A 144,179-nucleotide genomic window follows, 5' to 3' on the forward strand; every position below is an offset into this window, starting at 1 on the left:
TCCCTCCTGCTGGGGAGAGAGCTCTGGGCCCTGCTGGCTGCAGCGATTTGAGCCTCTTCTTTCACAAGTTGGTGCAGGATTATGTGATTACACATCCGCATCCATTTGTGTAACGCTGGCAGCCTCCTCGGTGAATATTTCTGTGCCTCCAGTTTATAAATGGCATTTCTGCTCCCAGCCATATATCATCATTACCAGGCAGGCTTTGGAGGATGCACCAGCAAAGTGTGAGATTACTTAAACCTCTGCAAGTACTGTCTGATAATTAATCAGGCGTGGGTTGGTTATGTTTTCACCTTACTCAGTGAAGAATAATGCAGTGCAAGGGAGCAGGATTTTGGTTAAAATTCCCTGGTGAGCTGCTCCCCCAGGTCAGGACAGCTGTCTCCCTGTGTGTGTGTGTATGAGGGCACCATGGACCAGAAGCCTTGTCCAAATAATTTTCTTCCTCCTGAAGCATCAGATAGCCCCTGAGTCAGTGCCAGAGGTGAGAGCCCAGCCAGAGGAACCAAGGGTCCTATCCAAGCCTGCAGACTCCCAGCCCTTGCTGGCCCAGACACCATTTGATTTTTGGGGTCTCATCCTGCAGCTCTTTCTGCTGTGGTGCTCTCTGCAATCGTGCCATTATGTATTAATAGGGGATGGAGCTGGCAGCAGGAAAGGGCAGCAGAAGCACACATTTGTCTTGCTGTCCAGTAAGCCACATAACAAATAGCAATGCCAAGTGTAATCCTGCTTCAGTTAAAACTGTTGCTTTGGTTTGTCATCATTCATTGTTTGCAGTACAGCTGCTTAATGACAGGATGTGGGAAATGAAAAGTTTTTTATGTCCTAGAAGACTTTTTAAAATAAAAATTCCTGAGTGATGAAGGGGAAGAAGGTGCTTGCGTGGAAACTCTGGTCTCAGTGCTGAGACACAGCCTGGATGGAGGGAACCTTTCCCCAACAAGGCTCAGGAGATGGAGGTTTTGCTCTCAGCTTTAAAAATAACCTGCTGTGTAAATCCAGGCAGTATCCGTGCCTCAGCTTGCTTTGCTTACATTACACATCTGCTGCAGCTGCCTCTGCCTGGTGCCTTGCAGAACAGGACCCGTGTTTGATAGGAAGAAATTAAAAATAAAAGACAAATGCCATGGATCTATGTGGGGCCACTTCTTTGCAAAACACCCCATGGCAAATTAAATTACCAAATGTTATATATTGAACCTAAATACAGAGAAATTGAGGGAGTTTATCCATATGGACCATGAGCAAGCAGAAGAAATCTGAGGTGGACAGGGCACTTGTAGAGGAGACTTCATTAAGCCAGCAAGGAAAGAGACAGCCCCAACTATGCCAAGACCTTGGGTGTGTGGAGGTGCCTTTTTTATTTTTGGGTACATTTTTAACAATCTTAATTTTTATACAGGCTGCAGTGGGGCCACAGTGGGGCTACACTCCTTCTGCCTGTTAATCACTTCTAATTGACAGTGCAGAATTAGCAGTGGGTGCATGATCTTTGCTCCCAGTAGGAACTCTCTGTGTGGGTGCATCATGTAAGGAAATTAGGAAGGTGATGGGTTTGGAGGGAGATGCATTTCATTTGGGCTTTAAGCTCATTTCTGGCAGGTACAGCCCTTGAAGAAGCACTGATGTGTATGTGGCCAACAAGTCTGCATAATTGCTAGCCCATGCCCTGCTTCACTCAGCCTCTACAAATACTCTCCCTCCTCTTCTGTGTGTATTTATTGAGTCATGTCCTGAACTATGTGAAATCAGTGTGGAATTTGCCTCAGGTTCCTCTCTGCTGGCCCAGGGCTTCTCAGCAGCATAAGCAGAATTAAAGGAGGTGCTGGGGTTGGGATGAAACCACTCCTGCTCATCAAAGAGCTAGAAAGAGACAAGTCAGGGAGCTGTGCTCTCTGCCCTAAGTGCTGCCGGAGGATTGGGGAGTGGCTGAAATCCCTGTGGTGTGCTTCCCACATACCTGGCATTCTCCATGTTTTACAATCTCACATAAATGTCACCTTTTTTTTAGGATTATTTGATCTATTCTTGCAGTAATCTATTACCAACAGATCACTGCCATGCTCATCACCACTCTCTAGGTCCAAAAGTTGTTTTTTTCTGTGTGTTTGCTTGTATCCCTTGAAAATTTTTATTTCCAACAAGCCTACTGTTATCTCACTTTTGCTATTTTAAGTTCCATGGCACAAAAAGGCTGACTCACAGAAAGCCATGTTGTAGGAAATATTGGCTCAGCTGAGGAAATAATTCTCAGCTCATTCTCCCACTGTGAGATTTGGGTTTGGTTTTTTTGTTGGTTTTGTTTTGTTTTGTTTTTTGGTGGTTTTTTTTCTTTTTTTTTTGGTTGTTGTTGTTGGGTGTTTATTTTTGAGTTTTTTTGGGGGAGTTTTTTGTCTTTTTTTTTGTTTGTGTGTTTGTTTTTCTTTCTTTTTTTTTTAATGTGTGTGAGTTTTGGTCTCATGGTATGGCACACATCAACCAGTATGAAATATTGACAGCTATTCCTAAATGCACTGCTCTACCCATTCTGATCTTTCTTTTTGCTCATACCCTGAAGTGTTTTATGTACCTGCTAGGAACGTTACACAGGATGCCTGCACAGCTCATAAAATTTGGTCTCTACTGGAAATGTTTTGTGGGAATGTGCTGCTTAATCTACTGCAGCCACTCACAGTTACTGTCATAGGGAGGGGGTGAAGATTACAGCTGGCTTGGGGAAGTTTGATACCTTATCAGAAGTCCTCAAGAATAAAACTGAAAGAAGTGGATGTTCAATAAAATGTAGATAATTGACTGAAGAAAGGGGAAATACGGCAAGCCCCGGTGAAGTCATCCTTTTGGCTGGGCTTATGCTGCTGTCAGTTCCCTCTGAGTACCTGCAGTCACCCTCTGCTAGGGGATTGAGTGGAATAAATCCTGGGTGTGCTTTAATTAAGTGTTAAGCACATCAGTGATGTGCAGTGAAAGACAAGGCTGGAGATCCAGGATGGAATCCTTGCCCAGCGGGGTGGGGAAACAAAAACAACCCAACAACTACAAAACCTCTATTGACTTCACGGGCTTTAATCACTGGAGCAAGTTGTCTAATAACATACTGCAGGGTGTGCTTTGGCACTGCCACCTTCATCATTCATTTTATGCTTAATATGATAGAAAACAATGTTTAACATCTGGTGTAAGTGGATATAGCATATCTGTCTACAACAAAGCAGCTGATGCAAATAATTTAAGAAATCAAACCAGTTCAAGTGTACCTATTGATATTTTTTCTACATTTTTTTGACACTATCATTAGCAATATCTAATTAGAAAATGGTTTTCAACAACTGCTGTCCTCAAGGCATAATGTATAGCCCTCATATAAATAATATTATCATCTTAAAAATACTTCATAAACACTAATTTACCCTCCCAATTTCTTGTGAGATAGATAATTATGTGTTAACAATAATATAATCACCATTAGTAGCCGTGTTAGTCCTCTCTTTTTATAGATAGAAGCTCATGCCCTGATAATAAACAGCTTGCTGAAGGCCACATGAGAAGCCTTTCAGGACTCTGATTAGGGAGAGAATCAGTCCTGGCTCTGTCCTCCCCTCACATGAAAACCAGAACAATGTTGGTATAATGAAAGAAAAGCAGGGTTTAAGTATGGGCAAGAAAGAGAAATTTCCTTCAGGTTGGCTGGATTCTTGGACTCACAGGAAATATTAAAACAGTAAGTGACAGAGATCAAGGTAAATAACAAGTATTATACCTTTTGTACTTGTGCCTTTATTTACTCTGCAGTAATTACACCAAGTAATGTAGATTACATTATGATTCACTATGATGCTTACAAGACTGAATTTTTTGCAACCACATCCTGAGCCTGTGAGATAATCTGTTTGATCCCCTACAAGGACCAGATATGTCTTGCTTGAAACTTCAGAGGTATGCCAGAGCAGCTGGGACACACCCTTTTTCCTAACCGTGTTAAAACAAGTTTGGATTTGCTCAGCCACTGTAGGACGTAACATCTGAGTTACAGGCCTGCTGTGAAGGGAGTTTTGCCATAACCTCAGAGTTAACAGGGGCCTCTTCAGTGTTTCTGTCTGAGAAGTAACATTTTCTTTCCATCCTAAAAAATGTGCATATTTACAAATGCAAAAATCCCCAAACTCCAAACCAAAAAATATCCGGCAGAACAAAAACGCCCAATCCTTAGCAAATTATTAAAGCCAAAACACAAATTTGTTGCCGTGCCTGTAAGAACCCCAGTTCACACTGAAGCTACAGTGCAGCACCTGCAATAACTAAACCCGCTGAGGTCAGTGAGTGTCACTTCCCAGAGTGAGGTCTGTATCAGCACCTTTCCACACTGTTCACTCATTTTTCTCCTCTTCTTGTGTGAAACTTCCACCAATCCTCCTGGGGCTGGATTGTGGATAGTGAGGGATGACATTCAGCTTTTATTTTGTCCTCTCTTGTGCCAGGATCCACAGTGGGATCTCAGGTGGGCAGGGACATTCTCTGCCCCAAACAACAGCCCATCCATGGGCAGGAAGGCCCTGGGACTGAAGCAACAAACCCACTGGTTTTCCCCTCCAAAAATAAAAAGGGACCATGTGGCCCAATAGAAGCCAAGGTGCAGGAATCTGGTGCAGGGTGCTTGAAGGAGCTCAGGCAGTGGGCATCTCTTATTTTCCTTTAAAAATCCATTCCTCTGGCACTGATCTGGAAGCACTCCTTGGTGTGACACGTTCACACACACATCTGTGTTTCTCTTACAGCCTTCAGGGAATGATGGCCCTCTGGGTGGGAGGTCGGCAGCAATAAAACAGTGAGGCCAGGCTGTTTGGTAGGCATCCCCATCCTGCAGCAGTCCTGACCTTTTTTGGGGGTCCTGTGGTAGATTTTGAAAATAGCAAGGTGAAATTGCCCCTGTGCAGAGGGGCTGGGGCCAGCAGAAGCTCTGAGCACCAGGGAGGTGCTGGGCAGTTTTCATGCCTGAACACCGAGTGAGAGCTGAACATGCAGTGAGCAGCATAACTTGTAATCCTGAAACCTCTGAAAGAGCCACTTCATGGCTTTGGATCACACAGTTCATGAGCTGGCTGTGAATGAGGGACTGTTCACCTGGTCATGCTGCTCCTCTGCTCCTGCTGTTTATTCTGGGAAGCAGAAGCCTCCCAAATCGATCTGGTAAGTGTATCAATGAGATGATTGTTTTTGGATTGACTCCTCCCTGGCTCATGGAGACCTACAGGGTTATCCGTGTGTGTATGCCTTAAAGCAACTGAAGAATCTAGTGGTATGCTATGTTGATCACCAGTGTTGGACATTTTTTACCATATATGATTAATAAATGATGAATTACCAATAAATTTATGCTAAGGTGAGGCAGAAGATGCTGCCTTCTCAGAAAGAAGCTCTTTTCCAGCATGTCCTCTCCTGCAAAGAGTCATTGTCAGCAGCCTCAAAAGGAATAAAACCACTGCCTTCAAACCAGTGAACCTCCATCTCCTTTGTCAGTATGCACAATACAAATAATTTAGAGGTGTTTTTTTTTTTTCCTTAATGTTGATATCTCCCTCAAATTAAGGGGAAAAACAGGTCTCAGGAGTATGAAGGCCTCTAGGCCGGACTGTTCAGTGCTTCTGATCCAGAGGAAGTCTTGGTGGAATTGCTAGGGTGTGGGTGTACCTGCTCATTAGGATTAAAGTGCCCTTGTGGTTCACATTAATCCACTTTGGGATGCAAAGTGACAAAAGCATCTTTGTGCGGGATCCCTCCGTGTGGGGAGCCCGGTCCCTCCACTGCCCTGCCAGGCCCGGAGCTCCCCCGTGGGAGCCTGACGCTTCTTCTGTTTAAATCAACAGGGTTTAAATATCAGGTTTAACTGGGGCCTGCCTGCATATCAAAGGCACTATGGTAATTTTTACGAGGGAAAGCGCGGAGGGGAAGTGTTTGCCTGGTGCTGTCCAGGCTCCTCCCTGCCCTCCGTGCTGAGTCACTGCCCTCCCTCAGCCAGCAGTGCCTGCACCCTCCTGGTGCTGTGTTTGTGCACGATGGGGTCACACACACCCGGCCTGGGGAGCCCCTGCATCAACAAGCGCTAAAAATGAACAAAGAGCCTTCCTGCTTCGCTGATATTTATTTACGTGCTGCCCTGCGTGGTGAGCTCCACTCTGGCACCTGGGTTGTGTGTGGACTGGGCTTGAAGTTTTCTGGAGCCAGCCATCTGCTTCCTGCTGATGTGCTGGTGCCTCGCTGTGCCTTCAGTCTTGCTCCAATCTGCACAAGATTTATGGATAGATATTATATAGATTTAACACAATAGCATGGGTTTTATTATTTGCTGGAAAATGTTAATAAACCCCAAGTATTACAGATGCATTTTAATCCCTGAAGTGATTTTTGAGTAGAATGCATGAATTATTAATTGTTGTTATTGTTATTATTGCAGTGCATACCTACCTCACAGGGCATTGTGAGGATTAATTAATTCTTGTAAAGATGTAAAAGGCCGTATAGGTGTCAAGGGTTATGACTAAAGTGCTTTGAAAATGGAAACCACTCTGCAAGTGCCAGGTATTATTATTTATGGAGTCCAGGCAGTGTGCTTGGTGCTGTGCAAACACTGGGCCAGTTATTGCAAATATTTGCTTATATGTGCTTGGTAGGCTGAGCACTCCCTGTTACAAGTCATTTCAACTATTTTAAGGATGCGTCTTAAAAATATGGGCGTGAGAAGACTTTCCAGTCATTGGGATTATGGAGCCACTGGCCATGAGCAGCTGTCACTGAAGAACTTCAGAAGCATGCTTTTATTCAAACACAGAGATGAACCAAGACCTCAGTTCTGCTCCAGTTATACATCTGAAAGTTAGGGTTTTGTCCAACCTTTCTTGCTACTTTGGGAAGGGAAGTGTAACAAGAGCTATTGTTTAGAAGTGGCTCTCCCAGAAGGCAAAGCCAACTCCCTGAGCTCAGCTCGCTCACCGAACAATCTGCCATAAACCACAACCTGCTCAACTGCCCCGTGTTACCCAACATCCGTTCTTGGAAACCTCTGAAAGCGAGAACCTCCTTCCCATGCACTCTGGAAATGTCCCCTGTAGCTGTGAATCCAGCTGTACATTTGGGCCAGAGAGCTGCAAAGGCTAAAGGCCATCATGGAGAGTGAGAGGCCTTTGTGCAGTCCTGCGGGCTGTTCGCCTTCGTGAAAAAAGGGAAACCAGAACAAAACAGATGGGGGGCGACTATTAAAGCACAAATCCGCCAGAATTCACTTTGCAGATCCTGGAGAGCAGAGCTTCTCGGGAAATCGCCCGGTTGAGCATGTCATTGTGTTAAAAAAGAGAGCCTGGCACCCCAGAGCCACGACTGAACATTTGGAGAACACCAGAGCACGGAAACCTTCAGCCAGATGACTCCAGCTCAGCGCACTGTCGCTGCTCAGCACATGAATGGGAAGACAGTGTTTGTAGTTCCTGAGGGCCAAACAACGCACACTTCAGGGACTCTCCCTCCCCCGTTTCTCACCCAAGCTTTCTGAACGTCACACCTCTCATTCCCATTTCATGGACTTCTCACACGTCCTTCTTGAGGCCCCTGCTGTCCCTCAGTCCCCCAAAAGAGTTCCCTTTTCCTCTTGCCTTAGGCTATATTCCCATTCCCCTTCCTCCACACACGGTTACTGCTTATCTTCTTTCACCTGGGAAATAAATCAGAGTATCAAGAGGTCAAACTCCATTAGAAGAGAAGCATGGACAGATCTAAGATTATGATGCGTGAATGTGTTAATGAGTGCCTTGCCACTTTTTCTTCCCCTCTTAAATTTCTTGACTTTCAGCAAATTTTGGAGCTGGACTGGATATAGCGTTCAAAATTATTGCCTCTTTACGTACCCAAAGCAGACAGCCTACACACCATTAGTGAGAAAAGAAAGTTGCCCACTTGGGCCACCAAAATTATTACACAAAATAAATGCTGGACAGCAAGTGAATTACAATTACAAATATGCTTCCTGGCTTTTCTAGAGAGATTTTAGTTTCCTTACATAACTTTGGCCTTTGGTATTTAAATATTTTTCTTCATAAAGGAAGGAAAAATGAATGGGTTTGACCCTGAAGAAAATAAGTACTATGAGAGGATCCTACCCCCAGTGATCTACCCAAGGCTTTGTGGAGCTGATGAACCCCATCTGCCTGTGTGATAATGCTCAGGTAGGCAAAATCTGCCTATGGTATATCCCAGGTGTTAGACTGAAGGTAAAATCCAGAAATTCTGCCTTAGGACTAGCATAGTTGTCTGGCAATACTCTATCCACAAAAAAAGAAAGAAAAAAAAAAAAAGGCAAAAAAAAGGCATTATATTCATGACCATCTCTTTGCCCACTGCCAGCTGCAGTGAAATTGAGGTGAAATCGAGTTCTGAAATTGAGTGTGGTGATGTGGATGCCCTGTTTGAGCAGCACCAGAGCTGGGCTGGGGTGTGTGGAGAGCCTTGGAATGAGCTTGGATAACCTCCGATGTTGCCATCGCATCCGTGCAGGGTTTGTGGTCACTGGGACTCTGCACGGGTGCCAATGTCCGGACATGAGAGTGCTGGACCATTGCCCAAGAGTGTGAAATGCTCTTGCAAAACCATTTTAAGATGGAAAGGGCTGCCTGGTGACGAATGTGGTTTTGATTAACAAAGCTCGCTTTCAAAAACAAACAATGCGGCCCTATAGATGACAAACAGCATTTCAATTGTAAAAATGAGCAGTGCCCAGGTAGGACATTGCATTAGCGCTGTGGAGGATTATTTTCATTAAATGAAACGAGAGGCAGAGGCGGCAGCGGGGGGGTGCCCACACGGGGCTGAATCCCGGTGCCAGGTGCCATGGCCAACTGCGACGGGCTGCGAGGAGAGAGGCAAAACCACCATGTTACATCCTGCATTTACATAAGCTCTGTTGGCAGCGCAGTTTAATGTCTTTCCTAGAAAAGCTCCGCGGCCTGGGGCCTGTCGTGCCCGGGCGGCCTCCCCTTCGCTTCCCTCCCTTCGCCCGCGGCCGCCTCCCCTCCCCTCCCGCACTGCCGGGCGCGGCGGGGAAGGCGTCAGGGAGCGGGTCCCCCTCCCGACCCCCGCGCTGGGCTTGTGTGGCCGGGCCGGGCCGCTCCTCCTCGCCTGGCCTCGCCTCCCGGCTCCGCTGCTTCCCTTCCTCCTTCCTTCCCTCCCTTCCTTCCCTTCCCTTCCCTCCGCCGGCGCCCATTTCGGCGCGGCCGGGCACCCGGAGTGTCTGCGGGCCGCCGGCTGCTCCGCGCCGCTTGGCTCCTTCCCCCAGTAACAGCTCCCACATTCCGCCCCGATCCCTCCTCAATCTCAATCACACACACACATATTACTTTTTTTTTTTTTCCCCCTCCTTCCTCGGGACTTAATCTCCAGTCCCCCCCCCCCCCCCACCCGCCCTCCCCACCCTCCCCTCCCCCGGCCCCTGGCTCGGATATAATTGAATATCACAGCGCTACGCGCTGGGTATTTTTTTTCCTTCCTCCTCCTGTGTGTGTGTGGTGGTTTTGTTGGTTTTTTTTTTTCCTGGTGTTTTTTTTTTCTCCTCCTCCTCTCGGTGTGGACACCTTAAAAATACATATATATATATATGTGTGTGTGTATATACATATATATATAATCGATAACTATACGCGTGTACACACACACACACACACACACACAGGCAGGGATGTGCGCGTATATACACGCGGCGGTATAAAACACACGGGAGGAGGAGAGACAATCCAGGGTGAATTCCTCGTGCCTCCATTCCCGGGGAAAGGGGGGAGCAGCCGCTCGCAAGGTAAGAACCGGGGGGCTCGGAGCCCCGGGGGCGGGCAGGGGCCGGGGATGGGGGTGGGGGGCGGCCGCCCTGTTTGTGTCGGTGCGGGCGGGAGGGGGATGGGACCACAACGCCTCTGTGACCCCCCGTTTTTATTAATATGTGTGCATATATATATATATATATATATATATATATATATACACACAGACATACACATATATATATACACATATTTATCCCTTCCCCTCCCCCACCCCGCGCCGCTGGCTTCCCCTCCCCCACCCGCCTTCATTTTTTAAAAATTAAAAAAAAAATAAAAAAAAGAAGAGGTTTAATGGAGCGGGGGGATGGGGGGTACACCGGCCTCGGCAGCGAATGGCACACTGGAGCCATGGCGAGAGGCCTATTTTTAGCCCGATTTGTGTGGAAGAGCGGCTTCCCCTCCCCCCCTTCCCGCATATTTACTTGGGGGGGGAGGGGAAGGGGGGGCAGGGCCGGGTCGGGGGGGGGAGGGGAGGCCCTTCCCCTCCCCCACTGGCGGAGCCCTCCCCCATCCCGGCTCCCGTTCCTGGGGAGGGGATGCACCCCCACCCCCGGCCGTTCCCCATGTGCCCCCCAGTGCCAAGTTAATGATCAGTTCGGCGGCGAAGTTCGGGTGGAACATACAGTGCCCCGCGGTGCCAGCGAGCGGGCCCGGTTCGGGGCATAAAATAACCTTATATATCCCCATTTCCCAGCGTCTCTCCTTCCCAGGGCTTATCCCTGTCCGAAATCCTGGTGTAAATTGTGTGTTGCATCAATTAGAGGGGCTCGCACGGTTGATGCAGTGTGGACTGTTTTCTTGCTGGAGGATTAAGTCCTGAAATATGTGGCTTGTTATTGTTGTACCCTCGAAAGGGTTAAAATTTATCGTGTTGTTCCAGGTGAATTTAATCTTTCATCACCGAATTTCCTTTTAAGGCAGCTTGACAGAATAAAAGTCTCTCCCTCGCTTGTCTTTATCCCCAGAACAGCAAACTTTGTCTGTGCTTTATGGCAGGGGCTGGTTGCTGCAGATGACACGTGAGTCTGGAGGAAAGTTTGGTTTGTAGGTCGCTGTGTAGGAAAGTGAAGTTTGCTGGTGAAGTTTTTACTACTCTCCAGTGTGCTCGACTTCCTCGTTTTCCTGTCTGTGTAAATCAAATTCCTAACTGATTTATGGGGGAGGGGATCACAAAACATATTCCTTCCTTATTGTTAAGGCATGGGAGGCATGATCAGGAGAAACAGGTCTTTGTTGCATAAAAAAAAAAAGAGTTTTGCGGGCTTGTCTGACTCGCTTTGCTGTCCTTCCGTGCTAAAATAAATGTCTGAGCACGTTGTGTGCTTTAAAAAGGTCTCTGCCCTTTGGGTGTTGTGAGTTGTGCTCCTTGAGCAGCAAGGGCACCATGTGCAAAGTTGGTGTTTGGGGTTTGGTTGTACCTGGGTTTTGGGGCAGTTTGGTGCCCTTTTCTTGCTCTGAGTAACCCAAAGGCTTGTCCATGTGAGGCTCACGTTTGGTTTGGGGCCTTCCTTTGGACATGTGTGTTATTGGGCTTTTCAGAATATCTTCCAAATGAGGACTGGACTGCAAGCTCCTGTGTGCGTCCTTAAATTTAGTGAGTGGGTATGTGTTTGTGGATGAGCTGTGAAGGGGTTTTTGCCCTTATTCATTGAAAAAAAGGGGCTGCTGATGGTGCTTAGGGCACAGGTGGTGCGCTGTAATTGATCGAAACAAACTTTCTGTGGTTTTCTCTCGTGTTTTTTTTTCCCTTTGTTTTTGTTTAAGTTCTAATGGAATGGCAACATTTTGTATTATTTACCTAAGGTCACCTGAGCTGGTACACTGTCGCTATCTTAAGTTTTCTTGGGGGAAGTTGGATTTTTCTCCATGAGAACCGTGTTTTCTGGTACTCTGTCTTGGGAGCATGGTGGCCTGCCTCCCAAACTGTTATTGGGAACACCTGGAGAACACTTAGCACTCATTCCTTCAGGAAAGGAGAAGGAAATGTAATTTAAATCTATGAAAGGAGTTGGGGTTTGGCTTTTGGGCTTTATAATTTATTTTTTAAGACTTTTCAAGCGTGTACAGTTTTTGTTTGTTTGAACGTGCACAGCCATAACACATGTTTGTAGCATAAAGAATACAATAATTACAGAAGATTCTGTTGCTTAAGCTTTTTCCCCCCCTTCAAACAGGTAGTTAAGATTTTTTTTCTTGTGAGTTTCTTTTTTAATAAGAATACTTTTTTCAGTTTTACTCTATATATGGTAATTATTGATGTTTGTGTAATGCTTTGAAGTTGTAAGGCAGGGTATAAGCGCTAAGTACCCAACAGCAATACTTCATAGTCATTTTCCCATCATGAAAGAGTTTGATGCTAAAAAGTGCTACAGCCCTAAGCATAAAAGAGGCTCTGGATGGATTAGGGGAAATGGCCAAAATTGCTGATAATGTTGTTTTCAGATAATAGTTTTAAGTTAGGAAGAACAGATCTGAATAATGTAAAGCAAACTGAGTTATTTTACCTAACTTCATTTTGGTCTGGAATTCAATAGAACGTGGACTTCACATTTGAGTCAGAACGTGTTTGCTGTTGTAAGTTCTGTAGTGGCAGTAAAGACCCACATCCTACAAGGATGTAATCGTGCAGAAGTCAGGAAGTCCTGTAAAACACACAGCTCTGTGAACATCACTGGGCTCGTTCAGCTGAATGAGCTCTGCAGCTGTCTGTGAAGTTGCTCCCAGAAGTTGGGTGTGTTTTGTATTAGTGGTGGGCAGTAGGATGTGAATCTTTCATTGCCCTGGTGCTGTTTTGGTACGACAGCACTGTACAGTGTCTAGGGAAGGCTGAGGTACTGCTGGGTGTGACACCTTTTCATCACTGATTCCTCTGCTTGCTGGGAATCCCAAGTGACAGTCACCCCTGCAGTTTTTGCTTGCTTTGCCTGTCTCTTCTGCCCTCCCTGGTCCCTCAGCTGCTGACGATTGTGGTGCCTGCGTGAATTCTGACACCTTGCTGGCGAGGACACTGCTGGCAGGAGGAGCAGAGAAAGACACAAGTCCCTGCCCAGCTGGGATAAGGTGGTGGGGGTAGCGTGGTCTGGTCTGTGCTTTGGAGAGGAGAGCAAGGACAGGGTGTGCTGCAGGTGGGTGTTGTGTCAATACTGCAATATTGTGATTGTGAGATGTATCGTACTCCAGTGTGACTCATTGATAATCTAACTCACATTGTTCATTTGGAGTGGTGTGATACTGGTCTGTGCTGACCATCTTCACTGGGTGTGTGTTTGCACATGCCTGCACCCCGAGTTCAGGGTGTAATAATGGCTGTATTTAGTGCCCTAAACATCAGCTCATGCAAGTAGCTGCAGGTTGGGACAGAAGTGAAAGTGTGTGTGTGCACACTCTGTAATTATGCATGTTTGGCTCCTGCAAAAAGTAACTGCTCTGAGAGTATACTCATTGCATGCTCATTTTTAAATACAAATTTAAGTGTTTGTGTTAGGTGAAGGAGTGTCAGGAGCTTCCCTTTAGGAGCTATGATTGACAGCTGTTTTCTGGTTTTGAGTTGCATTGCTGCATTAATGTAGTAGCTTCAAATTAACAGGTGATGAAGAAACCATTTCTGTGTTTCTGCTGTTGATTTAGCTACCCCTGTCCCAAATGTGCCCAGTATTTTAAGTACTGAAGTATGAAGTTAGATGGTCTTAATTTCTGTAAAGTCACTTAAATGACAAGTGACTTTACTAGAAAAAGGTTCAAGTGATCCTGACCAGAGTAGATGGAGATGGCTTTATTCATTTTATAATTGGTTTCTTCTGAGATAAAGTGTGACAATGAAATGAGGAATAAGGAATATCTTTTGATATGAAATTGTAGGGGACTATATTGGCTTTCCTTTAATTTTGCAAAATTGAATTAGCTAACTGGAGGTAAGAAGCAGTGAAAATGAGGCAGCAAGCTGTCACTCTGGGAGAGGTGATAGCTTGAGTGAAAAGGTTTGGAAGTCTGGTCTGGAAATTGCCAATTTGTATGAAAACTGGAGAACTTCTTAGGGTTCTGCCTTGTGGTATCTAGTCCAAGATGAGAAGGCCTTTCCTTCCCACTTGTAATGAAAACAAGGCTGAGCTTGTTTATACAAAATGCCCTAGAGTCTTGGTGGCCTTGTTTGAGGTCAGGTTAAATGTGTCTCTGGTTCGGAAGGATCTACAGAACTGTAACTCAGCTTACACTCTGAAACCTTTGTCTTTAGTACCTTACCACTTACCTTTCTGTGACATCCTTTAGACTTTTTATATTGATAAGGAGCCTTAAAAATAATTCTGCCTTGATAAGAAATAAGTGGTCACTCCAAGCTGGAGGTTGTGTAATGGTAGGGGAAAATTCACACACTGGTTGGGTGTGTAGGATTTTGCTGTCTTGGCTAGCCAAGGAGTGAAATTGCTGGTGTTGCTGCTCACACCTGCTCGCTTGCTTCTTAGATGGACTCATTGCAGGGAAGACTTTTGAGTGCATTTCCTTACCTGTAGAAGTAGAAATCAGAAAGTCTTCTGAATTGGTGTGGCTTTCTGAAGAACTTACTGAAAGAAGCTCCAGAGTGACGAGGGGGAGCGTTATGGAATTGTCTTGGCCAATATATGCAACGTCTTTGAAAGAGTCTCAGTTTAATTTGGATATAATTGTGTGTGGCCAAACTCGGTAAGTGGAGATACTGAGGTCCTTTGGAATATGTTAGCTTGAATGCCAGAAGCAACATCCTTAGGTATGCTATTGGCCTAATACACCATTTTTTGAGGATGAGTAATGCAGGCAGATTGGGTGTCAGCCTGGCTGTGTGGTTCGGTGCCTGCCCGTGGCCCTTCCTGGTGCTCTCTGTATCCTGCTTGTCTCCAGGAGCTGGAGGTGTGGTGTCAGTGGGGATCGGGTCCCTGAATTTGTGCTGTAGTTGTGCTTGGTGCAAGCTTGACTCCTTTTAAGAAGAGTATAAGCTGGCATCTGCATCTCCAAAGTAAGATATTAATAGTCTTATTTTCAAAGATGCTGAGTCCCCGCAGTTGCATGTGAAGTTGGCAGTCTCTGTGTGTGCTTAGCATTTCTAAAAATCAACTCTTGTGTGTGGTTTGCAGGCTCTTGCAAACTCCCGTGAGGGTGTAGTTTCTGTTCCTGGGAGCAGTATTAGTAAAAGGCTATATTGTGTGCTCTGACTTGTGTTTATTGTTGTAATTCTGAAGTCTCCATGTTGCAGAGGAGCAATCTTGCTTACTAGTAATGTTTAGCAGTAAAAAATCAGAATCATCCAGAGAAAACAGTTGTGTGGGATTTTTTGTTTTATGATCTGAGGCTTTGTTCAATCTCTGCTCAGTGTCAGTGTGTTACAGACACTCTCCACACCCGTGTGCCATATGCAGACACACTGGGTGTAATTTCCTATCACTGGAGGTGCGTGGCTGGAAGTTTGAGCTGGTGGAGTGGGAGTAGCAGACCTTCCCTTCCCCTTCAGCGGGGCAATAGTTTTGCCCAGTGGGGCAATAGTTTTAGTTTTTGGCAGGGCAGGCGAGCAGCTGGCCCTGCAGTAATGCTGGTGCTCCTTTTAACCCCTTGTGGCTTTGGGGAATGATTCAGTCGCTTCTCTGGCTGCACACAGAGCTCCCTCTTGCCCCACTGACGTCAGGCTGATGGCAGATTTTTATGAATTGGGACTGTGAAAGTGGAAACTTTGCTCTGTGCACAGCTACGTGCCTGTTGGTGGCGACCAGAGAGCTGCGGAAAAGATCTCTGTGCTGCGTATTCCTGGAGCATTTTTCCAAGGTTATAAGTTAAGGGTCAAATATTTACTGTTTGTGAAAATACAGTGCTAAATACTGTGTCTGGTGCCAAAACCACAGAAACTGTCAAGGGCTGGAGTCCTAAATAGAACCCATCCTCAAAGTTACATCCCTTTGATATTAACAATGTTAAAAGTTCAGGCTCTTCACATGGGTGACCTCTTGCTAGCAAACTGAATGGGGAATTATGGATGGTGAGCACATGTGAGGCAGATTTGAGTCCCCTGATGGTTCCCTAAAAGTACCAGGCAGAGAGGAGACAGTTTGATTTCCTGGAATAAGTTGCCCAAGCTGTCCAAGGAGTGGAATAACAAGTTTCATAGCTCTTTAGTGGTTTTTGGACAGACTGATTCATGCTCGAGTGTCAGCATGACTTCTGAAAATACTATTTTGCTTTGTAAAAATAGTATTAAAAAGATGTCGTTATTTTTCATTTATTATTGATATTGGTCTAACAGTCCTCTTGGACAAATGAGCGTTTTTGCCATTAATTTCAGCAGTTGGGAGAGGAGCTTACCTTAAAATACTGATTGATCTTAAGAGAGATGAGTGAGTCTGGCCCTCCCCCCCTGCTTCCTGGTCTCTCTAGCTCACAGTAGGCATGAGAACTTTTCCTCTTTTAGGTTATGTCTAAATTTGTGGGGAAAAAATAGTTTTGATATTGCATAGACCTATGGGGGAAATAACAAGAGATCTGGGTCAAAAAAGTAGGACGTGCAAGATTTAGAAGCTGTTGAAGTGTATTTATTTGTCCTATATTAGGTTAAAGGAAGTATTGGTGCTCTCAGTTTGGCAACGTGTCCTTCAGTCTGCAGTGTGCTGTAAAGGGAAGACAGCTGCTAAACAATGAATCACCACTAATTTTTGTATGGATGTTCACATTGTTCTCTAGTGCAGAAATTTCTGATTGTGTATCAACACAAACACACTTTCCTAAATGCAGACTCCCGGAGATAAATTTTAATTGGGCAGTGCTTTTTAAAAATACAAATTTTTTGCCATGATGATGTTTGTGATTCTGTAATGTATCAGATTTTATACTTTTTAATGTACTTATAAAGCAATGTTAGCACTAATGTGGATGAAGGAAAATGCGGGACGGTGTGGTAAAAGCATCTGTTAATGCTGACATCAAATAAATTGTGCTAGAAACATATCTTGTGTAGCAATGGACTAGCTGTTTCCCATTGCTAGTGCAACAAATCTGGGGTTTATAGAAGCTGGGTCTGTACTTGCTGAACAATACGAATGTTTTCTTGATGCTGACATGGTACCTGATTTTCCACTTTATTTTGAAGGCGCAACTAAATTTCACAATCTGGTATGTTGTTTAGACTGTACGTATCTACCATTGTGGGCATGAAAAAAGTCAGCAATATGAAACCTCAATATGTTGAGTTGTGACAAAACTTGCACACAAATACAATGAAACAACCTACTAAGCAGTTTTGATGAGCTTGATCTGATAGCAGGAACGGATGTCTAAATGTAGCTGATTAACAGAAACCAACTTATTTTTCTTTTTTTTTTTTTTTTAGCAGCTTTTGCCTTTATAGTAAATATTTGTCACAGTTGTTTGACTTGTAAGAAAATGCTTTGTATTTCTGTGAGTGTCTTCCAGGGCAGATTGTGAATGGCCTTTGATTACATTAGAAATATCAATGTTATCTTGCTGTTGGCAAAATCCATGTTAGTTGGTTCTTCTGCTGTCTACATGTGCAAGGTTGTTTTTTACTTATCCTAGTTCATCAAAACCTTTTGTAAGATTCTTTTTTACAGTACATATAATACACATTAAATACATTAGCAATTAAGTTTTAAGAGTCTCTTCTATTAAAATAAAACAAAAAGCCCTCTTTACCACTGGGTCATCCCATTGAGGTGCCTGGGCACAATACAGCTCTCCTAGGTGTATTATTTTCTTTTGTCTTAAAAAATGAGCCCTCTCTTTGTGTGGTTCTGTGGGCTGGTTGTGAAAGCACCAAATTCAATTTTTCCATCAGTGTGCCTGGAACACAGCTGAGGTCCCATGTTAGAGAGGTACTCACTGCTTGCGTGTGCTGGGGACTTCTGGAGATGCTGTGCATATCAGGAGAAATGGTGGGAAGAGTTTTTAGAAAAATTACATGAAAGATAAAGGGATGGAAACTTTCAGAGGTAGCCAGGGAAAACAGTGTGGATGTGTTTTGACTCGCTCTTTGACGCTAGGGGTGACTTCACACGCGAGGCTCGGAGGGTATGTGAAATGCGGTGTCAGACTCGGCCTAGGAGAACGTCCCTTACGTAGGCTGAGGTCTGGCTGTGGTGCCAGCAGCAAGGCTTGTGTGTGTTGGACACTGCTGCAGAGCTCCAGAAAGCTCCATTGATGGTGTTAGAATATGTGAAATTTCATTCTGTGCTTAATGTGCCTCCCACTTGCCCAGCTGTGGCCTGGGCCTGTAACCCTGTAGCTACGTGCTCGTGGAACGGAGTTTTGTCAAGGTGAAATGAAAGAAATGCACAGGTTTTAAAAGCACATTCAGAGATCAGGTTAGTCAGATTTTATTTGTGTTAATGTTCCTGTAAATGGTGAAAGTTTGGAACTGCAGCATACTTCCGTGTGCCTGTTGCTGCCTAGTTGTATTTGTTAATCTGATGCTGCTGGGCCTACTGCTGTTCTGTGTAATTAAAATTACCCCCCGAGCCTCCCCCTGTGTGATAAAAAGACAAGTGGTGCATGATTGTGCTGCTTTTTTCATTCTGGATTAACCCTTTCCAAGTGTCAGGGTGGCTCTGCCTTCTCCTCTTGGCTCTGCACCTTGTCCGTGCTCTAGTGGGAAAGTGGCAAATAAGTGTAGTGAACTGGCAGTTTGCACCATTTTATTCTTAACACTTCCTAAGGCTTTATTTGATTTTTCTAATTATTCCCCACCTGTTTTTTGGGTTTTTTTTTTTTTTTTGTGTTTTTTGCTTTTCTTTCCCTGGGGTTTCTCTGTCCTTTTTGTTATTTTGCACTTTTTTTTTTGCACTCTCCCCATCTGTTCTCTCGTCAGTCCTTTAAATCAAATTAGTGCCTTCTTGTTTCTGTTCTCTGGGTCTTCTCTGCTTTCTTCCTCTTTCTCAAAATGTTAAATTTATATGCAGGACTCAGTCCTAGGTAGCCCTCTTGAACTGGAGGGGTTGAATGGGTTTGGATGATGTAGCCTGAGTCAGTGGTGGAGCAAAACCTGCTGGGGAAGTTTCATTTTCTGTGTGTGCCCCTGTCAGCGAGCAGGAGGTGAGTGAGGGGCCTGCCTGCGGGCACATGGGTGCTTGGGATGGGCACACAGGGCAGGAAATGCAGAGGACAAATTTTGGCAGTGCTCTTCTGTGATAAAAATAATCTTGGCTCTAGGCATATAGCATTGATCCAACTCTTGATGAAGTCAGAGGGAGGCTTTGGAGGGAGTTGGTGTGAGCATTTAGTACAGACACAAAAAGCTGAAGAAGTTGGAGTGAAAACCTCGGGGCAAGGTGGGGTTGGCTTTGGGCTCTTCAAAATAAGGGGTTTCATGCAAGAAGTTTTTATTGACTTTGTGACTTAAAATTAGTGAAAACAAAGTCAATAATGGTGAAATCAGTGGCAGCCTTATCTTATTGTTTTTATTGTGGGTAGTGTTGACAAGTCACATGCCCCATTGTTCTGGGTGAACAAACAGGGCTTTGAGGCTGCGGGCTGGGACGTGCTCACAGGCGCCTTTGTCCTGTGTGGCACTGCGACTTCGGAGCTTTGTCTTTAAAGGGTTCACATCCAGAAACTGCATGATAAAACACTCTCTTGCTTGATGTCCAAACACCATTTCTGTTTCATGTCTTGTTGTCCAGAACATAAGAAAATAAACACAGGTGACTTAATGGATCATAAACTCTCTCCTACCTCATTTCCCAGCAAAACCTATGGATAGCAGGCTGGTGTTCTGGCTCCAGAGTGGATGTGCTTGGGACTGAGAGAATGGAGAATGTGCTTTTGAGAGAGTCAGTAAAAGATATTTGCTTGAAAGTCTTGCAGGTGTAAGTCCTTTACCATATACCATAAAGCTGGTTACACTGGAGACAATAATAGTGAACCTCACTGTACTAAAGTCACAGTTTTGTGGATCACCTCTAAATTACTCATGCTGTTTATAAATCCCTGTAATCAGGGTATGTGTAGTGTAACTAAGATGAATGCAGTAGAGACTGGCTGCAGGAGCAGACTTGGCACGTGTAGGCTGTGGATGTAGTCATCCAGCCCTATCTGGGGGAGAATTCCATTGAAATTGCTGTGAGTTTTGCTTAAGGAAGAGCAGAAAGATTAGTCTTCCCTGCCTACAGTGATTTTTATTATGTTATTGTTTTTAGTACATCTTAACAACGGCTGTGTAGCTTATTGTCTGGTCCGGTATTTTTGATTTGTAGAATAAATGAGGTTGTGGTTTGGGTTTTTTTTTGTTTGTTTGTTTTGTTTTGTTTTTTAAATCAGAATATAGTCTTGCTTTTTCCTCTGTGGAAGCTGGTGCTTGCAGTGTTTTTTATACCTCTACAGGACTGTTCAGCAAAATGATCTTGAATTGTCAGAGCTCCACAGCAGGTATTACCAAGTTGCTTTCATTTGTAATGGCATGGAAGGTGGTAGGAACTTTCAAGCTGGTAGAGATTCTCGTAGCAATCTTGAGTGTGTGTCGACAGTGTCAGCTGTGTGTCCATCTGCTCTCTGGTATTAGAAAACATCCCCAGTTTGGGTGGCTTGCAGGCAGTCTGTAAAATACTGCTTTCATTTCGATGCAGGATGAATGGCAAACTTTTGGCATCCTAATGTGGGTGTAATACAGCAGTGGAATATATTCTGTGGGTTACTGCTCAAGGTTTTCAGACTTTTTTTTTTTCTTGAGCGTGACTGTAGTTTGTTTACGCAGTCCCTTCATAGGAACTGCTTGATGGAGGGAATTATGGAATTACTTTCTGGATATGAATTCTCTCATACATTTCCACAGGCCTGTCTAGCTCTGTGGTGGATCCCCAGAGACCTCCACTCCCCACACCCACAATTTTGCTTTTCTGAGTTGACCTAATATATGAGTATGTGACAGATAACTGTGTTTACTTTATTTTTTGTTTACATCACTGAAGATTTTCTGTCCACATAATGATTAGGACAGAAAGCTGGTGTCAGGATTATCTGTTATTTCTGCCACTGTGTGACCTTCGCAAATGGATTAACAAATTTACCCATGCACCAGTGATTTAATACTTAACAGGAGCTTTTTCAGACCAGTTCAGTGCCCCGAGATCTTCTGGTGAAAGGCTGTGTAGGTAGCAGTGTAAAGTGGCTTTTGTTTAATTTTTCAGTCTCTGCTTACTTGGAGTTTTCAGTTTTAGCAAGTACTCCATTTTCATTTATAGGTTTTGTCTGTGTCTTTTAGTTTTCTATTGGACAGAACGTGGTCCTTCACATTGGAAATATTTTCTACTAGTGCCAGGACATGTTGAAATCAGGCTACTTGGTTCATAAATTTAGGCATGTTTCTGTCCTTAGTAATGTGGAAATGCAACCTTATATGAAGTTTTAAGATGCCTGCACTTTTTCTGGACCCTGGCAGAGTTTTGGGGATTAGAAAAGGTGGAACTTTGTTGGTAGAGCCACTTCAGGAATGGGTTTTGGAGAACAGCTACAAAGGTAGCCACTTATCCCAGCACTGGGGGTGGGAAGGGAGGTGATGGGAGCCTTGAGCTGACCCTGTTCTTGATGGAGCAGAGGCACAAAAGAGTTTCTATCCTCTAATGTTGTATATTGAGTCCCCTGCCATGCTGAGACAGATTTATGTCCTAAAAACATCATCTCTGGCAGGATGTGTTTAACCCAAAGGCTGTTTTGGTGGGGAGAGGGGATTAAAGTCCAGGTAGTTTTGCTGCACCAGTTTACAGCCTGGCTCCACAAACACTGGTGTTGCTACTGTGGAGGCTGTGGCTGAGCCATTGGAGTGAACGTGGTTGGTTTAGGTAAGGGTGGGCCATGAGCCCCTTATCTCAGCTGTGCTATCAGGCAGAATCTCCTCAGAGTGCAGTGGGCCAGCTGATAGCTCAGCCAGCCTGTACACACAGGCTGTACTGACTGCTCGGGCTCACCCATACATAAAATACACATAAATCTTTGCCATGTGCATCTAATTTCGTTTGAGTGAGTCTTCCTTTATAGCTTCCTAAATTATTCTTGTTTATAAGTTTAACTATAAACTAATTTACAAGCTTTTATGAAAATCTTTTTTTTTATGCCCTTTACTGGGAGCCAGTGGTTTTCCTGGTCTGAGGACATTGATTTCTGGTCAGTGTTTTCCTTGTGGGTATAGGTGTCTCCTAAAGCACATCTTGGTCCTGGCCGTCACAGCTGTGCTTGTGACACTGATGAGCAGACGTTCACTGTTAGATTATCTTTTTTTCATATGTTGTTTGGACATTTTTCATCTGCTGAAAAAAGGAAATTTTAGGAAGTTTTGTAATTCTGGGGAGTCTCTTCACTTTGGGAGTAATACCTAAAGTTGTAGAAATTTGGGTTTTGCTATTATAAATTGTACTTCTGTATGGTGACTTTTCACCATACTCTACCTTGAGAAATATCTGTGGTTAATTTGCAAAGAAAGTCCTGCTAGCAGTTAAATAAATACTTTGAACTTTGCAAAGATGTATTTACACACACTGGCAGCATGGGTTGAAGTTGAAAGTGGGAATTTACAGTACGCTCACATTATTTTTGGAATGACTCCAGGAAGAAAGCGTCTCATTCCTGTTTAGAGTAATATATATCTATATATCAGCTGATATAGCTGTTGGTGTAGTCAAGCCCTAATTGTTTAAAAAAATATCACTTAAGTGTGATTCTTTGGTATATTTAGAAGAGCTGAGTGAAGCCCTTTCTTGGTTGAACCATTTTCTTGTGATCTCAGGCAGTTTGCATGTTCTTCCTAAGAAATATATTATCACTCCATTGAAGTCAATTCAGGTTCTTTGGAAGTAATCCAACCTTCAGGAAAGAAAAATATTAGTGTGCATGTTGAGGGAAAGGGTTTCCCTTTATTTCAGAATTTGCTTGTCATGTGTAGCAAATAAGCCATTTTCAGACACATTAAGGCTCTGTGAAACTAATTTTCAGCGCTGACAGTTTTCTAGTCCTGGGTTAAGCAGAAAGATTTAAATTTAATGTTTCCAATTTTTTGTTTTGTTTTAAATAGGACGGGATATGTATATTTGCTCAGTTATAATTTGAGTGCCCTGAGTGTTTCAGGATAACAGAAGAATGAACCATTTGAAATGCTGAGGACAACAGGGTTTTTTTGCCAGTCATTTGTTTCAGTGTCTGAAATGTGTTGTTGCCAGTTTCAATGTTGGACTTTATGGAAGTAGCCTTTGCTTGGAAGCCTTAAATATTTGCAATGTGTTGTTTATTTGGTTTATGAAGTTTTGTGCCATCAGAAGGCTGGTTTTTGTTTTAGCAATGGGTTTTGGCAGAGCACATTCTAGCATATGCAGTCAGTCATAAACAAACTAGAGACCACTAACGCTTTCATCCTGTGGCTGTATCAAAGCATGTAAGGTTGAATTAAAACTGTCTGACTGTGCTTCTTGGACCTGTGCTGCACTGAGACCTTTGGGATGCTCACGATGAAATTCTTTGGGATGCTCACGATGAAATTCTTTGGGATGCTCACGATGAAATTCTTTGGGATGCTCACGATGAAATTCTTTGGGATGCTCACGATGAAATTCTTTGGGATGCTCGCGATAAAATTTTCGGGATGTTCGCAATAAAACTCTGTGCCTTCTGCCATTAAAGCAATGACTCTTTTGGTTTTTGTGACTTTAATCTTTTAGTCAAGGAGAGGTTTTCAGGTTTCCAGGCATGGTTTGTGGCTGAAGACCAGCACTGTGCACGCAGAGTTGAGTTGGGCGCCGGCTCTCCATGCAGAGCGCGTGGAGCTCCAGGGTTTGTGCAGGATTTGATGTGCTTCCCGGGGGAGGGCAGGGATTTGGCAGGAGCCTGCCCTTCGGTAGCTGTGTGCTCGCGGAGGTTATGCAAGCTGGGTCATTGAAGCGGAGTGTGGAGCCTGCAGAGGGCTGCCCCGGGGCGGAGGTGAGCTGCAGTGGAGAGCAGCCCCAGGATCAAGGGCTCTCCGCCCAAGGCTGTCACCCCAAGGGCAGGACACAGCGAGGACACTCGGGATGGCCTCTGGACAGGGTGGACAGGGGAAGAGCTTGGAGCACTCCCCTCAGCACAGGGGTTCAGCGGGCTGTGCTGGAGCACAGCCCTGCTCCAGGAAATTGCCACCCTCCCTGGGACCTGCCCTTTGTTCCCTCCTCAGGTTCAGCCTCCAAACCCATGGCATTCTTCCTACACCTGTTCAAAGCACTTCTTCAGTGTTGCTTCTGAACCAAATGCTGTCTTTCCCTCCCTGTCATTGCAATCAGAGAGCTGCATTTTAGAAATTATTACATTTTTTAATATTTGCACATATTTCAGTCTATTTTCCTAAATATTTTATTTAGGCTTTTAACACCTCAATGACTCTAAGCCTCAGCTGGTTTTGTTTGGAGCTGTTTCTTCCTCAGGCAGAAATCAGACTTAAAATGTTTTTTCTAAAGTTTATGAAGAAAAAGCTCTCTTGTAGCATTTTGGAGTTGTTGAGATTAGCTCTGAATTTCCAGATAATGTAATTTTCTTTTTTAAAAGAGGCCCCCTCCCCCCTCCCCGGCAAGCCCTAAAGTATTCTTTGTGTGAATGTACTATACGATCTCTAATTATATGATCACATACTATTCCACAAATAGTGCAATACAATAGCATAGAATTATTCCTAGGATCTGGTAGAGGTCTATTCACTAGACTACCTTAAACCCTGAGCTTGCAAGTTGTTTTGTGTAAATTGACTCCTTCGCCTCCCAGAAGCCCTGTTTACTGTAGCTCTGCCTTAAGCCCAGGTTCAAAGCTTGTTATGGAATCAGGGTTTGGGATGTCAGCCTTGAAAGTTGCCATTTAACTGCTCTCATACAGCACATGCATATTAAGTAGGATAGCAGAATAACAGTGAAATTGCTCACCTAGGTCTGCAGATGAATTACCATAATTAACTGCTTCTTCCCATGAATTGCACCTAACGAAGGCTGTGCTGTTGGCTGAAAATAAATTGCATAATGCATTGCTGTTGACTAAATTATTTACATACCTCAGAGAGGAGATGGTATAAAAAGGCTGCAGAACAAGTGCCTGACCATTATGAAAAAGAAATGGGGGGAGGGAATCACAGCTAGAATGTGGTGTAGCCTGCCTTCTCCTGGGTCACCCAGGAGCTCTGTGTCCTGTTTGCAACACACTGTGTGCCTCCATGGTTACATATTTATCACATTGCATTGCATAATGGATGTGTGGAGAAAGCAGAGTTAGATCTGTGCACACAGCCTTGGGCCTGCTCTTAAAAAGAGTGTGGCTGTGTAGTTATAAATTGCTAAAAATGACTTTTTTTTTTTTCCTCCCCCTGTGTAACTGGTCCCAAAATATCTGAATTCAAAAGCAGAATGTGGCCTAAAAAAATCAATTATAAACCAAACTGGACAATTTTTGAAATGCTTGCTGTTCTGTGTTTACTTGTGAAGTGTCCTTTGTGTGCCTGTTGTGAGGTGGTTGAGGATTAAGCTATATCCATTATGTGTTTTTCCTAACTTCATATTTAGCCAAGAACTGTTTAAAAGAGCTGTGTTTGGATCTGCCATCCTTTTGTTGTCTTGTGCAATGCTGTGCAGCCCTGTTTATTACAGCTTACTAAAAAGATGGCTCTACTGCATAGAAATTACTTACACTAATTTACCAGAGGAGTCAGACAATAAATATATGTGTGAGCTGCTCCATGCACACACAGTGGTAACACCAAAACAACTGCAGCAACTGAACATGGGCTCCATCAGAGGTGGTGTTCTGTGTTAGAATTTTCCAAAATAAGGCTTGTCTTTTCCATAGGCAAAAACCAATCTGGAATTGTAGATCTTGATTCCTAATTTTCTGGGGGTTTGCTTTGGGACTTTGTTTTGGGCCTCATCTTGACAAAATCCTTGACAAAACTTGGAAATACTTTTTTTTTTTTTCCCCTGTGCATGGGGTTGTCCATCCCTCTGCCTCCATCACAGACGTGGTGGCTCAGGATGGACAGAGGAAGCTGCGAGTGCGGTCATGGCCCTCACAGAAACTCAGTTGTTTATGTGATCACTTCTGGTTATGGTCCCCGTGGAAATGTGGCTGCACTGGGGAAAAGCTTTGTAAAAACAACTCCGCTGAGGAAACTGGATCACAAATAATTTTTCATAAGTAGGCCAAAACATTGCGTGATAAGGTTTGTATTGAGTGGGCTCCCTTTTCTTGCCAAATTAACTGGAATAGGTCAGCTTTTGTGATAATAGCAACGAGAAAAACTACACAGTTGTTTTTTGTTGTTTTTTTTTTTTTTTTTTTTTTACCTATTTAAAAATTTTCTTGAAAAGCTTTATTTCCTGTTTGAGAACATGTGCTTGAAGTTTGGCAAAGATATGATCTTTGTGTCAGCAGGGGATATTTTTGGCTTGGTTTTGTTTTGGATTTGTTTTGTTGGTTTGGGGTTTTTTTATTGTTGGTAGGGCTATTGTGTAAAACATAAATCTGACATAGGCAGCCTTAGTTTTTGCATTTCTAATAGACTGTTCAGGCTGGTGAACCACTTACTGTGGAGAGGGTGTGTTGCAGTATTAAATAGCGATAAATGACAAAAACCCATTAATTGGTATGCAGGCAAAAGTGTAAAAATAGCAGAGCAGGCTTGGAAATAAAATATATCAACACTACCTAACATTTGTGACATACCTAACAAATTATGACAAAATGTTTTTAACAAACACTTTTCTCCAAAATTTCAGAATGCTTTCAAACACTTCACACACGGTTCCTGCACTGTACACTTCCTAGTGATGAGTGATTAACACTGCTGCAAATACATCCTGTCCAAAAAAATGCCACAGAGGAAAACTTTTTTTGTGTGTTTTTGTTTTTGTTTTGTTTTTTTAATATTGTGTTTCCTATTTATATTTTTAGAGAATGATCCAAATTTAATTTATGGGAAAAAATGGCAGATTTCCATAGAAAGGTTTTGGGATTTGCAGTGAACAGAAAGGGAATCTGCTCGTGGTTATTACAGTCCTTCAGACACTCAGTGAATCTTGAAATCACTGCTGAAGGATGGAGCCTTTTCTGCTGTTTTTTTATTGTTGTTTGTCACTGAACTTCTGAGCTGTTATTTAGGAGAGAGGGATGATAGAAAGGACAGCAAAGACCTTGGGAACACCCTGCCAGAATTTGAAATCTGAACTGGGGTGTTGTAGAGGGATATTTCCCTTTAGAGGACTGGAAGAGGAGACCAGGGCCATAAGAGTGTGGAGGAAGGGGAGAAGTAACATTAATTCTGTTTCTTGCTCTTCCCTTTGGAGCACAGATTCCATTAATGCCTGAGTTCAGTGCCCTGCTTTAATGTGGTGGGAATTTCACCAGCTTCCTTGTTCTGTCTGTTAACAATCAACTGATTGAGGGTCATGAGTGCTTTACAGGACACAGCCACCTGATGTGGCACTGCCTGTGGGACAGGGACCCATCAGTGCCCTGGGGTTTAAGTGTGCCTTATTGTGTGCAGGTACAGCTTCAGTGAAAAATCGTACAGTAGGGAAGGGATAGAGAGAGAGGAAACTCTGCATGGAATTACCGATTTTACATTATGTGGGAGGAGAATTGGTAATTTCAGAATGTGGCATAACTGTCTCCAAATTTGTTTGGTTTCTTACTGGGTTGGATGAAGATTTTTGTGTGTTACAGAAAAAATTTAAGCGAAGTGTCACAAAGGGAATAAATGAACAAATTTTATGCAAAGCCTTGGGGCAGTGAGAACCTGCTGTGAAGCATGAATATAGGGGGCAAGATTTTACATTCAGTGTAAAATTATAGGTATGGAATAATTGTAAATTTTCAGGTGAGAAAAATACTGTACTTTGCATCAGGCTTTCCAAGTCCCAGTTGAGCAAGGATGGTATTTGTCTTGGCTAACATCTGTTCCTTTCTGGAATAAGTGGCTTTAAAGGAAGGCATGAAACTTTAATATGATTTCTGGTTAGCTCAATCTATCTCATTCTCCATATTTTCAAAACATACTTTATTTTATTAGATTCAAGAATACAGGTTACCTACACAAGCTTGCTGGCTCCTTACATAAATAATCATATGATAAATGCAATTAGATTGAAGTCCAGCAATATTGAAATCATTTCCATAGGAAGCTGGCTGCCTGCCCAGACATCTGACGTCATTTAGGAACCACGCTCTTGGTCTTGGACAAATGTCTTTGGCACAGCCCTGTGAAAGTCACTGTGGCTGGGATCTGGGTGGAAATAAGCTCTGAAAGGCTGAGTGTTTATGCCTGATGCCTTCCCAGGCATCTCCCTCCCCTCAGACACCTTCCTGCACACCTCTGAGGAGCCCTGCTCTCCGCAGGGAGGAGAATGCCAGTCCTTAACCATTAACAATTCTTTCATGTATAGGAACAAGTTTCCACTCAGCCTTCCAAGCTCTTGTTATGTGCTGGAATAATGTGGGAGAAGGACTTCGTTGTGGCCAACGTAATTCTTGGTAAACAGAGACGAGGAATGATGTCTCATTAAAAAATGTAGTGTGGCAATAGGAAAGTCATGTTTATTGCCAGTTCTCGAGTTGTATAAATAGAGATGTGAGACATCTGCTGAGCATTGCTGTAGTAGAAACACTGAAATCACGTTTTTTCAAGTTAATAAATCTCAGAGCTAAGAAGAAGAGTAGTGGAGCTAGGCAAATGAAATGAGCAGGGGCAGTGGAATGGTGAGAGACTTTTTCAAATGTGTTTTCCCAAGGAGGCAGTTGTAGAACAATGTTCAGTGTTTTAGGATTTGTATCTCCTTGTGCTTGTTGAAAACCAGGACAGACTAGGCATAGCTAGGAAAAGCCTTGCATCAGGCCATTAATTACACTTTTATTTAGGTGGTGAGTGTGTGTTGGGCTGGTGGAAGGGAGAGCTGCATCTCCAGAGCAAGTGTCATCCCAGCAGTGGGGAGCTCCCTCTGTTGTTGGGACAATTTTAGGGGAATTGCCAAATTTTAGAAGGTTTTTGTCGCCTTCTCACCTGCAGGATTTGGCCTTGAAAGATCACTAATGTTTATGATAAAGTAGGACTTGGGATTTTCTTGGTGGCCTTCTTTTGTCTGATGGGTTATTTATTTATTTAAAAATGTGTCTCAATAAAATTCTAAAAAAGTGAAAAAAAAACACCCAACCCTCTTTCTGTGCACAGTAGTTCTAAGCTGCTAAGGAGCAGAATCATAGCTTAGATTTAAATCCAAAAGTAAATGAATAATTTTTTTGTCTGTTAAACATGAGCAAACAAAATCCCAGTATATTGAAGAATGTTTTGAATCAATTTCCACGGGACACATGGACAAGAATCTCTCATAATTGGTCACCTGTGGCCTAAACAAGGTAATTGTGTCTGCTTGTGTGTTCTTGCAGGATCACTAGTTTTACCTGTTAGAGCAAGAATAAAATAGAAGGTGCAAGTGCCACAAAGTGTAGTTCCACAAATATATGAGAGTATTTCTCTTTATTACAACAAAGTTGGTTAAAATAAGGAGAAACTCAGAAATTGCATCAGGTATATTTCTGACTAGTTTAACAGAATTCTTATGTTTCATTTTGTTGTTTGGTTTTGGGGTTTTTTAATACTCTGAGGTAGACTGCTGGATGTTTTTCTGCTGTATTTATGTACTGAAATTTGCGAGTTATTCAGTTGCCACCTCCTATTTCTCATCTCATGAATATGTATTCAGGGTGTTTTTTTTGTTTGTTTAACAAAAAACCCCGTAAAATAATGCTGTGCTGTTTTCCACTCAAACCCCTCCGTATTGCCTGAGTGAAATTGGTTTTGATGGTAGCAATGTCACCTGTCCCCTCTCTCCAGTGTTGGCTTTTCCTCAATAAAAACCCATTCTTCATCCAGTTCCAGTTTAGCAACCAGTTCCCCAAACCCATTCAACTTTATCAAAGTCTGATGCCAAACCAAATTCTTTGTGGTGTGGAGCATCCACTAACTTCTACATTCTGACCCTAGTGTTAGTATGATGATTTTCTCTAAGGTTATTGTTAGAAATTTTATAACAAAAATTAACTGTGAACAGCTCAGGAGGAGCAGGGCAAGATCTTTTTTTTTTTTTTTTTAACCTTGAATTATTCTAGCTTGAACTTTTTATTTTTTTAATACATTTGTAAAAGGTGTGTTTTGAGGTGTAACAATTGTAAGATTCTGAATATTGTCCAAACAGATCTGAAAACTTGGTGACTTTGTGACTGCAGGCTGGATGTCTGCTCTCCTGTTCTGTGGACATTTGTGTGTGTAAATGAAATGGTTGCATTCTGTTTAATTTGAATGGTGGAAATTGCTGTAGTAATTCCAGTATTATTTAGTGAACCAGTATGATTGCTGGAGTGGGGTGGCATGGGAAAATTGAGGGACTTCATTATTTATGGGGCAATTTTTATTTTGTTGTTCATTATATTGGCTTGAAATTAATTCACTGTGAGGTTCCTGTAAAATTGCTTTTTGTGAAATAGTATTTATTTTACCTTTTAATAAAACATCCTGACTTCTATGAAAGGCACGAAAATAATTGAAATAAATTATATGCAAATAATTATTTAAATAGTGCGGAAATATAATATGTGGTGCAATTAAAATTCCTGGACTCCCATCAGTCTTCCTAAGTGAAGTCCTCATAATGGTGTTTTTCAGAGGCAGTTTTTCCACATGAAATTCAGCAGCAGCTTGGGTCAACCCGAGCAACCCTCTGCGTTAGAAACGTGGCCAGGATTATCTTTCTAGGGATGCCACGGTGAGGATTTTAGGAACACCCAGACAGAGCTGTTCTCGTTGCTGCCTGGATTTAAGGCCTCAGAGGGTTTAAATCTCTAACCCTGCTGGGGTCAGAAGAGCAAGCTCTTACTGGGATTTTGATACACACAGGAGTAAGGAAAGCTCCTTAGGACCCGGGTTGTAGGGAAGAAATTAAGCTTTAGCCAGATCTGTGCCTTTGTTGGGTGTCTCCCGGTGTAGTTTCCTCACATTGCTGTTTTCTGAAGCTCAAAATAATGCCTTGTTCTCAAGCGATATTAATCATCGTGCATGGATTGAAGTGTGGATCTGACTGTGACTCAGAACAATTTAAAATCAGGCTTCATGTCTTATGAAAATAAATGGCTCCCAGAGGAGAAAGGACTTCTGTTTTCATTTACTGCTCGTGATGGTGAGCTGTGCCTCAGTTTGAGACGTCCCATCTTGCGCTGACTTCCTCCGTGTCCCTGTTCATGCTGACAATGCCATTGGCTTTGATCCCAGCCTTTACTGGGAGAAAATCTTGTCATGGCTTGGGTGGCTTGTGGACAGATCTGATAGGAGAGAATTTCTATGTTTCCTCAGCAGGTCAGGCAGGCATTGACAGAAATACACTGGAGTGTGTTTTAAGCATGGGGAGGGAAAGGTAACGCTGAAAGGAAAACAGCTCATGGGAAGAATTGAATTGGCTTTGGGAACAGCCCTGGAGAGAGGAGCTGCTGAAATAAGGGGTGTGAAGATTGATCATTTGGGGGTTGTTGCCGGAGGGTACGTGAAACATTTTGCTATCATTAAAATAACTTAAATATGTGTGTTTTCTAACTTGTACCTTATCTTTACACCACAATTGAAGGAAGTTACTTTTTGTCCTTTTGGATTGCATTGGGTGTGTCTCTTTCAGGGGTTTTTAGCCAGTTTCAGAGGGTTTTTTTTTTTTACTTGGAATGAATGGTCAAGGTTGGTTACTTAAGTAACAGGTTTCAAAGTGGGAAGGGAAAGTGAAATTTTCAGCGCTGTGTTTGCTCACTGTGAACTCAGATGAGCAGAACATTTAATGGTTTCATTGAAAACTGTTGAGAGCTATGGGAATTCTTGCCTAAATTAATTCACTGCATTAATTTCTAGAAGACACTGGGTAGTGTGGGTATACAAGCTACACTGTAGTTCCACCTTTGGGTACGGGCTAGTGGATTTTTTTTAAAGCATGATCTTCCCCATCAGAGGCAGCATGTATGATTGGTTGCCCATTTGTCAGAATTTTAGATAATCTAAGACAGAGTTGCTTTTGTAGGCAAGTCTATTTTTGGAGTGTGTTCTGGGAACAGTAAGTTGGGGTGGCAATTTTTATTTATGTTTTTTGGATGCTTTCTCATTGTCCTCGTCCTTGTCGAGCTGGACAAAACAGTTACATTTTAAGGCAAAAAATGTAATCTAGTTTGGGAGCTAATGCATTGCATTATTCAACAGCAGCCTCCACCCAGTTAAATGGAGTATTGGCAGTTGTAGTACCACACTTCAGTGTATTGAAGATTAAAATATGTGTGTGTATTTGTGGGAGAGCATTTCTGGTGCTTTTTATTTGATACATGTAGTCATCATAGCCCATTTGCCATTTATCTGTCTAGTTGCAGACACGTCACACCTGTGATCCTTCAGAGAAACTGTGATCAGTTATACTTTACTGCAAAGGCAAGAGACTTTTGGTAATCCTCCCTTAAAAAGTGGGAAACAGGCATGGGCATTAGTGCAGGCATGGACATCAGTGCAGGTTTGGTGCCTGAAGTGTAATTTTGTGTTATCCTATATAGCTGCCATGGAAGTTTGGCTTCCTGTTCATTAGATTATTTCTTTATTTTATTATTTCACTTCTGAAACTTGCTTTTTTATAACACTACTGAAAGCAAAAATCTCAGGAGTCTGTGCTGAATGGCTGCAGTTATTTGAGAAAAATTCAGAATGAAATTTCTTTTCTCAGCAAGCAAGAACACAAGAATTAGTACTGATTAAAACCTCCTATGTCATCATCTTGTTAATTATAATTTTTAGTTATGGCTTAAGGGGAGGGGATGTGTTAGTTTACCCAATGAATTAAGGAAAGAGTAGCAAGTGGAGAGACTCTGAATCTTTGAGCTGTTCAGTCCAGCAAAGTCATTTGTTTGTCTGGAGGGAACTGAATTAGTTCTCCTTGCTTGTGACATCTGTGATATCTTGTGCAGCAAAGTGTGGTTGGACTTGGGGCAGGTGTTGGATTTGTGGTTGGATGTGTTCTTGGTCTGTGATGACTTTCTGTTGCATTTCATTGAGCTGTGTGTTCCTGGAAATTATAAGCTCTGTGTGGCAGTGGGAGATTCTGGTATTTTTTCATTGTCTTGAGCAACATCTGTAGTCAACTGTACAGTTTCAGAGGGCAGGTATCTGAGGTCTCTACATGACAGTTCATGCTTCCAGCAGCAATTGCTTTGTAGGTGGCCAAATGGAAAATGAGAATCCTATTTGCATTCTCTGTCCTGTTTTTAGTCTGATGGGGAGATTGAGATACTTTGGTTACCTAAACGACACAAAAACCCAAGCGAGCCTGGCCTTAGGCCAGAGCTCCATCTCTGTGCTAATGAGTGAGTGTGCTTTTTGTAACTGTGCTTATTACCAGGAAATCAGCAAGGGCACAACTGATACCCTGCCTTCGGAGGAGCAGCAGTGTTTGATCAAACCGGGTGTGTGCCACATCACAGCTGCTCCTTTAGGGCTTTTTTGTGCAAATCCAATCTGGCAACATAATTTTGTACCAGCTCATCCTTTTGCCTTGCATGGTGGTTTGATGTGGTGTTTCATGTTCACCCCTTGACCTGGTTTAGCCAAAGTCCTTGGTGTGTTTGCAGAGAGAATGGGTAAAGGTTCACATCTGTAACAAAAACCTGAAACTCTTGCAATACAAGCGAAAGTATTTGCCATTGTAAGAATTTCAAATTATTGCAGTGCAGAGTGTGAGGGGAAATGGTCTCTGGTAGTCAGTGCTGGAATAAGATGTATTTGTCCAGTATCCTTCTCTAGCTGTTCAGCCTTCAGACACTAAAGTAAAAAGCATGTTGAAGTTTAACCTGGCAGTTCCACTATGGTGGACCAATCTGCTGCTGTGGATTTGATGTGTTGTTCACAAGTGTGCTGGGAGAGGTATTTTACAGTAAATACTGATGTGTTTTACAGTCACAGCCATGTGCACTAGGGACAGTTCCTTTGTGTTCTAAGCATGCTGGTCATCCATGGTTCCAAGCTCCTGTGGATTTATCTGCTCCCCTCTAGAACCACAGCAGCTGAAACAACTTCCATGAAACTTGAGGATAAGTACAAGGGAGTTTGCTTAGTAAAGAAACAAACTGCATGATGATTTCTGGATGTGAACTTCTAACATAGGAGTGTGCAGTTAAGGTAATTTTAAGGAAATGAAAGTTATTTTGTGTGAGTGGCAGACTCTCACATCTCCATATAATTTCTTCATTGGTTCCCCTGTTGGCAGTTCACAATCTGTCCTTCAGGCTTGCACTTAATGGGTGAGTGTTTGCTGCATTTTCTGCTCCTAACTACCACAGGTGCTTATTTGCTCCTCTCTGGCCTGTGGCACTTACAGGTATGCCTCTGGAGTGAGGAAATGAGGAGTCATTAAACTAGAGGAAACTCAAAAATAGCTTGCTTCAGGCAGCTTATTGCAAGGTTGTTTAGTGTTATTTTTTTTTTGTTTCTAAATAGCAGAACAAAGCCACAACAGTACAAATGTTTTATGTGCCTTTTCCTCACTGCTGTGACTTGTTTCTTTTTTGTTAATTCTCTTTTTTCCCCCCACCTCATGTCATATTATGAAATTTTTGGGCTGTTACCTTACCATGACTACAGCCTTAGTGAAGGTGAAAATAGTAACCTGAGTAATCCCATATGCCAGGGATGGCAGCGACACTTCCACTGGAGCCATGGATGAAGCTCTCCCTCTTGGTTTAGCTGTGGGATAGACAGGTGATACATTGATCTCTCCTCCATGTTCTGGCACTGAATCCAAGCTGGGCTTGCTCCCATGGGCTGGGTGTTCATTTGGTCTCTGCAGGATGTGATGGGAGCAGTGGTTATCCCATGGCAGCTGCAAGGGTTGGGAATCCAAGTGTGGCCAGGTGAGGAGCAGGCAGAGCCAGGACCCTGTGCTTGGTGAGCAGCTCTTGGCAGACATTCCCACCGGGTGTTGGGACCCTGGAGGTGAGGGGCAATCAGTTCTAAGGGGGAACCCCACTGTTGGGGCTGCCAGGGAGAAGGTGTCACCCCTCAGGATAAAAATCAGGCATTTGGGGTGGCAGGATTTGAGAACAAAGGAGGTGGCAGCAATGGCTGGAAAGTGTCAAGGCAGTAGACAGAGGTGGCAGAGGGTGAGTAGCTGGCAGAGGAGAAGCTTGTTTCAAAGTGACTGGGACCATTTGGTTTATGTTAACACATTCTATTTCACAGTTTGGGAGGAGTGCAAATAAACTAGGTCAGCTCATGCAAGCCTTGTTAAGAGAAACATGAAAAAATGGCTAAGTGTAGTGAGAGAAACTATGGGAAACGTCAAAGATAAAATTGTTTGAATGATTTTATAATTTTTAAAATGATTATTTTTATTGGATGTGCAGTGTTAACTTAGTGAGGCAGCATGGATTTTATTTTCCCTGCTGCTGTAGTTAATGATTATCTTGCTTCTTTTGGAGACTGAAAAATAACAGTGGTCTAGTGTGGCTGGGGCTCTGGAAATATCTGTGACTCAGTAGGCAGCAGTTCTGTAAACAGATGTGAGACATCTCAGAAAAGGATATAAAATTATTAAACCATAAAGCAGTGAAACCATAGAACCTTTCAGTGTGTTTACCAAAGTTCTTACAGGTTCACGCTCAAAGGAAATAAAACCACTGGTAGAGAATCTCATTAATTTATGTCTCAGTCAGCTTCAAATCTGTACCAAAAATGCATTTCCTGACTTAAAAATATGAATTTATTAGGACACTACTGCTGTGCTGTGAGTATCATGTGGAAGTTGCTCATCTAGTAAATTAATGGAGGCATGTGCATTGAACCTCCTTACACAGCCATTCCCTTTTGCTACCCAAAGCAGGAACTGATGACTTTTTCCTGCTGTTGCAGAATAAGGAATTGGACCAGAGGCAGATTAGGCTCTAACAGCAGTTGTGTTAGAGCTGCTGCCAAAGTGCACAGGAGCCAGGTCTGCAGCTTCCCTGCAGGTTTCTGGTTCATCACAGCCACCTCGTCATCCCAGTGAAGTTTAGCCCTTGGGAGAAAATCCAATCCATTTTTCACGGCGGTGAGGCGAGGCATGGAGATGGAATAACGCAGCAGTGGGGGAGGATTTGCCAGTGCTCAGTGTCCCTGCCTGTGTTCCCTCCTGCTGCCATCATCTGGGTCACACGGAGCACCTCTCTTCTCCTGGCAGCAGAAATTAGTAGTGCTGACACCTTTCTTTGTGCACTGGACTCAGCATCTAATGTTCTTGAGGCAGAATAATTCCAGAAGCCTGTCCTGCTGATGAGAAAAAAAACCCAAAGTGATTTCTTTTCTAGAAACTTAGTGAGGTGTCTGCTTTTGCTTACAAGTTGGGTCATCCCCACAGTGAGAACTGGCAGTGCAGGAGATTCATTAGGCAGTCGAGTAGTCTCCAGTTTGAGTGGCAGGAACCCATTAACAGCTGAGGGAGGGATGGGAGAGATTTGTAAATTGGGGAGCACTGTGGTGAAGGTAATTAGGGAGTGATTGCTGTTGCTCTAATGCAAAGACTAAAAGCATCAAATGAAACTAAAAAGTGATATCCAAAATAAACACAGGTATTTTTTTTTTCCTAGAATATTCCTGCAGACTTTTTTGCCTGAGGACATGGTAATGCTAAAAGTTGATGTGAATTCAGAAAGCCATTATATATTCATGTAAGAAAAATTGACCTGGAGCTATTGAACACTCAGTTTTTGAGCTGACATGGAAAGGGAGACTTTTGAAAAGGGATTGAAAGGAGACTTGTGAATTTAGGAACAGCTTTCATAATGAGCACTGTGTGAGAAAGCATGCTGATGCTCATCAGAAAATGCATCAAGTGCATCATTAGCCATTTGGAGGGAGCTGGAGTTGCTCTCTGGTACCAAATCAGTGATAAGCAAAGTGCAAAGGCCCTTCTTGGCTAATAAAAGAGGAGCCTGGTAAGTGTGTTCTGTTTGAGGCATTAGAAGGTGAAGCTGGTGCAGGACTACAAAGAGGCATGGCAAGACAAAAGCCAGTCACCTTTTCAGAAGGATTTTAAGTGGTTCTGAGTGGGGTGAGACTGCCTTTATCAGGGGCAGCAGAAACTCAAGTGTGAGATAACAAAAAACTTAGTTGGGTGGATGGATGGAATAGGCCATGTTTTACTGATGCTAAGCAAAAAGAATTGCTGAACTTGGATATCACCTAGTTAAATCCATGTAAAGACAGAGGCATGTACACCAGTAAAAAATGTGAGTTTTTAATAAGTGGCATTGTGCATCTTGTGTATGTACTTGAGCATTTTGAAGATGTAGAGTCAGATTCTCTAAGGCTTTGGAAACACTTTCAAAATAAGAATACCTTTGGTTTTTATTGCCATTTGCTGAAAGTGTAAGGAGCCTTGGAATGTACACTGAGGCTTCAAGAAGTAAAACAATCTTGCTTTTCTTTGTGGTTATTTAAAGAGTAAATGCTCTGATTGTGCAGACTTAGTTAAGAGGATTCTTTGAAGAGCAGTGGAAATGGAATGGTGGTGTATGTCAGCCTTTCAGCAAATATGCCAGCTATATGCTTTAATTCATCTTTTTTTTCCTCCAAAGTGATCATTACATGAGACTCTGGTTACTATGATACAAAGACTAAAGGCATCACCTGAAAATACAGGGTGATGTTCAAAATAAACACAACTATTTTTTTCATAGAATATTTCTGGAATCAGCCAAGTATTGCTCAGATACGTGTCATAAAGTCTTTTTTTATTGACCTTGGTTTGTGAATGTTTATGATATTTTTCTCATATTTTTGTGTTAGGAGATTGAATTTCATTGTAGGAAGAAGTTCTGTACTAAGTAGATACTTAGCTAAAGGGAAGAATTTTGCAACTATTTCAAAATTCTAGGAGCACTGTAAGCATCACCCTGCCAAATTAAATTTTAACCTCAGGATGTGGTTTAAACCTTAATTTTTAAGAGAATTCCTTTTAACAACTCTGATTTTTATCTAGGTTTGATTAGAAGCCTTGTGCTTACACAATTAGAATATGTCACCATACAATTAAAATGCGTCCCATGTGTGGTGAATGTTACATATTTGAATACTGGCAAGGTGGGATGGGATGAAGGTAGGGCTGGTGTTCCAGCTTGGGAAGACAGTAATTTTAAAGTTTGTTGCCTCTTTTTTCTCCCCTTAGATGCTCACATTTAAATCTCCAGCTTTCTGTGCAGCTGCTGTTCTTTTTCCTGGCAGAGATAATTGGGGGTAGCATTGGTTACAGTGTGGGTGCACGTGTTTAGCTCCCCTGGTGTTTAGGGGAAATGAAGCTGGGCTCTTTATGTCCCCACCATGCTTTGCTTTTTATTTTTCAAAACTGTGCTTCTATATAAAATATTTAAGAGTGTTTGTGCCTATATACATATATATAAAATACAGTGTTTATATGAACATGCTTCTTGGATAGACTTGCCTTGGTTTAGGTTAGAAATAGCAATTATGTGCTAACAAATTGCCTTTTACATATGCCCAGTATACAATTTTTCCAGTAAATTTGTAACAGTTTGCTCAGTTCCAAGCCTGTGTGAGTGTGTGTTGCCTCTCCAACCTGTTCTGGTTTTTGCATGTGGAAATAAATTAATTTGGTTTTGCATGTTAAGTACTGTATTAATGCAAACTCAAATAGTCACATATATTTATGGGACTTTGCAATTGCTTGACTTTTAAGATGCTCGATAACGAATTGGAATTAAATACAAACTCAAGGAGCTCCTTTGGCAAATAAGCATAGATGCTCATTGCACTCATCATGTGGCAGTTTTTCATGCACACAGTATTTATTTTAGCAGCATGAACTGTAGAATGTGCCCCTTAAAGTGCCAATTGTGGCTTAATTATAGACGCAGAAATCACAATTTTAAGTTGTTTTGCTGAAGGCTGTGCACTGGCTCTCTCAAGACAAAGTGCACATTTTGGGAACAAAAAATCCACAGCAGTACCTGCTGGACATGGATGTGCTGCCATTGTTTTTTTTACCAGGGTTTATTTTATAAAAGAACTGTTGAAACCATGTTATTAAGGTTTCAAAGTCAAATATCCCAACAGCAGTGAATAGACAGAATAAACCATTGTAGGACACGAAATGTCCAAGAGCACACAGCACCACTGGCTGCTGCTTGGCCATGACCCACAGGTTCTTCTCAGCCTGGATTTGATGGAAGGGCTCTTCCCTCCCTGGAGCCACACCCTGCATTGGTCCTTGCAGAATTCCAGAGGGTTCCTGGTCTCTCTGGATGCCAGCCCTGCTTTCAGGCAGGTTTCAGTAGCTGCTGGTTGCCCCCAGACTGGTGTTACCTGCAGGCTTGATGCGAGTGCATTCCTGGGCTTCCTCTGGGTCACTGGTGGAGTCACTGGATAGGTCAGGTCCCAGGAGGGATGGCTGCAGTATCCCAGGTATCTCCTGGTCACCACAGAATGGTTTGTGCTGGAAGGGACATTCTCATTCTGACTTGCACTCTGCCTGGAACAATTCCAGGGATGGGGCACCCATATCTTCTCTGGGAAACCTGTTCCAGTGTCCCCTCACAGTAAACAATTTCTTCCTCAGATCCAATCTAAACTGCCCTCCATTTAAAGCCATTCCCTCTTTCCCTGTCACTACGTGCCCTTGTGCAAAATCCCTGTCTTTTTTTTGGAGGTCCCCTTTAGGTACTGGAAGGTGCTCTGAGGTCTCTCTGAAGCTTTTTCTTCTCCAGTTCTCTCAATATAGCTTCATAGCAGAGGTGTTCCAGTCTTCTAAACAGCTTTGTGGCCTCCTCTCAGTTGCTGAAGGACACATTAATTGCTGTGTTTGGAGCCCAGCTGTGTTTCCACCCCTCTGGTGGTCATTCATCATCCCTCTGGCCACATCCCAGACTGGATGGGTCCATATTGTGGGGTATAAATTGTGGTAATACCCTTTGCAGCTCTCCCTTTTCACTTGAGGGTGGCAGAAAACCTGCCTTTCTGTAGCCATCGAGGACCCCTCCATCTCCACGAGCTTTCTGACACGACAGTGGTGGCCTTGCTGTGACCTTGGTTCCCTGCACCCTTGGACACAGCCCATCTGGTCCCGTGGGTCAAGATCAAATAATCCCTGATAGGAACCTCAGCCTTATCTCCCATCTGCTGCCACTAAATCATCCACCTCCTTCAGCAGCAGCCCCACTTTTCCCCTGCTTAGCCTTTTACTATTATTTGCAGCATTAAACGTCAAACTATTTTCGAAGCATTTCCATGAAACGCTGATTTGAAAAGTTGTGGTTTATCAGTGAAATGTAATGCAGAGTGTGTTACACCCCAATTATATGTGCATTAAGCGTTCCCATAAGAAGTCTAAACTGAATTTTGCAAATTTTTATTTAATTATAGACTTACATTTCAGGATGTATTAGGCCACCCACTGAGTGTGAGGGCGTTCTAGATTGCTTCCAAAGAGCTACCGGTTGCTTTGGGAAAACTTAGTTCTTGTCAACCTGATGAAGTTTATAGGAAATCTTCCTGCAAAAATGACAGCAGCTCTCCTCTGACTTCTCTATCGTACCCACTAATTTAATTTTAAAACCATAAAATCCAGTATTTGAAATAACTTCTTGTTAGTGACAAGTATAAATATTTTTCACTTTTATTCAATATTTGAAACAAGTGCCGTGACTGTTTGTGTATGAATGTGTGCATTTGTACACTGCATAGAAAAATACTCAGCATTTATGTGTGCTTCATTCATCTTACTGTTATGAAAAAACCCCTTGTATGTCTAGCCAGAACAGAATTTTACTGTAAACCTAATGCAGTGTGCTCATTTGTATGGGTTGCTGCAACTGAAATTTTTCAAATGCATAATGTGGTGGTCATGATAATGTGTTTACAGGGTGTAAAATTTGAGCTTGAATTATGATTACTGAAATAATTGATCGTCAGCATTTGTGCTTTGCATAGGAAGAGTTCAGGAAAGCTGAATATTAAATAAACAGCATGTTGGATGAACAGCATTTCTCTTTCAACTGATCAAATGAACAAAAACTAAAAGAAGAGCATGTATTCTTATTGCCAATTACTGTCCAAGGAGGATAATGATACAATCTTTATGACCTGCTAGAACTGTATTCTTAAAATAAATTTCCCATTACATTCCTCTCAGTGTTAAAATACAGTCTTTCTACCAGCAGATAAGTTGTGCCAAAAATAAAACCAGAAAGGTCTCTCATACATACATAGTTTCTGGTTATTAAATAATGTGCACTCTCCCTATCCCTTCCCAGCAGGATCTTCGGTTTCTCCAAAGGCTTAAGGAGCTCCTGCAGGAGCTCAAGGAGCTGGCAGATGCAGGGGGTGAATGAACAAAATTAAAGTTCTCTCCTTAGAACTTCTCACTTGTTTTGATCATCTTGCAAATGAGTAGAAACTTATAGAATTTCTGTTTGTTGTAAAACAATATTTACACTGTGTCTCTGATACCTACAGAACAATGCTCAGACATCAAAGGGGATCTTCCTTTTGTGGGAATTGTAAACTCTGTAAGAAAATTATTAGAGAAATCATTAGGATTTAGAGGTACATAATTAATATGTGGGAGTGAAATGCATTGTGCATTCGGTGTGTTTATCAGCCCATATTCTGGGAGTGCAATTTCTGAGAGAGGCCCTGAAGTGCTCTGTAGTGTGTGGGCCAAGGGTGAGGGATGGAGGAACATCTCTGATCAGAGCAGGAAAGCACAGAGAGCTTTGTCTGGATGGCCAGTGTTTGCTGCTCTGAGGGAATAAATAACAGCAATAACAGCAATAACAGCAATGATGCTGTCTCAGGGCCGAGGCCATGGCCAGAGCAGGCAGGGAGAGCTTTGAGGAGATGATGCTTTAGTGTCTCTGAGGTGTTCACTCCCCCATGCCTGTGTTTCCCTGGAGCTCTGTGCTCTGGCAGTGTGGGAGCAATGCAGAGCCAACAGGTTGCAGGGGTTTGGATGCAGTGGGAAAAAGGGGAATGTGTCTGGCATGGCACAGGCAAGAGGAATACAGGAATATACCCCCCGCGCCACCTTTCTGGGTTTTGTTCCCCTTGGCAGTCTCTACCCTCCCTAGTACATCTCTGTTTGTATGCTAAAATGATCAAATCAGTAATGATCACTTTCTTGGGGTTTTTATGCTTTTTCTTGTTTCTTTTCTGCAAGGGGGCCTTCAGGGCTTCTGAAGATCTCATTTCTATTCTTGTGATAGCAGGTGCCTTTGATAATCTGTTTTTCTCCGGTCTTGATTATTCTTTTTCTGTGTTGTTTGTTTCTTCCTTTTGGCAATTACATCCTCAATTTTGGATTATTTTAGATTTCTATTGCTAAAATCAAAACATAGTCACTAACCATCTTTCTGCATTTGCTGATTTATTTTTTGGGCAGTGAGGCCCCTGCTCCTTTGGCATCCTAGCTGTCTGCATATGGTAATTCATATTATCTCTTAGCTGTGAGATATTTTTTTCTTCAGCAAATTATTCCTGTTTGTTTGCAGTTGATCATTTTTGTTTAATAGCATTTTCTATTCCATGGCACAGCAGTGTCCTGGGAGAAAAGGATTTTCTCCTGGTGCTCTAATGAGTTGTTTTCTTAGCTCTCCCAAATGGTGTCCCATTCTTAGAAACAGTCCAGCAAGTGTCCTTGTGGTGTGGACGTCCAGCAGGGCTTGGCAGATCCATCCTGCCTTGTTTGGGAATTTCTCAGGCACTGAGCTGGATCAAAGTGAATCCGGCAGGATGCTGATGGAGCCAGGGTGACAATTAAATGCCATTCCAGGCTCCCAGACCCTTCAGTGCCCTCTCTGCTCGGGGACTCCAGCCTGAGCCCAGCTGCTCCATGCAGGAATGACTCTGCAGAACACCAACCCCGATGTCTCCGAACCAGCAGTGATCTGAAATCTGAGTTTTGGTGCCGTGATCAAAAGAATTTTTTGTAGTTTCCATGAGTAAAATCCCTCCAAAACTAGAAAAAGGGTTGTGTCTGCTGATCAAAGGGTCCTTTGGCATCCCCAGCCAGTGAGATTCAGTGCAAAGGGAATTTTCAGAAAGCTCATTAAAAATTAACAATATTGTGGGGGAGAAAGCCCAGAGATAAATCCTTAGAGATCACGTTACTTTAATAGAAGTTTTTACTTGAAATAAGAAATACCTGAATGCCCACTAGAAAACAAGTTCTGTAATAAATTCTTTGCACCACATTCCCTATTTGAGGATATGGGAAGTTTATAAATTCTGGATTTATAACCTCTTTTGTTTCTTGTATGGAGATCTCTTTGATTTATCTCAGTCTTTGCTACTGTACAATTTACCATATTAAAAAAAAAATCGAATTATGGATTTCTGCACCTTAGATTCCTATGGGTTGTATTGATCTTTCAGGGCCTTTCATGTTTTTGAAGTGTGTAAAGACAGTGAAATCTAAATTCAGAAAGTGTTTCTGAGGTTTATTCTTTTATAATGTATGTATTTTATGTTATTGATTCCTTATTTGCTACTGTGCAAATGGGAACAACTTTATTATTCTTCTGACATGGCTTGTAGTTAAAATCAACCCTCTTGGTCCAGTCTTTGGTGTTTCTCACTGATGTTCCAGAAAGGATACAGAGGAGGCGCTGTAAAGAAACTTCTGGATGAGATGTACAAGTTAATTATCAATGAGCTGAGATTTTATGATACCCACAGTGAACTTGTGGGGAATGCTTCCCTGCAGAAGCAAGAGCCAGTGTGGCACTGCTGGAGTGAATTACAGAAGTGAAGTGTAAAAACTTAGTTTTGAATGCATACTAAATTCAAAATCAATTGCAGGCAAAATTAATATAGGTGACTTCCTGTGGCAACTGCCCTGTCATTCTTTCTTTCTCAGTGTAATTATCTGAAGATTACTGTAGTCTGGATACAACTTTGTAGTCTATATCAATATATTTGCTGGTTTTGAATTGAGTGGTAAAGCTAAGCTTAAAAAAACAAACAAGAACCATCCCACCCAGGACTGAATGATTGAATTTCCTTTATTTGTTTGTTTGGTGCTCACTTTTCTACCTCCAAAGGAGCACTAAGCACCTCAGGATGTGGGTTAGGCCTTGCTAGGGTTTTCCTTGGATCTATTTTCAGTGACTTCCATCCAGAGACAAAGGGACTACCCAGTGCTGCCCTATTCAAAATCTTTTTCTTTTGAAAGTAGTGAACATCAAGGCTGATTATAGATGTTGTTTTAAGGAGCTCTTCTAGTCTTTAATTTACACCTTTGACTATTTAATACCAGAAGAAATGTCTGCTAAGCCCAGGGTGGATCGAAGGGAAAACAATTTAATCAACAGGTAGAAGCCCTTGTTTGAAGTAATTGATTGTAATTTTGCTTTGGATTTAGAGAAATCAAACTTTGTCGAGAAAATAACTGTGCTGCAATCTATTAAAATGTTTGATTTGCTACTAAGATTGAATTGTTGTAGTAGAAGTAGTATTTATTTTGCTAATCAGGCTGATTTACTGCTTTGTTCTGCTTTTGTTAAAGCACATAACCTTTATTTATACAAATTATTTGAGGTTTTATGACTTTTTAGGAAGTTGCATGTTGATGAATAGCGTGTTTCTAATTAATTGTGTCAAACTGCATTTAGAGGAAGGTGTGTATCTAATACACAAAATCTTCACTTGCTTTACTGTTGCAGTGTACTGGATAAAAGAGGGAGACTTCTGCATTTCAAATTAGGGAGAAGTGCTTTTTTGACAGAAGTGAAATGAACTGATTTTCTTGTTCAGTATTTTGGAATTAGTGGGGGCTTGTAGTCTCATAACTGGCAGATAAATTTCTTATCCTTGTGTGTCTGGAGCACATGCAAAGCACTGAAGCCACTTGAATGCAAAATAGTTGTGGTATTAAAAATAATTTCTGTGCCAATGTAAAAACTGGCCACTTAACACTTTTAGTTCATGAACACTCTGCCTGTGATTTCCATCAGTTCCACTGATTGCTTAGTTTTCTTCAAACTGTAAATATTGCTTGATTATTTCATTTATCTGATATTTTTTCTAGTGGCATCAATCAGGTTTTGGTGCATGTTGCCAAAATTTTAAATTGAATTTCAAATTAAAATCTGAACTCAGTTTTGACATGACATTTCTATAGTATCTATATCTGCAGTGGGTTCTGTCATCAAAACACTGAAGAATTTCAGTTAAAGAATTGCAAAAGGATTTTTTACTCATCTTCTTTTTTAAACAGAAATTCTTTGCAAATATGAAAAGAACTGCCTGTTTTTGAATGGAATAAACAGAAAAGCTTCTGTAGTATTCTCTCTTTGCTTCCCTGATGCTGTGAGGCAGCAGCACTCATGGCAGGAGACACAGCCCTCCCGTTCTCTTTAGGCACCACCGTTTGGTTGTGTTTTGTTCTACTTGGTTAAAATAGTAAGCAGCAGGGTTTAAAATTTACTATGTGGTATCTGTAGGGATTTCTATTTTAATCTACCTTAATTCTAAACATATTTAATAATAATGTCGTGGATGTGTCCATCTTCTTTACCAGAATTTTTAAGTTCGCCCTACCTCAGTTCTGGCTTTTTGGGTCTCTCTGGCCATGAGCAACTCAGCTCCTCATCATCCTGGGCAGTGCCCACAGTTTTTCTTTGCAAGAGATCTGGTTAATTTAAAAGAGAAAAATGAAATCCTCAGGAGGGTTTGGGTGGAGTGCCTGAGATGGGACTGCTGAAATGACCTCACCAGGTCAAGTCTGCTGGTGACTAAGGGTGAGCAGGAGTCTCTCTGGTTTGTTAGTCAAGAGAAACGCAGATGTTGGCTTCAGTGCTTGGCAAGTACACCTCTCTTCTTAAAGCGTGCCACATGAGGGATGTGACATGTTTGTACATGGAGAGTTACATGTGAAATCAGATTGGCCCTGCAGTATGGAGTCCTACCCCACAGGAGAGGCTGCTGCAGTGTTCCATTGCAGCGCGTTGCTGCAATCCAGGGTTATTTCCTTATCTTACCCTGTATGGCTCTGCAGCTTGTGCTGGGACAGAGGAATTCCATGCAGTGATGGGAGGCTTTGTAGATCATTTCCATCCATGTGTTACTGACACTTCACACTGGTGCTGCTTCTCTGGCATGGATTATTTGCATTTCCCTGTGGCTGCCTCCCTTCATCCACACTCAGCTTTGTCCTGTGAGCCCATGGATGGTCTCTGGCAAACACTCTCTTCAAAATTTGGTAAGAATGTTTGGCAAGTGTTGTTTTGAGGACTGGCAATTGTTCAAGTCAGTTAAGAATTTTTCAGTAAAGTCATTACACAATGCAGTTATAAAAATTACCTCTTCATGTGCAGGCTAAAGTAAATGAGTGTAGTTTGATTTTTACTGCTTTATGGGAAGATATTAGGAACAGAAAGATAAAACTAGTAAAGTTTTCTGAATCTGAATTAATGGATTAGCTAAAAATGCCCCATGGAAATTATCGTAACTTGACCAAAGAACAAATAGTGCTAATTGCTCTTAAATGGAGCTTGTTTAGTCTGCAAATGCTGCTAGCAAAACTGCATCCTTTTTGTTTTTGTGGGAGAGGCAGTGCCAGTGTGTAGGTGGCGAGCACACCCAGCTTGTGACAAGGAGGGTCAGTGAGACTTCTCTGAAAAGGTGTCAAAATCAGTCCAGTAGTAGTATTCCTGGGAGAATATGGCAAGTGGATTTATTTCTGGGTAAAGTTAGTGTAAAAAAAGAAGGGGATATGTTAAATGGGTCAGAAGTGCTAGTGTTTGAGATACTTTTATAATTCCAAGGTTTTGCTTGTTCCTTAGGCAGTGATAAGAAAGATAAGACACAAGAAAAAGTCTGATAAATGATTGCAGCTGTACTGTCATACAATAAAAAATATATGTATTGAACCTTGTTTTTATCTGATACAGTAAACAGTCTCTTCTGAAGTGCAGCAGCTTGTAAACCTGGGCTTTTATTACTTCTTGGGGCATCATTATTGGGCTGCCAAGTCCTGTGCATTTATTACTCTGTGCTGCATAGGGTCTGTGTGTTTATTAGTGCTAAATACCTCATATTGTTCCATTTCAACATTCTACCACTAACTTGGAAAAGTATGGCATGAAAGTATCCTCAAAAAAACAGGGAAGAAAAGCCCTTGACTAGGTGTGGCTGAAATAATATCTACAGTGTTCTGTTTGGAGATGAACCAGACCCCAATATTTGGTGTTTGACACTGAGGGGAAATACTTCTGCTAGGTGGAGTATTTTTGACAAGTGTGTTCAATAATCCTCCCCTGAGCATTTGTCACTTGCTTCCTTGGATAACCAGTGTATGTTAGCATGATCACAAAAGAAAGCAGCAAAATTTACAGGCTTCTGCTTGTTCTCCATCAGTAAAAAGAACTAAATATCTGTAGGTTCAAATGGAAAATAGAGACATAGCTGGGGGTTTTTTTGCCTTTTTATTTTTTTTTAGGTTCATAAACATTCATCACTTTTTTTCCTTTTAAAAAATGAAAACTGAGCTGGTCTGTGGATGCTTTAGTGAATCTGTATCAGAGCAGCAAAAACCACATCAGGAGCAAATCTTTTCAGTGGTGATACTTACCTGGCATATTTTAATACAAAGATGTGGGTAAATTTTCCATCTTTAACAAGGCAAAAGATTAAAGAAGTTTTTTTTTTTTTCCCAAAGACCAAGAAGGTATTGAGTTTGTTACTTTCTCAGACCAGTCTAGTAGATCACATTGATAAATGTGAGTTGACTTAAAAAATAGAAGAAAAGTCCCAAACCCACTGGTTTCATGAAGCCCTGACAGCATTTACAGAGAATGAGAATTCTGTAGGTGACTGCAGAGGCAGAGTTCTGAAAATGAAATTCCCAACCGGTGAAATCCTATCCCCGGCCTATTCCAGTTTGAACGAGATTTGCAGGATGCACAGCTCAGCCAGTTTCAGATTCCTGGTGTGAAACAATCAAGATAAGAATCAAAAAGTAAAGAAAGGGAAAAGCCCTGTTAGATCAAACACTAAACACTAATCTTTCTCCTTAGGCAGAATTACTCCTTCCAGAGTCCTTACTGCTCTTGTTTAAAATAACAGAAGCCCCACGGCACCGAGAGTTTCTCTTAGCTCGTCTTCAACTGCAGGATTTTGTTATGGGCAAGCTTTTCCTGGTTATTTAATATGTATGTGCAGCTACCCAGTCTTTACCACACAAACCTCAGTCTTCTCTTGCCCTTAACATTTGCTCCTCTGAAATTGCTGGTTTTTTCTCCTGTCGGTGATGTTACATAGCTGTACTTGAGACTGATCCCTTAACTAACATCAGCATTCTTTTTTCTGCTTTTTAAATTGTTTGTGAAGCGGTGTAATAGGTTATCTAATCCCACTTTCACTTGTTTGTAGGATAAACACCTGCTGTGTGCTGCTCTGTATGTGTAACACGTAAGTTCAAAGGGACATAAATTGAGCTGTACAGCTGCAATGACCGTAGGAAATCCAACAGAAAATACTTGCAGTGAAACAAAAATATTGACTCCGCTCATTTTGGCAACAAAATAAGTTTGCTTAGGGTTTTTTATACTCATTTTCAATAGGGAAAAACCTTTTCCTACAAGCAGGAAAACCAACATAATTGAAATGCTAACAAAACAGTATTTTTAGGAGGTTTTTTTTGGTTTTTTGTTTTTGTTTTGTTTTTTTTTTTTCAGGATATACCACCTAGGTCTGTCCTGGAAGTACATAGTTTATTAGTTCAAGTGTATATATACAGCTAAACCCTCTTTACTGCTTGGGAGAGGCTTGAATAAGGGCACTGTTAGGTTGTTACTAATTAATCATGGCCTAGTTGATGATCTTTGTAAAACCTCTCTGCTGTGGTTTTGTTTCCTGAAGTCTCAGATCTTTTGAATATGTTGTCTTTGGTGAATCAAATGCATATTTTCCTTGGTCATGCTTAAGTTTTGTTGTTAAGAAAAAAAAAACAACTAAGGACAAGTGGCATGATTATATTAGTTTAATATGCTGCTGCTGATTAATGACTTTAGTCCATTTATTTAATAGATGCTGTTTTCCTAGACCATAGTGCTAAAGTAAATATTTTGCTATGTTTCTCTGTACTGTAAGCTCCTTATTCTCTGGGACAGGTTTTGGTGTCTCTTACTCCATGTACAAGTCTAATATTGATGCAGCTATTTTGCTTTTCAGTGAGTGTGACAGACAAACAGCTCTGGTATCCAAATGGTTTGGAATGACAGCAGAACAACAGATACCTGTTTTACACAGTTAGTCTCTGGTATCCAAATGGTTTGAAAAGACAGCAGAATAACAGATACCTGTTTTACACAGTTGGTGCCTGTGCTGTTTGTGGTATAGCTTGTACCTAGTACATAATTCCAGCTTTTTGTGCTGGGCTCCCTTTCTCTGTCCAGACATCCTTTGGAAACATGTATTTTGGTGGTGGAGCTATAGGGCAGTGCTGCTTCTGCATTTCTTCACTTTCAGGGCTGTTCCTCTTCCTTTCTTGAGCCAGTTCTGTCCTCCTCTGACCCTGCAGTGTGATGCTTCAAGAGCTGAGTGGAAGAAAACTTAATTTTGTTTTTAGAGGAGAGGAAGTGTTGAGAACACTCAGCTGGGAGAGGGTAGATGAGGGTAAACTGAGGTCTCTCCATGCAATAGCAGTCAGATCTTAGCTAGGATGGGACTTGAGCTTAGAACTAAACCAAAGCCTCACACCTCTGAGCTCTCCTTTGGGAATGAGTGTGCTGTCCCTCTGCCTTGTGTGACTTGAGCCCCTGCTGCAGGGAAGGTTTCCCTTCTCAGGGGCAGGAAAGCCTCCGTGCTAATGAGCAGCACAGGCTTTTCTCCTGTTCCCTGCTCTGCAATTTGTCACAGCTCAGTAGCTGCTGTGTAAGAATAAGTTGTCCTTTTAGCAGGGATGGCTGGATAAGCAGTGCATGAACAAGGGCAGCCCTCTCCAGGTAGGTTTTAACTCTTTGTGAAGCATAACCCTCACGTGAGGTAGCAAAATTGCTCTGTTGGAGAAGTGATGGAGACATGGAAAGAGCAGAGGCCAAAGGTTGTAGGAAAGATGGTATTGTCTACTGGGGGCATGGTGTGAAGATCTGGAAAAAGGGGAAAAAAAATCTTTTTGTTGCTTGGTCTTGGGCAACATGTCTGCTTCTTAGTCACAGAGCTTACCTGTACAGGAGGAACTTCACCTCCAGGTTATTTGTGTGAAAATATGACCCAGACACAGTAGTCGTTTGGAAAGGTGATACAACTGCCTCAGTACATTGTGCTTCAGATGTCACTCAGTTATGGAAGTTCCTGAATGAATGAGAGGGCACTGTAAGCAGAAGTGCAGCAGCTTTTGTTGACCAGTGTTTTTGAAAAATAAAATAAAAAGAAAGAAATTATTCCTTGATGCATTTAATTGATGATTTCAGGGTATTCAGTGTTACCTTTTTTTGGCAGTGTGAGAGGCTTATGTTTTTCTCTGGCTTTGCACAAAATAATAACAGTAATAATAATTCTAGGAAGAATCTGGAACCCATTATTATAAACACCTTATTTTAGTGGAGCTGTATCCCAGGAACACCTGGAGTGTATGAGCACAAGCTCCACCACAAATTTTGCTATTGGGCCTCTGGTACAACTTAAAGTTTTCAGAAAAATGTTTTCATACCTGTGGATTTTTAAGTGCTTTTGAGTTTTAAAAGTAACTTATAATTTTGAGGGCTATTTTAAAGGATTCTCGGATCCTAATTCTTGGATCCTAACTCCTCAGCCTCTCTGCTATCACCATCACCCAATATCGCGAGCAAGGTAGATTTTTAAGACCATTTTGGAATACCTTTGTATTTAACCCTGACCCTTTGCTGCAGGGGCAGGTGCCCTGGGAGTGATTGCTGCAGTGGGCAGACAGAAGGCAGCCAGGCTTCCTGCTGTGTCCTCAGACAGGGAGAGTCACTTGAGCAGCGCTGGGTGCGCGCGGCGCTCAGGGTCAGTGGCCACAGCTCCAGCCTGTTGACGTCAGGCTGTCTGCAAACACCTCCTGCAGCACACACCAAGCCCCTCTGCATTGTCTGAAGGTCCTCAGCAGCTCCTCAGCTTGGCTTGGCAGCAAATGGACATCTGAGCTGTGTCTTTGAAAGAATGCCCTGTTTGACTTCTGGGTGCCCAAAGAACTAAAGGTGGTAGTGGTACCAACACTGAGGGAAACCCAGCCAGGGCTCCCATGGTGGTTACACGCACTGAGGTTGAAGATAATAACAATATTGTCAAGTCCTTCTGTTATTTTGGGAGATTTCCTTATGTAAACATTTTGAGCCTAGTTCCAAGTGTGATGTCTGTGTAAAATGTGTGTCCCACCTCACCAAGACATGGCATATTTGAGACATAATTTTAATTAATTCAGTAAATTAGGCTTTCTATAATCTAGATAAGCTCTTCTGCACGGCTACTGTGAATCCCAAACCAGAAGAATATATTGTTCTGGAACACAGTATCTGTCTAAAAACACAGATGAGGCAGGCACTGTTAGCAGAAGAAGGTGATTTTCCCAGGAAAGCAGTTTGAGCTTTGTTCCATATCCTGCATTGGAGACCAGTTTAAAAATCCTTCTAACCTTGCATCTATCAGTTCCCTGCAAGTACATTTCCATGTTGGCAAAAGCAGCTGTGGCCTTCCTTCAGCTCTGAAGGCTCATCTGAGTTCACTGGGTCTGAGTTCTGAGTGGAGAATGGAAGGGTTCTCACCCACCAGTGCAGCTGAGTTCATTTAGTGAGCTGCAGAAGACTGAGTTAATATATGGGAAATATGTCTGTTCTTGCTCTGAGAAATGGGAAAAAAATATTCTGATTTTTTTTTTAAATAGTTTTTTGTTTTGTTTTGTGTTCTTGGGGTTTTTTGTGTCTTGGTTCGGTGTTTTAGGTATGTATTTGAAATCTGTAATAACAGTGGCCCCTAATTGTTACACATCAACTTTTTATTCTTTTATTTTTTTTAAGAGAAGGAAAAATGTTTTTCTCTTTCCTATTTGAAGTGTGTCTGCTGAGAGCACCCAGTTTGACAAGTTGTTTTAGCTGATTAATATTCCAGTGATGAATTTAAATTTAAAACTCAGTTCTAGATTAAAAACACATAAAAATATTTGTCAATATCCTGCTGTTTTGATCAATATGTCAGTAGTCATCATGTCCACTATTTTTGGAAGAAAAACTCCATAAATTGGAAAATACCTTGAATTTTCACTGGTGGGCCCCCATCCTGCTGGTAGCAGGTGGGGTTTTGTGAGTGCTCTAAGGTTCTTTGGCATAAGAGTGCTTTGGGTAATAACTCTTTATACTCTTTCCCAGTCTAGACTGGGTTTAACTTCATTCTCTAGGACCTTCTAACTTCCAGTTTATGTGAATTGGATTACTTGCTAATGAATTTCATTTAAATGCTTGCAAGTGAAATGGTGCTGCAGTATTGACAAGATTACTGGGGTGCATTATGGGTTTTTAATGGAGCTGGCTGAGTTGGTTTCCTCTCCAGCAATTCAGCTTCCTTCCCTTTCGGTTGGCTATGAGCTATTTTCTGTGATTGCCTCAGTTTTTGACTGTTACAGAAATTGGTGTTTAAATTTCTGCAGTATTCTTTTGCCCTGGTCTGACTTGTCCTGTGTTTCTCATTGCACAGTGAATCTGTGGGTTTGCAATGAGTGGTTTCTGTATCTGGATGAACTTTTCTCCAGAATAGTGGTGTCTGCTTGCCCAGTTCTTATTCTTTATCCCCTCAGATACCCTTTGTTTTAGCAGTTGATTCACTTATGTCCATGGACATAAACGTGCTTGTTCTATGTAAGAGTGTTCCTGAAGTGTGGAAAGTTGTGCAGCTTTAATGTGATATGAATGTACAAGTTAAGCATTTCTTCTTTGAAACATCTGAAGGTCAGCTTACATCAGGTTTTTCTATATTTCTGATGGAATAAAGGTAGAAGAACAAAGATCAGGAAATAAAAATTTCTCAATTGACAGAGAAGAGCTGTTTCAGGTAGAGTTTAGGAATTTGTGTGGATATGTCTCTGGGCAGGTCTTACATACTTTCAGTGCTTCCTGTAAAACATCCTCGCCCACGCCCTGCTCCCAGAGTGAAGTGCAGGAGCAGTCTGTGCATGTTGTTTTGTCACTAGGAACCCTATTGCTACCTACCACTTTCAAGTAATGACGCTTCTTAACGACGACATCTGTGTGGTGCTGATTTCTCCCCTCACACACACTTGTATGTATTTGTTTCTCCTGAATTTTCTGAGTTGGTATTTGTCTCAGTTTAGCCTCTCTGTCAGATCTGAAAAGCAGATGTTGTTGTAGACGTGCTGAATTGCTTAAAAAAAAATTATTGCCATACATCACTGTGGAACTGTGATTAAAAGAAATAACTTTGGTTTTCTCTGTTTATGTTCCAAGCACAGCAGTGGTAGAATCACCATTAGCTTTGTATGTGCCTGTTAACCAAATGAAAGGAAGGATTCAATGGAGTGATTAGTTTTCAATTTAGGCTTTTAAAGTTATTGTCTCATGGTTTTTGCAGCCTAGTTACTGAGGGGAATATCCAGGATTTAGTTATTTTTAATTCTGCTTTGATTGGGACACTTTTTCCAGATACTGAATTCAGATAAAAGCAGGATACTCAAGGATAATTTAGAAGAAAAGATACCGTGTCCTTAGAAGGCTTCTGTGATTCGGAAAGCACAACATCTCATGGCTAAATTTGTTGTTAGAACTCAAATAGCACCAAAATCTCAGAAAGTAGTTTAAACAGTGTGATCCTAAGAGGATTAGAAAGAAGCACAAGTTCACATGGGGAGCAGGAGCAATTCAAAGCTCATGCAAAAAACACTGCTTTAACCATATCACATACCCAGTGTAATGTCTAGGAAGGAGAAAGTAGCACCAATAGCAGCATTTGTGGAAGGAAATGGTTAAACATTTCTGCAAGTAGCATTTAGAGAAATCCTTGCTTTGAACTGATTGTGTTTGGAAGCAGGTAAGGACTAACATCAGTGCACATCTGGTCTGTGTGTTTATAACCGGATCTGTCACTGTGCTGGTGCCAGGGTTGTTTTTATCTGTGGTTTCCTTTGCACCACACGATTATTGCTTGGCTGATAGCAGCAGCCCAATCTGTGCAGGCAGCCTGGAAGGGTATTTGCTGCTTTGATGAAGGTGGTTTGGTTTTAGCCCTGCAGGTGAGAACTGCCTGACTCATCAGGCTGGATTTAAGGCCTGGGGTGTGACTGTCTATGTACACCCCAGCAGGGTAGGATGCTCTTCTCAGGGAGATGATGTTGGGTGTTGTACCAAGTACTTGGCCCCAAATCTCTAAGGGACACAGGCATCAGTAGTATCATTTTGTGCAGAAAAAGCTGGTGTGGGCAAGGCTGGTCATTTTGTACAGAAAAAACTGGTGTAGGCAAGGCTGGTAAGCATTGGCTCTGAGCACACACTGTGTTCATCAAAATAATCCTTCTTTTCAAGTTGAGTGAAGCAGTTCTCAGTTGATGCTGAACACATCATCAGACAGTGGTGAGCCATTCCCAGCCCTTCCAAGATGAAGGATCCAAACTTTCAAGCTGCTGTGCATTCCCCAGGTGTGCCTTATCAACTTAAAAATAATCTACCAGATGTCCTTTAAGTGTCACGTAGAATAGCTGTAACTGCATCTGGGCACCTGTTTAAATCACCATAACATGGTGGAATATAAAGGTGAGAGATAGTCTGAAATCAATAAATTATAACTGTCACCTGCATTGTTTCAAGGTACATGCCAAAATCCAATAAGATAAATTTGGAAAGGAAAAAAGCTGCTGATGAGGCATTTGTACTCAGCAATTGATTGTGAAGAAGGACATTGCAGAGTTTTCTAAATGTTTACACATCGCTTCAAGCGCCCTTATTTAAAACTGGAGCCTACAACCAATTAACATTGAAGGAGGAATGAAGTGAAGTCAGTGAACCCTTTCTTTTCTAATTCTCTGCTCTCTTGAGTCTTTGCTTCCAGCTTCTTTCCGTGTCACTGCCCTGTTTAGATGTAAAGCAAAGGACAAGAAGCCTCTTCCACGGATCAGGCAGAAAGGTTTCCCTCTCTGGCTTCGATGATAAGTACTGCACTCGAGATTGCACAAGGGCAAAGAGGTGTTGGAAGGAGACAGTTTGGGCAGTGTGTACTGAAGAAAGCCTTTTTTTCCTTGAGGAAAATGGTTTATGTCTGTGCAATCATGCCTTTCTTTGTGTTTGCAATGTTCCTTCCCAAATGGAATAACCCGAACCAAGCGTCACACTCAGAAGCAGGGTCCTCCTCTGCCTTTCTCTGCACACAGCTTTTACCACGATTTAGATTGTTCTCAAGAGAATCTTGGTTAGTTGCTGTTTTAAGGAAAACTCTCGTTATAAGCAAATACTGTTTTAATGGGGTCTATAGAGTAGGTGTTAAAGCTTTCTCTTCTCAGCTGGTCAGCAGCTCTGGCTGTGGGAAAAAAAAACTTTCTGAGTAGCCTTGCATAGGGTACTGTACCTCTTGAGGAGTGGAGTTTCACTCAGCCTATTTACATATTTTCTGCAGCACAAGTACAACTAAGCAAGGAAATAAGAGCATGTTTGCAAATTCTTTCAATTCCCAGCATTCCTGCATTACTCAGCATCCTCTGCAGTGCCTCTTGCTTGCACTGTGAAGGTGATACTGCCTGCCTTGTGGGATCTTCTAAGAATAAAATAAGCCCAAATGGTGCAGCCATTTTCTTTTCTTTTCTTTTTTTTTTTTTTTTTTTTTTTTGGGCTGGGTCCAAAAATGGCTCTATAATGAACGATTTCCTGCTGGTTGAAAGTTGCACGTGAGAACCTTGTGTTAATCATGAGTCCCACAAAGTATAGTTACTCTTTACTCATAGTAGAAGTTTTTTGACCACAGGTTGCAGATGCTTGGTAAAGAATTTAATCTAAAAATAGTCTGGTAATACTTCATTAGTCACCCATGTCCATCTGTCACCCTTCCTGCTCTTTGAGTGGGTGATTAGATTATGTCCTAAAGAAAAGTCATCTGGCAAGTATTTGTATGGAGGGCAACCACTCAGGGATATTAGTGTGGATAAAAATCATTTGTCACTGCTGAATAAAAATGGATGTTGTAGGGGATGGAGTTACCTCATATTTGGACATCAAAAGCTGTGTGCTCACGCTTAGTTATTTTATTGTAGGGTGCATAAAATTACTATTGATGTCTAAAGAAAATTACTGAAATGTAGGAGAGTGTGGATTTGTTTAGATTATGTTTTTGTTTGGGTTTTAAAGGTGGACAAGAGTTCTCTTGAATTTTGCACTAGGAAGATTTATGTTATTTACATGTTGTCAAGCATTGCTAGCAATTAGTGTGAGCTGGTTGTTTTCTTTAATTACTGAGGTCACTGCAGGAGTTGGTAACTCTTTGGGCTCATGGGCACACCTGTGTACATAAATTGAGTTATTTAGTGCAAGATGTGTTGGGAAAACAGATTTTTCTTTTACTGCTTTACAGTGGATGTAACCATTTTGGAAGTCATACCATTGGAATGTTGATTTTTGTTTGGAGCTTTTCAAAATATTTAGGTGTCAGTACCTGTGGTTTCAAGATAATAAATACTAACATTTCCTATTTTGTCTCCTTATTTTTCTGTCAGCATCACCCTTCTGTGGCAAGAGGCACCCGAAAGGAAAACTTCTGCATATCAATGCACTGCCAATGGTAAGTACGTTTTTAATTGACTAAAGGTGGTGTGGTTTTTCTCTGCACGCCTGCCATTAGCAGGCTTACACTGCAAACAGTGTATTTAGAATAACTATTTTTTACTATTCAAGTGGATTATTTTCATTTTTTAAGGAACATCTAGACCATTATGCTGTTTGACAGAAATATTACAATTGCACCTGGTTTTGTCCTGTGGAAAGTAGGGCAGCATGTTAATTTTGAAGTGAGAAGTGTGACTTGACAGTAACATAGCTCATCCTGTTGGTAACTGGTGTTGCTTCCTCTTTTGGCCAAGAGCCTGTTTGGGGTGAGCTGTAGCCAAGCTCAAGGTTCTGTTGCCCCCACTTGGGTGCTCTCTGCAGTTTGTTTCAATACTAACAGAAATAAAAAACCAAGACCAGCTCTGCACGGTCAGGTGTATTTTAACTTCAGCCCATTTGGCAGTGTAGGACCAGTGAAGTTAAAATCTTCTGTAGAAAAAGGCAATCTTCTTATTCCATCTCTGAATGTTAGTGTTGCAGACTGCTGCAAATTCATATTTCCAGGCTATCCTTATGGTTTGCTGGTGCTTCCTGATAGCTGTGCACATGGAAAGCAGAGCTGAGGCCTGAAGGGAAGGACTGGAACTTGCTGCTTCAGCTTTGATCAGACAACCTCTTTTTTAGCAATTTTGGTATCTTATGTTGTCACAGTTGAGGTGTACAAGAGTAGCATCTTCAGCATTAGCCTTAAGAATTAAATGCATAAAGTGCCAGTGTGAATTCTGTATTTAAAGCCTCTCTCTCTTGTTGTGCTCAGTACAGAAGTTAAAGGGATAATGTTTTGAACCACTTGCTTTGAAAACTCAATTTTGGATTGAGAGCTGAGCTGACTTCCATTGGTTTGCATGTAGAAATGGATCTAAAGAATATGTAAATCAATTACAGCCTCACTTGTTTATACCTTTGCAACTCCACTGTCTTTGCCCTGTGAGGAAAAATGATGCTCAAAGAGAGTTTGCTTGGATGTAACTCCTTCACTTTGAGGTAGTGAGCAATTCTGTGAACTCCCAAAGACATCATGGAGTGAAATGTAATATATTTGTCACAAAGTAAAGCAGATATACCTCTGAAATCAGAAGATCTGCACCAAGGATGTATGTTGTTTAATAGTCTGGTTTTTAGGCTCAGAGTTTATACGAGTAAAGTTTATATTAATTTGAGATGAACTTCAGGTGGGAATGGATTTGTTGAGTGAGAAATAATAGTGTTTACCTGGTCACTCAGACTAGTATTTTAACTTCTTGGTCCTGAAATGAGCAGTGCTCTCAGCCTTTTCTAGTATTGTTAAATCTTCATTGTTGTTGTTGTTACCTTTTTCCAGCAAAAAGCTGCTCTGATTTCTTTTTATTTTGTAGTGGTTGCGTGTTATTTTAGTTATGATTTAAGATACTGATCTGTATTACTGCCTCTCTTAAAAACATGACTCATTTCATATTAACCTAGCCCTTATACTTCATAAAATTTTAAAATACTGTGAGACTGTACTTGAAATGTTACTGCATTTTGTCCTAATTTTCCCCCTACAAATTATATTAGAAATTCAGAATTGCACAGTCTCAAGGGCATGGTAGTTGTTACAGTGATCATAAAACATACTCAGCTGTTACTTGCAATGAAGTGAAGTACTCCCCACTCTTGTCTTTGAGGGCTGTTTTTGTGCTATAAGTTGTTATACTTTATTATTCAAGAGATTTCTAAGCCATTACTCACCTCTGATTAACTTTGAGATAGTTTGAATGTAGATTTAAGAGACAAGCTAGACACATTTTTACCATCCCCAAATTAATTGTAACTAAACCTGTACAGTAAAAGAGACTTTTAGAGGTTTTTATTATGTTTTTCTCTTTGCTGTGTGTAAACAAATTGTAGACCAGAGGTCACTGAAGAAAGCAGGTTTTGTACATCCCCCAGAAGGACTTTGCTTTAACCATGGTTGCCCACATTCAACACATATATTTGAATAAGAAATTAATTTCTGATTCCCTTGAGAAATGGTTGTAGCATTTTTGGTCATGTTTAAATCCTGATTGTCAGTTCCATTTCTTAGTAGTAAAAACACCCAAAACAATTTACACATATTCCATCCTCTTCTGTTCTTTTCTTAGATTTTCAATTTTCAAGGTAATTAAAAGAAGTTTTTTTTTTGCATTGTATTATGTTATGATATGCGTACATGTAGTATGTATATGTTAACTGATAAACCAAATAAGGTAAAATCTTAGTTACTCTTTAAAAATTATTGTCGTTGTTGGCAATTCTTTAGAAAATTCAATATTGATAATGTGATATAGCAAGGCTGTGTTCAGTGGGTGTAAGTTCTCCTTCCCATTTTTCCAGCCAAATTTAATGTTCCTCACAATGTCAAAGGAAAGATGCAAAGGCTTAATGAAAAAGGCCTGGTAATTGCAGGAAAGTAAGTGTCTAATGCTACTTTTCTAGGATTTTGAAGGTTCATTTAGCGGCTGATAACTGGGAACTTACTCTGTGGTCACAAGAATTAATGTGTCGGAAATAAAAGTTTGAAGTCTTGGATCTTTGATCTAAGCAAATGATGACATCAGGATTTCAACAAGGGCTTTAGCAAATACATTTTCTTATTATGTGATGGAACTTGTAGCTTACCCAAGAAAGATTTTCCATTGTGTCTTGCTTTTTTGTGAGTTTTGGAAGCAAACCAGTTTGCCTTTCTGCCTTTGCGAGTCATTGAAGCAGGTTTGTGTGTTCACATAAATAATGTGGGAATATAGGAATGTGCTTATCTGTGCATGTATTTATACACACATATAGGTGTATATCTAAATTTAGAAATACAGAATGGACTGTGCAAAACCCAGGAGCTTACAGAAAGCTGGGAGCTACCAGTTTGTGACTGTCCTGTGGCAGCTTATTGGGATGGGTTTAATTTGGCAGAGGTAACCAGAAAGGCTGGGAAGGACTGAAGCTGGGCCATGTGCTGGCCTTCTCACAGGCATCCTGGAAAACACTCTGTCCAGGTTCTAAGCCTTTACATGGGTGGTTTGGCAAAGATCAACACACTGATCAGTTAAAAAGGTCTCATGCAGGAGAGAATAGAGAATGTTATTGTTTATTACAAGCTGGCACAGGTAAAGTCTGAGGATAGGCAGTGAGCACAAAATTACCCAGTCCCCAGGCAAGCAGAGTCATCAACAGCTAAGGCATGTCCTCACAGTCTTGGGGGGAATACCAAGTAGGTGATTTACATCCATTCTTTTCAGTGCTGCCTACTTCTAGGTGAACACATTATACTGTGTATGAGGGTGTAACACACCTATTGTGTGTTATGTCAACTGTTCCTACTCATAAGAGATGGGATAGAACAGCTCTGCAGGCATTGGGTCTCTTGGGCCAGCAAATCCACGGGTGCAACATTTCAGTGTAATTACCTACAGGAGATTTAGCTCAGAAACAGCAGGAGGGCTTGGAGGAGCTGGGGATAATGAGTAAAGTGAAGGCACTGGAAGATGTCTGCAAAAATTTCCCCAAGACTGCAGCGAGTCATTTTTAATTCAAATGTCTTTGTGGTGCCTTCAGGTAGTCCTGTGACCTTCACACTCCTTAGAAGACAGGTAAATGAATAAATGGATTTAACTATTAGCCCATGCTTCTCCAGCAGCTAAACCCATCCAAGTACTGATCTGCCAGGCCACTATGTTGAAATGCCTCCATGCAAAGGAACACAACCGAGGGAGGGAATATGAGCTGGAGAGCTGGGTTTGGTGTGGAAGCCTTGTCTCTGCTGGCTCCTGCCAAGGGCAGCTGGAGGTCTGTGCCTCTAGCTCCAAGGTTTTTGCACTGGAATTGCAAAACTGGCTTTGTTTCAAGAGGAGCTGAATGGCATCTCTCAGCCAGAGGTGTATAAAATGAGCATCTGCAGATGAGCGGCTCTTTGTAAGGCGGTGCAGCTGAAGGTTGGTTGTCATACTGACAGCAGGAACCCCTGCTTTCCACAGTTTATGAAACTTGACAGGACTAAAGATGTTGCCCTCAATAACCTAGAATAGTTGATTCAAAATAAATAACCCTGCAAGACTAAGGCCCTTATTCTATGAAATACAAATGCATGTGCCTGCATGTAACTTTTAGTGTAGGAGTAGTTCTTTTGCAATATAAATAAGGAGTTCTTGCATGCATAAAGCTAACCAAGCTTGAAAGCACATTGAGCAGTAGGGCCTAAAAGTGCTCATGAAATTTATTGTTGAGGCTGTTGGTTGTACAGTTTATGGAGTGTAGCCTTAAAAGGAAAAAAATATTTCTAGCAGGTTCTGAAATAGTTTCAAATAATCGACAGCATAAAAATTTTGGACTGTTTTGCTCCTTCTGAAATCAGTGGTTGCTGTTATCAATGAGGGAAGGTGAAGTGCAATGTATTTTGTGTGATAATTGGTTGTGGCTAAACAGTTATATTTCAAAATGTTCATACATTAGTTCTATTCAGTTCTATTTATTGGATCAGTGTGAATTAGCTAATCTAGTGGTTTATGTGTGGAAGAGGAAATACTGCTGATAATGTGATACAAAAGAAAAGTTCCATCATGTGATAGGGTGCAGACTGTGGTAAGCGTTAAAAATTGTATGTACTCTATTCTGAATAGTTTTGGAAGGGTTTTTGAATTTTCTGTTTCTTTATAGAGAACAAGTTAAACACACTAGCAAGATCCCTTTCTGACTGAGGGAAAACACCCCTTCTCTCCTATTTCTGCCATTAAAGTTTACCACTGAATGAATCAACTGAAACGGAAATGAACGTCCTTTAAAAAAATTGAAGTGTTGGCTCTGTTTTGAAGTAGCATTTGTCAGAGAACTTTCTCTGCTGTTTCTCTAAGCATTTTACAGTTCAAAAATAAGCTTTGACTAAGAACTCTCGGCAAAATCATAAATATGTAATTATCTAAGCAGCTGGGATATTTAGCCCCTGGCAGGTGCCCAGTGCAGTGCAAGAGCAAAGGGAACTGGGCCAGTATCTCAAGCTAGAGGAACATCTTCTAAAACAGGGTGAGGGCCATTGCTATTCCTTATCTACTGCCATTTCTAGGTTTTAAATCTCAAATATATCTGAAAAGAGGCTGTTTCTTCTGCAATGGGCTGTCTTCTCTTACAGCTGGCTTAGTCTGTTTTTTTTCATTGTTTTCCTCTGCTTTACCTCCCCTGCCTTAGGTTTTTTCTGTCGTCACTGCTTTTTACTGGTGTTGGTTCAATAGATAATAGTAGTGCAGTTAGCATTAGATTATATCTTACTTGATCAGCATGCCATCTGCTTTAGAGGAGAGGGAGATTTTGTGTTTGTGTTCTGGGTTCACTGCCATATGCCCATGGTGAAGTTGCATAACCTGAAATTACCCTTTTCCTGCTTTATTATATGAAAGAATTAGAAATACAGTGTAAAGTCTTCTCAACATTGGCAAAGTTTGTTGCATGGTTAAAAAATTGAACTGGCTTTTGTGTGTACATGTAGTAGGATATTTCAGAGAAGACACAAGGACAGGCTCTTTTGTGTCCCAGCACGTGAGTGCTGCCATCTGCAGAAGAGCAAGGCTGATTTCACAGGAGACCATGTCAATGTGTCACTTGTATCATCAGGCCTTGATCCTGGTTTCCTTCTTGTCAACAGAAAGTTGATGTTAGTTCAAGTTAACAAAAGTAAAGGCTGCCCTTAGTTTCAGCAGTGCTGATGCTGGGAGATAATGAATATTGCTGCAGAACAATAGGAAGTCTGCAGGCTGTGTGGAGTGACACTGCTGATGCTGACTTTTATTTACTCAGGAGAAACAGAGACCTGCTGGCCTTCAAAAACCAGGACCCTGTGTGGCCATCAGCATGGATGGCATGGTTGGAAGCCTGTATTTGCTTTCCAAGCCTTTAGTTCACCCAGTGATTAGAAGCAAAAATTGTAGTCAGTGTGTTACTGCACCCATATTTGTAAATAAAGGTCACTTGTGACATTCTTATTGTAATTTAGTGAACAAATATAAGAAACTATTCAAGACAAGGGATTTGAATCCCATACTGAGCATATGCACGTAGGATTGGCATCCATGAATTTAATATTCACACAAATGGAGGGTATTGATGTCAAATGTGAGCCATAATTGGAATCTTTGACCTCATTAATGATATTCATGAAATCTTCCCCTTTCACCTAATTTCTTTGGGCTGTAGCTGGACCATATTTTATTGCAGTCTACATGTGTTTTAAAAATGTTTTATCCTGTGTTCAGGTGTTTAACAACTGTTTAAAAAAAAAGCTAAGTCCAGTGGCATGAGTTAAATTCAAGTCCATCATAACAATGTGAAAAGGAGAGGATTTGAATAAAGTAATAAACGGGGCATGTGCTGTGATTTGGGAATGGTTCTGTGCAGGGCAAGGAGTTGGACTCAATGACCCTTGTTGGTCTCTTCCAACTCAGCTGATTCTGTGAAACTGGCAAAGGAGCTTTTATAAAATGAGCCATTTCATTCTCTTGTAACTTGTTTTCTCTTCTAGCTTAGTTGACACTTTTTATGAGAACAGCCATGCACTTCTGGTAAAGGGCATACAGTAAGCCAAATTACATATACATGATGGGCTATGAAGAAGTGATTTTGAGTGTGTGCTTACTGAAGAGAATCCAGAATAAAGTCACTGGTGGTTAAAATGAACAGAGGGCAGATCAACCATCAGAGCAGAGTCTTTTTCCATGAATAAAAGAAACAATTTTAAAACTATCAGGTACATAACACACAAATTAAGGGGAAAATAGATGGTCAAAGGTTAAAGAGGGAATGAAAACACAAGTTTTATGGTCACAAGATCAAATGAGGCATTAGTTAATTTTCCTTTTTTTGGTGCAGTTCAGCAGAAGTTCAAGTAATTCAACCGAGTGATTGAACTGGAACAGGAAAGAGTGCCAGAAAAACTGGTTGCTAATAACATAAACAGGAAAAATAATCAAACAAAGTTACAACTTGATGTCAGCATTTCACATTAAAATGAATTTGAAAAGGCTGGAATTCCCTCCTAATTCATGGAACCTTATTTACATAGAAAATGAATTTGTAACAATATTCTTTTAACAGCTGATAAATTATTCTACTAATAAGCCATCAGAATAGATTTAATCAAGAAGTGGCTGAAGCTCAGATAGTGTTTTCTGGAGACTGACCATCTGGAAATTGGAAGTAACCTGAGTAGTAAGTAAGGGTATCTGAACTGTGAGGAGGTGACTTAATTATGTAAATAGCAAATGGAAACCACATTAGGGATGCTGGGGTTTTGCTCTAAATAGAAGATAAAATACAATTTAATATTTCCTACCATCGATACCCCAAGGTGATGTGCTGCTCTTTAAGCAGGATCATTGCTGCTTTTTCTTGTACACATCTCATACTACTTATGATGAGCAAGTAACTGCTCTGTGTTTGAATTTGTGACTGGAAATACAGCTTAGAATAGATTGTTGGCATACCTTTCCACTGGCCTAATTCCTGGCTTCTTTTATGTTTAACTTTTTCTAAAAACAAAATCCTTTTTTCTGAACCGTTCAGTTTTAGTTATTATTAAGGTTTTTCCTATGCTGCTGCAGTTTATGAGGTTCCTGTTCCAAAGTCCTCCCCAGTTGGTGAGCAGACTCTTGCACGTCCCAGTTCTTGACTCAGACTGGGAGCTGTGGTGAATAGGCTGTTGTTGGAGCAAAGTTGCTTCCACTGCCCCATCCAGTTTTGTTTTAACATCCCTTTTGCTGGAGCTGACAGAAATGTCTCAGCAGATTGGCCTCCTCATTGCCTGCAGGAACAACTGTTGCCACTTTGTTCTGGTTTTTTTTTTTTTTTTTTGTTTGGTGACTTGTGGGTTTTTTATTCACACGTGTCTCCATGGTGGTCCATATAGAATTTCCTTTTCAACATAATGCAAACTACATAAACTACTGATTTTTTTTTTTAAATTTTTTCTTTCAAAATGCCCATGTCAAAGCAGTCGCAGGGTTTACCCTGTCGAGGTTGACTTGCATTTGGACTGTCTCTGTGAAAGCTTCCCATTTTCATCAGACTGCTTTTCAGTCTGTCCACAGCAGGATGTGGATTGTGGCATATTTGGAAGAGGAAGGAGTGTTACATGTGATCCTCTGAAATATCTTAATCCTGATGTCTGAATATCCGGGTTAGATGTGGGGCAGCAACTGTAGCCTGAGAGAAAACAGTGCAATGATCAGAAACATTATAGTTCAGCAAATTCAGAAGCACATAAGCAAGGCCTGAACTCATTTTTTGTCTGACAATTTGGAAGACAATCTAATCCGTTACGTAAATCTTTAAATTTATGCTTTGAAAAAGGAGTGTTATGTGCGCAAATTCTAAATCATTCTGAAAAGAACTCGTGGCATCTATACATAGCAAACCTCTGGGGAAAAAATAGTCATTTTTTAGGGTTCCTGAGGTTCTGTTGTTACCCCAAGATAGATGTGGGACGTTTTGCAAGTGCAGGAATGGAGAAACATCAGGAAAGGCAAATCTTGAGCAGAGTGCTACTAGAAGTGCCAAGTTACAGCTGTGATTGGTGACATCAACTTAAAGAGATGTCAGCTATGCAGGACTCATAAGTTAGGAACCTCTGTGCTTGCTTTTGAAGAAAAAAGCATTGCAGCTTAAGTGAAGTCAATTGTTCCACATATTTTTGTGACTCGTCAGTCATCTGGTGAAAAACCCACAGTAGTTTGTAGGTTTGGAGTGTTCTGGATAGGGAAAGGAACTGGGGCATCCCAGGAGGAGATCTGGGTCACAGAGTAACACACTTCCTTCCTTACTCTCTTGCCCTGGCAGCATGGCATTTGTGTATTTGCTGTATCCACAGCAAAATTAATTCATGCCAGAGAAATTATTTATTTAAAATAAATCCAGCTTTGCCTCATGCATCTCTCTGGCTACACCCATGAAAATTGCCAAGAGGTCAGTTGAAAAATCACATGGAGGTCAGCTGAAAAAGGACCTGTTTGGGAAGTGGGTGAATCCACAGCCTTCCCTTGGACAGTTTATGGGAGCTGAGCAGCATTTAGGACACTTGGGAAGATGATGTGGCTCAATTCCACCAGCAGCTCGCTGCACACTGTGTCAGGGCTGAGAAATGCCAGTGCAGCCTTGCCATGTGCGTGGCTTTAGGGGGTTTGAAGAGCAGTTTTGTGGCTACCTCAGCTTTAAATTCAGTGTGATACACAGAGCCTCTGCCAGCACATGCTGAAATCCTGTAAGAGTGCTATAATTAGGAAGCTTAGTTGAAGAATTGGGTGAAGGAAACACTTGCATTCCTTAAGTATAGAGGATTTGTCAAAAAGCAGAGTGTTTCCTAACTTGCTATGAATTCTTAGGAGGATTTCATGACAGACATCTTGGGTTAAATGGAAAGGAATATACTGAAAAGGGGGAGGGGGACAATTGTTTCCGTTGTAATGTGTGAATGCCATAAAATCCTCCAAAATGCAGCATTTTGAAGTAGGGGTTTTGCTTCTTTTTCCTTCTCTCATTTTATCTTAGTACAGAAGGATTGTAGGATCTGTAAAGCATGGTCTTCACTGTAGGAAATGCATCTGTTTATCACTTTGAGTCAAATCTAAGCAAGCTGCATGGATTGTTTCAGTAACACCTAGGAAAAAAATAATTTGTTTTGGGAACCTTAAACCTACTCAATATTTGCTGAGTGAAGAAAGAATCGTAGCCAGGCAGAAGTGGCTGTGTAAGGTTTTGCCTCACACTAGGATAATGGCTGCAAATTTCTAGAGCTTCAGAATGTAGTTTAATAAGGCATTCCCTAACTCAGCCCAACAGCCAGAGCCAAGAACAGAAAAAAGTGCCTTTTGCTGTGATGCTTTTACCTTCCCTCTCTCAGCCTGCTCCTGCAAATCACTTCCCTGCTGGCTCAGCTCTGGTGCAGCTCAGTGCCTGAGTTTCTGCTGGGCTCCCTGGGGCTGAGCAAGGACCTGCCTGGAGGAGGCTGGGTAGAAATATGGTTAGAAAACAAGAGAATCCCATTCCCTCACTGCTAGCTCTGTATTGTTGGTTTTTTCCAGACACAATTTGACTTGTTACACAGCTCTTTATCGAGCTATTTTTCTAAAATAAACCAAGGGCTAGCATTTAATCCTCATTCGATGCTAAAAATATTTCATTCCACTGGCCAGAGAAGTTACTGAATTTAGATAAAGATGACAATATTCAATGTTGTATTTATCTTAAGACACAGTAGTGACCGGCACTTCCAGGAATTTCTAGAAAAGCTGTGTTACCTCTCAGCACTTCCATTATCATCAAAAACTCTTCATTATATTTTGTCTCCCACAGAAGAGGAAATATTTTTTTTTTCTTTTTAATGGGTGTGCTAGGAGGACAGACCCGGAGGATCTTGGTCCATAAGAGAGAGTAGCAGATGGCCTAATATATGTTAAAACAAAACAAAAGTCCTGGACAGGAGCCTTTGTTGTTGACCTTTGGTGTTGTTTATTGACCTTGTCTGGTGAGATTACATCTCTTCAGCACAGGAACGAAGTCCTACCTGTTTATGCAACCTTGGCACCATGGGGGCCCCATCTTAAAAAGAGATCTTTTGGATGATGTGATTATTAAAATAAATGGTGGTAATAATAATGTTCATTACCTCTGGTTTGAGTTGTTGTGAAGGTTCCTTGAGCAGAGAGAGATGTACCTGAAGTAGAACAGCAACATTCTAAATGAAATAGTTAAGTCTTTTGTATCATGTGTTGCTTTTTAATTGCCTGTGTGTTTTGTAGATGTTTTTGTACCACTCCATTTTATCCAAGTGTGTGTAAAACCACATCAGAGATTTTACAAGGGTTCTATCAGTGCATTTTGTGATTTATACTCAGTAGTAAAGATGATGACTGCCAGAGGTTTTTTGGTTTTATATAATCCTGGATTTGCAGCCTTGTAATTCACTCGCTGTCTGTTTTAGAGTGCAGAACAGTGATAAAAACTTTGCACATAGACTTGTTTGACTTTTCCTTCTCTACAAGTCATGGAATCACAGCTGAGGGGGTAGCCACCCCTCCTCTGCACGGTACCTGCTTGTTTTCCTCCCAGGCACTGATTTCTGGTACCCTTTTGTTTTATTTTGGTTTTTTTCCTCATATTTCAGAATTACAAATGGAATTGAGGGATAGGGTAAATAGAGATGAATTTGGTTACATACAGCTGTGCTGTGAAAAATGCAGGTCATTTGTGTCTAGAAAATGGGTCAGGATTTAATTGCATTGTCAAGGGTAGTTAATGCTTAAACAGTTTGCTTCTTTATATAAAAGCGAACAACAACAGATCTGCTATTAAGTTTTCAAAGCATTTCTAAAACTATATTATATATATATAAACCTTAAAGTATGACAGGCTTAGAAAGCCCCACAAACCTTTAACTGCTTACAAGTGCTCTCAGTGTTCTTCATGACAAAATGAGCTATTTTTGTTTTTCAATATCTTGTGGCATATCTACAGTGAGCCTCTTCTCATCCCAGCATTGCTATGCTGAACACACAGACCAGTTCGCATGACCTGAGGCAGAAAATAACATTTTTTCAGTATATTCTGAGTAGCTTTTCTAGCTGAAGTTCAAGTCCGTGATCAGTTGACGGTGCTGGCTCATCCTTGTGCCTCTGCCTTCCATTCCCTGTACCCCACGTGTTTTCCAGAGGTTGTGTTCAGGAATAACCCTGGCTGCTTTTCATGCTGTGGTGCACAGGGTCATTGGATTTTGCTCTTTTCTCAGCTGCAATTCAGGTGCAGAGCACGATGGCAAAGGATTTATTGTTCCTGTGGTTATATAACGGGATAGTCAGTGACAATAATTTCAATTAATTAGGTTAAATTCAGCGGAAAGGCAGCTTCTGTGGCATCTTGGAGAGAGAATCCTCTTACCAGGAGATCCACCTTAGGCTGACTGTGGAGTCTGTGGTTTGTCTGGTGGAAATTCATTCCCTCAGCAGTGTCATGCAACCTGTGGGCTACATAATAGCAGCCTGAAAATGTATTATTTACAAAAGGGTGTTCATCTATCAGCAAAAGGGGTGAAGTGTTCATTGTTTGCTTGATTTTTTTCTTTTTTCCCCCCCCGTGATTTGAAGAAAATTTTGGTGTGGATTTTTTGAGTGATCTGTATGAGGTAGAACTTAAGTAGCAAACCACTTGTTTTAATCTCCATAACATGCCCAAATCTCAAAATTCTGTCTCTATTTCTATTTAAGATTAAATTGAATCATCGTAAAAAATGATGTCACATGTCCTTCCCTCTGTAAAGCTAGTTTTGCCTAGGGTAAGTGTAACAGAAAAAAAAAAAAAAAGAAAATAATGTTTTCCCACTGCTGATAGTGTTTCCAAGTTTTAATATGAGTGTTGCAAGTAAAATTATTTGGAATAGGAGAAAAATCAGAAGATATGAACTTGACTTGGTGTGGTTTTATATAAAGCAGGAGTGGTGTGAGGGTGGTTCTGGTGTTACAGCTACAGAGGCAAAACTGGTTATTGATTGTTGGCCTCCAGTTTTTATTCATAACTGTAAGACATGTGGATTCCTACAGCTGTTGCTGGAGTGAAATTTGCTGATAATGGAGACTTTTACTTAGCTGGTCAAGCCCACTCTAATCCTGAACATTTTAAAATTATTTCCTTAAGGTTTAAATATTTTTAGTATATATAAAGAAAAAAACCTATCAGGGGATGGATGAAACCACATTCATGTCTTCTTTTTTACCTTCTTTTTGAGTACCTTGCAGCTTTTTTGCTTACAATTGTGGCATTTATTAGAAAAAATAAAGTGTACAATGGATATAACAATTGCCCACATGATGGAAGTGGCTCTGGATCCCAGCTAGCTTTGTATTTATTTCTTGCAGATTTTGTTTGCTTTTTCCTTACTTTTTTCTTCCAGTTTTTAATAGTTATAGTGTTAGAGTGAATTTTAGGATAAAAAAAAATAATTTAGGAAATGGAAAACCACAGACAATCCTGTTCCCTGACAGCAAATGATGATCTTAATAACTCAGGATTCTCTTCACTCCCCTTGGAGTTAAAGGTGAATTGGCAACGTGCAATATTAGTTACAGCTCTAATTGATTTCTTTGTACAAGTACTTTGGTTTGTATAAATACATGAGAAATTAAACAGCTGGCATAGGCCTCCTGGTTTTATGTAAATCTTAAGGCTAGCAGGATGAATTTTTAAATTTTTTTTCTTCAAGATTCAAAGTTAGCTGTAGAACGAAGTTCTGTAAATGGCATTATTAGGAGTGTGCTCCTGCAAGCTGATGGGAAGTGATGTGATTTTATACAAAGAGAAAAACTGAGCAGCAATGATTTCTGTGTTTCTCTTCAAATCTGTCTTTCCAACATTTCTGAGTATTCCAAATTATTCTGCTGTACAACTGTAAAAATGGATTATTATCCACTGAGACATGAATACAGGTCCCCTCTTGTTGATGGGATGGTGTTCCTTAGTCTTGTTTCAAGAGCAGTTTCTATGTAATTGTCTCCATTTCTGCTTTCTCTCTGTGACAGGCATACCTGAAACAATGAGTCCTGCTTCTCTCTCAGCAGAAGGCTTGAGGCAATTCAGTGTGTTTTTGCAGGGTTTCTCCTGCCAGCTTTCCATCTCCACTGAGCACCCTCTGCAGGATGCTCCTTTTTCTGCTCTTCTGCAGATAGTGTCGGGCATCTGGAGAGATAAAGGGAGGAGAACTGTTTCCAGGGGAAATCACAAAACCTATATGAGGAGCAAACTCAGTGAAATAGGTGATATTCTTTAAAAATATAATTCTCCTCTTCCAAAGTTCCCAATTCAGCCACGTTTTGCCAGAGGAGATTGGTGTTTTTCCACTTTGTTGGTGACTCTTCCATTTAAATCCAGCCTAAAGATGGAGTGGTTGTTGTATTGCATCTCATGGTGCACTGCTGGTTGGAAAAGCTGTTTTTTCTCTGGGAAATAACAAAACCAGGAATTTCTTATGACCATCTCCTGGACACTTACTCCTCCTAGCATCACTGTGTCCAGTGCCCCACCCAGCTTCACTCCAGTGTATTACTTAACTCTACTTCTTTTTATTTTCTTTTGCATACACTTCTAGATGGAAAAATGTTTGCACCAGCTTATGTGATGTAATAAAGGCTATTAAAATCCAGCATGGCTTTTGTACATATAGTTGCCTGTAATGAAAGTGAGGTATTAATTTGGGAAGGCACACAAAAGGGGTATTGTAATTGAGCAGTGGCTGACATGTCACTCAAAACTCAAAGTAGGTAGTACTATAAATATAGTCTCTTGTTTTGCAATTGACATTTTGCTAGTGGGTGGCTAATTTGAAAGGAAATAGACCAGTGATCTAATATTAATAAGTAATTAATAGTTATGTGGATATTTTAAGTCTATTTTTCTGCTTATTTATAGGCATCTATTATTCATCTATGCTGTGTATCCTTTGCATGTATGTTTAATTCTGAAACTTTTGCTTCGGTAACATTCAGCTTTTGCAATCAAAAGATTGATAGCAAAGTCAGTATGTTCTTCAAACCCACTTTTTGAGGATGGCAATTTCAAAGTAAGAACACTTTAACCACTGAGGGAAGTCTCCCTCTTGAAGCAAGGCCTAAGAGGAATGCCAGTGATGCATTGTCTACAACTCACCTGCATTTGTGAGTCCTAATCAGCATCACTCCTGTATGTATCCTCTGTTTAAAGCAGAATACAGAGCAGTTTTTAGGCTTCCACTGAAAGTGTGTAGCTCACAGACAAAATGAAGAGGAATAAAAGAAGAAGGAGCATCTCACAGGCGGCTTGATCCTTTGGGATCAGAATAAAACCTGCATTCAAGTGCTCATTGCTTCTCACAGCATGTGTGTTACTATACCAAAGAGAGGTGATGTTTTTGTTTGCTCTGATGGGACAAACTTCAGCATAGGGTTTTGTCTCTTCTACCTATTCCCCCTGTCTCCTGCCTTCTCTCTCACACTCACATTCATCTGTAAATTAATAAGCATATGTGATACTTGTCCTTTTAATGAATTCTTAATTGAATTGATAATAAGACAGGAAGTCTATGTGAGAGATTCATTGTACTTCAATATGCCTGATATTTTTAGACGTGTTTTGTCACATAGCCAAACATTTTTAAATGTATTCCACCGAACTCCATAGAGCAGTGCTGTGACATCTGGGCCGTGGCTGTTAGCTGTGGAATTTGTGTGTGTTGTCTTTGCATCTCATCCCTCTTGTGTGAATAACTTTGCTGTGAGTGCTCAACTCACAGGGAACTAACATTGTTTGCCACAATCTCTAGAATTTGCATTACTCATTTAGCTGCTGTCCTAGGAGGTTTAAGCTGTGTCCTATTTCCTGCTGTTGGATTAAAACCCTGCTGCAGTTACCTGTGGGACTCACCTGTTGGTGGAAGCACCCATGCTCCTTCAACCACAGCTGCATCTGCTGCATTCAGGTCTTCTCAGCATTTGTAGCAGGTGTGAGGAAAAGCCCATATTAGCAGCAGGTGTGTGACAACAAGCAGATATACAGCATTCTGCCTTTTAACACCCTGCCCTGCAGAGTGTGGGGGGGAGTTGCAGCTGTTTGCTTGTTGCAGGGCATGGCATTGATGATAGAGGAAACATTGTGTGGGGCTTTTAGCTTCTGTGCCTTTCCAAAGGTGCTGAGCTCTTCTGTATTTGGTCTCCCCAAAGCTGTCTCTATGTTCCATTATAGTTCACAGTGCCATTGCTGTGAATCAAACAGCTGTGAATAGATCCCTTGGAGCAAGCATCCTCCTCCTATTTTCTTACAGATATCCAGAGATTGCAATCTCAAAGTGCTTTTGTTTGTTTGTTTGGGGATTTGTTTTTGTTTGTTTTAGTTTGGTTGGTTTTTTGGGGGGATGGAGGCAGTTTCTTTTTCCTGGTTCTTATGTACTTTGCTGTGCAGAGGGCAGCTCTGGGCAGAGAACCAATCCCAAAAATCCTGAGTCACAGATGCAGGGATCTTAGCTGGGGAGGTTGCTGTTCCAGGCATCACTTGGGATCCAGACCATTTGAAGAAGTGCTTGAGGTTGTTGTCCATTGATAAAAGCCATTGATAAAATGCAGCTGGCAGTGTTTGTCCAGCTCCAAGGACAGAGCTGACACCAGTAATGCACTTGTGGTGCTCAGGGTTGTGTGTGGGGCCAAATGAAGCACACAGAGTTTAAACTCTGCAGGACGCATCAGGTTTGAGTTCTCTGATTTCAGAGTCAGTTTGAAGCATGTTGGAAGTGACTGTCAGGGGGCTGTCTTGAAGTTTTTGTCCCTGTATATTTTTCTGACTCTTTTTTGTGTGATGGTTCATGTTTTTATTTTCAGTTCCCTGTGACTCAGGGAATCTTTTCTCTCTGTGTATGTTTATTGCAGGCAGTATTTAATATAGTCCTGTTGATTCTCATGTAATAATGAGAACCCATCAAAAGACACAGTCTTAATCTGACAAGATTTATAGATGCTTTGTTGTTCTCCAGCAATAAAAAAGTCCCTCTTAATACTTAAATTTTGCAAAAATTCTCTTTTATTTCATGTCTTGACATGGTGTTATGTTGTAGGTTGGATTTGATGATCTCAGAGGTCTTTTCCAACCTATTTGGTTCTGTGGCAACTTCAGTGTTTTCTCCTCTGTAAAAAGCATATCTGCACCTGGGCAATCCTGCTTGCCCTTGTAATATTTACTTGCTAACCTTTTGTATTAAAAATAGTAAACCATGTTTGTCAAATAACATAGGTCACAATACTTCAGGCATCTTAAAAATTACCTGTCAGTCCTGGTAATGCACTGGAAGTGTCAGACACTGAGAATGTGAAGCAATGGTTCCTGTGCAAGGTTCTGGTGTCTTGAGCTGCTTCTGATCTACCAGTAAATTCAAAGAACTTCACATCTGGTTCTGAGCAGGAGCAATAGACAATTCATATGTTGGAAATAAACAAGTGAAGTTCATGAGTGACTCTCATATAAACATGAGTTTTGAAGTATGGATTATTTTAATGTCTGGATCCTTGTTTGGTTTGGATGTATAGACTTGGAATACAGTCTTCCATCTGAATGGATATTTTACTGTTTTTGCTTTAGTTTCTCTTATGTTCCATAAGTATCTTGCTAGTGCTGCTTTGGTGTTTATAGGTTTTGAGATGGTGTTTTCCTACATGAACACACAATTTTCTGAGTAGCACCACAAATAATTGTCCTTCCACAAACATTTTTTCTCCCCCTCTCATATTATTAAAGGCCCATTGAGTCTGAAAATTAAGTAATGTAGCTTCCCACAAACATGCATATTTTTCAGCGTAATTGGAAGATGTTTTGGATTACTGTCTTCAGGCCTGTGGAGCCAAGAACCCAATTATAGGCATGGTTAGAAGGCGATCGTGTGCGTTAGTCAGATTATAACAAGATTCCAATAATGTAAAATTGCTGCACGACAAATTAGTTTGTATAGTTTTGACAGTTGTTGCCTTTAATAAACTAAATTATAAAGCAATACACAGCTGCAGTGCTTGTGAAATTGAAGAAAAATTGACTCTTATTTCCCTGTCAGAATCTTTTCCACAGAGCAGGACCGTGGGCATGCGTAGGTCTGGTTTGAGTTGTTCAAACCAGAGTTTTGTGAGTCCCTCTGTCCCAAGATGATTTTCTCTGAGGAGATGAGAGACACGTTACAAGGGCTGCATTTAAGACTTTGTCAGGCACCACCTTTTTACTGTTGGTGATGACAGGTGCAGTCACAATCTTCTGTGATGACACTTCTAAAGCTAAGATTTGGAGGGGTTAATTGTAATTTATGTATAAATGGTGACTAGATTAATGCTGCTTGCTTATCTGCACTGCAAACCTGAGCTCAAGTCTCCTGACAGTGCAGGAGGCGTTGATGTGGTAACTCCATGTACCAATTGAATTGGATCTCTGAAATCCAAGAACCTGTGGTTCCCTGGAGTAAGGTGTTACAACACTATAAAACAAAGCAAAATCTTCTACATTTTAGCAATCAGGCTATTCAATCAGTACCTTTTTTACACTTTTCTGTCCTGAGCTATGTTCCAGCTGCAGGTTTGAGAACCACTGTGGCTGCCAAGTGACGTTTGTATCTATGCTGGCAAGTCTCTATCAGTGATATGGACTTTAATTAGATATGACAGAATTATGATACAACCTGCTTTGGGTCCAGTTTAGGAACAAGCCCCACTATTTTCACATGCATTTCCAAGCAAATTAACGCCCAGTTTGAGGTGTGTGCTCCATCCCAGCTACTGATATCTGTTCAAAAGGAAGGGAGACTCCAGCAGCACATGGTCACTGCCCTGCAGTTTGGAGCTTTCCTTTTCACAGTCCAGGAGCAGCAAGGGCAGGCCTCATTTCTGAGCGTCCTTGGCTGCTGTCGCTTGCAGGGTTTCAGCTCCTGCACTTTTCTCCTGGGAGAACATGATGGCACTGACTTAATGGGGGTAAATGGGAAGATGAAGGCTGCTCGTTTTCTGTGCGTGGTGAGGGTGAATCTCTGGTCATGAATTCTGAGGCAGGCACGAAGTACAGAGCAGCCTTCTGCTCTCAATGCTGACACTGATATTGGTTGATGGTGTTAAATAAAGCTGCTGGAGATTGTGTAGAGTGGCAAGGGAGAAAAGGGAAAAAAAAGAAAAATGTATTTATTTACCAAATTTGAAAATGGCAAAATGGAGGATTTTCAGGAATGAGAATGATGACAAGCTTTACAGTGCTTTTGAGTGGCTTACATTTTGAAGGGTGGTGGTTGTTTTTTGTTTTGTTTTGGTTTTTTTTTTTTTTTTGAAAAAGAGCTGCAAGCTCCAGACATAATTTGTAATGAGTATGCAAAATACTGGCTGTAGTATCTGCAACACCAGTCATGAAACAGTACTCTTAGAGGCAGTCTTTAAAAATTAAATACTTCTGCCTTCCAGTTTTGAAAAAATTATTCCTGTGTTTGATTTTTTTCAGTAAGCAAATCCTTATAAAACTTAAATGCTTGAAGCCAAATAGCATGCATTATGGTCAGGCCAAAGAACTGGAATATCTGTCAAATAGAAAGAATGAGAATTTCTGCATCTTGTTTCCAAAATAATTGCACACACTTCTTGCTTCCTTCATGTGCCCTTGGCAGTCAGTCAGCTGTAAGACTTTTTGAACACCATGATGTGCTCTGAAAATATCCTCTGCACTTGGTAAATCGTTAAGAGGATGAATTATGGAAATGACAGTGGGTAAGGAAGAGCAGCAGAGATGCACATTCACTTGGGACATTGCCGTGAGGCTGGTGTCATTTGTTGGTTGGATGGTCTTTGAAATAGAGGCATTAGAGGGAATAAGTTGTAGCAAGCAGCTGAAATATCTCATTTATAGTCATACTCATTGCACAGAAAGAAAACAACATCAAATATTATTAACAGGTGGTCTAGTGGGAAGGCAGCAGTAAACAATACTTCCTAAAAGTGGGTAATTCTTCTCTCCCTGATGGGCCACATTCGGTTTATAAAATGCACATCAGTATTTTTTATGACCACATAGTTTACTTTTTCGTCTTGTTTTCCCTAACTACATATGGTTTAAAATCAAAACAAGCAAAACCCTTGTCAGTCATTAAAAAAAAAAGTTACTTGTTTGTTTGTTGAAAAAAACCTTTTGATTATTTTTACTTTTTTTTTTTTTTTAATTTAAAAATTGAGGCCTAAGTCCCAGTATAACAGCAATAGAGGTTTTGTTTAAAAGAAGTGCAAGAGAAGATAAATCAAAAAATGTGGAAAAAACCCCTCCAATGGAGTGGGTAAATGGGCTCTGGGCTGACCAAGGAGCATGCTCTAGTGGCAGGTTAATCCAGCAGGGCTTTCTTGGGTGCCCATCCTCCACCTTCACTGATATTAATCAGCTTCTTCAAGAAAGTGACATTTTCACAGAATCTTATTAAATTAAATTTACCATCTCTGTTGCTCTCCAGTGCCAAGGCAAGTGCAATGTGTTTACATGTGGCATCATCACATATATTGGTGGTAGTGAGATGAAATTCCTGCTTTCTAATTAATTTTGCAGTGGGGAAGTTATGTCTATTTTTGCAGATGGTTTTTAAATGCACAGATATTTTAGGCTGCGAAGGGGAAGATTTCATGCTCATGATGCACAAATTCTTATGGAGTGTGAGCATTTTAGTAACAGACACAGTTGTTAAGTTTGCCTGTTAGCATCACGTAAAATGTTGGGTTCTCAAGCCCTGCACATTTTTGCAGTGTTTTCTGTTCTAGTCCTCTCCCCAAGGCTGAAAAATTTCTTTACTCCTTCCTCTCTCGTTCGACTTTTTTTTTTTTCATTAATCAGACTGTAGGTTTACAGTTTGATTCTCTTCAGGTTTCTGAAATACACATAGATAGGCATCTTATAAGAAAGAAAAATAAAATGCTAAGTACCTTTGAAGTAATTCACAGCTGAAGAGTAGGTGTAGTAATGGAAATTATGCCCTGTGATTATAGGTGAGCACCCTGAGATGGGCTTCATTTCATCATATCACTTGGTAGAAATATAATTAAATGTGAAGTTTTTATCCTATATCCTTCACTGTATATGAACGGTTTTTTGCCACGAATACTATTCACATCACGAATATTATAAATATATATAGAGAGTCTTTAAGTAATGTGTCTCTGCAGCATATGCTAAAATTTTTATTCTTATTTATTAATTTGAAACACATAAAAATATAATTTAGCAGATTCTTTGATGGTTGCGTTATGAGCTGCAAGTGCCTGCAGAAGTAGCTATCAGGATCCATCTGAAAATTTTCTTTTATTGCTTAGTCATTCCTAAAGGCCCTGTGAAGTTAAGCCATGCATTTCATTGTTGCTGTTCCTCAGCCCTCTCCGTGCCATGGCTGAGGGAACTGAGCAGGTTTCTGCTCTTGTAGGGAGGTTCATGCAATGGTGAAATTCAGTGTTCAGTGTGTTCTGTGGGGAACTGTGGAGAGGAAAGGAATTCCTCTTAAAGCAGCTCCTCTTGAGGGTGTGGTGGTTCTCTGCTCTCCTGTAGGGCCTCCAGGTTCTTTCTGTTGTTTGGCATCGTTTTGGGGGTAATTCCAGTTATTTCCTTTAGCAGAGTTTGTTCCAAATGAATGAAAAATCCTTAATGTAAACATTAAGTGTACAAGGTTCAAAGCATAAAAGTTGAAACTTACTGCTCTGTCTTGTTTGTTCAACCAGCAGGATCAACATCCCCTTTTCATGACCTTTTGCACTTGGAGTTAAAATTTTATGAGCTTTTAAACTTTACTGCTGATTGTTTTTTCCAAATCAAATTTGCAATTTTAGCAATGCAGTTGGCATATACAGTTAGGTTTCTAGAAATGATCAAAGCAGTACATAATAGCCTAGCAGGGAATTAAAATTACATTAATGGAGGGTCAGGACCTTTTCACTTAGTTCTTGTGAAGTACTGTCAGTGTTAAAGGAGGACCAGGACACTTTTCCAGTCCAGGGTAGTGGTATCGTGCTTTTGGAGATGATTGTGCATTTGGCTGTTGGAGGCTTTTCTGGAGGGAAAGAGGAGAAGTTTACTTGATTCTCTTGGGAACTGACACATGGAAAATGATTGCTGACCAAAATACCCTGTGGCTCCCCAGTCAAAAGGGGGAAAAAAAATTTCAAGTCTTATTGAGCTTAGCAACAGACTAAATAGCAGAGGGTTTCTTAGAGGTCACTGCTTTTAGGATGATGGAAAGTCTGAAATGCTAAGGCCTGTTTAAGGCATGTGTTGCCTTCCTTGGTTTTAATCCTAGTATTAAGGAGGTGCTTTGGAAGTTTTAGTGTTACTTGTAATGAATTTTGTGAGCCTTTATAGCTGGAGTTTAGTACTTAAAAACTTGTTTGTTCCTTTCCTGATCCCCTTCCAGAGGGCAGAGTTTGCTGTTTCACTATTGAGTGCATCCTGCTTCAAACAGCATTTTTTTGACACGTGGTTTCTTTTCTTGTGGTGCCCAGACAGTGTTCCTGTGCTTCTGCCTTCAAATCTTCTCATTAATCCTTTGGTTTACATAAGATCACTTTCTAATGATTTAATCTGTAATGAATATTGGTGGTAGGAATCAGCATGTTACACAAATACAGGATCAGTAATTATCCTGATCACAGGTGTGTAATGTTTTAATTTTGAAGTCACCTGTAGAGATTAACTTAATGAGGGTAGTTTAAGGATTGTTCGTATAACTGGCTCTTTATAATTTGTTGGTGTGAAATTCAGCTCCTGAATGGTCACTTTTGAAAACACTGGATGGTTTGATCGTGGCCTTGTGTTTCCTTGGTTTTTATCTTCCCATTGAATCATTTTATTTGTATTGGTTAACACTGCAATATCTATTGCATCAATACTGAACCCTTTGTAAACTTTTTCTGGAGTCTCATGAAGTTCCCCTTTGTCAATGTGGACAGACAAAATGAACAGAAATTCCTTTGAAGCTACTGTGCTGTTCTGTGGTGGGGCTTTGCTTTCAGCTAAAAGAGTGAGAAGAGGATGGAGTTGAAACTGTGGCTGTAATTTGTTTTTTAAAATAAATTCTGGGTAAATAATTAAGGTCTCTAATTTTTGTTTGTTTATTTTCTTAACTAAGCATATATTGTTATCAGTAGGAAACTGAATGTTGTTTTAATTCTTTCAGTAAAAAGACTGGTAGAAAAATAGCTTTTATCCTTTTTTCATCCTTTAAAATAAATATTGATAGAAACTATCATAATATGGTTTGTGTTACAGGTGGTGTAATACCAAGGGCTGTACTGCTGCCACATCACAATTTTGTGGGGTTTCAGAGAGTAGTTCTGGTAAGGACACTCAATGATTTATCTATTTATTTGTCATAAAAGTGGACTGGAGTTTGGTACAATTTAGTATTACGTGCATTTACAGTATTTGTTAGGTATCAGTTTCTGCAGTTCACTGAATCCTTACATTAAGTGTTCTTTTATTCAATGGTCTTTAACAGCTCCTTTTAGAGCTGTTAGTGTCTCATGTGTAAATCCATATTCATTTTGTTGAGAGTTATGATATAACACATCAATTCACAGTATGGAAATAATAATAAATAGACCTTTTGTCAAAACACATTGTAAAAAATGTATTGTCTTCTTGAAGTGTGAAGTCACTATTGCCTCTGTGTGTATCAGTTCTTAAAAAAGGGTGTAAAATTACTGTATTTTGATTATAGTATGTTTTTTTTCAAGTGCTAAAGTCTTGTCTTCCTAAAGGAAAACACAAGTGTGTGGTTCAGAGGGCAAATATCCGGACTGTGTGCTTTTATTAGTGTCTTCTTAAATGTGATGGTGTCATGATTTTGCAGTTATTTTCTTTAAATGTATGTAACTGCAATCCCTGTATAATTTCTTTTGGTTTTGGAAACTTTCCTTAGATATATTGTCTTATCTCTTCTCCATGGCTGGAGTTACAAAGGAGATGAGATTACCTATACTGATTCTTAGAAAGGGAAAATTCCTTGTGTACCAGGCCATCAGCAGCCATGCTCAAGTATTGTGCAAGAGCACAACTGAGCATTTGTGCTTTCAGCAGGAGATAACTGAGACCACATTTGTATCTGTAGAATTTTTAATATATACCATAATTTAACAAATGTCTTGTGGGTGTAGCAGATGTCTTTTCTTTCCCCTGCACCCCCTTCCTTTTATTTATTTATTTATTAATTTTTTAATTTGCAGTCCCTTAAAATTTTTGGCAAACTCTCTATGTGTGCTGTCCTAGGTCATTAGAGGGCACTCAAAGACAGAGATAATTTATTTTAACAAACCTTACCCTGCAAGTAGCCCCCCACAAGGCAGAGAGGATATTGCTGATGTTCTTTGTGGCCTTGCAGGGTAGTGTGGTACAGGCTCTGCTCCAACATATCACTTAGGCAGTTGAAGGCAGCTGGGCTGGAATATGTTTAAATATTCTTCTGGATTGATCTGTATCCATGTTACTTTCTAAAAACAAGGTGGGGTCCACAGGAACTTCTCATTTGGGTTTTCTGGTCACACTAAGAAACATAAGGTGTTGGAGATATTGAGGAGAGGGAGGGGTGTCCTTGCTTGAGAAATCTCTGGATTGATAAATTAAAGTAGCAAAAGGTGTTGGAAGTTGTGAGTGAATAAAGACTGAAGCCATTTTCCCTTCTGCCATGGCATTAGGTTGGTTTATCTAAAATAATTGGGCATGGCACTGCTCACACTGTGTGATTTCCAGTCCTGTAAATCCATAATGCCTCCAGCATGCACCACTCATGCATGTAGGCTTACTTTAGAATTTCTAAGTCTTGGAGTGGCAGAAAATGGGCTTTCAGATTTACAGGAGAGAAATGGCTTTGGGAAGGTTTGAGTAGCATCACTCAAGAATGTTAAATGGCAATTCTGCAAAGTAAAAACATCATAGCTTTATAAATATTGTAAGAAAAGAAAGATGATGGGAGCTCTTTGGAGTCTGAGAAATACTGAAAATTTTTCAAAATGTTGTGAGCAATTTGTGCAGTACTTATTAAAGTATAATGTCATCTGGAGAAGTCATGGACTTCTTCATCTCTATCATCTCTTTATTTTCAAATAATGCTCCCATTACTGGAAATGGGTGAGCAGAGTTTTACGTGCATGGAATCTGTTTGAGGCGAGGTAGAGGTAACCAAAGATGACGAGTTTCTTTTTGTCAAAAGCCATCCTGTGTAATTTGTTTGACACTGAACTAGCAGAAGCAGCTCCTGAGATTGGTTAACTCTGCAGAAAGCAGGGCAGAGGTCACTTGTGGGACAAGCTGCAGCCCATTTCAGTGCAGCTGCCTGTGTAATAGTGGCCTGCAGTTACAAGGCAGGGTGTATTTCCATCTCTGCTAATGCTTTAGCTTGACTCAGCAAAACTGGTTTTTCTACACAAAGCTGTGTTTGTCTTTCCAATTGCATCAGTGGAGGAGCATTTTAATTCAAAATAGCACCTTCTGCTGGAGGGGGGTCCTTATCAGACAGATGAGGTATTGTCAGGTTTTGAATAGTTTGCTTCAAAGGGGATTAATTAAAAAATTAGTGAGAACAGATGTCTGATGTTGGCCTGAACAGTCAGAAAGAAGAGGAAATGTCCTGGGTTTGAACTTTTTATCTTAATTGGATCCCTTGTGACTCTCAGCCCATTTGATAAGAGTTTATTCAGTAGACTCTCCTGCTTCTACTGTACAAAGGCAACAGCTTTAAATTTTAAGGTTTTTATGTATGGGTTAGGCACTCAGGAAAGTTTTTGCGTACAGCTTGGGAGGATGATTCCTTCACAAAACAAAAACTTTATATACCACAGGCTGCTTTAGTATAGCTTTTTTATATCCCGTGTGCTATACAGAAAAGGCGAATAGTGTTCTTTTAAACGATTTTAAAATATATTTTTGAATGTCATTATATATTCTTGTACAGGTGTGTTCAGGCTCCTTTTACCAGTTACACCTTCTGTAGAGTGCCAAATTAGCAAAAGGAACATTTGGTATGCTGCTTTAATCTTCTGAGATCAACAATGCAATTACTTCTAGAGATGCAGGTGACTTTGCAATGTGTAGGAGCCGTCTGGGGCTGTGTTATGGCAGGCACAATCATCCAATCTCTGGGAATTTTTCTTTTGCACTAGTATAAATATGCCTTTAGACTTAAGCCCTGATGAAGTATCAGAACTTGGCATTTATTCAAAGTTGTCCTTAGTGTGGGATAATTTGAGTTAGGCAAAATATTCCAATTTCTACAGGCAAGGAAAGAAGCTTGGTTTTATTTTTCAGAGCTTTCTGTGAAAGAAAAGGCTTGTCTTGATGATTCAGATATTGGAACAGTTCCCAGTAAAAAAAAAAAAAAGGTATATTGCAGGGTATGGAAAATCTGGTCAAGGATGGCACTGGCAGTGTCTTGTGCCTGTTTCATGTATTATAGGAATATTACTTCACCATACATGCTATTCTTAATATTCTGGCAAAAGACCCTTGATACAGCTTCATTTTGAGGGGAAAAAAAAAAGCAGATGCTGAAGGCAGAAGAGGGATCAGCTTAATGTCTAGGCAACTTTTGGAGGCACGAGTGAGTTTTTCATCAAATATATATATGCTTGAAGGGAAAAATCAATACAACTTCTTATTGAACTTTGGGTATAGCTAATATAGATGGAGATGTCTCTGCCAAAATACACAGCACTAATACCTAGACAGTACAGGTTTTGCTCATGAAAACCTCCACAGTCCGATTTGAGGTATGGTACAGAGTAGGACGTAGGGATGCAGAGATGGAATGTGTGCATTGAGGGTGGTTCCTGGAGCAGAAACTGAAAACTGTATAAATTAAGGGAAGAGATACTTGCAGGCTTGGAAAACAATCTGTCCCTTGTGGCAGAGTTCCTGGGGGTGAGGTGCGTTTGTCAGAGCTGCCTGTGGGCCCACCAGGGTCACTGCTCTGCCCCTCTCGTCCCTTGCTTGTCACCTCACCTGAAAGGACCATGAGAACAGAATGGTGACCCAGGAATAATGCCCAGTCTTTCATTTTGTAAAAGTAAAGCAGCATTCTGCGCTGACCCCTGTGGCCCCTACCCCACCTCTGGCCACTTTCCCAGGCTGTCTCAGGAACACACTCCTCCCTCCCTCCTGCCTCGGCAGCTCTAAGATGTTACTGCTGCTTTATTCCTCTATTACTTCATGATAAATCACACCACCATTGCGGACTGACATACAGAGCAGTGAAAAAAGAAATGGGAATTTCTACATTGGTCTCACATTCCTGATATTTTCAGTTGCAGATGGAAAATAGGATGAGCAGAGTGACAGTGCTGTGTCACTGCCTGGGACAGTGAATCAGGGCTGTCTGCAGCTGCAGTCACTGATGTTCCTCAGTGGCCATGCCCAATAGCAGGGCTGACATCATGGGTATTCCTTCCCTACTATTTGATTTAAGTTTAACAAATAAGAGCTTTGCCTCTTTGAATACCAAAAATAATTGCCAGACAGTGTTTGTTTCTTAATTTCTTTCTTGGCTTTTGAGGGATAGGTCTTGGTAGGAAGTAGCCACAAAAGGCAAGAACATCATATCCTGTTCTTCTTTAGAAATAATTCTGATATGGCACCTAGTGATCTAGATGCTTCTGGAAAATGTAGCTGCCTAACTTTAAAGTTCACCTGAAATTAAATCTTTAAATTCACCAAAGTGAATACAGTTGGTTTCTGATCCACTTCACAGGCCTTTTTTCTGAAATAAATTCGTAAGTGTTAAATTTGTTTTAATTAGTACATCTTTTTTTAAAATGACGAACATCTGATTTAATATTTTTTCCCTGCTAATTGGTCTTTAACTATTGAAAAAAAACCTTAGGTGAAGATGGTTTTGTACTGCCCTTTTGCACCTGATGCTGTTTACACTGGTAACTGATTTCTGTCATTTGTCCTCAGACACTGCAGTTTGATTATTCCTGAACAAAAACGTGCTGCAGTTCTAAGATGGCTTCTTAAAGACCCAGAGCTGTGGTTTGCACTTTTTCCTACTGGTGTTGCTTATGGTTTTATTTCAGAATAAGATGGTGTATGAGGAAAGGAGGCTTTTTCTGCAGATCAGCAGCCAGTAGGGCAGGGATGGTGCAGGAGAGTGGGAGTAGACATGGCTCTTGGAGATTCACATGTATTCTGGTTTTGCATTCATGTGACCAATTGCAGAAACACTTTATCTGGGACTTTTGGTTTGGCAAAAACTGGGCGGGGGGGGGGTCCACTTTTTTCAAGATCCTGCACTCATAATGGTTATTTACCTGCAGATTCCCACAGGCTCATTTCAGGCTGCTGTAGTGAACAGAGGTGGATGTGAAACTGCTTGGGCAAAGCAAAGAGTTGAGTTTTTTATCTGAGGGTAAACTTTCTTAAGCTTTCTTTAAATCTCCATTCATGCATAATGCTGCAGTCAGTTGTGAGTTACACGTCTTTAAATCTCTTGAGGTGAGCATATTGGGGCTAGAAGAACTTGTCATTTTACATTTAATTTATTCCAGCCTTTAGGATCTGTTTCATGGCTGTGGAAAAGTTTGAATACTAAATATGATGAATGTTAGCCTATATTTTCAATACCAAATTCTGCTGGCCAACTGCATTAGATTTTTAGCATGTTTAATATATGGGTAAATGGAGAAAAGCAGTGTATTTCTGCTATTAATGTTCACCAGTACCTGTTTGCCATTAATCCACAACTCATGAGTAATACTGACCTTATTCTAAGAAGTCAGAGGTATTCACGGTTTTTTTTCTTAAAAAAATCCACAACAAGCCCCAGCATTGTTAGTAAAGCTAATTAATTGTTTTCCCTGTCCAAAGGGTGCTGTATTCTTTTTCTTCATCCCAAATTTAAAAATAGATTAAGAAATCTGGCCTCTTCTTCAGTAAGTAGCAGGTTCTGATGTAGTTGCTCTTGAGCTGATTCTGTGATTAATGGCCTCTAAAGCTGGAAATTATCTTTCCTTGTTAACAGTTCATATTTTCTTGACTTGAAATTTCAATAAATTGTAACTAAAGGATCTTCTCTATGTCCTGTGGGGTTGTTAGGTTGGATTTTTTTTCCTTTTTCACCCCATTAAGGTATTCCCTCATGGGGGTTTTGTGTTTCATCCTTAATTTTTCAGAAACCCAGGACTCAGAGCAGTTGGTGTTCAACAAGACACCTGCCTCAGGAAAAGAATTGGCAGCTTTTATGCATCACAAAGGAATTTCAGAAAAATTATTTATTCCCAAATTAGATTCTGCCAGAGTACATAATTCCAAAACTTCTTTTCTCATGGGAAAGGCATAAAAGCCTAGTCTTAACTATGGGGAAATAAGCTGGGTTTATTTGCGTTTAGAATGGATCAAAGCCTCCTCAAGACCTGTTCTGTGCACTGAGCACCTCCTCACTGCCTCTGTCTTTTTCATACATGTATATCCTCAACACTGCTGGAGCTGTACTGTGCCGGATAAACCCTGATGTTTTCAAAAATAATGTAGGGGTTGGGAAAGATGCTCACACACACACACACACAGAGCATCCTTCCACTCCAGGAAATGCTTCTCCTGCTCCATTTACATGGTCAGTATTATTTATGGAGTAGTTCTGTCAACTTTTTACACTGAAAATAATACCTACACTGGCAAATAACTGTGTGGGTGATTAAAAAGCTGAGATGAGAGTGTTCAGGCTCAGACCTGAGGGGCAGGGTGAATGCGGGAGTGGATCCTTTGTTGGGAAAGGTCGTGTTCACAGTCAGTGCCCAGACTGATGCATGTTTCGCTTGCAGTTTTAATATGGTTGCTCACCAGGGAAGAGGAACCAGTTCCCAAAGACCTGCAGAAATTTAATGTGGTTACCCAAGTAATGATATCAACCTTAATACAACCCAGAAATACAGTGTTTTGCAAAAAGGCCTATTCCAACACCATCAGGCAGAAGTGGCCACCAGTGAGTGTTTCCAAACATGGACTCCAGAGGATTCACTGCCCTCAGAACTGCTGGGCAAGGGCTGCTCGGATCCCTGCAGGCTCAGCCTTGCAAGTCGCAGTCACACCACAGAGCACAATTTGGAGTCTTTTTATTTTGCTGCTGGTTGTGCAAAAATTCTAGATGTGCAGTCTGGCACTGACTTGATCAGGGAGATGCCCAGCTAACACGCTGTGCTGAGCTGTAGGCAGCAGCCTGGCCAGAGAGGAGGTGCTGGTTGGCTCTGCAGACCTGCTCTGGTTCCAGCTTCTGCCCCTGTTCAGGTGCTGGGAGCTCAGAGCAGTGCTTGGTTACTCTGTGCAGGTGTCACTCTGAATCACCTCGAATTCCTGTTGTTATGGCAACATTAAAAAGCTTCCTTATCAGGAGTGAGGGAACCCATGCTGATAAATACCCTGAAGTGCATCAGACAATGGCCTTTCTCCTGCAGGCTGTTCAGGACACGACTCAGGGCACCAGGCTAAACAAACAAGGACAAATAAAATGAACAGGGTTTACTAGGACTAGAAAACACTGTTGTTGATTATGAATTGAATTTTTTTGTTTTCAACCAGCAGCATTTATTTGTGCAAAACGTTAGCAACTTGTGTCGTAATGGAATAGTAATGAAAGAAGGACACAGAAAAAGGAGGGACTGAAGGAGGCACAGCTGAATGCTCTGGGGAGATGGGATTAGGAGTGCAGAGTATGTGTAGGCAGTGCTTGGTGAGGAGGTGAAAACCAGGGCAAATGTGTGGCCACAGGCTTGAGATCGGATGTCAGATGAAGAGATGAAAGCTGGAGGATGGATCACCAGCTTGGGAGAGATAGCAGGGGCAGTGGGCAGAAGCTGCAGAAGGGTGACACTGTGTGCAAAGGGAAGAGGAGCCCATACAGCCATATGGAAAAACCCCAGTTGAGACAGGGCTGCTGTTGTAGGAGTGCAGAGATACCTTCCCACAGCTGCTTCTGGGAGCTACATCTGCTGTTTTATTACCAGCAGGTAGCAATGTAAATATTTTAATCATAACAAATAGAATCCATGCCAGGCTATACAATCACTAATCACCATTCCACAGTAAGATTTACAGAACACACAAAACTCCCCCAAAAAACCACAGACAGCTGAGAACTGACTAATTACAAAAGTCTGCCCAAACTGCAGCAGTTTTCCATGGAGAAATACGTGTCATTAGTTGGAGAATGAGTCTTGTTTTGTAAGCCATCAGCATCCAGCAGCAGCCTAGTGAAAAACTGTGTCACTGTTAGTGCACCAGTATCCATCAGCTCAAGCAATTGATGTAGATGTAATCACTGTCTCTAATAGAAATAAAGTCAGGGTAATGGAACATTGTCACAGGATCAATGTCTCCTGTTTTGAAAATAAACCCCCTCAGCTTTGCTTTTGCATTTATGTACCAGCAGGCGACCACATCATTCAATTCAATTGACACAGTCCCTTAGAGCCCTGAATGATCTATTGTGGGAACATCAGGAAGAACATATTGGAAAAAATGGAATGTTCCTGATCAGACTTACAGGCCATGTTATTTAGTGGGTTTTCTAGCAGTGAAAATGAGAATAAATCAAGTGAGAGCAGAAACTTAGCACGGTATGGAGATTTTTAACCCCGTTTAGCTGTTAATTTCTACAGGTTCTTGATCAAAAAGATTGAACCACAGCAGTTGTGTTTGTTTTCAGTGGTGGTGTTCACAAATAGAAAATCACTTTTGGATGTTGCCCCTCCCCTCCTTAGTCTCAGCAGAAGCCCTTGATGGGGCTCATTTTGACTGACTCAAGGGCTCTTCTCAATCTGTTATTTTCTCAGAATTTTTTACACAGTTTGATCCAAGCGAGGTTTAATGGGTGTGCTCCCACATTCATCCATAATTAATTTCTTGCAAAGGCTTTAATGCGGCACAGAAGATCAGCAGCCCTGTAGTTGCATGCTTAAAACCAGGTGCATGCCAAAAAGGCACATAGAGGATTTTAAACAACGTTGCAGAAAAGGCTTTCCAGTTTTCACCTTTCTTGGACTTGATTCCAGCAGCTGTTCTGTGTCTAGATCCAGGCAGCATTAGCAGGCAGCTATTTTAGCACTTAGTAAAGCCATTGAGCAATTTCACAAAGCCTTCTTGAGACAGGGTCTAAATTTTGATTGCAGAAGTCTGTCTTTATTGGAATTAGGTATTCCTGAAGGACTGTAACTGTTTCAAGGGACATCCTTCTAATGGGCTAAGAATGGAAGCTGCAGAGCTTGTTTATGTTACCACTGTTCCTGAGATGCCCCTCTAATAAGGTGATTTTCCCTTTTTGAGGGACAGATGGACAGATGTCTGTCCCTGGAGGAATGCCAAGCATTTGTGTGGTGCTTCCCTCTCCATTACAGGGATATATTTAGCTCACAGAGTCTGGAATTTGGACCTTGCAGGTCATCTTGAGGTAATCCATGCTGGCCAAACCTTCACCAGTGCTCCCTCAGGTGATTCTGCTAATTCTGCTCATCAATCAGGACCAATCACTTTCTAATCAGTTTTACAAATGCCACATTTCCAGTTTTGCTGCCATAATCATCTGTCCAACTTGTGTGTGGGTAGGACAGTCTGACCCTGAAGGTCGACCCATCAAGCCACAGGTTCTTCCTTTCTAAAAATGCCTTTGATCTGAATTAGACAATTGATCCAGGAGCATTTCATAATGTTTAGCTATATTTCCTGGTATGTTCTGGTAATTATTCAAGTATTGGAAGAGGATGGTGGTTTAATTTTTAAACAACTATGTCTGGACAGTTTTCACTTAATCCCAGTTTGTCTCCATCAGGGAGCCTCAGCTCTGTGATTAAAATTCCTTCACTAAACAAGATGTTTGGGCTTGGGATCTTGTGGGGAGTCAGGGAGGGATGGCTTTCATGAAATAATCAAAAAATATTTTATAAGCAGCACTTACTGCTAGAGGTTTTATTGCATGTTCTGAGCAGCTGAGTTTGGCTTTTAAGTTATAAAGGAACATATTTGTGTCTGCAAACTATCAGGACTAGCTGCATTTCAGCAAGGTTGTGATTATCATGCAGGAGAGTTGTGCCTTTAAAGAGATGTCACAGAATCACAGAATGATTGGCATTGAAAGGAACCTCTGGAGATCCTTTAGTCCATCTGTGTCTACTTTCATTGTTACCCAGAGAGTTGAAAAGTCTTTAAAATACTAATAAACAATATGTCTTTATTATTCTGATACAGGAAATAAGGAGACTCTTCCCCAAACATAATTTCTTCTGGCGTTGCATTGTAATAATGAGCATTAAAAAGGTTTTAAGAACGTAAAGTGTTGAATAAAGTGTCAATACCACTGTATCTTTGGTCAGCCTAGGGATTTACAAAATGTGGCTGCCAAGAATCACTGCAAGATGCCCTATAGCTGTCCAGGAAGGTGTATTTTCAACTGCAGAAAGCCCAGAAGTTTGCAGCTCTGCAGCCTTAGCTGTGGAAACACAAAACTGGATGTGCTGTTGCTTGTGTCTGTGCTGTCACATCCGGAATTCCAGCTCCTGGGTCACACAGCATGGGACTTGGGGGAGGAGATGTGGAGTTCAGTAATTAAATACTACTTTGCTCTAGGCAAAATCAACAAACGGGCTTCATCTGCAGCATATTTTGTAACTGTACTCAGGACTGGGCTGCATTTTTCAGATAAGTAGACAGTAACTTACTTTTAGCCAAGGTTCTGGGCGATTTTGTGTTTTGTTGTGGGTTTTGTTTGTTTTTTATTTTTTTTTCCTTCTCCTCCCTTTCAGGGTTGTAATTCTTTTTCTTCAGAAGATTTCAGACTGGCTTTGTCATCTTGTATTCTTCATACTCTCAAATTGGCATGGAAAGGCAGAGACTGTTGCCATAAATTAGGTCACTAAAACTGAAGTACAGAATACAAATATTTATCGCCTGAGCTAAGGAAGGCAATTCAGATGAGGAAAGGAAAAGTTATTTTTATTAGTGTTCAGAAATTAAGCTATATTCCTGAGGTTAAAAGCAAAGCAATAGAGTTAAACAATGAACATGAGAAACATCTCTTGGTTTAAATTACTAGAGGGAAAACTAGCAAAGCCTGATACGAGAAATCAGTAAGAAGGTTGATAAGATAAAATTACAGATAATTTTTGTGCAAGTGCACATCTGACATGTTATTAAATCTTAAACAAAAGGGCATTTACCTACTAGCAATTTAAAGACACAGGTAAAAATGCAGAAAATGAGAGCACTATTTTGAGATATTACAGAAAACACTTGGGCATTTAACTTGAAAAATGTTTTTCTTTTCATTCAGAATGATAGAATTTCTAACTGCAGATCATCAGATAGTAGGAAAACTTTACTAAGAGTTCAATTGCACTGTGCCCAATTCAATATTGGCTGGCATCACTCAAGTGAAGATGTGAAAGAGCAAATAGGAGTGTTTAGAGCAAGTAGTTGGTGCACTTGGAAGAAAAGTCAACCTTTGTTTTCTTTTTACAGTGTGACAAAATGTTCTTTTGATTGAAATTGGTATCTAATAAATTCTTACACAGAAGGATGTGCAACCCGAGTCATAGACTGCATGCTTAATATAAAGGAGCCACTAATTAATTTTATGAGTTTTCCTTTATAAAACATTTCTAAAGGGCTATGCAGAACTCTTCTTTGGATGTAAACTTAGGAATTTCCTCAGCCATTGGGAATGCACCCACCATGTTTTTTGGAGAAAGCTTTAGTAGAACAGCAGCCACGAGGAACAGTGTTTTGTGGTTTAAATTTCCAGTCCTGTAACCTGTGGTGGCTTTGGTATCTGAAAAAAATCCTGCTGAAACCTCACACATCCAGGAATTTGGTCTGAGTGGCTGGATTGAAACAGCACCCTGTGCTCTTTTCATTTTAATCATCATGGCCATTAAAACCAAGAAATACTCTTAAGCAACGATTGATAAAATGTCTATGTGCACTTATGCTTGCAAAATACTTGTCTGGATTTCTTGCAAAAGAGGAAAAAATAAAAGCTCTAATGGCAATATTTCTGTTGTAGGGGTTTTAGTGTTTCTGTAGCCAGACTTCTGTTTTCCATGGATAAATGTAGCAGTCTGTTTATGTCTGAACATTAGGCATTCTTCAGAGCTACCCAGAGCATTAGCTGCTCCCTTTAACATATCGTATCTGGTACCAAAATCATGATTGGTATGGTTTTGGGGAATTATTATTCACAGCAGCCTGTTAGGTTTTCCTGTTATCCTACCTATTGGGAATGTGTTGGAGCTCAACTACAACTGCAGAAATATCACTTTCTTAGGCTGTTATTTGATGATACAATAGCTCTAATTGTAGTGTAACTCCAGTATACATTATCAAATGGTGATTAAGAGATACCCAGTAATAATCTGATGTATAAACTTTCTCTGCCAGTTCAGGTTTGTCTGGAAAAAAATCCCTAAACAACTTAAAAATCCTATTAGGCCAGGAGCCATATCGAGTGGCATCTGTTCTCCAGCATTTGGCATGAACCTGGACAAGGAGTACAAAGCTAGCACAAACATGTGGAGTGGAATAATGATTTGTCAGAAGCACAGCCAGGTTTGCACTGTTGGGCACTGATTAGATCTGGTGTTGGTGAGAGTGGAATTCAGTCTCCTTTTTAATGGATTTTAGTTGTAGTTTTTGCCCCAGGTATGAAGTGTGTGAGTGATCCTCACGGGACAGAGGTGCTGGGGTGAGACCTGCCCTGTCTGCTCTGGGACAGGCACAGAAACACAGACACACTTCTGCCAGCTGGGAGCAAAGCCAGAGCTGGGGCTGTCTCTGGGATAGAAACCTCGTTTCCTTTGAAAAAAGTAGCTTCCAAATGATTTTTTGTGTGATTCCTGGCATGGAATGAGTGGGTCAGTTTGTTTAAAGCACGGGTGTGTGTCCTGTCTGCTCCTGACCTGTTATTGAGTAAATCTCAAGGCTAGCATCACTATAGACAGTTGGCTTTTATTGCTGATGTGTGTTATGCCTGATAAATTTTGGGACTTTAGGGACTTTCTGTAGCAGTCTTAAAAATTACCTGGGATATCTGGATGTTGTGCTGATTCTAACTAAGCAGCGGTGTTACAAACTGCAGGCCCATCCTCTGGGAAGGGAAATAAAACCTGGGAAGATGCCTGCTAAAATGGACTTCCTTTTGAGCAGGGAATATCGATCCTGGTGTGGTCCCATGAGCAATTTGAGCATCATTCATAAGCTCTCATGCCCATCCTTTTTTTACCTGTCAAGGGGGTATTTTATTTATTTATTTAATCCTGGTTTTAGCAGTGAGAAATCAGCTTCACATGCGCTGTGCCTGCTCCAGGGTGCAAAACAAAAGTAGAGGCAAGTGGGAGAGATTTCCTTTAAAAGCATAATTGGCTCTAAAACAGCAGTGTGGGTGCATCATACTTTACCATGTAATTCCACTGAATGTTTTGAGGAAGACCTGAAATGTTTCTAAGGGCAAGGAATAAAAAAGGGCCTTAAGGATCTCATCACATTTTTAGAATGGGTTTAGGACATAAAGCTGCAAATATCTTAAGATATTTTAATGGTCCCTATGCAAATAGGCTACAAATCTAAGACTGCTAGGAGTTACATGTTAACTTCTTACTTTTGTCTCATTTTTATGTGTCTTTTCAGTGATTTAATTTCTGCATATAAAATGAAGAGCAACATTAATATCTATTAAAGTGTCCAAAATGAGTAGTTGATTGCTTGTGGAAATAGTGAATCTGGGGGGAATTAGTCAGCATTGATGAAGTAATTTTTTTAGGATGAGGGGTACGTGCATGGGTCCATTGTCACAAACAATGTGAGAGTTGGCAGCCTGGTGTTAATTCAGAGTGTGTAAAAGAGAAATAATTATTGTATCCTCTTCTACTGTATTTTCTCTTTAACCTGACATTTTGCTTTGGGTTGGAAGGAAGGTGGTTTGCTGCTCGTTCTTCTGACATTTCTCGTGTCACCTGGCTGTGGGACGCTGTCCCCAGGCTCTGCCTGAGCCGCAGGGCCTGGGGTTGGTGAAACACAGAAAAGCCCTTCCAGAAAATGTAAATGAGCATTGAAAACATGCAGAAAGCAGTATTTTGGTAAAACACGGGTACCTTTTAGCTTTCCAGTTTCAAGCCCCTCATCAGGCAAACATCAGGGTATTTATGGGACTGTTTCTGTGTTTTTCTGGTGGCCAGGGTGCCACAGCCGGTGCTGCAGTGCCACCTCCCGATGGCCAGGCAGGACCAGAGCTGTTTGTGCAAAACGCTGAGAGCCAGCCTTGGAAAAATGAGCCTCCTTTGATTCGGGTGGGGTGCACAACACTTCTGACAGACAAGCAAAACATTGGGGTTTTGTTTTTTTCCTTCAGCTACCCAGCTATGTAACAGGTGAATTGATGTGGCACCTGCACGGTTCTGCTTTGAGGGGGGAGCCCTCTTTATATAAATAATTCAGGACCTCTCTGTGTGACAAATAGCGCTTTCATCAGATTTCTGTGGTTTGATCTATCGTTTTTTGGTGATGCAGCAAGATTTTGAAACTCAGTGACAGACCTGTGAAAGAAACACTGCCATTTGTGTGTGTGTGTGTACATAATGTAAAAAAACCTTCTTTATGAGGCTCTTTAAAGTTAATTACCTTCTCCTCTGAAGGAAAATATTGTTTCTCTTCCTACAGCATTTTTCTGTAAAAAACAGTCTTAAAGAAAGATAATTTGCTCCATGTATGGCAACAAAACTTAGCTAAATAAAATCAATGTTTGGTCCTGCACATGGTGGAATTGGTTGCTAATGCATGAAATGGCTAAAAATGCCATTCATTTTACATTCTGCTGAGTAAACAAGTCCTCAAAGTATTTAGTGGAGTTTGGCAGGGATGTCTTGTACCCCAGATGTGGCTGGGGCTGTGGAGGGGTGTGCTAGGGTTGGTATCAATGTACATTCCTGTACCAGTCATGTTGCACTTACTAGAAGTCATTGACTTGGGGCAGCTTTTTCCTTTAGAAATGATAATTATTTAAGTAGAACTGCATTTTTATTTTTTTTGTTTCTTAAGAAACTAAAGCCACCTCCCCCACAGCATGGCTGTGAGCTGGGTGACCACATGCCTGGGGGCAGCTTTGGGGGATGTCCATGCGTGGTGTGAGGCAAATAAATTCATTTTCATACCCAAGTTCATCCTTTAGCCTCTAGTCATGAGGTCTTGAATTGTGTCTTGTATTCAACGCTTCAGCACTGGAGCAGCAGTGGCAAGTGGACTGTCCATGCAGCCATGTGGCTGGAGTTTTAGGAAAAGTCATTCTCTAGTACTTTTTTACATCAGATCCCAGGTAAAACTTTGTCAAATAACAGTAGGGAGGTCACTTTGCCTTCTCAGACTCCAGTGTAGGAGAAGCAATGGGGTGGTCAGTTGGGTAAAAACCTGGGCAGGGTTGCTGATGGAAAGTGCTGGACAGATAATTGGAACAGGAGGTGGACATTATTTCATAAAATGCTCTGAAAGCTGATGTTTATGCTTGTTTACTTGGAAAGGTCAGAGTTTTCAGACATTCAGACATCATGAGAATGTTCTCAAAAATGATACTTTGAGTTAGAAAAAATACTGTATTCTGTCTCTTCATGTCTTAAAGACTGCTGTTTCCTCATATTTTCCAAGTTTATAATCAAAAGTATATATAATCTTATACATGATTTGTCTTTCTAAATATTTGCCATTACTAAAATCAAGAAAAAAATTGTGTGTGTGTAAATATATCCTATCAATATTTTTGAAGCACTGATTGAAACCCTAGGGAAATGTTACTAAAATGAACTGTTTAAAGTTTGTTTCTAATGTCAAGAATTACTTTTGCAAAGCCAAAAGGTATGGCTGAGATGTTTTCTAATCTTCAGTGGGATTAGCTGGGCTTGTTTGAACAGACACTGTGATGTACCTCATACTGTTCTGCACCTTTTCACTAGAGCAGGAATACCTGAGAATTGGAGTAGATAAGAATGCAAAAGTGAGAACCTGCCTGGATGCCAATGTGAAACCAAATTTTGGTCTTTGTTAACCAGGCAGAGAGAGACCCGTGTTATAGGAAATGTGTTCCATAGCAGTAATGTAGATTGGATGAAACTTGATTATTTTTTAAAACCTGTGATAGGAAGCCTTTTTTAGTACTGGTATTACACAGAAGAGTTCCTCAGTCTATACCAACTTCCATCATATGAGAATCCAGCCTGTTAATATTTAATTTACTGACCTTTATTTTGTGGTGAGACAAATGACTTTTTAATGACACCAGTAGACTTATTTGCATTATAAAATAAAGCCATTGTCTATGCTGCCAGGGAGCTACTTACTTTATAAATATAGCATTTGTTGGGAAATACCTATTAGGTACTAAAAGTATTTAATTGACCTACTTTTTTTTTATTATTTGCAGGGTTGTGTCCTTTGTTGTGACCTCATGGTTTAACTGGGAATAAAGATGAGTATAAGCAGTGATGAGGTTAACTTCCTGGTATATAGATACTTGCAAGAGTCAGGTGAGTTTTTACAATTCTGGTTATTAAACAATGCATAATTTATTTGATCTTCATCTGCAACTGGCTTTAGCAAACACAGGCTCATTTAATTATTTTGCCAGTAGGCATGGATTCTGTCTGAACTGTTTCTTGGTGTTTCTTCTCAACAAGAGAGTGAATTCCTGCCAAGTTACCTTCTGTAACTTAATCAGATTTAGTCATTTGGAGTCTTCAGATGGCAGTCGAGCAGCCAAGGACTCACTCGATTGCTAAAATGCATTTTCCTGGAGATCACTTCTCCACAGGGTGATGATGGCACTTTGCACCATTTTCTTCAAGGCTGCTTGAAGAAGAAAATAGAAAGATCAGCAAGATGCTGTTTTTTCCTGTTGTTTTGGAGTGATGGAGCTCCTGCCAGCTGGTCTTGTGTAGCCAAATTCCTTGCCTGAACATGACCCTGGGAGGGCAGATGTGGCTGAGTTTCAAAGGAAGAAGTGACAGCTGTGACTCTGACTTGTACCACTTGACTCTAAATAGAGATGAACAGATTTTTTTACAGAAATAACCCTTGGGGTTCCCAAAAGCCTCATCCCCTCCAGGACCTTTTTTTTTTTTTTGTTTTTGGAGGATCTTGTCCTTCTGAGTAGCCAGAATTTCCTGCTTCTTAGGAGCAATAGCAAAAGACACTTGAATATTGTCAGACATGAAAAGAAACCCTTTTCCTATCATATCCCTGCACACTGGCTGTGTCTGCACAACACAAGAATGCAGCAGTGCTCCCTTATTTTTAAAGCTTCCCCAGCCCAGTCAGATCAGCAGTTTGAGTTTGTGTTGCATGTTTGGGTTTCTAGATGCAGCCATATGGCTTCAGGGAGTTTTGTGGTGGTGGTTATTCATGAAGCTCTGTAAGGGACAACATCATCTTTTACTCACAACTATGATATTGATTGCTTAACACAGCCTACATTTAGAATGGGAAGATCTGACTGGAAGTCAGGGCATGCCCCAGTAAATGAAAAAGTGATGATTGTCAGCTGTCAGGAGGGAATATGATCTTAGCAGTACATAAAAGAAGTCTGCATATTAAAGCAAAAAATACACTTTAATCTTAAGACTGGAGTTTAAGAGATCAGCTTTAATGTACATACATATAGATATATAAGAAAATATACACATATTTCATATTTTACCTTGCTGTTTCAACTTTTGATTCATAGTTTTTGTTTAGTGATTGCTGATGGGTGGCTTCAGGCTTGTTGGAAATGCATTTGACTGATGCAACATATGTCCACTGCTCATGGATTTCCCAAATTGAGGAGAGGAGCACCAGAAGCAATGGTGGATGGCAGAGTTTACAGTTTCTGCTTGTCAAAAGAAAGCAAAACCTCATTTTTCTGCCTGAATTTTCTGAAAACTACTACACACTCTTGTTCCAGTTGCAGATTGCTTTTGTCATAGAAGCCAAACTTACAAAATTGCTTCATCTTCATTTGAAAGTTTGAAGGCAGCTTCTTGCTTACCTGACAGGGAAAAAGGAAAAAAAAAAATAAAGTGGTTGAAGAAAAAATGCCATGACAATAGTTAACTTGCTGAAACAACTATTTTTCTGTAGCTTAAATTCACTTTTTCAAGGTGATCAAATAAATAGCAAGCAGCTACCATTGCTGCACCATGTTTGCCACTTCTTTATCAGTGAGTGCACAGTGCTGATGTAGCTCTAAATGGCAGAGTGTATACAGTTATGGCAGCACTGCAGCATGAGCTGAATTCTGTTCACATACAGATCCATTTAACTTTCATGGGTATCAAATCAGTGAGTGAAAATAGCAAGTGAGTCTTGTGTCTTGGATATATATTTTTTTATTAAATACTACATATCATACAATACTTACATGTAGTTTGTGAATATATAAAGACATTTAAATGCTATATGAATAGTGGATTTTATGTTGATTCATGCACAAATGTTTTGCCATTGATATTGTGATTAATAATTGTTGTATTTATATATAAACTTTGCTTTTCTCCTTTTGTACACTTAAACTATAAGGGAATTAGGTGTTTTGACAAGTTTTTGGTAGTTTAGAAGCATTCTATAGCATTTTACTTTGTATAATTTGCACAGGTGTTAAACAGAAAGTCCTACTGTGGTACAGCAAGTAGCATTGTCTGTCTGTAAATCAATTCTGATGTGTTTGCCTTGTCTTTAGGGTTTTCCCATTCAGCATTTACCTTTGGTATAGAGAGCCATATCAGCCAGTCTAATATAAATGGTGCTCTGGTGCCACCAGCTGCTTTGATTTCCATCATCCAGAAAGGTCTGCAGTATGTAGAGGCAGAAGTCAGTATTAATGAGGTAAGGAGGCCTTGCCTGCAGGAGCATTGTGTCCTTGCTTTGCAGTAAGTTTGAATGTCAGTATTTTTGCTTAACTTTCTTGTACCCTATCTACTTACTTTTACTTCAGATTCCTTTCTGCTGGTGTTCCCCATGACTCTAGTGGTGGAACCAGAGTGGAGTGACATAACTGGGTGGGGTTCTGCCCACACAACACCAGCCATGGTGTTCTGACTTGTTGCTTAAAGGCCCGTTGTCTGCAGAGTTTTTACCCTCCTCCAAGGTTCTAGTGCATCCAGTGCAGTAGGATAATAATGGAGGCCAGCAATCTCTTCATTTTTTTGGTTTGTTAGGCACTAGGGAGGTGGGAGAGCACTGTGCAGCTCTTGTTTGGGCTCTTGTGTCATCACAGTGAAGTAATGTGAGCCCAAAGGCAGGATTTCCAAGGAGGGGGTTTGAATTTGTGGCAGGAAGGCTGAACGTATATGCCAGTTTGCCTTTTTCCTCTGCTGGCTAATTCATCTTGAGCAGGGTCTGTTAAATTTGATGTTTAAATGGTTATTCCAGCAGTACAGAAAGCTATGTATCTTCCTGCCTGATGCTGCAGACACTCTCCCTCAATTTCCATTCTCATTTGTGCCTGGAAGGTGAGAAGCCTTTCTGTGTGTCAGTCAGATTACTGAAGGAACCTTTTTTTTTCTCCCCATTAATTCTGCTCACTTTCCAGTCTCCCTTATGTCTGCTGTTTGTGTGGTTTTCACAGTCCTAGTGAAACAAATCCTTTCCCTTAGGAAGCCTCAGAAAAATAAAGCAAGTGATAGGAGTAGAAGAAGAAGACCCTATATTTATTGCAAGGAATCCTTCTAGTCCCTAAAAATAGATCCTTACAAAGCCCTAGCATATGTATAAGAGTATTTTTAACTGGGTCTTGTCCATTTCAGGATAAAATTCTTCCTTGTTGTTTGAAAGCATGCCAGCACAGTTTAAAAAAAGGAAGAAAACTAGTCAACTCCCCAGATAATATGTTTATGGAAAGTATTAGTTTAATAAGACTATAACTTCACAAGTCAGTGACCCGAGTTGCAATGTTTGCGGCTCTCTCTTCAAACAAACCATTAGATTTTGCTGCAGCCACTCATGTTTGAAATCATATTCATAGATAGCTTACAGAATTTTTTGCTTTAGCAGACAATTCAGCAAACTCAAAACAAGTAACTTCTGATTCCACAGGCTCTCCCAGGGGCCTGCAGTGGCTTTTTTTGCATATTTATGGTGGCCACTTAACTTTAGACTAAAATTCCAGTCCTGACCACAACAATTATGAGATATCACTTCCAGCAGCATATGTAAACCACTTTATTATATTAAATCAAAACGTTTTCTTTAGTTTTGCTTAGAATCTTTGCCCGTAATGTTAATTCCTACTTGGTGTTATCTTTTTTTTTTTCCTTTTCTCCCTGTGCTGTAATTTAGGATGGTACCTTGTTTGATGGTAGGCCGATAGAGTCTCTCTCACTGATAGATGCAGTGATGCCTGATGTGGTACAGACAAGACAACAGGCCTACAGAGACAAACTTGCACAACAGCAGGCAGCAGCTGCTGCAGCTGCAGCTGCCACCAACCAACAGGGATCAGCGAAAAATGGAGAAAATACTGCAAATGGAGAGGAGAATGGAGCACACACTATAGCAAGTAAGTTCAGACAGAAATTGCTTTAAGCTGGGTTTGCGTTTCCTAGTTTATCATTGTATGAGCTTTCAGACAATGAGGTAAAAATGTGGAGTTTGGAGTAACCCTTCAGCTTGCAGAGAATTCCTTCATCATGGATCATACTTGAGCAGATCATGTCTCACCTTTGTTCGTCCCCATTTTTGATATCTGGGGTTGCAGGAGTCAGAGTTCTGAATTCATTGATTCACAGTCCAGTCTTCCCTTGCATAAAAAGAAAAACAAAATTGAGTCCTGTACAAGGAATGAGGAAAGGAGTCTGCCAATCCATGGCTGGTTAAAACTGAGTATTGCTGGTGAAGTTCTGCAAACTCCTTTCAAAAAATTCTGTAAAACCCATGGATCCAAGAGCTGTACCTGGCTCTTCTAGCGATACCGAGGTCAGGGTTGCTGGGACAAGCCCTGTGTTCCTTGTCTCTTATATCTATATCAGTTTTCACTATTTGCTATTCAAAATTGCTCAATGCAACTGCTCTCAGGTTTGCTTTATTCATGAATTCCATTTTGTTTGTGATTGGTGAAATAAATGAGTTCTGTTTGTCATCACTGGTCAAAGGAACTATCTTACAGTGAGGCTTAGGATGGAAAAGTTGGGGTCAGGCATTAAAGTGTCATTTTAAAAATACTCGTCTGGAAGTGTGAATTGCATGTTTAAGTGTGGGAGTTACAATTCTTTCTGTAAAAACACCTGAAGAAATGGCATTTTTGAGAGAATATTAATATTGAGCCATGTACAAATTTTACAGCCTGATTTTACTAGATTTTTTTTTTTGTTAGCATATATGATAAAAAGCTAGAAATACATTCTTTGGCTGAAACAAATGAGGTCTCTACTTTGATGCTTTAATTTCAAAATCTCAAAGTAGTATTGATAACTGTGAGCTGGCTAGAGGAAGGGTAGACCTCGGATCTCAGCCCTGTTAAATGTGATCTACCAGCAACCCCTGCTGGCTGTACAGCACTTCAGACTGGCATCGATCCTCTGACTGAAGCAATGCTTTATGTGGTGCTCTTTCTGAAAAAATACTCCTGTTTTAATAGCCCTTTCTATTTTCTCACATGCACAAGCAGTGACAGAAACCCTTAATGCTAAATTAAGCAATAGCTGTGAAATGATTTCTTTAACCGCAGTGAATAAATATGGAGCAGGTGAACTGTGCATTCCTTACATTCTGTATTTGCACTCATTGTGAATTTATTTTTAATAATAGAAAATGATTGATGGTAGATGCCAAGAAAACTGTTTTGTCAGTTGAATTACCCCCAGTATGTTCTGCAGAACAATATGGTTTCAATCTCACTTCCATGCAGAAAGTTACACTGCCATAATTCCATGGTAATTGCTGATGAAGTTTGAGATCTTGGTTATGTTAACTCTATCAACAAATGTGATTATATTCATTAAAGGAATTTTGTAAATGGAGTATTGGAGATGTAGATTTAAAACCTGTTTGACTGCAATTGGTGAAAAGAGATTTTTGAAAATGAATGTGTTATATTCCTACAGCACAAGCTAGACTAGTAACATATTGTACTATGCAGTATTGGGCCTGAACAACAGAGTACTTGTAACAGCATTTATTTTTTAGCATAGCAAAAAATTCACTTTTGGCCCTGATTCTGAAACTCCAAATTTAAATCCATTTGGATGTGAAGGTTTACAGGGGCGAAGAGCTTTCTCACATTTTCGAAACTCCCCATCTGTTTATAGTGCTTCATTAATTGGAACTGAAAAAAATAAAAGAGCATGACAGCTCTGTCAAATTTTTGAATCACATAAATTGTGAATTCTTGCACTCGTGGCAGAAGAATCTGAACCATACAGGAGTCACAACGTCCCAAAATTGTAAAATCACCTCTCTTTACTGTTGTTTCCCGTAACGCAGATAATCACACGGATATGATGGAAGTAGATGGAGATGTGGAAATCCCTCCCAACAAGGCAGTGGTGCTGCGTGGCCACGAGTCCGAAGTGTTCATCTGTGCCTGGAATCCCGTCAGTGACCTTCTGGCCTCAGGGTATGTGCACTGCCCATGTGTGTGTGGAGTGTCTGTGCTGGCACACTGGAGATTATTATTATTATTATTATTATCGATTATCATTATTATTATTATTATTTATTTTTGTTACTATGTATTGTTATTGATGATTATGCACAGGAAGGGCAGAAGGCTCAGGGAACACCTGCCCCAAACATCAAATGCTATGACCTTTGTTCTTTAGAGAATAGTGCTTTAAAACTGAATTTATTATTCTTAATTAATATATAATAAAATCAATGTACCATAACGTACAGCTACCATATATAAATAATATATAAAATATATATATAAGTAGAAATATAAATATGTATATTTATATACATATGTGAGTATTATTATATATAATATGTATTATATATTAGATATTAGTATAATTATAATTTATATATTTATATAATATAGTATACATCACATACCGTATTGTGTAGCACATATATATCATTATATTCTATATTATCTATTCTATATTACATACTATGTATGTATATACATACTTATATGCATATGTAATATATATAAAATATATAAGTATATAAATGTAACATATAAAAATGTGTGTGTAATATATATAAAATGTAAATATATGTGTATATGTAATATATATAAAAAACTATTTATATTGCTTTATAAGACTACAGCTATATATATTATATATATATATCATATATATAATATATAATATATTATATATTATATATTCTATCTGTTATTTTACATACCGTTTATATTAAATGGTATGTAAAATAATAGATAATACATATTACACTGACACGTATATTATAATGTTGCATATTATAGCATATATTATAATGTCGCCTATTATTAGCATATTGTATGTCACTGGTGTATGGTATATTGCACGCTATACCACATTACAGCCTGTCATTATGATGGCGCATGTGGCCGTCCCCATGACACGAAGGGGATGGCCGTGTGTGAGCAGCAGGATCTCTGTGCCCCGGGTGTTGTGCAGGTCTGGCGATTCGACGGCGCGGATCTGGAACCTGAGCGAGAACAGTACGAGCGGCTCCACGCAGCTGGTGCTGCGGCACTGCATCCGGGAGGGCGGGCAGGATGTGCCCAGCAACAAGGACGTCACCTCGCTGGACTGGAACGTGAGTGCTCCCAGCAAAACCCTGCTCGCAGCCCCTCATGGCCGCGTGCGTGTTAACTGACAGCAGCGCTGGCCTCTGTGCCACCACCTGAAATGTTTGTTCTGATCAGCGTTGGAACTTCATTTATACTTCAGGAACTCCTTTCTAAAAACTTGCAATCAATAAAACATCATAAATCCTATGCATAGATCCTATCCTACCTATTCTACCTCTTTGTGTTTTGTGCTCTTTAGCTTTGACCTAAGCAGTAAAAATAAATAAACAAATAATGTTTTTGCTGGCAGAGTGAAGGTACACTTCTAGCAACTGGGTCTTACGATGGCTTTGCAAGGATATGGACTAAAGATGGTAAGCAAAATACTTTTTAGTTTACGATATATTTTCCTATATTGTGGCTCACGGCATAGTTTTTTATTTTTTAATGTATTCATATCAATATAAATTTTCAGGTAATCTTGCCAGCACCTTAGGGCAACATAAAGGTCCTATATTTGCGTTAAAATGGAACAAGAAAGGAAACTTCATTTTAAGTGCAGGAGTGGACAAGGTGAGATAATCTTTGGTAAAATTAAAATTCTTTCCTTCACCGTTATAATCTAACTGTAAGCAAAATAGCAAAACTATGCAAAGTAAGTAAATGAAACTAAAGGCTTGGGATGTAAATATGTGCTTACAAAGATCTTGTTATGCTATAGCTATGTTCCCTTGGGTTTTATAGCAATTTATTGAGATATTTTAATTTCCTAGATTTCAGTGTCTGTGGATCTCTTCCCATTGATGTTAGTCTGAATTGGAAAGTAAGAGTATTGAAACCAGAAACATTAAACCTTTGTAAAACCAAACCATCTAAATTCAGTGAAGCACTTCAAGCAAAGCCTTAGGAGAAAAAATTGTACTAGAGGGGTAGGTCGAGGCTGAGTTGGATATCAGTCAAACCTGAGAATGATTGTAAAGATTAGAGCTGGAACATAAGGGAAGTTGATATATGTGACTGGGGGGCTGCCAATTGTGTAATGCCACAGAGCTCATTGTTTGACTGTGTTTTATTTCATATTTCTAAACAAATTCAGGTTTACAAGGTCTTCCAGTTCAGAGCTGCTGTTAGTGTGAGAGGTTTTATGTATGAATGGTAGGAAGGGCACAGAGTGATGGGAAATGTACTTAAAGTGAATTCAGAGAATCAAATAGACTATAGCTAGAATAAGGGGAGTTGCTTTTTTTCCTCTGTAACTGATTCAAGGTGCAGAAGTCAGCACAGGTTCTCTCTTAGAGTGGCAAACTGCAACCTCAGTACAACCACTTAAAACTGGCAGTGTCACTGTAAAGTAGGACATTTTCTCCTTTTTTTTTCTTTTCCTGCATGCATTTACTTGGTTTGCTTTATTAGCCAGCTTTATAAATGCTTGTGCTGGCACAAAGGAAGGAAAATTTAATGTCTCAAAGCATGGAAAGGATGTGTTTACTCTTTTGGCATCTGTGATGGTTATGCCAATTTTTAAATATTTGTGGAAGTACAGCTTTCATTTGCAGGGAAATAATTAAGGAAGAAATAGAAACCTCATTCAGTCAATAAAACTTCTTAGACAAACTGAGGTTATGCTTTGAAAGATATTCTGCTTTAGCAGAGGCAGTGACCCAACCTTAGGCTCCTTTTCCATAATTATTTTTTGTGGTCAGTTCATGCTTCCATTGAATTTGGTGTTAAAATTTTCATTGATCATTGAGGTAGGGCAGGGCTATTGGCATATAATATACTGATGGTAAGATACTGATTTTGTCATATAAGGTTTCTTTAACCAGAAGGTTATGAAAGTATTGGCGGAGAACAACATAGAATGAAATTACACCCTTAAATTTTTCAGTATGTGACTAACTGTTAATAACATCTCCTTAGGAAAGAGTGAGTAGCTGATACTACAATTTGAATATACAAGTATTTGAAATTAAAATAGGTGTGTGGAATGGATTGGGAGAATATAAATAGGACTAAGGGGATAAAACTGTTTAAAAGCCCACAAATTCCTTCTTCCCTCTAGACCCCAAAATGTTGTGGCTAAACATCTTTCTAATGCAATCTTAAATTTTCTACTGTTTTCTGTACATCTACTACTATTTCTTTTAGTACTGGATCAAACTCTAGAAATGTATAATCAAGAGCAGGTTTGGGTGATGGTGAGCAGGGTAGGTATTCTCATACTTGTGAGTGGTGGTAGTTGTGGGGAAATTTGTACAAGTTTGTTTATTGTTTATTTATCTGTTTAACACAGACCACAATTATTTGGGATGCCCACACTGGCGAAGCCAAGCAGCAGTTTCCTTTTCATTCTGGTAAGTCTTGATTTTATCATTCAGATCTGTCATCTGAAAAGACAAAAATGTTATTTTTAAAAATAAATTTTAAAATCTGATGCTTGTGGTGATTATTTGCATAATTTAAGAATCTTACAGGTAGTCTTTGGTCACTTATAGTCCCATATTGGAATATTGAGAATGTAAACAAAGATGGATTTGTTCTGATTTTATAACTCACAGTTTTATTGCAGTTCCAACAAAGTCATAGGAGATAAATAATCCAAGTATTCCTGACTTTCTGTAGTATGCTAGCAGACAGATCATGTGGGCAGGCCACAGGGATTAGTGTTTCTCACCTAAGGACTGCATTTGTCATCCTCCTGCTGCAGAGATCCCACCCCGTATCCCATTGTATCCCATTGTTCCCCTGTCCCAGATTGTTTGGCCACAAACCAGCTGGAAGCTGTTCCCTGGCCAGCTGGGGTGGCAGTGCAGGAGGTCAGACAAATTGCTCTGTGGGCTGCCTGCTGAGCAATCCTGCCAGAATCAGCTGGAAAACAGAGTGGAGAGGATGGCAGACGTGCCATTGAGGGACCTTTAAGAAACGTGTCTCGTTCCCACTCCTTGTTCTGCTCGTGCCACATTTCCAGCGCCATGACAGAAACATCAGAAACATCGGCTCAGTCAGAAACATCAACTCAGCATTTGCTCCAAGCAGCTCTCCCTGTGCTGTCTGCCATAAATAGCTGGCTTGATCAAATGGAACATGTTGCCCATGATTAAGCTTCAAGTTACCACACCTTACAAATGCTGGAATTAAGGAAGGAAATAAATCCTCACCCATCCATGAGCAGGAGCAGGAGCTGCTGGTGGAGATGAGCTCATGCATGATGATGTGTGAAGCTGTGGGAACCTGTTCCTTGTGCTGACTCCTGAGAATTGTTTGTAGATGACTTAACTACAGCTTGATGTCCTGCTGCACTGTCTTCTGCATAACTTGGATTTCACATATGTTCCATATTATGATGACTTATATTAAATTTGTTCCATTTTGTGTAAGACTTGTTTTAGCTGCATTTCTTACTGTTCATAGTGTAGATCTTCAGAACTGCTGTAAAATTAATGATTGCTTCCTGTTGGCTTTTATTCCAAGGTGGTGCATGTTAAATTTGTACATCAAATTCCTGCAGAGTGTGTACCATAGCTTTAAATATCTTTCTTTTTCTTTTAGCACCAGCATTAGATGTTGATTGGCAGAGTAACAACACATTTGCCTCTTGCAGTACAGACATGTGTATTCACGTTTGTAAACTAGGACAAGATAGGCCCATCAAAACCTTCCAGGGCCACACAGTAAGTACTGCAAAAAGGGGGTTGCTCTGTGATATTTTTATTTATGAGAGATTGTGAGTCAGTAAAGTTACCAGTATCCAGCACTGGTGTAATTGGTTACAGCCAGTAGAGGCACACATAGGTAGTTGTGGTTAAGGTCCTATGGTAATCACAGTCTCTGTAATTATCAGAACAATTCTCACCTCCATGTGCAGCTTATTTTACCAATGTCAGGATACAAGAGTGAGCTTTAGGAGAAGAAGCATGGTAACTTCAAAACTTTACCAGGTGGTGTACAAGAATGCATAGGAAATGTGATAAATGGATAGCAAAAAGCTGTTAGTTGTTATTGTAGGCAAAGCTATGAATAAAAATTAAGTGTTAAAATCCTGACAATTATGCAAATACTCATAATTGCTGTCCAGCTTTATCTTTTGTACGTTTTCATTTTGTAATGGAAGGGAGGACTCCAACTAACTCTCATTGTTCACTTTTAGAATGAAGTAAATGCAATCAAATGGGATCCAACTGGTAATCTGCTGGCATCCTGCTCTGATGACATGACTCTAAAGGTAATGGGAGTTGTGGGCTGGCCCTTGTCTTTGTAGGCTCTGGAATGCATTCCCATTAGCCTGGATATCCCAGCAATATCACTCTACTTGCTGTGTTGTCCTATATTAGTTCTTTTTTAATATAACAAGGTTAGGCAATCCTAGAAATCCTTGTTAATCAGGGCCAAGCTTTGGTCCAGAGAACTTGTTACAGGCTGCCAGCCTGAGACTTGGAGCATGATTTATTAGGTGCTTTTAGCTGTTCACAGCATCAGGTCATTAATCATTAAGCTGTCACGCTTGATGGTTGCTTTTGGTTAAAAGAGTAAAGTTGGAATGCATGTCAGGTAGCACATTCAGGAATGGGTGCCTTGCTCCTTTCCTGGTTTTCTTCTGCTTTCCCTTTCTTTCTAGTTAAAATCTTTGGCATGTTGTTTCTTCTGAGGCCATGTGCATTCCTGCATTTTTCCAGTTCATCAGGAGTCATTCTGCAGTTTTCAATCACACCTACACTTGTCCTCCAAGAGATTCACAGCTGTGTGCTTTCTTGTAGAACAGGGACAAACTTGTGAGTGTAGAGGACACTGCAGCTTACACATGTGGCTTCAGGGCTCTCCCGACATCCTTACAAACCTGCCACCAGCAAAAATGAGATTGTTCATGCCTGACAGGCCTGTGCTGCTTCCATGGCACAGATGCTTTCCATTCACTGGGACCTTCAGCACTGTGCTTGATAGATTTTCAGGATACATTTTTTACATTGATAGCACTGTCCTGCTGGTAACCCTTGGGTCAGTTAATTCCATCCAGCTCACTGTTATTTAATCAGGGAATGGCTGAATGAGTGGCCACATATCCCTCCTGCTGGCACACAGTCAGGCTCTGGCAAGGGAAATCACCTTATCTAAATACAAACACTTAAGCATTAAAGCCTCCAGTCTAAAGCTGGATGTCTAGACATCTCCAGTCAGCACTGTCTAGCACTGCTGAAGAGCAAGTTATCCTTTCCTGAGTTAAGTGTCTTAAGTCAAGTGTGCTGAGGAAACCCCTGAGAGCATCAGTTGTTTTCCATTGGCAGTGCATGGAGTCAGAATAGCCAGCTTAAGCCTGGTATTTAATACTTAAACAGCTGAAACTCCAGGGTGATGAATTCCAGTCTGGAGCCTGAGCTGCTGTTGCTGCTGCCCTCTCCAGGAGCAGAGGTGACGACTGGGAATGTGTCAGCATTTGTGGGATTCAGCAAATTAACTTCTTGGTGGCTGTTTCAAATGGAGCCCAGGCTGTTATTGTTTTGTTCAGGATTAGCTCAAAAGCCAAGTGCTGGAGGCTAAGTCTACACATCACTAATCACTTGTGGATCACTTACTTTTCAATGGCAGAAGGAATAAATTCCAGGTTTGGAAGCACATGGAAGGTGCCTAGGGATTTATTTACTAGGTCAGCTTCTTTCTACAGCTTAACATTCTCTAGGGCAGCTGATACAGACTCCTTCATCTATGCTAGTTTTGGGAAGAGAAGCTAGATTTTCATCCCATCAATTAAACTGGAAATACAATTTCAATTCTGTCTGCACATTGAAAATCAATTTCCTCTTCAGCAAAGCAGCAGTTCTGAAAAGCACCATTTGTTTACACATGCACCTCAATTGCAGCTTAAACATGCTCCTAGTAGCTTTTTCCAACAAAAAAGGAACTAAAAGTATTACTGAGACATTAAAAATAACATTCAGGTGGTTATCTACCATATAAAATTTCTGCCATATAAAAGCCTTCCCAAATCCCTTCTGTAGAAGCCATGGAAACTCTTAATAGAATAAAGTTATTTTGTTTGTTGAGTATGATCATACAGGAGTTGGAGTCCTCTAATGACCTCTGTGAAGTACTGAACACTGAAATCTGGCAATGCAAATACTAATATGTCAGGAAAATGCCATAGTGGTATTTGTGTCTCTGGATTTGTATGAAAACAGAAAATTTCTCTACTATCCCTTTATTTCACTCAGTCTGTGTAGCAAGAAGTTCATTTAAAAATAGGATCGTGGTATTTTATCAACTCAGGCATGAACATTTACATACTGCTCTTCTCATTTCAGCATCTGCTCTCATCCCTGTACTTTTCAAGGGGTTTGCAGTTCACTCAGGCAGTTTAGTTTCTACAGGCAGCACCTTTATTATTCATTAGCCTCACTGGGGACTTGGAACACAAAGAATGAAAGGTCCTGGAATAAAACTTGGCATAATTACTCTAGAAACCTAGCAATCATAGCAAATGTTTTGAGTGGCCTAAAGATAACAGCCTGCAAATGATACAGAAGAAACATGTAAAACTATTTTAGTATGATGTTGTGCTAAATAATTTGTGTTTTCCTCCTTTTTTATCATAGATCTGGAGTATGAAACAAGACAGTTGTGTCCATGATTTACAAGCACACAACAAAGAAATTTATACTATCAAATGGAGTCCTACAGGACCAGGAACAAATAATCCAAATGCCAATCTTATGTTAGCAAGGTACTATTTAATCCTGGTTTTAAATGCTTGTTAAACATTATTTTTTACCTCACTTTCTATAAAAGTAAGTTCACAGAATGTTTTGAAGTACATAAGATACTTTATCATATTCTATTTGTATTAGCCACAAAAATATGTTGAATTGAGATATAATTAATCTGTTTTTTTTTTTCCTTGGCAGTGCATCCTTTGATTCTACTGTTAGGTTATGGGATGTAGACAGAGGAATTTGTATTCATACTCTGACAAAACACCAAGAACCTGTGTACAGTGTAGCTTTCAGTCCTGATGGCAGGTACCTGGCCAGTGGTTCCTTTGATAAATGTGTACACATCTGGAATACACAGGTATTGCTCTTGTCTGTGTTGAGAAGTTTGTGTTTTGGTCTTTTCCATCCTTCCAACTTCTGTTTATCTATCATACTTCAGCCACAAGAGCTTTATCATTGCTAACACATTGGTTTTGTCTTTGTTCTGAGATTATTTCTTTTAATGGTTGTACATTTAATTTCTCTCTTTGAATGGTTGTCTGTGGTGAAGTAATACTTGTCTTTACAATGTCTTAGCAAAAAAAACAAAAAGACAAAAAACCATGCCAGAAAGATCCAAACCAAAAACTGACACCAACAAAACCCCACATTGAACAAAGTTTCTCCAAGAATATATTTCATCCAAAAATTGTCTTTGTTAACTGTGAAGTTTAAATTCCTAGTAAAACAGGGGCTTTTGTGAAAAATGATGACTGGGTCTAGACATACTAATCTGATTGGCTGTTTCATTGAATTTCACTGACAAACGAGAATGCAAAGTGAGGGAAGATAACGATGTCAAAGTATTTCTATGAAACTTTCTCAAAAAGGACACTATTACTTGTTTTGTATTTCTGGCAGAAAAAAGGGCATGTTATGTTATGTTTAAAGTCTAAAGACCTTGTCAGGCAGGATGCAATCTCTGGCTACTGAACATTGAGTATAAATTTCTGAAAGGCTCATTTTATCATTTTAGTAGCTGGAAGTAGTTGTGACCATCCCCAGTTTTGCCCATCAAACACAGGAGCTCAAGAGGCAATGGTTGTGCCGCTTTCTTTAACAAGGTGCTGAGACTGTCCACAAATCTCTTCTGGACCACTTTCCTCTGAGAATTTTAGCTTTTCAAAGCAGTGGGGAAATGTTACATGTACAAATTGTGCTTGATTTTGTTGTATTAATCACTTGCCTTGTCCCTTTTTTAGACAGGTGCCCTAGTTCACAGTTATCGGGGAACAGGAGGGATTTTTGAGGTTTGCTGGAATGCAGCAGGAGACAAAGTTGGAGCAAGTGCTTCAGATGGTTCAGTAAGTGTTGCTTGACTTGGTTGGTGTTCCAATAACAAACATCTTCTGGAAATCTTTTAACCAACAATGGAGACAAAATTTCCTTCTGTAGCTGAAGGTTGAATTCAGCCAGCTCAGCTGTAGTTTTCAACTGTAACCCTGCTGTGGTATTTCAAGGAGAATATCTTTATTCCAGTCCAAAAACCTCAGAAGGTGGAGATATTTCCAATTTATATTTTCTGTTCCTTCTGGGGCTTACTGTGTCAGTTTATTCAGTGTGGCTGGTTTGGAAACAAATTTGTTTTTCTTTCTCTGCCCTTTTCAAGGGAAGATGCTCAGTGTAGGTGATATTATTATAATGCATGACAGGAATAAAATACCTTCTGCATTACATTCAACAGCAAAACAAAGTGCAGATTTCCAAATGCTTGTAATTAAAAAGTTCCTAAAAATGTCAGCAGCTATATATAAATATCAGTCTGCTTACTTTGCTTAGGAAAAGCAGGGAATAAAATCATGTTTAACTAATCATGGATGCTCCCACTGTCATTTCACTGCAGGGTGTTGGAGCATCCCCTCCTGGCTGCTCTGACACTGCCCTGCAGAGAGCAGCAGTGGGGTGGGAATGTGCAGGGTCTCCATAAGGAGCACAGTCCCGGGGCTTTTGCTTGCCTCTGTCTCACCATGGTTGGCAAAGAAAGAGGAGAGCCTAAGGAAAAGCAAAATTAAAGTAAAGTAAGGCCGATAAGGGAATTGTGTTTTGAAGTGCTGTAGCTTCCTTTAACAAGCGTCAGCAAAAAGCCATCCTGGCAGCTCAGTAGTGCAGAGTCTCAGGTGGCATCTTAGCACAGGTGCCAAAGCAATTCCCTCCTGAATGCTCCTTGCTGGTAAGTAATGCTGTTTTGTTAGAGTTCAAATAAAAAAAAATAGGAAGTTCTGGATTTTAAGAAGCCTGAATTCTAGAGAATTAATTTTGATTGCTCTTTATATAATTTTAGTCTTGTAAGTATAGACAATATCATAAAAAGATAAAAGCTCAAGGCATATCCCGAGCAGAAATTGATTATCACTCCCCCAGATGACCCTTTTTTATACATGCTGTGTAACCTTTCCAGTCCTCCAATTAATTTGGCCCAAGAGGCTGATTGTACTTGGAATAGATTTGTTTTCATTTAGTTTCTGATATTTTAAAAAATGTTGGGCTTAATTTGTTCTATATTGTTCCCTAGCAAAAGTCCTTCTCCTCCACTCTGTTTTAAATGTGCTTGCACCTGGTGTTATCTTGTGTGTGGTTATTTTTTACTAATAGCTTTCTATATCTGACAGACCTAGCAGCACTGGATCTGTCAGATATAAAAATCTAAGCACTACTTAATGGAGATTTTGGGAAGACTAAAACTGGAATTTGTTCACCGTTAACTGTTTTTCTGATCTATTTTAGTACTTGTAAAAATATAAAATGAAATTAGAGTCAGTTCTCAGCCTCACAGTATTAAATAACAGACAAACAGCTTACATAAAATGTTGTTGCTGCTCTGATTGTAATTCTGAAGGCAGCAGTGCCTTAGTTCATTAATGGCTCACCTGTTCACTTTGATATTATTTAATCATTGCTAATGGATCCAAGGTGAAGCTGCCAGACCCACGTGTCAGGTTTTGCTGTGATGCTCCCCCCAGAGCTGTGGGAGCCCGTGGTGCTGTGCAGCTGCTGCATGTGTGTCTCTCTCTTTGCAGGTTTGTGTACTAGACCTCCGGAAATAGCGCTCTTAGTTGGAAGCCATGGACCGACTATGAATGTGTACATAGCCAAAATGACTGTCCCTGACCCATGTACTGCTATAGTCCCAATCGAACCATGGCCAGTCCACTACAGCCAAATGTAAAAGAAATATATACATATACTGTATATAAAAAAAAAAAAAAAGGAGAAAAAAAAAAAAAAAAGAGGAGAAAGGAAAAAAAAAAAAAATTTACACCCTGAAGAGGATGACAGAGTTTTGTCACAGCTTGTGAATCCTGTTCACCAAGTGCTGGAATCTGCTGTGCCCCAAAATAACATTTAAAGGTTTTTGGATATGAAAAACAGAAGAGAGCGAGAGAGAGAGAAATATACCATATACAAGAGCAGACCCATATACATACCAAAATCAGAAGATACTAATGGCAGCCTTCATTACCCCTTCCCCCATGAGATCCATTCTCATGTGGATTTGTGGGGTGTTTTTGTTTTCCTTCTCAGTAGTTGAGCAGTTTGTGTGTACAGAGAAAATGGACTTACAGAAATCTGCAGCAGTAGTTTTTTTTCCTTTGCTTTTAAACATTGGGTTTTCTGTTTTGTTTTGGTTGAGTTTACGGATGCATGAAGTAAGGGAGTGATTTAGTTTCTTGTTTATATTTTTTCACCTTGGAAAAAAAAAAAAAAGGCGTTTCTTTGAAACATGTTTTGATGCATTCTTTGAAGAGGTAGTTTGAACCTGATAATGTTTGGTACATTTTGTGGCTCCCAGAGCACAATTTTGTGAACAGAGGAAGGGTGGAAAAGGGATTAGGGAGAGAGAAGAAAGAAAAAAATCCTTCTTTGCAGTGTGATATTCCACGTCCTTCTCATCTACAAAGCAGGATGGAAATGGGTATAATGCTATGTTTGATTTTCTGGTGACATGGCTGAAATGCAGTAATTTCTTATTTGGGACATAATTCTGCCAAAAGTAAGAATAGAAGGGCACAAAAACACAGGAAAAAGAAAACAAACAGGGATGCAAAAAAAAAAAGGAGAAAAAAAATAAAGAGGAAAAATGCATCTTCTGTTGTTTTAAGACCATAGCTAAAATATGGTTAAATTGTGCACTATTGTGAAAAGGAGCAAAGTATAGCTGGGGGATTTTGTTTAAGAGATTAAGATCTTTCTGGACAAGGGTTCATGCCACAGCTTCTTTGAGAGTTGCCCATCATTATTTGTAGGAGCTTAGATGTATAATTGTAACCAAACTCCAGTATTAAAAGTATTTCATGTAATTTTTCTTTATTAAAATAAAATCTTTGGCATATATTTGATAACACTGCCATTAAGAGGCAAAATGTTTACTACCTTAGATTTAAAAGAAAAAAGATCTTAAACAGAGGACTTGCTTCAAGTTTATTTTAATAGCAGTGATTCAGCTTATTTAAAAGATGAATACTTGCACTAATTCCCCTGCTGCTCCAGTCCTGCAGTTTATTGTATCTTGTGACTACATTTTTTTCCAAATATAGGGTAGATGTAAGCTGCTATTTTTTTAATAATCACTACTATATAGTGTCTTTTACTCTGTTTACAATATCAAGTATTTTTCTTACAATGACAGATGTATATGGCAAACCTTTTTCTGCTCATGTGATTAAAAGTATACTAATAGTGATTTTATTTGTAAATGATAGCATGAGGTTGTGTTTATGCGTATGTGTAGTCGAAAAGGTTGCATCATGTCTTGCATAAGATTCCAAGAGTGTAAATTTATAAAAAGAGAGGTTGTCAAATTTATGTCACAGACGTTTTACTTAAGGAATGGTTTATATTACAGAGCTTTGCAAAGTTATCGGTTTTATAACACTATTTCAATCACAATTAATTTTGTGACTTATGATTGTTAGTCTCTAACCTATTTTTTTATTCATTTGGGGTTCTTCTTCCCCTGTCCAAGTTAAGTATAAATTCATTTAATTGAGATAATGCAGCTTTGACATTTAACCATTGTTCTTTAGGCATCGATTTCTGCTATTTCCATGAAATAAACATGACTTGAAGCAAGTCTGAGTTTGGCTAAGGTAGGGTAGCAATTTGCCAGTGGTTAAGACAAGTCAACAATAATACATGGTTTATATACAGCCCAGGATTATACTGCTATCATACACAGCATTTAAAACCAACACCAAGTCATATCCATAAAGACAGTTATCTGTGGTGGTTCTGTGCCAGCTATTTTTAGGGGTTTGGAACATATTGCAAATGTTTAGAGCAATTACCCTGTGAGTTACAATATGTAGGAAACCTAATATATTGAGTGTCTGGCACTTGAAATATTGCTTTTATTGCTGGAGGTCCATGACTGTGGCTGACCTCTGTCATTTAATGAAAAAAAAAATAAAAATAAAAAAAAATTCTGTGCAATAATTTTAAACTGTGCTCCCAGGAATAGACACAAATGTTTTGAGTATGTTTAAGCTGCATTTTTCGTTTAGCAATGCATTTGTCAATTGCACTGAATTTAAATCTGAAAGTCAGAAGTGATTCTTGATAGTACTTTTGTATTTTAATATGGACAGTTTATTCATTTTCATAAAAGCTATTGGATGATTCTTTCAGCCAATCTAAACCGAATTGTGGTGGAATTCTGTGACATAGCTGCAAAATCACACAGCCATGTTTTAGGGTGTTGCCATTTTCCTCTTTCTCAATCATCAGCTGTTTTTTGGTTGCAATTCTAGTTGCTTCAGCATAGCATCCCACACTCAGAAACAGAGAACACCAGAGCTCCAGCGTGTCCAGGCAGGGCTGTCAGCAACATTAGCTCCATGGGCTGGAGTGTGGGGCCAGGCCAGCGTCCCCGAGCCGAGGTGTCCCGCTGCCCCGGGGCCAGGCAGGGTCCCCAGGCAGTGTCCCCAGGCCAGGCAGTGTCCCCAGGCCCAGCTCTGGCCGTAGCTGTCCAGCTGTCCAGCTGTCATGCCACAGTGCTGCTCCTGCTCCCGCTCGCCCGGAGCCGCCGCGCGCCGCGTTCTGCCGCCCCGCCAACCAAAAACCAGACAAAAACACCACAGAACCCTGACGTTAATTGCTGGTTTTTATAGCAGAAAGGCCTCGTGTTCCAGGGTGGGGTAGACTGTCCAGATTGCTCCTTTCAAAGGGGAAGCCAAATGGCAGCAAGGCCCTGACTTTGAGCATGCACGCACACGCTACACAGTCTTACAGATGGAGTCGTTCCTATTTTTATCAATTTAACATGATAACAGGCAAATATCCAAACAGAGGATAAAAGGAAGGGGGAAAGCTGGGCTCAGAATTAACGATGGGGTAAGAAATGAACTGCTCTTGAGTTTGCTGTCTTTCTGTGCATCCATCTCAGAATCCCGTTTGTCATTTTTGCATGACCAGATCCAGGTTTCTGTAGAGTTCGTCTTTTTCTATTTTTACTTCACCTTTTTCTGCATTTTTAAATTGATGTAAAGATTCCCAACCAGTGGACTTTTTAGTGTAGTTAAGAGAATATCTAGGTCTTCATAAAAGCTTTTTTAGACTCTTTGTAATGTTGATAAACTGAGTTTATTCTGGGACTACCATTGTGCAGGGTTATTTAGCATGTCTACTAGATGATTGGAAATCTTATATGAAACACTAAAAGTGCCTCTTTTTCTGGGTTGGGTGGAGGGGAGGTAGTAGTTACCAGAGTCAGAACGACATGGCATTTCGAAGCATGTTTCTTGATTTCGTGACACTTTAATGCATCTAGAGAGAAAGGCCAAAGATTTCTACCAATTTTAATTGATTTTCATTTTAGAAAGCACTCCTTTTTCCTTACACTGCTTACCTCATGCTGGGGCGTCTGATGGGGAATGTCCTTTGTGTTTAGGGAGAGCAGTGGGCGGCACAGGGCGGCCGTGCCGGTGTGTCAGCAGAGCCACCTCAGCAGCTGACGCCTCTAATTCATTACAGGAGCTTCATTGCAAACTGGGGGGTTCAGCCTGTAAATACAAGGCTGTTCAGAGAAGAGGGCAGCCTTGGGATCTGATTTTTCCAATCTTTGCTCCCCCAGGAATCCCATTCTCTCAGTTCACCCTCGCCAGGCGAGCGCTGGCTGTGCCGAGCCCCGGTGTGGATAAAATCAGCCTCATCCCCTCCAGCCGAGGGTCCCCAGTGCCCGTGGGGTTTTGCCAGAGCAGGGCCTGCTGGATTTAGCCCAGTTCCCTTTTTTGGCCGATGAGCAGGATAGCTCCTCCCTTCCCAAAGCCCTGTACAGCCATTCCCCGGTGGGATCATCCCACCCTCTCCAGACGCCTGAAGAAAGCAGAAGCAACATTGTGGCATGTTAGCAGCAAATGCGGCTTCGGGAGACAGCAGTCAATCTCCATCGAGATCCCTGACATTTTCCGTAGGGAGGGAGACATGGAGCAGTCTCACTTCTCCCTCTAGAGAAAGCTCTGAAATACCACGAGCTGTGAAAGTGTGACTGTCTTCACTGTCAGTCTGGTGGGAGGCAGACCAACCAGGAGAATCTGCCATTTCGAGTGGATTGCAGATTTAGTGTTAATAGTGCTTCAGATCAGTAGTTTTGAGTACATAATTCGCTTTCTCTGCCTTTGAGTTTGAAGCTTGACAATTACTTGAGGCATGTTTTTGTTTTGTTTTTGGTTTTTTTTTATTTTTAAATAATCATTCATTTTTACTTCATAATGTTTTTTGACATTTGTGGGTAAATACAAGAAAACAGTCTGCATGTTGTTGCTAGTCCAGTGTACTTTGCAATCTTGTCCTCAACAGACTGCAGTGTGCAGAACAGTAATTCTAGAATACAGAAGTAATTTTCTCTCTCTCCTGACATTGACATTGTAGTTGTAATGGTTTCATTTGGAGTTACAAATCCTTTGGGTCTAATTCTGTGAGCCTACCTATAGCACTGGATTAAAATGTCTTCATCATTTCTTCAGTTATCCAGTTAAACTACAACTGTTGTAAAAGTGTAAACCAGCCCATGACAGTTTTTTGTACTTGTTTAAAGGACTTTTATTGTTCAGTTTTCATGATTATTGTCTAAAGAAGACTGATATAGATGTTCTATACTGTCCTGGACCATGTTAATTACACTTTATGATGTATTTTGGTTCTACATCACAATGATTTGTCCCCAAGGCCCTTATATCCCTTCTAGGCACATTTTCTGTTGCAGTTTCCCTTTGCATTGTATTGCTTTGACAACTGTAATTTGAATCAGATCTGAAAGAGGTCCAGAATAAAATATATTTTGATATTACCTTGGCTGAATGTTATATACCAATAATTTTAGGTGCTTGGGATGGAAGATTTGCAGATCATTAGGCTGGGGAAGTGACAGACTGAAACACTATTTTTACTATTTGGTTTGGCACATTTTCACATAAGACAAGGTGCAAACAGCAGCGGGAGCTAATGCAGTGTGTGGCTGCAGGATCTCCACCCTGTCCTGCTGTTCCATTTAGGGGAACTGAATTATTTTGTGCTTTACATGCTCCATCTTCCCCTCACCCCCACACCTGGGGAACAGAAGCCGATTCCAGGGGTGCTTGCAGCTGTGTGGAAGATTCTGGAGGCGTGGGAGCAGCTCCTCCCTGGTGATGGAATCTCACATTGGGGAGATCTGTTGGTGCAGAGTTGACTCACTTTGGCTGTGCAGAGCAACCTCGTTTGTGTTACTGTATTGCAGATAAATGTGTGAAACCATTCAGATTCACGTGTGAAATAGCACACATCCGTCATGCATATAATGATTTAATTCCTTTGGAATTGTGGATCGTGTCATTATCCAAGTGAGGGAACCTGGGCAGTTTCTTTTCAATGTGTCGATGTTTCTTTTCAATGTATCACCAATTTATGGTGAAATTGTTGCTTTTTCTTGTAGATTGCTGATTTGCTCTATATACAAAAGTAGTAGCTTTCTCAGTAATGCTATCTAATATTTTGAAACTTGCTGTTGAAAAGTGCCTGTAATGAATTGAAAACAGAGGAGGGAATCTGTTTTACAAGTGTAAAACCAGTCTTGCCTTCCCTTCACCTGGAATCTGAGCACATTGCAGGATTTCTGCATCACCTGGATTTTGAGGCAGCAATGTTGAAGCATTGCTCATGGTTCTGAGACAGAGTGTGAGCTGATATTTCATTAGTGCAAACGCAGGAACCACAGAGCAGTGTTTGTTATGTACATGTTGCTCTCACATGGTAGTGATGGCCAGATCCATCCTGTGAAGAGGAGACAGCATTCCAGGTAGGTGCCTTATTTCACTGCTTCCCTTCCCTTCCCAAATCTTCCCTTTGGTCTTTAGTTACAGCCTGATTCTTACAACTCTGTAGGAGCTTGCAGTCTCAGGTATTCATAAAATCCATGTTCCCTACCTCACAGGGAAATGATTTAATGGAAGTCAGAGCAATATCTTTGGTTTGCTGATGTCAGCACAGGGCAGCTGTAATGGAATAATAATTTGGGAGGGATTTATTGATGATTCTGTAGAGAATGATGATGCCCCAGTTTGTATTTTGTCCTTAAGGAAAGCTGACCCAGGAGTTCTGCAGTGCAGAGGCTTTCTGGTTATCTGACTAACTGAAAATTGGTGCCATAAAGGCTTGGTTCAAGGATTAATAAAGACAGGTTTTTCTTAAGAGATGTCATATGAAGAGGTTCTGCTTCCAGATTAATTCTTCAGTTACTAAGTCAAGATTTTGGCTTAAAAAAATGTCAAGACATCTTGATAGAGGCTGAGTGCTTTCAGCAGACTATTTTCTTTTTTTCTACAGAGTTTTTCAGACTTGTTCTAGATGCTGAGTGCCCTGATTTTAACCTTGAGAACGCTGTATTTTGAGCTCTCTGAGTTGCATGTTCTTTAACATTTTCAAGACTTCACTGGACTGGTGACAGCTCAGACTGAGTGTTCTGCCTTCCCAATTAGAGAATCAAAGGGCCCAGCTCACAGTGATGCTGTTGGGAAATTCCCAATTATTTCAGTGCAAGCAGGCCTAGGGCAGCACTGCTGAAAAGAGATCTTGGTGGATGAAGGACTTTTATTCTAACATATCAAAAATCCATCCATTAAAGATCAAGTTTCCTGTGCTGAAGTGCTCATGCCACAAGCCTAAGGCACCTTTTGCTCCTTGTGTGTTGTCTCAGCCTTGATGGAAACCGTGACATCTGCAGGCTCCATTTAGTTTAATTTGTGCCTTTTTCCTTGTTTCAAATGCTTTCTGGTGACAAGAATATCTGAAGGTTTGGGGCCTGCCTTAATAAATGCCAGGCAGAGGGGCACATCTGGGGGTTGTGTCATGTGGAATGGCTGGGGGGTCCCCAAAGCTGCCCTGGGTCCCCACAGCCTCTTTCTTGCTCAGGGAGTTGTGCTGAGCATCATTTGCAGTTCCTGCAGCCACTTGGAGCACAGTGTCTGCTGGCTGTTGCACTTGGGCTGCACTGGGGCTCTCTGCTTTATAAATATGGAAAAAGTCCTTTTTTAATGACACAATAATCATGTATTCATATTACTTGGGAGCCACAGTAATTTTAACATATATCCCTTAATTTCTCAAAAATTATTCGTTTTTAAAGTAGCAAATTCCCACCACAGGACAGTAGTGAAGAATTGCACTTAGTTTACTTCTTAAATAGTTACTTGGAGGTTTTGCAGTTCTTTCCCTTTCTGTGGCTGCAGTCCATCTGTCTTCAGCTTGCTTGAACACTGCAGAAAAGCCAGGTGCTGATTAGGTGGATGGGAACAAACTGCTTTCTAGCAGTGAGTAATTTGAAGCCAGGAGCCAATTCCCAAGACACAGAGGTAGGAGTTTGTGTAGTTGCAATTCTGTTGTTTACCATCTCATCCTCAGATTGGTAAAACTTGCTGTGTGTGCTGAATTAAATATTCTATTATTTTATCCTATTTATTTCTATCCAGTTCCTGCAGCTAATTCTATGGGAAAATCATTCAATATCGTTTTCATAAGGAACAAATTATAACTTTGCCCTGTGTGTTGTTCAAGCAGGAAATTCTCCAATAATTCTTGGAAATGTCAGCTGTATAGAGATGTAGTTTGGTGCTGCTGTCTGGACAGTGATTGATCTCCAATTTGGGGCTTTAGGTATATGATTTCTAACCTTGGGCATTCAAGAGCAAAATACTTGTTGACCCATTTATTTATTTATCTCCTGGCTTATTGCTGTTTGCTTGTCTGGGTGGATAAATCAACTCAGTGTTTCCATCAAAGGCTTTTCTAGTTGCAGGTAAATTGTGCCTCTGAATTGGACAATAAGAAACAATAAGGATGAGGACTCTGTGCCCATAGTGCTCTGTTAGTTTGAAATCAGCACATTGTGGCTTTCTTTGCATTTGCAGCTGGATCACTTTTTACATGGATATAGGAATTCCAGGAGTTCTGTCCAGCTTTTCTGCCATTTTATTCCACTTTCTTTGTGAGGACTTGTAAATGAGCAGAATAAAGGCGAATACTTTTGCTTTTGGAGTTTCTGTTTGAAAATAACAGGAGTCACCAAGGGATGAGGAAGGTGGGGAGAAATGTCTGAGGCTGTAGGTGAGGAAGGGCAGGGGGAGTTGCTTATGCCTGGTCCTGCCAGGCTGCTCTCCAAGGCTTTCCTGTTGAAAATACTGCATAACCTTAATGGTAAAACACTTTCCTCTCTAACCTGAATCTTCTGTGCAATCAAAAATGTAGCATTTTGTCCACCCTGAATGTGAGGGGGCAAGAAAGCTGTTTATTGTCCACAGCAGCCTTCTGTGTCTTTGAAATCTGTTGTGTCTTTTCTTCTTTAAGCTGAACCATCCTCAGAGTGTCTTAATCAATTTATCAACACCAGCTGCTCTCCTTGACAGACAATCTAATGAATACTGAAATAAGAATCTTGTTTATAAGAAATACGATCTCTGAAACAAGGAAGGGAGAAACAGAAAACAAAATAAGATTTCTGGTTTTGCAATTCTGCTATAATAACTGTTGAGAAGTAGCTCAGTATTTTATAGCAATTTATAATTTTTGCTTGGCTAATGTCCCAGCAATGAGCCCCCTGGTTTTTGGAAGTTTTACATAAACACCTTTTTTTCCCTTCTGCAACCTTTGTGTTCCCCTTTCGTGGTTTTTGGCTAGTGACAGATTTTTGTCCAAGGCTGCCCAGCAGGTCTGTGGCAAAGCTAGGAATTAAACTCAAAATTTCCCCCAGAATAGGACAGAGGACCAGGCTGAGGTTGTATCTGCCCATGGCTTCCACCCGGGAGCCTGCTGCCAAACCAGCACTGTGACAGAAATGTTCCAGAAACCGTGAGAGTGGAGAAGGGCCCCTGGGAAGCAGGGCCTGAAACAAAACAGAAAAGTGAATTCAGGAAATGCTCCAGTGATACATTAAGACGTTGGTAATAGTTACAAGAAGAGAGAAAAAATGTCATAAGGATTCAACAACAACCAAATCTATTGTGAATAAACAGCTTTAAACACAAGCTGTGTCTTAGAACTGAAAAACCCCAGGCACCAGCAGACTAAGTAGAGGCCATTGCTCAGCTGAGACTGATGCTGCCATGGGGAGTGTGGAGAAAATGCACCTTCTTTTACAGACCTGTTTGAGAGAGGGTTTTAAGGATGCAGCAGTCCCAGTGGTGATAGAGAGAGTTGGTGTGTGCTGTATTTCCAGCTGCTTCCACATCCCCAGGAGAAGTGGAAACCAGAAGAGGAGATTTTATTAGCACGGGCTCACATATCATGGCACATGTTCATTAACATTAAGAAATTCCCTGCTGCTGAGCGGGAAGGATGTGCTGTTTTCCCATTTCTGCCTCTCCTCTCTTTTCCAACACTTGCAGTTCCAGCTGGGGTGGCTGCAGCAGTGCTTGTTTCACGGTAAGCTGTGAGATTTTGGGTTTGTTTCCTTCTCCCATGGTTGGTCAGAGCTGTAAGTGCTTTGTGCAGGTTCCTGAGCAGTCCCAGTGTGTTGTGAGCAGGAGCACCCAGCAGAGCCCAGGAGTGCTGCTGCCCCAGCAGGACCCACCATGTACTGAGGGCTGTTTCCAGAAACACAAAATCCAGCTTGATCTGGACTAATAGGCTGGATTTGAAGTGTCAGGGTGTGGGTGAGTGACTCATTAAAGTATCCTGGCAGCTCTTCTGACCTGCAGTGATGCTGCTTGTGCAGAGCTATCCCGTGTGGGTGAGTGTGGGCAATGTGCTGCTGCCACTGCTCCTGTGATCTGAACTGAGCTGCAAATGGGCAACACAGAACTGCTTTGCAATGGGAGCAAGTGTAGTCAGGCAGATTCAGAGCTGAAGTGGTGTGATTGTGATTATTTCCCATTTCCTGCAAGCCAATTTGCTTCACTTCCAGCCTGCCTTCCCCTCCATACAAAGCAGCAGCCAGAGGAGTCATTAAAACAAAGCTCAGATCCCAAGATTGCCTCTAATTCAGATCTTAAAGTGATGGAAAAATGTGTGGTTTCAAGAGAAAGCATGTGCAAGTACCAAACCTCCCCCAACTGCAGAGATGTGTGTCTGTTCAAACCAGCCCCTCTGTGCTTTAGAGGAAACAATTTACTACTTAAGTAAATAAACACAGCTGTTAAGAAGTTAGGATTAGACTGTCAGATTCCTCATCCCTGGGTAAATGATGGTGTGCAGGCCCTCCCTGTCTGCAGAAGGGAAGATGGAGCACGCCTCAAGGGTGGAAAAAAGGAGATTACAAGGCAGATAAAAGAGCTGGTGCATTGGGACCATGATCCTTCCAGCTGAAGGGCGATGAGTGCTCTTCCACAAAGAATTACAGCAGGTGCAGGTGTCTGTGTGGGGGATGCAGGGGAAGGTGAGGATTTCAGGGAGAGTACCAGGCTGTCAGCTTTGCAGAACAACAGGGGAACTTCCACAGGCACAGCTGGATGTTGGAGCTGGCTGCTGTGCACTTCCAGGCCTTCCTGTTGTTTCCTTGCATCATTTATCCTGCAGGAGTGCTGGCTCTTCCCTGAGGCACAGTCTGTGGCCATCAGTGCAGGATTTAATGGCATTAACAGCAGAGCAGCCTCTGACATCAGCAGGGAGGGGGATTTCAGCAATGCTCTGTTTTGCCTTTCTCACCCATAAATGTCATACCCCAGGAAGGTGGAAGGATTTTTCCCTCTTGGATTTACAGATACTTCTAGGGTGGCTGACCTTAAATTCAGCAGCCAAATCTCTGGGAAACTCAGTACAAAAACCCCAATTCCCATCTCTGTGACTTTGGCTTTAAACATTGATTACATTTGGTGTAACCTCAGACAGGGGTTGCATGAAAATCCACTGCTTTTCTGTCATATTTGGTGCTGTCCTGTTAAACTGTGCTGCACCTTTTCCTGGTGCCAATGCCATGGTTGAAGTGCATGTTTTAGGTTTTGTTTCATTTATTTTTTATCAGCCCAAGAGACTTTGCAGGTGTCAGGAGCTGCCTGGGAGCCTGGTTGTGATCGTGTTCACAGGGGTCTCAGGCTGAGGGAAGAGAGGAGAATCTGACTCCATATTTCAGAAGGTTGATTTATTATTTTATTATATATATTACATTAAAACTATACTAAAAGAATAGAAGAAAGGATTTCCTCAGAAGGCTAGCTAAGAATAGAATAGCAAAGAATGATAACAAAGGTTTGTGTCTCGGCTCTCTGTCCGAGCCAGCTGGGCTGTGATTGGCCATTAATTACAAACATCCAACATGGGCCAATCCCAGATGCACCTGTTGCATTCCACAGCAGCAGATAACCATTGTTTACATTTTGTTCCTGAGGCCTCTCAGCTTCTCAGGAGGAAAAATCCTAAGGAAAGGATTTTCCATAAAAGATGGTGCCTTTCTCCTCACTCCCTGCTCTGTTGATTTTCCTGTTAGCTGCCTCTCCCTGCGCCCTTCACCAGCTCTATTCCTCCCTGGCCTGTTTCTGTTCCTGCATCTTCTGCTGGTTTCACTCAGCTGCTGAGTCAGGGATTCCCTTTCCCAGGTGCCTCAGGAGGTGACATTTCAGTGCAGGTCATCACTAACCCCCATCCCGGGGCTCCCTGGCAGCTGAATGGATCAGGGGCTCTGGTTTTGGAAGCAGCAGTGGCTCAGCCCAGCCAACAGGTCTTGCTTCAAAGTCATTCCTTGCCTTTTTCCCTTGAAGGAAGATGTGGTGAGGGTGTTGAGATTTTGATGTTACCTACTAAACTATGCTTAGTTTCTCATTTTTTAATAATATATATCCATATAGAAGTGCACAGGATGAGCATCCATGGTTAATAGCAATTTAAAAACCACAGTGCTCAGGTGATTATCTAAGTGATGCACATTGGATGTTTCTGAGATGCAAGCTGTCTGAGAAAATGAGGTTTTTCTCTTTCACTAGAAAATGCAGTAGTTACTTATTTGGCTTAATTATTCCATATGTTAATGCCTTGCTGCTCCTGCAGCTGCTGGCAGAGAAAGGCTCCTTTCAGGCAGTGCTGTGCATACTAATGAATGCCAAGGTTTGTTTTCCTGGCTTCTACACTTGTGATGCCCCTCCATCCAGCTGTGGGTGGCCCTGGATAGCTACAGCAGAGAACCCTGTACTCAGTGGAAACAAAATCTATTGATGACAAACAAGTTTCCTGTTATGATAAGGACTGATGTGAATTCAGTGTGTGCTGGGAAGACAACCATGGGACTTGGAGAAATCAGATGTGCCTTCGAAAATCATGGGAGAAATGCTTGAGGGAGTTGATTTCATTTTTTAGTTGTTGTCATTCAAAAATGTCTCCAGGAGGTTCATCTCTTTTTTTCTTCTGCCACTTTCTGGTGCCTTACAACTCCAGGAGTCCTGGACATGGGTTATCCCTGTAGGACTCATGAATCCACAGCTCTTTTAACCCTGTCTCTGTTACAGACACGAGCCTTGACTGCAACACTTGGCTCGCTTCTGTTTCTGTTACATTTACAGCCCCATCCCTGTGCCTAATATCTGCCTGAGAGGCTATTTCTGCTTTATGTCCATTTGTGGTGTTATTTACAGTGGGGCTGCCAGTGCATTCACTGCCCAAAACACCAGCAGACTTTAACAGGTGTCTCTTTGCCAGCTGGTGCAGGATCCTTGGAATCAATCTGTGGCTCTGCTCGTCCAGCAGGAGCCCAGGGCTGTGCCTGCCCTGGCACACACAGACCAGCTCCTCTCCTCTGGCTGGGCCCCTTGGGCCTCATTTCGGGGTTGTTGGCCTTTAAAAGCAAAGTACAACATAAATAAATTTGAAAAAAGGAAAGAGGGGGAGGGAAGAGAGAGAGGAAACAAGCCAGGCTCTGCTCCTGCTTCTTCCCAAGCCATATCCAGCCCTCACGCATCCTGCACAGCTCTTCAGGTCAGTGTAATTGCCTGGCAGGGCTGTGTACTGTGCTCTCCCTTCTCTATGCTGAGAGAAAGCTGCTGAGCCCATGTTCCTTTTGAAAATAACAGTAATAAAGGAGGCTTTAAAGGAAAAGATGCTGTCCCCTGCAGAGTGCGCTTGTTTGGGCAGTTTGATGTCCTATTTTTATTATAAATATAATTGAATTTCCAATAGTTACACACAAACAACTGTCGTTGGGGAATAAAAAGAAGAGACGTATGCTAATCGAAAGCTCCCATAATTACACAATCTTCAAATTAATTAACGAGCCAAAGGCAGCCAAACATTAGCATTTAGAAAGTGCTTTGCTGCATTAGCCACTAATGAGTTCATTTAAATCCATCATGCAACCCCTTTTAGAAAGCATGAGCCATATTTAATCATATTCAATCAGATTTAATAATGGAATTCCTAACACGAAGCAATTGTTGATTGTGAAATTACTGTAGAATTTTATTTGTTAAATACAGGGGATAAAACACAGGTATTTATTGTTGGGCAAATTGTACCTTGAGAGAATTGTGAGGAAAAAAAATATGCATAGGTTCAGGTAAGTATATTCTTAATGTGAGAAGAGGCAAAGGATTTTGTTTTGTGTTTTTGGGGGTTGGGGGGGAGTGGTCAATGATGGGTTGTTTTTTTATTTTTATTATTTGTTGGTTTTGTTAAAATTAAATGAAAGTAACTTTTGAGAAATTAATCAGTAGTTTCCCAAATATACTTGGGAATTCCATGATAAAATATTTTTGCTTGAACTACTTGCTGGTTTCAGCCTAGGCAATTATGGCACAGCTCTGCTCCCCATTCTGTTCCTTTAGAGCTGAGATAACACAAAAGGAGCCACAAGAGCTTCTCTGCATTTAAATCAGAGCAACTGAGGTGAAACCTCCATTCCTGCCTTTTCACAGACAGTCTAATTTCTGGTCCCATTGAAGGCACCAGGGCTTTGTCACTGGACTTAATAGAGCAGATAAATCACCATCAGCTCAGACAGGAGACTTCTTCCACCAAAGTCAGGGCACTTACGAAACTCAAGACACTCCTTTGAATAAAATATATTTCTCTGCAAAGCCTTTTGTTGAAGGTTTCAGCCAGATAGAGCTGTTTCCATGGGAAATTTCAACCCAACAGATCCTTGAATTCTAGGCTACACAAGTAAAAGCCAAAGGTTGGGTTGCCCATGTGGCAGATCAGAGAGGCACCACTAGAGAGCTGTCCTAGGATAGAGGCTGTTCTAGCATGGGATTCTGCCTTTTTTTTTTCATTAGAGGCCTTGACATGACTCAGTTTTGTTCCCAAATCTTGAATTTTCCTGAGTGTTTGGTCCCCAGGCCAGGAGAAGGCCCTGGAGATCAGCAGTGGCCCAGCACCATCCTGGCGTGGCACCGCTGCTGATGGGGATCTCACAAGAGGAACAGGCAAGGCAAAAAGGACTCTCCAGGGAATTGTTCATATCCTTGTCCTTGGGTCAGGTTTATTAGAAACAGAGGAAGAACCAGAGGCTGAGATCAGAACAATCCCTGGCTGGAGTGTCCTGGCTCTCTGCAGGTGTGGGAGAGGAACCTGGATGCTCCCTCTAAGCTTCCCGTGGGATCTGTGCAGCACCTGGAGCTGTGTCCCTCTGTCCCTCTGCTGCCTGCTGTTCTCCAGGGGATCCTGCTGCCCTGCCTGCTCACCACGTGCTGGGAGTGAGGATCTAGCAGCATGGAGGTCAGATGTTCTTCTTTTTTATTGAACAAACAAATCTCTGATATTGTATTAGAAATAGAGAAGCTTTCAGTCTTTGGGTCTTGGAGCAGTAGTGGTTTCATTTTCTTTCTGAAAAGTTGGATAGTCCAGAAAAAAAAATTAATCCTCTCCCCAAATGAAAAGGACTTATTTGAAAACACCTTTAGTAACAAGTCAATTTCTCCTTGATTTCCTCATAAGCTTCTCTGTTCTACCCCTCATCCAGTGTTGCTGCTTCAAATTCAGCTTTTCAGCTTTGTGACCTGGGTCAGAAAGAAAGGGATTAACTCATTAACCACCCATAAACACCAATAAAACTGCTCTGAGGATGTCTAAGAACCTCAGCAGCAGTAACATGCCCTGGAGTGAGTGTGCAGATGAAGGGATTAAATGCTGAAGGAAGTCACCCTTTTATCAAATATGCTCACAATCATTCCTTACAAACATCACTGTGCCTTCAGTGGATGATGGAGTAGCACTTTGTGTCTGTCCCACAGCTCAGCAGAAACCCAAGAATCCCAATTCCCAATCCCTTGGTGTAATTACAAAACTTTCCTTAGTGAAATGTTAGTTGTAGGAGTTGCTTCTTTGCATCCCAATGCATAAATATCAACCATTAATAGCAGCATAATGGAATAAATTTGCCAGGTCTCATGAAAATACACTGACTGAAACATTTGATTAGGACAAGTTTAAGACTTCAGAGGATGCCTTCAGCTGCTTGTAAAGGTAAAAGCAATCATAAAAACTAAGTGACTCAGTTAGAAGCTGTATTCTTAAGCTTTTAAATGCACATTCCCTCTAATTACCAAGTAGTTCTCGATGCAATGCACTTTACAAGGAACAGGACAAAGTTTCAGAGCATTGTGTTTTTGCAAGTTGAAAGCCATTAACATTTTAGAACTTAGTAACAAAGGGAAAATTGCACTGGGAGAAGGAGTGATTTTCTGTGAGTGTACTTAAACCCGTACCAGCCAACCCGTGGGTGTTTTCATTTAAGAACTGTTTATTTTCCCTTAAATCAATCAAAAATGCATTCAGGTTGAGCTAAATGCAGTCCCTTGCATCCAAAGTGCCTCAATCCTCTGGCTGTTGTGCTGCCTTAACTTCAGAGTTTCTGGGGCTGAGGCAAACCAGGCTGATGCAGCCAAATGCAGATAAAGCCTTTCTCAAAAACACCACACTGCCTCTGTCTGCCCCAAAATCAGTGCCTTTTTTGGCTGATCCTGTACCAGGTTGCTTAAAACATCCCTGACAGGAATTCCAAGGAGGATTATTTTAAGGGATGTGCGAGACAACCTCACAAGATGCTTTTACAGCAGGCAGTGCGTGTCACACTGTGCTCAGGAAATATCCTCCTCACTTGAGTAAAATACCAGATGAGGTAGGCCACTAAACACTCATTCCTTTTTCAAGGTTTGTCTCTCACATGTTCCTCTGAAGGAATAATGGGGAAATCGTTCATCCTCCCTAGGCCTGGTAAGTTTAAGTGGGAAGAGCTTAATTTCCAAATCAAGACACAGGAAATTTTCACTTCTGACATTCTCAGATCTCCACATTTCTGCTCTCCCTTGGTTGAGTGGTGTCCTTCAGTCAAGTGTCCAGCTTGGTGCTGAGGGTGGTTCCTTAGGGCAGGATCCATTGTGCATCCCAGTATTCCCATGTGAGATGCTCTCACACTCAGGCTCACAGACTGAGCCCAGGGTGATCTGTGCCCATGCACCCAGGGGGGTGAAGCCAGCCTGGACAGGTGTGGTGAGATCAGGCAGGAAAGGCACAAACCCAGCACAGACTGAGCCCAGGGTGATCTGTGCCCATGCACCCAGGGGGGTGAAGCCAGCCTGGACAGGTGTGCTCAGATCAGGCAGGAAAGGCACAAACCCAGCACAGCCCTGCTGGGAGAGCTGGGGACAGGGCAGCACTTTGGGGCTGTCACCTTGCAGTAGGTGAGGGCTCACTCCTGAACCCTCACACGTGTGAAACAGGGGAGCTGGAGCCTCTTGCTCTGAAGTGAAAACCTGTGTGCCTTCAAATTCCAGGATTCCAGAGGTGTTTGAAATCCAAATCAGGAGTTTAGTAGCTTAAGCCCTGTCCCTAATTGACATAAGTGAGAGTGCCTATATTCTTTACTAGTGTTGGTGTCATAAATATCTCCACTAAGTAGCAATTAAGCTGCTGGGATTTGGACTGTATGCCATTATAAGAGGTAATTATAAAAGAATTGGATTAATTGGTTCCTGAATTATTTATGTAGACATAAATATTGCACATGAGATTGGTGTTAAAGAGGATACTGGCATGAAGAGAGGAAGGGGATGATGTATTGATTTATGCTGTTTCTTTAGCTCTCATCCCAAAAACATTAGAAAGGTAGAAGTTTGTTTAAGACTATTCTACATTAATGTGCATACATCACCTTATCAGCTTTTACAGAAATACACTCCCCAGATAAAGCCATTCTGTGTGCTTTTGTAATCTCTCCAAGTCCCCACAAATAATAAGTGTTGAGAGTTCTCTCTTGTCAATACAATGAAGTCAATCTTCTGTCTGTTGCAGTATAATTTAGAGCTGGGGGAAATGACTGATTTCACAGATATTAACTTTATCGAATATACAAACAACAGATGTATTATAGGGGAAAGAAGGAATTCTGTGTGAGCAGCACAAAGAACTCCAGCAATCAGCAAATTCAATCTGCTTGTGACACTGCAGCATTCTCACAGCCTAGCTGTGCTTGTCAGCTGTAAAAATAATATAATACAAAGAGGTGGCAAAGTGAAAACAAGACAGGCTATTTAGTATGCAAACAACTAAGAAACTTAGAGAGGAGGCATTTATAAAAACAGAGATTATGGTTTGAATTAAAACAGTCATCTCTAAACTGATCTTTTTTTGTGTCTTTCAGGGCACTGCTTGATGGGGTCAGGAAGAAATAGCCTGAAAAGTAAAACAAAGTGTTGAAGTTGGAAAAAGCCACTCTGAAAGGGCAGAGGGGGAAAATGTATCTGGACCTTTGTGGTCCTTCCCTAAGGAGGCCAGGCTGGCTGATGGGTTGGGTTACCTGGCAGAAATGTATTAAGTGAATGTTTTATCTCTCTTTTGCCATCCATTTTGAAGATGGAAAAACCATTTAATGTCCCAGCAGTGGGTCAGACAGGGGAGGTGCTGCATGCATGCATGGCTGCCAGGGGGGATGGAAAACAAAATGTCAGAGAGAGGATCCTTCCCTTGTCAAAATGGTCTGCAGGGGCACTCATGTGATGTGTGCAGGGAGCCAGGCTGCCTGTGGACTGGGTTTGTGACAATTAAAATTTTTCCTCCTTTTTTTGAGCCTGCATTGCATTGCAGCTGGTTGGCCTTGCCACCTGTGGGAGCTGTAACCAGTTTTTGAAGCTTTGTGCATTTCTTAAAAGTGAGGCACAAACTGGGGTAGGTGGGGAGAGGTTTTTATGTTCTTAGGAGGAAAAGACACAGGGAGAATATTTTGGGCCATGTCTTGCAGCATCAAAAAGCAGATCTCAGCCCTTTCATAGCAGCAGAAATACTTGAAAATTACATGAAAGGTGAGGCCTGGATCAGCACAGTCTGAAGCTTCTTAGGTAGCAGTAACCATAGAGAGAATTGGAAATGCTGACAGACAGACTCTAACAGGATGAGTTTTTCAGCTTGGTTTAAAAGAGATGTCAATACAAGAAATCACCCACTCCTAATTACAAATTAGCACAGACTGAGTGGTTTGGTACAGCTTCAGAAGTCGAGGTTGAAGTGCCCACTCTCAAGCCATGCCTGCTCTTGGTGATTCCACAGAGGTGACAATGATTCTTTTCCAGGTTCTTCCTTCTCATGGCCACAATTTCCCTTTGAGCTCTCACCTGGGTGCTGGTTTCTTCAGCTTTACCTGCTCAGGCCCAGGGAAAGTCACAGGACCTGCAGAAAATAAAGCAAAGGCAGCCCAGGGGTTTAGCATGGGCGTTGTACACACACCATAGCTGTGCTCAGCTCCTTACCCCAGGCCTCCAGGAGAATGGGGTGTGGGCCAGGAAACAACAAAAAATGGATATTGCTGGGGCTGAAGTCAGTCTGGCTGTTGTGTGAAGAGCTGGTCTAAAACAGTCTGGAAGAGTCACCTTGTATTGTTAGTGTTGAAATCTCAGGTTTCTGGTAATTTGACAGTTTTTAAAGGAGGATGTCAAAACAAATAATTTTTACTTGCTTGTGTAAATTAATTTCATTTTGCCTTATTGAAATGCTTGATCTGTTTACTATTTTGCATAAGACAATATTTTAGGATGTTTTGACATTATCAGAATGAAATGGCTCAATATCAAGGAAACAGAACATTTCTGTACTTAGTCTCACAGGAAAGCTTGTTTTTCTCCTAATAGTGAATAAGAATATATTTTGAGATGTCAATATTTTCCCTGAAATTCATGAATTCAACTTTCTGGAAAGCTTTTATTTTACATCACTCAACCTTGGTGAGATTTAAACTTTTAAGTTGTCTCTCCTGGTGGAAAACAGATGGAAAATAAAGACAGGTTGAGGGCCTGGGAATTCCTGGGTGTGATGGTGGTGTGGAGTTTGCTGATGGGACACGTGGAGTCCTTTTGTCACCTTCTCACCCACCCGTGAAAGGGAACATCACTGGTTATTCAGATCACCATCAGGAGGCACTGAGGGAGGGATGGTGCTCCACAAAAAGCAATTCTGAGGTAAGACACAGTTCAAGAGCACAACTTGACCTTAGTGTGGAGCCCTGTTGTCTTTGCACCCCTTTAGTCCCTGGTGATGCTGAACACCCCAGACTCCCCTGCTTGGGATCCTCCTTGGGCTGTGAGCTTGGAGCATCCATGGCCCCTCCTGGTGTGGTCCGGGATCACCCTCTTCCCTCCCAGCTGGCTACAGCAGGAAAGCTTAAGCAGACAGATAAAACCAAATGGTGTCTGCAGAGAAATGTAAATGTTTGCACAAGGCATCTGCAAAAGCAGGCTGATGGCTTCCCAACAGCTCCAGCTCGTGCCAACACAGGGAGCAGGCAGCCTCTGGGCAAATCCTGTACCATCCCTGTGCTCTCCCAGGCTGGCAGCAGGGCACAGTGGTGATGTGTCTGTTCCCTCAGATGGGAGAGAGCTGGCAGGGAAAGGTTTGTGGCCAGCTTAACTCACATACCAGAGCTTCACACAAGCCCCTGCAGCAGTCACCTGTCATCCCACTGATGGAAACTGAACTAGAGGTCCAGTCATGCAGAATCACAAATACTGCACTGCTGTGGATCAACTCGTGTTTGTCCAGGCTGTGGGGCTGGGGAGGGCCTCAGATCAGCCATGGGAGCCTTAGGGAATGGCTGAGAACTAAATATGAGCTTTCAGTTTGCATTTCAGCTCTTCTCACCTTGAAAAACAACAGTGCTGCATTGTCAAGTCCTTCAGTTGAGGGTCTGACCCTCAGCCTGTGGAACTGGACAATTCCAATTACTCACCATCACTGCTGAGTAGCTTGAACCAGTATCTTTCACACTGTACTGAAATGATTTAAGCACTGATGCAGCCAGGTGTGTCTCAGATAGTGTGCTGTGATTGTTCAAGTAATGTAGAATGGTTTGTTGTTTTGTTTGGCGTTGGTTTTGGTCAGGTTTTATTAAGTGGAAGAGTAGAGGGGATGGCAACAGTCATCAGCTCCAATGGGGAGGTGATATCAGTGATTGCTGCTTGCACGTGTCTGCAGTGTTGAGGGTATTGCTGTGTTTAATTGCTGGAAGAGCAAAATGCCAGAACACAAACGCCAGCAATGCTCATTTCTGTGAGTGCCTGCTCTTATTCTGGCACTCTGTGTGTGAGGCTGAGTCCATTGGGAGCTAGGAATGGGCACACCCGAGTCAGCTCCTGTCACTCAGCTGGCTCTCCAGGGCTCACACAGTGACTCTCCAGAGGAGCTGCTGATGCCCAGCACTGAATTCACGCCCGTGCCAGAGCCCACAGCCACAGGCTCAGGGTGTGATGCTGGTCCCAGCCCGGTGCCACAGCCCAGCATCAGCCCAGCAGCTCAGCCACCGGGAATAGTCCCTTATAAACACAGCGCAGGTGGCACCGGCTCTCCCCGGTGTCTGTCTCAGGAGCCAAACCCTGACTGGTAACCGTGACCATCCTGGGCCGCGACAGCACACTGAGTGGCACTGCGCCATCCCCAGCCTGTACAGGCGTGAAAGGCAAAAAGGGGCATCAGAGTTCGATAACTTAGCCGGTGGTATTGTAAATAATATAATTATAGGTGGCTCCGGAAAGCTGCCAACTGCCCAGCGGCCCTACACATACCACTACGGGGGCCTTTCTTTCCAGACGGGGGAAGGCCCGGGCGTGTCCCAGCTCTTCCCGGGGGCGGGAATGCCGCGTGAACACCGGGAATGCCGAACAGCGGGAATGCCGAACAGCGGGAATGGAATGCCGAACACCGGGAATGCCGAACAGCGGGAATGCCGAACAGCGGGAATGTCCTGCGCCGGGAATGCCCGCGCTGCAATGGCCGCCCAGCACCGCCAGGTGGCGCCCGCGCGCCGCTCCCGGCCCTGAGACCGCGCCGGGCGCCTCAGGGACGGACGGAGGGACGGATGGATGGGTTGATGGATGGACGGAGGGACGGATGGACAGACGGACTGATGGATTGATGCCCCTTGTCACCGCTGAGGCTGTTTGAAGGTGCAGGCAGCCGCTGCAGAGCACCCGGCTCACCCTCATTTCTCACTCGTGAGGCCCTCCGAGCGAGAGCCGCCTTGGCCTTCCCTCAGCGCTGCTGCTGCTTCACGGGCAACAGCACAAAAAAAAGCCAGGGAACATTTTTATTGGATGGCTTATTTGCAAATAGTTACTCACAAATACTTATTTGCGAATAAGTATTCACAAAGGAGGCAGGCGTTGGGGTTTTCTTTCCAAATATTCAGTGAATATCTGCTCGAGAGCCCCAAAGACAGGACATGGAAGCAGTTGCTCGTACAAGCTGGATCTAACTCAGGGAGAGGGGTACAGGTTCCCCAACAGCAGCTTTGCCTCTGAAGGGTTATCCTGACCTAAGCAGCAATGCATCCTGCTGAGCGCTCCCCGTGCATGTGTTGGAAACCAGGAGCTGGGCTGGTGGCACATATTTCATCTTCAGGACTCACTTTTGGCTCTGGATTTTCACATCTTCTCCCCTGCACTGGGGGGGACCCTAGGGGAGCCAGCAGGGATGGTAGAGTTGAGTAAAACTCACATTTTTTGGTGATGGGCACAGCCAGGAGGTGCTGATGGCCAAAATCCAGCATTGCCTTAGCCAGCAAAGATGACACAAACCTGGGAAGACAAAGTGGAAAGGGGAAGCTTTTCCCTTTAGGAGAAGAGATGGCTCTGTCAAGCGTCCAAGTGCAGCAGGGGGAAAGGGGAACAAAACCATAGAACACACAACAGCTCAGTGCAAGAGCCAAGTGTGAATCTCAGGAGCTCAAACTCTCAATCCCAGCCTGTGACTTTTAGGAAACCTTTCCAAGTGCTGCTTCCCAATGAAAGACTTTCTTGCAGTAGTTTTAGCCCGACTGGAAGAAGAAGATTTTACCCAGAAATTTTCTGGAAGAGGAGGGAAAAAAAATCCCTACTCTGTCTGTGAGATATGTCTAAGCTCATCTCTCACACTCCACAGCAGGCAGGGTTAAACAGGGAAAATGGGATGTTGTGCATTAAAATTGCAGCTGAAATCACCTATCACTCATTGTAACCACGTTTTTTGTATTGCCATGAAGGACTAGGGAGAAAGTGCACAGAAAATTGTAGAACAGCCATCTAAACATTTAATGGTGCACTTGTGGCAAAAATTGACTGTAAACTCCTACTCTCACCCCTTTCTAGTGGCTGTGATTGATCACTGCCAGCACCAAGCTCAGTGTCCCAGTGCCTGACCTGCCATCCAGTGGGAGCATGAGGCTGCATGCCCAGCCAACAGCATGCCTTCATTTCTGTCTCAGCATGCTGCTCTGGGCAGATGAACACTGTCTAGTACTTCAAAAAGAAAAAAAAAAAAAAAAACAGTAAAAAAAAAAAAAAGCTAGATCATGTAAAAGTGGAAACCCAGCTCTGTTTTCCAAAGAGCCTGGAGAAAAGGCATGCCTGGCTGCCTCTAAATTAGATCACAAATTTTTCTGGCTGTTGGCAGCATCTCGGTGTTCACCCTGAAGGCAGAGATCTGAACAAATGATGTTTTGCTATCACAGGCCCCTGTACCTGTGCTGTGCTCCCACTGCAGCGCAGGGGGCTGAGTGAGATGTGGGGGCTTTGGGAGCCTGCAGGAATTGCTGCTCCTGGGAAGGCACAGGGACAATGGTGAGGAAACCACTGCTCCCTGTGGGTGGTTGACAGCCTGTGGCGCTGAACACTTGTCACCAGTTTGGTGAAATAACACACTCTGGGGGCAGAGAAGGCAGGGGATGGGGTGTGTGTGCTGCAGACTGGAATCACTCAAGGAGTGTTTTGCCAGATCTTTTACTCAATGAAATCCTTCATAAACACGGTGAGTGCTGATGCTGACATATGTTATATACCTACAGGTGTGCTCTTGCATCTCTCCCCATGCCAACAGCATTTTCAGCTGCCTGGGCTGTGCTCTGGCAGTGTTGAGTGATTTTCCTCATAGGGTCTGTCCTTGCCATGTCAATGCAGTTCTTGCCAAGGCTTTTGCATCAAAAGCAGGATCAGACCCTCAGAAAACACAAGGTGGCACAAGAGAAAACATGCTGATGTGTCTGTGGTCCTGGCTCTGAACTCTTCATTTGTTCCTCTAATTGATTGTTTGCTGCCCATGTTTTCTGTAGCAAGGATGCTTCCTGAGCAGGAGGCAGTGACACTCGTGCCCTTGGCCAGTCTCAGCTCAATAAACTGCTTGAGTTCTGCAACAAGTGTCAGAGTGGGACCAGGACACCCACAGACCCAGGTGGGGACATTGCCTCCAGCTCCTGATACTGCTGAGCTCTGTAGAATTCAGGTAGGTTTGATTTTATTGGCTTCTGATGCTGCTGATGGAGGATGCTACAAATAAGGGAGTTGGATGAACGTAAACCAGGTAAAAATGCTTCTGTTGTTCTGAATTGAAACCCTCACTGGACAACAGCAAATGTAATTAAGTGTATCACACTCTTGGAAAATAATTCCTCCTGCTCCAACACCCCTTCCTGCAAGGCAGAATCCTCAAAAGGCCTTTCCTGCAGAGTTCTGCCCCAGCCTGTTGCTTATCTCATGTGGCACATGAAACCTTGTCCTCACCAGCACAAACACGTTGGAAAAGTGAGGTGAGAGGAGACCCCTGGGGAGGGATAAGGCAGTGCAGGGTTTTCAGGAGAACCTGGAGGTGGCTGTGAAGCTCTGTTCCCTCTCAAACATGAGCTTGGCCACACAAATAGAATGAAAACCTTAGCCTAGACTTAAGCTCTTCCCTGTTTAGCTGACCTGATTAAATAGTAATTTTTTCCCCTATTGAGCACATACCCCAAAACTTCCCTCCCTCTGCCTTTTCATCCCTCCCCCAGGCTGCTAGGACAGGTCTGTGTCCCCAGGGGTCTCAGCAGATTCCTGGAGCAACTCTGCTCTCACAGATCCCTGTAAGGCTCTGCTGTGCCTCCAAGCCCTGTCCTGGATCTGCTGGGCGCCATCTCTGTCCCAGAGTAATTTCCAGCTGTAGGAAAATGGCTGTGACTGTGACATGTTACACAGACTGGTAGACAAATGGGTCAATGTTATCTTTAAAACAGGGAGGGTGTGGAGTAACTTTGCCCCTCTGCCCTGCCCCTGGGCAGGTGTGTGCAGGGGAAAGGGATGCTTTGGGTTTTTGGAGGAAGAGAAATAATTTTTTGCAGTGCTTTCAGAGAGGCAAGGTAATACCTACTCAAACATCCCTGAGTAATCCCAAATAGTGCTGCTCCCTGAGTTTTTCCATTTGTTTAACATGGCTGGGCTAGGGATTTTCACAACTAAACTTCAAAGGTTAAATGCAGTGAAGTCAGCAGGAAAATATGTGTATTTAACCTTTGGCTGTGGCTAGGTAAACCACTTAATTTCACAAAGTTTGCACTGGAAAAGCCTGTATTTTATGATTGTCAGAAGGACATAAATTGAGTGTGGGCAGGAAGAAGAAAACAGGTCAGGAAAATCCTCTTCAGAGTTTGCTCTTGAGTGCACTGCCCTGGTGTGAATATTTTCATGGTGATGATCACACAGATAACCTGACCTTCTCCAGGACTGTGCTGTGGGGCAGCATCCTCAAAAAGCTGGGCAGAACATTGCAGTAACACTGAAATGCATTTTGCACTGCTGCTGCTGTGTCCCCATGGGACACAAACTCACCCTGCACAGGCTGTGGGGCAGCACAGGAGGGACCTGACTCCAACCACGATCACCTCAGAGCAATGAGGCACCAACAGGGTTGTTTTTGGCTGTGCCACAACAATGACAAACTGTGCAGGTGGCATCCAAGTGGCTCTGCTGCAGTCGTGTCACCTGGTCTGCCAGCTAAAAATACCCCCATAATCAAAACTAGCCTGGTTGCTATAGTCACAATATCTTAGGCAAATCTCAGCTTTCATTAAAAAGGGAAGGGAAGGAAAGGTTAGGCTCTCATCTTTCTGAGCCAGAGAAAAGTTTAAAACATTAAGCAAACATAACCCTGCATTTCAAAGATCAGGAGTTAGGTCTTACCCAGAAAAGCACCATTCATCCGCAAATTGTTATTACATGCTCTCATTATTTATCAAGTGAGGTTTTAAAAATTATTTTAAAGGCTGCACCATGATGGTGGGCAACTGCTGCCAAGATTTTAATCACTGAAAATTGGCAGAGCTTTGTAAACTGTTACACAATCAATGAAGGTGCTTCACAGCAGTTGGGAAGATCAAGATAGATATTGGATTAAACTTACTAATTAGTGCTAAATACAAAATGCATGTGCACTGACTGCCTTGCTGGGTTTCCATATCAGGATCAAGACAAACTGAACTGTTATTCCTGACTTTTTTTTTTTTTTGCTACTTGCTGCCTGTGTGCTACTGGATTTTCCAAAATATCCACTGAGTTTGCATTGATTATACAGTTCCTTATGGTGATTATTTGTTACAAAATTTATTATATTTTCTAACACTCGCTGATTGAGCTCATAGGAAAAAAGCGCCTCTTTTGTGCCTCTACCAAGTTTAATTTTGGGAAAAGTCTCTTCTGGGGATGTGAGCAAGAACGTGATGATGTTGTTATGTCTGGGACCATACTTAAGTGTCAGAATTTACAATGTTTAATGCCTACATGGAGATTACTTATCATGTAACACTTTTTATTACATTTATTGAGTACCAAATGTGTGAAACATGATATGAGCCTTGTGCTGCACAGTCTGCTGCCCCATGGCAGGGAGCAGGAGGGACAGACAAAGCTCTGGCAGGTGGGATGTTTGGGCAGGATTCCCTGCAGGAGCAGAGCCCTGCAGCAGGCAGGTGGCTGGGGGAGAACCAGACCTGGCTCCCATTCATTCCTTGTGTGGCTACTTCACTGAGCTTGGGGTTTTTGAGATGTGACTGCATTTGGGGAAATGGGAGATGAAATTGTCATAAGCAGCAGAGGTAACTTTGCTTGGGCGTGTTGTGGTCCACAGAGGGATTTGGATGTCTACAAGGGGAGCTGATTTGCCACATAGCCACTATGGAATAGCCTAAATCAGGTGCTTGAGACAAGGCAGGGCAGACCAACACTGAAGTGTCAAAACTGCCTTTGAAGCATTGAACTGTTTTGCCTACAGCATAATTTCCCTGTGCAGTGGAGGAATGCAGATGTGCCTGCTCGACCGGAGAGCAGGGCAGCTAAACCCATTCATGTTTAGGAGTCTCCTCACTGTACATTTGGGTACTTAATGTCTTTTTCAGCATCTCTGCACCTGAATTCCCTCATCCATAATTCAGCCGTGTTTTGAGGCATTCTGTACAACTTCTGCACGCCACAGCCAGGGAAGGGACTGCGAGCAGGGGCTGTTTCTTCCACAGCGCTTAGAAAAATGAACCTGCACCTCAACCATGAGGCAAATTGGTTGGAGCAATAATTCTGCTGGTGTTAATGACTGACCCAGCTGCTGACAGACTTTTACACTGTTGTAACACCAAGGCTTGCTCTCTGCTCCTCTCTTGGCTGTGACCATTCTGCTCTGTTGCTGCAGGGAAGGGAAACTCTTCAGGAAGGTTGCCTCATCCAAGCACAACAACGATAGCCATAATATTTTCCACGTCTTTTGCTGGCATGGGGGAAGGGGGAGAATGTGATATTTTTTTAAAAAAATACCTTCTTAAATAGGGAAGTATGACTGAAAAAGTGAATAAAATTTGTCATGAGCAAGTTGGAGTTTATTATTAAAGTTGATTTGGTTTATTCTTTCAGCTTTTTAGAGCATGTGTGTCAGTGATAAGGAGGGAGCAGAAATGCTTACTCGATTTGAACCAGCAACCAAGTCCAGAGGTTGATTTCTTTTGCTTAATTCTTTTAAAAACCAAGTAATTTCTTTGGTATCCTCTCACAGACAGCCAACAATAGTTACACCATTTAAGGCAGTCTCCTATCTCCTGGGTTGTTTCCAATGATGTGATGATTTTTTTCCTGGCTTATTTACTCCTTTATCTTCATGAAGAAGTGGATTCTTGCCCTCTGAATGGAAAGAAGCTCTGAAATGGCTGGCTCTGCTGAGATCTCTTTGCTGGAGATGTGTAGTAATTAGAAGAGGACCAGTCTAGTTAGGTGATAGTATGTAAATGTTTAACTGTGATTTCTACTTGAAATTTATCGGATAGATTTGCAGGAGAATTGACTGCTGAGTGACTAAAATTATTCTACTCCTGAGGTAATGCCAGTCTGTAAAGGCTGAGTTTCTGGTTATGCAAAGACAACTGACCCCAAAAAGTGCCTGTGAGGCAAAATCCTCAGAAGACCTCACTCACATTCATTCTATGCAATATTATCATAATCTCCCAGTTTGTCTGTAAGAAAACAGCATCAGGGCTGGATCAGGAGTGGCAGTGCAGGAGCCCCAGGGAGGCTGAGGTGCTGAGTGTCTGCTGGAGGCAAGTGCAGACCCCAGCCAGGATGTAGCAGGGATGAGCTGGGGTTGGTGCAGCTGCAGGAGCTGAGAGGGAGGTGTGACTCAGACGTGCCATTGTTTTTGATGTGCCTGCTGCTGACTGCAGCAGTGCCCTGCCAAGCTGTGCTGGTTTGGAAGTTGATCCTGTCAGTGGGATGCCCCAGCCTTCTACAGGCAAGTGAAGATGGATTGTCCATGGAATTCCTGCATGTAGTTCTTATTTAAAGGACAAATTTCCACCATTTTTGTGTGGGGGCAGCAGGAACCACAGAGATCTCTCCTGGACTTGAGCTAACCCCTCTGGACTAGCTGTAATACTTATATAATTTAATGTACAAAGCTTCAGGTTGTCGTCATTATGTCCCCCATGTAAAGTACTTTAGGAACAATTTGGCCAAGGCAGCAGGGATATTTCTGTGTAAATATGTCATGAGATCCAGCCTTTTACTGTTAATAAAAAGGCAGGATGTCAATTTAAGCTCTTGTCTACCCAATGCATCTGAGGTCTGCTGATTTATGGAGTACTGTAAATTGCAATCATATAAGCCTCTAACACTCTGGCAGCTATTTAAATAGCAAAACTTTCTTCCAAAAACATGATATATGGAAGGTATAAAAGTTTTAAAGCAAGAGCCTGCTTTAATAGGGAAAGAGTATTAGCTTTCATTTACTGACAAGAAAGAGCTGATTTTCCTTACAAGAAATGCTCCTTCCATAACCACCCCATGCTTCGTATTAATCAAGTCATTGCTTTTCTGCTGCCAAGATCCTGGGCAAGATTTGCTTGTGGGGGCGTTGGGAAAGGTTAATATTCTCTGAATACTTGGTGACAGAGCTGAGCAGTCAGGGCATGGATTGAATTCCTAGTCCCCAGTAAAATCAAAGGCCAAACACTCATTTGCTGGTGAAACCAAACGAGGTTTCGTGACCAGGAGGGAAATGGAAGAATGACAAAATAAATCAAGCTGAAGTGTCAGTCTGCAGCGGGAAGGTCCAAGGGCCAAATGTCACTCTCAGCTCTCTGCCATTCACCCTGGATGTTCTCACAAATCCTGCCTTCCACCAGACATTTCCCCTGGCTCCCGTGGGAGGGGATGCCAGCAGGCAGGAGTGCAAGTGCCTGCCGGTTTTAGCTGCATTAGATTGGCACTTCTGAGATGATAAAAGACACAGGAGTCTCATGAGCAGGGAATAGGGGATTTGAGCAGTCTGGCAAACTCACTCGTGGTGGCACAGAAACCTTTGTTTGTAAGTGAGCTGAAGTCTTCTGTATCTAAAACAGCTCTTACCTTGCAGGCCACAAGGAAGTGGCTGCTTATAGACATCCCTGTTCCAGGAGTAAGGGGGAACAGCAGAGCACAGGGCAGCAAGGTGCACTGGTGTGATTTTACTGTCAGAAACTAGGTCCATATCAGAATAAGAAAGATATTGATTTGCTATGTAACAAATTTATATAATACAAATATTGACACAGAGATAACTACAAACTGGTTCTTGCTCTTTAACATGTCACAGTAATTGACTTAAAAATAAAGAGGCTGTTAGAAATAAGACTATTCTGTCAAGCTGGGATCTCTACTGGTTCTCTAGATCTCTGAGTACCTTAGGAAGATAAATATCCTTTATAAAAGGGTATTACTCTTGTTATTTTACAGATGTCCTACATGTGCTCTTCTTCACAAGTGACTGGCCTGAAACTGCACAGACTTCTGTGACAAAGAGAGAACTGGAAACATGAGATAGAGAGTAGAATGGGGAGCACTCTGTTCTAAATGAGGGCAGTTTGGTAATGAGGGTAACTAATTCTTGGTTGTGGTACCCCAGGGGGACTGCAGGTGTTTAGCTTTTATAAACTTCTTGGTGGGAAGGAGCATGGAGTGGTGCCTCTTCTCCTAAGGAAAGTCATGGGGCTTCTTGCTTTCAGTATTGACAACAGGCTGGAAGGGAGAGATGAAATTCCTGCTTTTAGATATAAGTCTAACACTGGACATTTAACTGAACTGTGTTGTTTGGAAACAAATGAGGATGCTGGAACCTCTAAAAGAGTTGCTCACTAATAATGCTGAGAGCATTGCTCATCTTAGCAAGAAAGCTAAGATTTTTGCACAGATAAGACCAATGTTTCATTTCCTTCAAGGCAAAGTCCCTGTTGCACAGCATTGTCCTTCAGGTAGGTATAACAGGATAACTGCTGTGCTGATATTCAGACTTGGAAAGGCCACTCAGAGGCCTCTGGGAAAGGTGCAGTGGAGGAGAAGGAGGTGTCTGAAGCAGGAAGGGTCCACACATACACAAGCTCAGCATTTTGCATAAAAAGGTGCCATTAAATTCATTGAGCTTCTCTTGTCCTGCTTTCTAGTGCTGCAGAAGGGAGGGGCTGTTACAGCTTACAGGGGTGCTTTATTCAGCTCTGGCTTAGTCTGGTTTTTTGTAAGAAGCCAAACTGGAGGGAAGAGCTGTCTGCTTAATCCTTCCTGGGGCCAGTGAAGGTGCTTGTTTAACCTGCTGGTTCTTAGGTACAGGTACTGCTGCTCCACTTGTGCCTCCCTTAATTCTGATTTCAGTACAGAGTTTAAGGTTATGAGAAGGAGATTTAAAAATATTTGATTCCACATATGGTGCTCTCTTCAAAGGCTGATCATGTGCCCATCTCCAGGCCAGACTCTCAGAGAATATTAATACCAGACCTAAATTTAGGGGTATGTGAATTTGACTCATATGCTTGAATTTCTGCGCCAAAACAGGAATTTTGTCATAGTGCTAATAGTCAGTTTTATTGAATGGAAAGATTTGAAGACTGAATTTTAAATGGATTTTACCCCACTGGTATAATGCAGAGTCTAGCAAGCATTGCTGTGGGGAGTGTAGCCAATTTTTATCTCAGCCGTGTCAGGGTAGGCACTTTCCTGTGCTTTGGAAGGGGTTTGGTGAGGAGCCCATCTCCTGTGTGAGCATCACTTATCTCACAAGTGGCCCAGATTCTGCTGATGTTATGCCATTTCTCTTCTGCCCAGAGAAGATATTGGTGGGTTTACCTTACTCCAAAAATCTGGTTTTACTGACTTCTTTACTATAACAGGTGAGAAGCTGCCAAAAGCATGTCAGGCATTGATTTGATGCTTTTTTTTTGTTAACTTCTCTGATGTATTTTTTTAAATTTCTTCCTGGCTGTGTCTTGTTTGCACAGATATGAACCCTTCCAACAGAACTGGGACTGTGGTATTAGAGCTGATAATGTCCCCTCTATGATAATGTCTGACCACATCTCTCAGAGCCTGCTGAAGG

At 41.4% G+C, this 144,179-nt stretch overlaps 1 protein-coding gene across 2 annotated transcripts; it reads left to right on the top strand.

The window, feature by feature from the left end:
* The first annotated feature begins 9,600 nt into the window (after positions 1–9,600).
* TBL1XR1 (TBL1X/Y related 1) lies at positions 9,601–117,942 on the top strand. Of its 2 annotated transcripts, XM_058811929.1 has the most exons (17): positions 9,601–9,835; positions 56,579–56,643; positions 79,473–79,540; positions 95,641–95,743; positions 97,933–98,078; positions 99,531–99,750; positions 101,673–101,805; positions 102,803–102,944; positions 103,229–103,292; positions 103,394–103,491; positions 105,212–105,272; positions 106,468–106,589; positions 107,066–107,140; positions 109,503–109,630; positions 109,812–109,977; positions 110,861–110,962; positions 112,676–117,942. In XM_058811929.1, exons 4-17 carry the CDS (start codon positions 95,686–95,688, stop codon positions 112,700–112,702), a joined length of 1,542 nt encoding a protein of 513 aa, XP_058667912.1. In that variant the 5' UTR covers positions 9,601–9,835; positions 56,579–56,643; positions 79,473–79,540; positions 95,641–95,685; the 3' UTR covers positions 112,703–117,942. The 2 variants fall into 2 exon arrangements, with proteins under 2 accessions (XP_058667912.1, XP_058667913.1); XM_058811930.1 differs by lacking the exon at positions 79,473–79,540.
* The last annotated feature ends 26,237 nt before the right edge of the window (positions 117,943–144,179 follow it).

This window comes from Ammospiza caudacuta, chromosome 11 (assembly GCF_027887145.1).
Source record: "Ammospiza caudacuta isolate bAmmCau1 chromosome 11, bAmmCau1.pri, whole genome shotgun sequence".
Classification (NCBI taxonomy): Eukaryota; Metazoa; Chordata; class Aves; order Passeriformes; family Passerellidae; genus Ammospiza; species Ammospiza caudacuta.

What these genes read in the sequence shown, in the direction of transcription:
- TBL1XR1 (XM_058811929.1), top strand. Translation starts at nt 95,686, where the DNA reads ATGAGTATAAGCAGTGATGAGGTTAACTTCCTGGTATATAGATACTTG. An exon ending in TCACCTCGCTGGACTGGAAC is followed by an intron (nt 102,945 to 103,228) that starts GTGAGTGCTCCC and finishes TTTTGCTGGCAG; the next exon opens with AGTGAAGGTACACTTCTAGC. An exon ending in GCCAATCTTATGTTAGCAAG is followed by an intron (nt 109,631 to 109,811) that starts GTACTATTTAAT and finishes TTTCCTTGGCAG; the next exon opens with TGCATCCTTTGATTCTACTG.